This window comes from Centroberyx gerrardi, chromosome 21 (genome assembly GCF_048128805.1).
Source record: "Centroberyx gerrardi isolate f3 chromosome 21, fCenGer3.hap1.cur.20231027, whole genome shotgun sequence".
Lineage (NCBI taxonomy): Eukaryota > Metazoa > Chordata > Actinopteri > Beryciformes > Berycidae > Centroberyx > Centroberyx gerrardi.
The window spans coordinates 3,266,098-3,385,018 of NC_136017.1; the positions used below are offsets into that span (position 1 = coordinate 3,266,098).

The 118,921-nt window shown below is 41.6% G+C and overlaps 2 protein-coding genes across 4 annotated transcripts; one reads left to right on the forward strand and one right to left on the reverse strand.

Annotated features, from left to right (window-relative positions):
- Positions 1 to 48,770: 48,770 nt before the first annotated feature.
- On the reverse strand, positions 48,771 to 62,393 carry kynu (kynureninase). Of its 3 annotated transcripts, none has more exons than XM_078291029.1 (14): positions 62,369 to 62,393; positions 59,700 to 59,896; positions 58,608 to 58,728; positions 58,370 to 58,452; positions 56,691 to 56,752; positions 56,512 to 56,583; positions 55,670 to 55,744; positions 54,654 to 54,800; positions 52,889 to 52,987; positions 52,244 to 52,317; positions 51,881 to 51,933; positions 51,170 to 51,255; positions 50,070 to 50,309; positions 48,771 to 49,043 (listed from the first exon to the last, which is right to left on the reverse strand). In XM_078291029.1, the coding sequence occupies exons 2-14, from the start codon at positions 59,866 to 59,868 to the stop codon at positions 48,912 to 48,914; spliced, it is 1,413 nt and encodes a 470-aa protein (XP_078147155.1). In that variant the 5' UTR covers positions 59,869 to 59,896; positions 62,369 to 62,393; the 3' UTR covers positions 48,771 to 48,911. The 3 variants fall into 3 exon arrangements, with proteins under 3 accessions (XP_078147155.1, XP_071752304.2, XP_071752305.2); XM_071896203.2 differs by lacking the exon at positions 62,369 to 62,393 and adding an exon at positions 61,073 to 61,200; XM_071896204.2 differs by lacking the exon at positions 62,369 to 62,393 and having other exon boundaries at positions 58,608 to 58,698; positions 59,700 to 59,750.
- A 6,583-nt stretch (positions 62,394 to 68,976) lies between these two features.
- Positions 68,977 to 115,258, forward strand: LOC139909209 (von Willebrand factor D and EGF domain-containing protein). The gene is made up of 32 exons (XM_078291232.1): positions 68,977 to 69,076; positions 74,092 to 74,276; positions 74,723 to 74,951; positions 75,819 to 75,884; positions 76,829 to 77,061; positions 79,194 to 79,283; positions 79,611 to 79,752; positions 81,047 to 81,264; positions 82,760 to 82,833; positions 83,811 to 84,087; positions 85,233 to 85,435; positions 85,716 to 86,617; positions 87,454 to 87,590; positions 88,237 to 88,398; positions 88,880 to 88,984; positions 91,093 to 91,207; positions 92,616 to 92,899; positions 94,904 to 95,123; positions 96,422 to 96,559; positions 102,969 to 103,139; positions 105,824 to 106,212; positions 106,696 to 107,176; positions 107,814 to 107,909; positions 108,008 to 108,103; positions 108,879 to 108,974; positions 109,517 to 109,612; positions 109,698 to 109,793; positions 110,430 to 110,525; positions 110,758 to 110,853; positions 112,451 to 112,546; positions 113,895 to 113,992; positions 114,659 to 115,258. The coding sequence occupies exons 1-32, from the start codon at positions 68,977 to 68,979 to the stop codon at positions 114,677 to 114,679; spliced, it is 5,808 nt and encodes a 1,935-aa protein (XP_078147358.1). The 3' UTR covers positions 114,680 to 115,258.
- Positions 115,259 to 118,921: the final 3,663 nt, after the last annotated feature.

Genomic DNA, 118,921 nt, shown 5'->3' on the forward strand with positions numbered 1-118,921 from the left:
TGCAGAGGGTTTTTTTTTTTTCCTCCTTTTTTGAGGCATTAATAACATTCCGCTCGACTGATTCCCCGGGGCACAACCTCATTATGGCTTATAGGCAGAAAAAATAAACTGTCTGTACCGCCTGGCAGCTTTTTTCCCCCCTCTTTTTCTCAGAGAAATGAGGAGTTAGTGTAAAGTGCCTGCTTTAAACAAAGCAAAAAAAAAAAGAAAAACCTCTTCTTGTGCCGCTAAGTAAAACACACATACACAGTGTTATGTGTTTCCATGAGTGAGAGATGACTGGGTGCTGAGGAGACGGGTGCTGTTGACGGGAGTCTGCACTGGGTGGCAGCACTGTGGGTGTTATCTGTTACAGGGGAGATGCAGGGGGAATCTGGAATGTGAGCTTTAAATGGGATATTACAGAATATTACCCTGTACTAAGGCAAACAGCAATAACTAAAACGAGGTTGATCTTAATGAGTCATTTTGTCTCATATTCAGCCTTCAAGTCTTATTGTTCTTAAACCAAGAGAAACATTCTGCAGTGAGGAGAGATAACTCCACTTGTTTCCAATGCAGCTTCACTTGTTTCAGGAGTTTTCTAGAACAGAGTGTCAGTCTGTTGAAACCAGTCAGAATAAGGCAGATCACTGCACTGCTGTCAAGAAAATGACTCTTGATTCTACTAAATTCTTCAAACAAGTTGATTTGCATTGGAAACAAGTGAAATTATCAAACCTCACTGGCAGATTTTATCACTTATTTTAAGAAAATTCTGATTTTAGGACTGAATAATAGACTAAATGACTTGTCCAGTGTGATTTCAGTCAAACTCCCTTTAAGGAAAATCTGTTCACTCGGCTCCATCTTGGTAAGGAAGTTAATGACAAGACATATTTCATATTTAGGAACACTGATGAATTGTATACAACAAAGTGTTAAAATTAGTTTCAAAAGACACTGATTCAAAGTTTCAGCTGCTGCTGTTTGGCTTTGTAGCGCAGAATTTGTCTATAAAGTATAAATGATTAATTACTGGATCACGAAAAGTGCATTTTTTGTAGCCAAATCCTCAAAACTAACTTGTTTACAATTGCTTTTAATCTGTAATTCGTTTAATCTCCTCATCTGTTCTCATTTATAGTTGCTTTTACTTTGCATTTTTATTTTTAAATTGTGTTAATTCCCATATACCTCTGGTTCATGTGCAGTGATGAGTACAGATGAGTATCATGAAAAGCACAATACAGTTTTCATTCAGTTTCTGGAGTGGGAGAAACAAGACAGGACATTTAAACCACAGTATGAATGGAGCAGATAGATAGACAGACGGATAGATAGATAGATAGATAGATAGATAGATAGATAGATAGATAGATAGATAGATAGATAATCACTGTGTTCGGCTCTTTAAGCACCTTATTGTTTTGCACTTACAAAGTAATAAATAAACTTTCTTCCTCTCCATTGAAAAGGCTTCCAATTTTTCATTTGGATTTAACTCTAGAGAGGCTGAACCAGACTAATGGCTGGTTTGAATTTTAGAATTGAAATATATCTCAGTATTTCAAAATGTCCTTCCGTGACTTTTTCAAACGCCCCAAAATCCACTGACTGACTGTTTTCCCCGCCGGTCCGAGGATTCAAACCAGCAACCTTCTGGTCACAAGCCCACTTCTCCTCAACCTGCAGCTGGAGCCGCTTCATTCAGAAAGAAAATCATTGTTGTCATGTGAAAACCTCGTAACTCCAAAGTTAATTTAATTTCAGTTGAAGGATTTCATTAGAAACCCAGAAAATCATTTAAACTAAAAAATGCGTGGTGGTCAATTTGAAAACGAGGCTGTTTTTTTATATTTGCTCTGACAAGTTGACATTTTGGAGATAAAAGTTTTTACCCAGCAGCGACGGTATAATGTGACTAATGGTTTTATCTGATGCAAAACATAAAAGTCTAAACTCTAAAAGTCGAAAACACTCGCTCCACCTCCAGACTGCGAGTCACACGCTGATTGAATGTTCAATTTACAGTAGATCTGTCATATATATAGTCAGCGTTGGGCAAGATACTCGGAAAATGTAACCAATTACTCTTTACTTATTACTCATTTAAAAAGTAATCACATTACTAATTCCTCAGCAGCAGCAGCAGTAATTAGTTCCATTCCTCGTTCCATTACTTTGCATTTTGTTGGCTGTTGTTTTTCCCCGAGTTTCACATCGCTGTGTTGTGTATCAAATGACCTGGTTTCCAGGTCAGTCCTATCAGCTTATTTCATGATATTTTTAGTCAAATTCTCTCACTGCACTGGCAGATAATCTGCTGGTTTCAGTAAATTTCACTTGATTCATGCCAATATGACTTCTTCTTTCAAGAAATCATCATAAAACAATGAAGAAAATCTGGAAACGAGAAACTTTCTCCAAGACAATTTCACTTTTACCAAGAAAATGTCCTGAAACAAGTTACATTCTCCTGGAAAAAAATCACATTTGTTGAAACCGGTAAAATTATTAAGATTATTATGATTTCACTAAAAAAAATCCTAAAATAAGCTTGATAACATATAGTTTATATGTCATACAGTATATATTGTGTCTTTTTACCAGTGTGTACTGTCGCTTTTTTTAGCCGTCGATCTCTCTGCTTCAAGCTCTCCAAGACAAATTCCTGTGTGTTTTAATGTGATTGGCAAAAAAAAAAAAAAAAGCAAATTCAGTTTCTAAAAGGTTTTCTTGCACTCAATTTATATTCATTCGGCTAATTTAAGGGTCTGGTTTGATGGAGAAGAGTTAAGCGTCGATACAGTTTCAATCACTCCGCATGGATTTTAAGCGTGCGTCGAGGCAAGGTCTCTGCATCAAAACACACGGACGCCGCGCCCCAAACCCGTCCCGGCAGACCTCGCTGAGCGAAGGGCTGTAATTAAGGGCAGGTTCACATCAATGAGTATGGGTTATTTAGTTCAAAAGATAATTTCTGCCGATGCTTTCCATAATCCTTAAAATATACAAGGAAGCCCTGCATTATTCCCCGCTCTGAAGGGGGGGGGAAAAAATATACATATTAACGGAAAAGCTAATGGACATGTTGATGGCGTTTCAGTAAACCTAATAAGAATTGATTCTCGGGGCCGTAAGAACATTTTCATTCCTCAACCCTCCTCCTCCTCCGTGCTTTACATGTGTAATGAACCTGCTAAACATTGATCAAAAACAAAAATTGGAGGAGTAAATCTGCTTAAAAAGCCCCCCCCCCCCCCCCCCTCGCCTGCCCGGGCTTTGTCCTGCGGCGAGATGGCCGGCACTTAAACGGGAACTATATGTCTCTTAAATTAAATGGACCGTCTCTTAAATGGACCGTGCTTTTTTATTCCCCTCACCCCCCCCCTTGCGTGCGCGACGGTGCGGCATTAGTCGGGAAGTTTTTCCCGCAAATATTTAATCCCCGCCTTGACTGACAATGTTGTCAGACCTCCGGACGGGTTTTAACGGCGTTATTACAAGCGCTCCTCCGTTCCGTGGCACTTTGGATTATTCAAGATTATGTTGTAATCCCTTTAAATCCTCATTGCATTAAGATTTCAGTCAAAATACCGCAACAGTAAAGTAGCACTCGGAAGCAATGAAGTCTTAAGCGCGCTACATGATTGGGTAGCCGTCTTCGTTTCCCCCCTTTTTCTCCCTCTTTATTTGTTCTCCGGTCTCTCTAGTCTACATTGTCAATAGGAAGAGCAACAGATACTTATTTGCTTTTCAGTAGCGGCGATGATTTATTCCGGGGGAAACGAAGCCCGTCTCCAATCACGACGGAGGAAAACACATATTTACCGACCAAAGACAAACCGCAGGAGGGACGGAGGGGAGGGAGGGAGGGAGCCGAACTCACGAACACACCGAGCATCAAAGTTTCTGTATCGGGGAACTTTCTGATGAAGTATTTGTCTCCGGCGGTGCGTCCCACGGTTACCGCTCAATAGTTTCTCCCTCTCCGACTCGGCTGCCGCGCCCCCGCTGCTCCGCACGGCCCTTATCTCTCCGCGCTTGACTTCCCGCCATGTCGGAGAGGTTCCAGCAGACTTCCCCTCCTCCACATGAATAAAACAACCTCCAACTTTGAGGAAATTTGACTGTTTTTTTTGTTGCGGCGGATCTATATATGTATGAAATGCGTGGCGGCTGCGGGAGGCTCGGCTGTATGCAAATCCACGCAAACCGCGCGGCTGAAGGCACTTTATTTGCAAATGACAGCAAACGCGTGCGGCCGCTGATGTAATATTCAAGAAATGAGTGAGGGTCGGGTCGATTGGGGGGATTCTGCAGAGACAGAAGGCCTGATCAGGTGGTTTGGATCCACTGCCCGTCAAAATCCACCGCAAAAACTCACAAACTTAGAGAATGTAACTTGTTTCAGGACATTTTCTGGGTAAAAGTGAAATTGTCTTGGAGAAAAGTTTCTCGTTTCCAGATTTTCTTCATTGTTTTATGATGATTTCTTGAAAGAAGAAGTCATATTGGCATGAATCAAGTGAAATTTACTGAAACCAGCAGATTATCTGCCAGTGCAGAGAGAGAATTTGACTAAAAATATCATGAAATAAGCTGACAGTACACAAAGTACACAAAAAAGCTGCTCAATTACAGTACGAGTTTACATTCAAAGCAATTACGTTCACTGTTGCACTGAAGATACGTGCTGTAAGAGTCAGAGTGGAGGTTTTTTATTTTTTGTATCTGTGCTTGAAGGCCCAGGACAGAGTGTGATCCAGTCTGAGGGAGATTTAAACGACATCATCGCTGATCAACGCTCCTCCAACACCAAAAGAACCATCTTTGCCTCCTCTCTCTCTCTTTCTTTCCCTCCCTCCCTCCCTCCCTCCCCTCCTGTCGGCTGATCTCAGATTCTCCTTGACGATCGCTTTCTTTTGTTTTTCGGGGGGGATAAAAAAAACAAAAAACGCTCGGAGCCAAACGGAGAAGCGGGTTGTATCGTCGGTGCCGCGCTCTCGACTTCAAACCCTATAAGATCTCCAGCCGCGCCTCACAGTGAGGCTTCAGACTTGAGGAAGAGGAGCAGGATGATGCTGAGCGGAGCAGATCTGGGCCGGCGGTGTCTTCTCTCTCTCACTCTCTCTCTCTCTGTCTGTGTTTTGTTTTTTTTTGCCTCGGCTTGACCCTCTGCAGCACCCTGGGGTGAGGCGGTGAGGGAGGCAGCTAGAGGGTCGCAGGATCGATCCCTGCAGCCGCATGATGTGTCCAAAATACCTGCCGAAAGAAAGAGAGTCCGTCCTAAGTTTAGGTTTGTTTAACGGAGCAATAAACCTCCAAGAAGTCTGATGCATTGTAACTTCCCTACAGTATAATAAGAGTTCAGTGGATAGGGTTTTTTGAAGAAATTAAACCGATTTTCATGCCAAAAAAGTCAGTGTTTCCCTGAAAAGACTGAAATTAGAATTGTATTCTTGTTTTTGGACGGGACACTAAAACTCTTCTAGGGTTCTTTTAGGGTCAGCAGCTCTTTAAGACAGGCAGACCCCCCCCCTCCCTCACTCCCTCACACACACACACACACACACACACCTATTCATAAGGAAACTCTGGGATACATTACTGCTCTTCAATGAAGAATTAATTTACAGAAAAACACAAATAAATAAACAAAATATGTAGAGAAAAACAGATTTTATTGCAGTTTTTCCAGACTCTTTCTGTAGGGAGAGACCTCCATCGTATTAGAATTGTATGATACTGACTGGCCGATATCTAATATTTAATAAAAGCCCAACATCTGCCTGATATATCGGTCTAACCCTACCTACAACCCTTTAAAAACTACCAGAATTTTTTTTTATTTTGTTTTAGCAATCATTTTGTGAGACTTTTTATCTCATAATTCAGACTTTTTTTTTTCTCACAAATGTATAGTAGGCTATGCATTCAATTAAAAAGGTCTCACAAGGCATGACCTGAAAAAAAAGTAAGAATTCTGACATGTAAAGTCAGAATTCTGAGATATAAAGTCAGAATTCTAAGAAAAAGTCAGAATTCTGAGATATAAAGTCAGAATTCTAAGAAAAAGTCAGAATTCTGAGAAATAAAGTCAGAATTCTAAGAAAAAGTCAGAATTCTGACTTCATAGCTCAGAATTCCCAACTTTTTTTCTCACACTTCTGACTTTATATCTCAGAATTCTGACTTTTTAGGAAAAAGTCAGAATTCTGAAAAATAAAGTCAGAATTACGAGAAAAAAATAGTCAGAGTTTTGAGAAATAGGCACAATTGCAAGAAAAAAAACTCACAATTCAGGCATTTTTTTTCATTTTATTCAGCGGCAGGAAGGAGCTTCCATACATACCGGTCTCTCTCTCTCTCTCTCTCTCTCTCTCTCTCTCTCTCTCTCTCTCTCTCTCTCTCTCTCTCTCTCTCTCTCTCTCTCTCTCTCTCTCTCTCTCTCTCTGGAAGGTAAATAAATACAACCAACCGAACTTGAACCATGACATCAGCGTCTCCCTCTGTGCCGGGTGCTCAGTGTGTCTCTGTACTTCAGCTGCTCAGTGGATGACACCGACTCTGCCGGGGTTAGGGCTTCGCCTCCCACTGCTGCCACCCACACTCACCGCACATGCACTCATGGCACTGCGAGGCTTACGTAGATGCCCCAAAGTTTTTTACAAACTACCTCTCCCTCTCTCTCTCTCTCTCTCTCCCTCACTCTCTCTCTCTCTCTCTTGTGGCCTTTTGACTTGAACCTCGAGAGTTTACTCCGTGGCAGGAACTCCGACTGGCGAGCGGCGGACGCGGCGTTTGGAGTGTGTGAAAGTAGGTTACAGTTTGCTTTTAGGACATGTAGCTAACCCCTCTGACCCTGGCTGGGTTCCTGCTCCCACACCCCTTCAGCACACACACACACACACACACACACACACACACACACACACGTCTCCCTGACGGTCATGGCCTCCGGGACTCGGCTACCGGTGTCAGAGTGCACCAGCAGCCCGGAGAAGCTTTCACATAGCGGCAGCAGTCAAAAACGCTGCAGATGTGGCATGTTTGTTTTCCCCGGCTCTTGTCCCCGACCCTCCGCCCCGGTAATGACACGTCACCGCCGTCGCCGTCATCGCCCTCGCCGCCGTCGCCCTCCGTTTATCGGCGGCGCTGTCGCAGCGGATGAGCGGCCTCTCCTCTCTGCGCCGGGTTGAAGCTGAAAGGGTTTGAGCTTCAGAGTCAGAAGTCTGCCGCTCGCCCCCCCTGACGCTCGCCCCCGGACGCTCGCCCCCGGACGGCCCGTTCTCATGTTGACGAAAACAAACAACCGCCGTACGTATTTCATGTTGACAAAAACAACAACCGCCGTCCACCTCGGAGACGCAGAACTCAGTCTGAAACATGTCCCCGGCCGTTTTGCTGCAGGGTTAAACTGACATGAAGGTGATTGGAGCGACCCTTCATGTGTTTATCCTCCGTCTCTCCTGCATTACTGCTGAAAACAGCGGTCACATGTGTAAAAGATCATGCATTTATCCTCCATTCTAACCTGCATTAGTACAGTATATAGCGGTAGTCTTTGTAAAAGTCCCGCTTCATGCAGTCATCCTGCACTCATTCTTCCTTAAATATGTTAAAGTATCGTCAAATTAATGCTTTGTAATTCATGTTTTTTAACCAGTTTGTGGAACTTTTGAGAGCTGAAAGGAGAGTCTTGATTTTTCCAAGCAATGACAAGCTGATTTTCTCTTGTTTCCAGACCTATCAGCTTATTTCATGATATTTTTAGTCAAATTCTCTCACTGCACTGGCAGATAATCTGCTGGTTTCAGTAAATTTCACTTGATTCATGCCAATATGACTTCTTCTTTCAAGAAATCATCATAAAACAATGAAGAAAATCTAGAAACAAGAAACTTTCTCCAAGACAATTTCACTTTTACCAAGAAAATGTCCTGAAACAAGTTACATTCTCCTGGAAAAAAGTTTTTGAAATTTGTTGAAACCGTAAAATTATCTGCCAGTGCAGTGAGATGCTGACAATTTTTCCTTAACCCCTCGCACCCTGAGTTTCCCCTTAGTATCCTAGGATGAGGCAATTCTTAGTATTTCTGGTGATTTTGGTACTTGGAGGTGTGAAGTAATCACAGTAAAAAAACTGAATCATATTACTGTGCCATTTCCCCACAGTCACCAACTATAAGACACGCCCCCGTGTACAAGCCAGTCAGATTTTGCTCCAGTTTCTATGTAGACACTGGACTGTCTGAAATCGACCAATCAGCGCTAAGAGGAGGACGGGCCTTCCAGAATGGCCAGCCAATCAGAGCAGTAGCTCATTAGCATAAGAAGCTGCTTATGTAAAACAACCTATTTTCTTGTAGGTGGGAAACAAACACTGGGAAGTGAATAGCTAAAGCTATAACTAAACCATTTTTACTGAAAAAAACTTAACAGATGTATTTTATAGACACCAGGTAATTATATAAAATTGCTGAAAAAGCAAATGATACCCCTCCTTTAATATCCCCTGAAGTAGCTTCAAAGTTATAAAAAATACATTTTCCATACTGTACGGCAACATAATATACAGTACATATTGTGTATCTGCTTGTTCCAACGCTTCATTGAAGCTCAAGCATCTTACTGAGTGAAATATTCAAACCAAAGACGCTGCAACACTACAGCAAATGGAAAAACTCCAGATGTTTGTGCTTCATTTTCTACACATTCCCCTGTAATTCAGCCTGACATGTTTGGTATCTTTGGAAACCTCGGGATCTGGACTAGAATTTAAAATAAAGTAATGTGTGTTTGAACAAAAGCTCGGCCGTCAAACGTGTGTTTGTAATGATGATCCTGCAGGATAGAAGTGGTTTTTTAAATATCGTATAGTATCGTCAAATTAGTCAAATTAAAAAGTTCAATCGGGCCGTTCCTTGTAACTTTCGAGAGCTGAAAAGAGAGTCGAACTTTATTTTTCCAGGCAGCTCCTCTTGGGGATTGATCAGAAGTGCAGCAGTAGAAATGCAGCAGTAGAAGTGCAGCAGTAGAAATGCAGCAGTAGAAGTGCAGCAGTAGAAATGCAGCAGTAGAAGAGCAGCAGTAGAAATGCAGCAGTAGAAGAGCAGCAGTAGAAATGCAGCAGTAGAAGTGCAGCAGTAGAAATGCAGCAGTAGAAGTGCAGCAGTAGAAGTGCAGCAGTAGAAGTGCAGCAGTAGAAATGCAGCAGTAGAAGTGCAGCAGTAGAAGTGCAGCAGTAGAAATGCAGCAGTAGAAATGCAGCAGTAGAAGTGCAGCAGTAGAAATGCAGCAGTAGAAGAGCAGTAGAGATGCGGACATGCAGCTCCAGGTGGGCGCTGAGCAGCGGCTGCATGTGTGTGAGGGTTTCTGATGAGAATACACAGGTTGTCAGCATCGCCCAGAGAGCTTTCCAGGGAACACTTGCGTGAAACGGGCGCGATGTTCCCGCCAACGCACTCGTGTTTCTTTTGAGTTTATACGAGTCGCAGTATACACATGCCATAACACAGAAATATTTTGTCAATAGGCATATACAAAGCTCTCGCCGGGCCACAGGAGAGCCATGAGAGAGTGTCCAATGTTTTTAAGAGGTCGATTCTGTGTTAAAAACAATGGGCAGTAAAAAAATCCCCTCGCCGGAGGAAAATAGCCACTTTCACCGCGGCTCCCAGGACGAGTGTTTACACATGCTCAGCTGGATCCGCCGGACCCCACCTCGCCGCCGACCTGCGCCGCCGTACAAATAAACAGGAAGGCCACAGGCACTTGGACCGGGGCCACGCTCATAATTCACCAAAAGCACTATATTTTGCAGAGGGCCGGGACGCTTTGGTGTGGCTCCAGCAAAAGGAATAAACTGTTAATCCATAAAAAGGCACGCTGGTTATGCGATACAGCACTTAGGTGCCATCTGAAAGCCTCATATCCTTTTAGCACTCGCCCTCTGTGAGCGCCGCCGCTTGATTTGGACGGGAGTTAAAAGGGAATTGTTAACAATGGGGATCGTATAACATGGATGTTATGGTTGTTTGTTAGAAGCATATTTATGTTAGTAGAAGGGGAAAAACTGTATTTATGAAAAAAAAAAAAAAAAAAAAGTTATACGCTTTATTGCTGTGGCATTTTGGGTAAAGAAGCATGGCGACCCGACCTGCTAAAGCATGAATTTAAAAAGTTTCTAAACAGTTGGCAGCAGGAAAACTATTGAATTTTCAGTTCTAATTTAGCATGAAATTGAAATTTTACACTTTAATTTTAATAACAAGCCCTTATTGACAGACTGTTGTTCTGTCTTCTGTCTTGTTAGTGTGAAACAACACACTGCAAAAAATGACAAAGCTGTCCAGTGATTTTCTCTTGTCTCCAGACCTATCAGCTTATTTCATGATATTTTTAGTCAAATTCTCTCACTGCACTGGCAGATAATCTGCTGGTTTCAGTAAATTTCACTTGATTCATGCCAATATGACTTCTTCTTTCAAGAAATCATCATAAAACAATGAAGAAAATCTGGAAACAAGAAACTTTCTCCAAGACAATTTCACTTTTACCAAGAAAATGTCCTGAAACAAGTTACATTCTCCTGGAAAAAAGTCACATTTGTTGAAACCGGTGAAATTATTAAGATGATTTCACCAAAAAAAAAAATCCTAAAATAAGCTTGATAAGTCTGGAGACAAGACGAAATGATTCAACAAGTTTGTCAGTTTTTGCAGTGTAGGAAATCACATTTAAAGCATCATCTTCAGATGCTTCCAGCTTCCTTTCCTTGCAAACGACGACACAGAAAAGGAGAAGAAAAACAGGCATTTTTTGCACTTTGATGCTCAAGACGAACGTGACAAACATGAAAAGCAATCTTCAAAACGATCTTCATCCATCCGCCATTTGAAGTGCTGAAATGAAAGTTGCACATGAACGAGCGACTCGGAGAGATTAAATCCTACAGGAAGCAGAATTGGAAGTGAATTGGAATTTCAGGGAGTTGAATTTAACTCAATTAAATTCTGTGAAATTCCATGTTTTTTTTTGGGGGGGGGGGTTTCTTACCACTGAGATTACACATAGTGCTATATATCATCAATACTGAATATCATAAAATGGTAAAGTCTCTATGAAATGAACTCCCATTACTTCCTGGAAAACAGAGTATCTTTCATGGTGACCTCATGCTGCACCAGGAGGCCTAAATATAAATTTCTAACCAATAAAACCATCAAATCCAGGAAGTAAAGATGCCATTTCATGCAGTCTTCCTTTCAGCTGGTATTTGATGCAGAACATGTAATGGTAATCCATACATTATGACTGAATGTGTTTGATTTGTTGAATTTGTCTTTTATTTGATTCATAATATTTGATTTATAATGTTTAGCGAGTCGAGGCAAACTCTCTTAGAAGTGGAATTTCATGGAATTTAACCACCGAGGGCGTTCCAGGAAAACTCCCCAGCGAATTGATGAATTGTTAAGCTTCATCATTATTTAATTTACAAGAAGTTAACACAATTAGAGAATGTAGAAGAATGACTGTTTTGATCATAGTTTCTCTGTTATCTCTCTACCTACAATACAGACAGTCATGGGATTCTGAACAAAATCATATCTGACAATAAAAATATTCTCAGATTTGGGTCCGAGAGACAAAATCAGAGGCTTTTCCTGAAAAATCTGCATGGCAACACTGCTTACTTAAAATATTGGCCTTAAAAAACCCAGGAACCGCATACTAACGTACTGCCTACTACATACTCAGTGAGTATGTACTGCATACTGCCTACTAAATGATTGAAATTATGAAATTAAATATGCCATTACCAGCAGACTGCTCACACTGAAGTATACAGCCAAGTATCCCAGAATGCATTTCACACCAGCTGTTGTAATTTTGGCTCTACGACTGTTAACATGTCACTTTATTAAGTTTTAATATTTTTTTCAGGCGAGAAAGTAACCATGTAGATTCCCAATATGTGCTCAGTTTATCCAAATAACGCCTGTTTGGAAATCTGCTGCGACGTTTTCGGAGATTTGGGACCAGGACCGTCCGGCTTCCACAGTCTGAAGAGATGCAATGCATTCTGGGGCGGTTGAGCGTGTCCAGTAAGCTCACGCCGCATACTCAGAAATTCTTGTTAATCTAGTATACATCCGGGCATTTCTCGCGTACACAAAATTCACATACTATGCAGTTGGAACGCACTACATACTCAATTTCACGTCATACTCAGCCTCAGTTAGTGAATAAGTGTTATAAGAACTATTTTAAATCTGATTATTCATTTTTTTTTTGTCATTTTTATGGCCTTAAAATGGTAAAATTGAGAGATATTGAATACTGGTGCAAAACATGGCGACTTAAGTCTTAAAATCTCATCAAATGGGGGGAATCACTGCTGCACACAGGTGAAGAAAAGCCTCACAACAGCTTCTTCTAAAATGACTCAGAAGCGCCGAATCCCAGTGGATCCACAGCTTTCTGTGGCATTCTGGGATTTCTCCAGACGTTTGGACGCACCGGCCCTCGCTGCGACGGGGCAGCGGGAAATATTTCACAATTAAATAAACAGCAGGAGGAGGGGGGGGAGGACTTACAAAATACACCTCTTTTGCAATATAAACAGGATTTTCATCTAAATTGTGTACACAGCCGCTGCAGTTCAGCTGGAGCGTCTCAGGTCTGAGCTCACTAATATGGCAAACAGCGGCGATGCGGATATCACTCACGCCGACCCCAAAGTAAATACAGGCCGGCGATTGGGCCAAGGTAACAATCGAGGTTGTGTACGATATGATGGAATGCACCTCCTCGCACAAAAACCTCCCATTAAACGCTAGTTCAAATATTTAGATTTCTTTTCGGTGTAAATATAACAGAAAGTTTCACAGTTTTGGCATTGTTTGGAAGGGCGAGGAACCGGTTCCCGTTATAAATGAGAGTTCAGTGACAGGTGGCGATGCGGAGAGCGCCGGTGGGGGGGTGGGGGGAGGAGGGGGGGGTGCTGGGAGGTAAACAGATCGCTGTAACAATACGCGCCGCCGCCGCGTTCTGGGGGAAGCGGAGAGACGCGGGGACATATTTCACGAGACGGGAGTCGGGAGTTTTATTGCCTCGGTCGGGCTGGAGGAGGAGAAGACGCACACCGAGCGCAGGCCCTCCGCCCGGGATTGATTTCACGATTTCGCCATGTTTTTCCCCCCCTGTCTACCCGTTTAAACATTTCCAAGGGACAAGTATGTGTGTGTGTGTGTGTGTGTGTGTGAGAGAGAGAAAGAGATTCTCCAAATGCACACACACACACTCACTCATATACAGCAGGCACAAACACTGCAACCCTATCACTTTCCACTTCCCCTTGATGTGTGGCATGTACAGACCGAAAGCGCACACACACACACACACACACACACACACAGTTGTATTTCTACATAATCCTAAACCTAAACCTAACCCTAAACTAACCTTAACCCTGGAGGAAAAAATCAACCCAAAAACTGTTAAAAATGCATCGTGCATTTCTTGTATTCAACACGTTTCCAGCAGCTCCAGTGCAGTTTGATATGAGAAAATGTTTCAGGATGTAAAACATCAGCGGTAAACGTCAGGTTTTGGTGTCAGTCCCTCAGAATCAAAGAGCGAGGGCTTCTTTCTAGAGCCGCCATTTTGCACCGAGAGACGTTCAACAATCATACAGGGAGAAATCCATCGTAGAAGAGGAGAGAGACCAGTTTCTCCACCCACAGGAGCAGGAGAGAGACCAGAATGCACTGCAGCAGAGAGACAGGCTGGGGGTTTGAGTGAAGGGGTCGAAAGGCATTCTGGGAAACGTAGGAAATCACTGACTGCAGTACTTGAGGGAAAGTGGGTTCACCAAAAAAGATGATTGATGATTCACTACCAGTCAATAGTCTGGACCCACCTGACTGAATGTTCTGTGTGTTTCATTCTCTTAAAGCCATTTTGATCTAAAGGCTTCTGCTTAAATGCTTGAAATGAGTTTCTTAGACAAATATAAATAGTGAAGTTGATCCTATGTATGAATTTCTTTCCAAAGCCTTTTCCTTTCCATCAAGGCAAAGGGCGGCTACTTTAAAGAATCTAAAATATAAGATAGTTTTGATTTAACACTTTTTTTGGTCGCTGCATAATTCCATTTGTGTTATTTCATAGTTTTGACGTCTTTACTGTTATTCTAAATAGTGTCCAAACTTTTGACTGGTAGTGTATATAACAGTGTAAGTATGCCCTTAATAACACTTAAATAACGCCATAAAGAAGTGAGAACGATCAAAATGTCCTCAGTTTGGAAGATTCTCCTCATCTTTCTATCCTTGTGAGGACATTTGTTCTTCTTCACACACACACACACACTCAATCAAGCCAAACCCCACACTGCAAAAAACCTCCATCTTAACGAGTCATCTAGTCTCATATTCAGCCTTCAGATTGTTCTTAAACCAAGAGAAACATTCTGCAGTGAGGAGAGATAACTCCACTTGTTTCCAATGCAGCTTCACTTGTTTCAGGAGTTTTCTAGAAATGAGTGTCAGTCTGTTGAAACCAGTCAGAATAAGGCAGATCACTGCACTGCTGTCAAGAAAATGACTCTTGATTCTACAAAATTCTTCAAACAAGTTGATTTGCATTGGAAACAAGTGAAATTATCAAACCTCACTGGCAGATTTCTTCACTTATTTGAAGAAAATTCAGATTTTAGGACTCAATAACAGACTAAATGTTAAGATGGAGTTTTTTTGCAGTGCATCGCCCTTCGCTTCACTGTCCGGCTCAGAAAACGGGGGGAAAAAAGCCGCAGCAAATGAGCGCGGGGGGGTGGGGGGGGGTGGGGGGGGGATCCTGACATGCGTCTCATGGTTCCCGGTCGCCGTAATGAACCGGGCTGAAAGCGACTTTAAAGGCGCTCGTCTGGCCGGCGGACCCTCGCACCCGGGCGCCGATCAATAGGAGGAGGCTTTGATAATTTGCTCGGCGCTTCATTAAAAGCGGAGGATGCCCCTCTTCTCTCGTCACATCAGAGGATTAAAAAAAAAAAAAAACACACACACACATTAAAAACTTCTCCCCCCCCCCCCCCCTCCCCCCCTTCTGCTGGTAAACACACTCCGGAAGAGATGAGCCTTTTCCAAAAAAAACGCCGAGATATCAAAGCCGGTTAATTTGCCCGGTTAGGAGAATCTGTCAGCGCTTAAGAGGGAGGAGGAGGAGGAGGGGAAACCTCGGGGAGGAGGACGGAGCGGCGGCCGGCGTCGACTTAAACGCGACGTGACGCGTCCGAAAGCCGTGACCGGCCCGTCTTCGTCTCATCGCACGGCGTCTGCACGGGAGAAATTGTCTTAACGTCTTTCTGTGTGTGTGTGTTCCCGGCTTCAGAATTATTTACTTCAAAACCAGCATCTGGTTTCTTTTAAAAACGGGCTTAAAATTTAGATTCGGACACACACACAAAAAGAAAAAACTGAAAAAGTAATCCTAATACTGCTTGCTGCGAGTGAAATGAGGTTCATTAGCGTTTTGATGCGACTTGGTAATCACCCTTCAAATATATAAGAAGCAGTAAACATGAATTAGCGAGAGAGAGAGAGAGAGAGAGAGAGAGAGAGAGGGGGAAGGAGAGGAAAAACCCGGCAGCAGAAGCTCATTGGTAATGCAAAACTTTAATACTTGAGACTGAAGAGGCTTGACATGCCGAAGTGTAATGTCAGCTATCGATCGGCGGTTGGGTGTCTCGGTGTCGGGGCCCCATTGACATTCTCTCATCTTACGAGGCAGAGGGAACTTGTTATATCTGTTTACGGCGGGTCGGGGGGGGGTGGGAGGGGGGTGGGGGGGTTGCGGGGCGGGGCAACGCAGCGCGCGGCCCGGACCTGCCAGGAATCCTGGTCGGGACGGCACGCGACCCCCCGGCTGCTCCCGCTGCCGCTTCTGGGAAGGGAACGGTGTAAAAAAAAGAAAAGAAACGCGGATCTTCTGGCGCGTTTAGCTGTTGACTGTAAGTGCAAAGGCAATTGATCACACACACACACACAACCCCCCCACCAACACGTATTCACATATGCACACACACACACACACACACACATGTAAGGAGCTGCTACCCCTAAAATCATCCCTGCTCTGGGTTTCAGTGAAGGTTCGACTGATATCGTTTTTTTGAAGGCCGATACTGATATTTTCTCTTATGACTATTTCACTAATTCAGTTTGTGTACATGCAGTAAGGTTTGACTCATATGGGTTTCTGAAGGCTTATAACAACACCAATATTTTTAGATTGAAGCTGCCGATGACCAATATTTATGCAGATATTCTGTATCTTTAATTTTGTCTACTTTCAAGCCAAAAATCTTCAAAAACTTCAGTATTCAGTGTCTTTTTTTCTTCTCATCAGGGTGGAAAAGCCTCTGAAGCAGCATTCAGAGCATCATGGGACACTAAAACTCTCCACTGAAACCAGACTGATGAAATTCTTTTAGTGTCAGCAGCTCTTTAAGGCAGAGAGACACCACACCTATTCAATTAGTAGAGAAACTCTGGGAGACATTACTGCCTTTAGAAGAAGAATGAATTTACAAAAATAGCATAATAAAAACAATTCAATGAATACATAAGAGGAAGCTCCATCATATCAGAGGGATTTAATAAAAGTTTTAGTGTCCCATGATGCTCTAAATGCTGTTTCAGAGGCTTTTCCACCCTGATGAGAAGAAAACTCTGAGAGAAACACTGAATACTTTGAAGTTTTTGAAAGCTTTTTTGGAAGTTTTTGGCCTGAAAATGGTCAAATGTAAAGATAGAGAATATCTGCATAAATATTGGTGATGTTTGGACATTTTTGACAGCATCAAACCATCACGGGACACAAAAACTCTCCACTGAAACCAGGGTTAGACTGATATACCAGGCCTTTTATTAAATATCAGATATCGTCCACCTCTGATATTCTACCATTGAATGTGTGTGGTGGGTCGTTCTGCCTTAAAGAGCTGCTGACACTAAAATTATTTCATCAGTCTGGGTTTCAGTGGAGAGTTTTAGTGTCCCATGATGCTCTGAATGCTGTTTCAAATGTAAAGATATAGAGAATATCTGCGTAAATATTGGTGATGTTTGGACATTTTGGACATTTTTTTCACTGGGAGAGTATTGCATCTCTCCTGAAAACACACACACACACACACACACACACATCCCAAGCTACCCCCCCCTCCTCCCCTCCCCTGAATATTGACCCATATCACTTCCCATACCACACCTCCAAACCGCCGGCTCTTCACATGTATTTTCTGTAAAGCGCTCGACAAATCCCAGAAAGTGGAACATGGCGAGCGTTTGTGTTGTTGTTGTTAGGTGACAAGTCAACTCCCCCCCTCCTCCTCTTCCTCCTCCTCCTCCCCCCCCCCTTCCCCTTTAGGGAGGTGGCATGTACAGTACCCCCACCCCTCCGCCCCCCCCCCGGCCCGTCGCTCTCAGCAGGGGTTATTGATAGTGACGTGCGCTCGCAGTGCACCTTCCCAGTCGCCTGTCAGACAGATGCGTGCTGGCAGGTCCGGTCCTCCCTCCCTCCCCCCCCTCCCCGCCGCGTGGGAGCTGTCAGGAGGGGGAGGGGGGTGTTGTCATGCGCCTGCACCCCCCCCCCCCCCCGCCTTCCCACCCTCCTCACCCTTCTCCTCCACACCTTTTTTTTTTTTTTTTTTTTTTTTTTGCTTCCAAAATTACATAAAAGTGAGATAATTTGACTAAAAATATCACGCAATAAGCTTGATAGGGTCTGGAAACAAGATAAAATCACTGGACTTATCTGTGTCTATTTGTTTTTAGTGAAATCATCTCACCGGTTTCAACAAATGTGACTTTTTTTTTTCCCAGGAGAATGTAACTTGTTTCAGGACATTTTCTTGGTAAAAGTGAAATTGTCTTGGAGAAAGTTTCTTGTTTCCAGATTTTTTTCATTGTTTTATGATGATTTCTTGAAAGAAGAAGTCATATTGGCATGAATCAAGTGACATTTACTGAAACCAGCAGATTATCTGCCAGTGCAGTGAGAGAATTTGACTAAAAATATCATGAAATAAGCTGATAGGTCTGGAGACAAGAGAAAACCACTGGACAGCTGTACTGGTTTGTTATTGGCTTTTTTCTTAAATATCCCATAAATATCCGCTTCAACATGGAAGCTAAACTTCGCTTTTCCACTCTGACAAGAATAAAGTCATGGGGGGCGGGGAACAGTGACACCATGGAAACACCCCCCCCCCTCTCCTCCACCTCCACCTCCACCCCTTGTGTTTTTTTTATTTTTGCTTCTGTCCCTCGGCCTCGCCAACGTCAAAGAAAGGCAGCTGGCGGGTCTCTTGATCTCTGCCCCCTTTTTTTTTTCTTTTTTTATTATTATTATTTTCCTCTTCTCTCCCTCAAAGCCTGCAGAGGTGAACCCCCCACCCCCCCTCCTCCCCCTCCTCCCCCTCCCCCCCTCCTCCCCCTCCCCCCCTCCTCCCCCCTCCCCCTCCCAATGCGGCGTTTGCTGCGATGCGTCGTCGCTACAAGGTGAGCTCAGCTGCCTGCACCGGTTAGCCTCCGTTTGAGGATCCCCAGGTCTGTCACTGTGGATCTTTTTTCCCTTTTTTTCCCCCTCCTCCTCCTCCTCCTCCTCCTCCTCCTCTTCTTCCCTCTCAGCCCTCAGGATAAGGATGAACCGTTTCACTCTGCGCTCCGCATTACTGTCGCTTTTCACCGCCGCGTTTAGAAAGACATACCTCCCCTCCCTCCACCCTCCAACCCCCCCTAAATAGCTTGTTTAACGCCAGCGTTTCCAGAAGGTGTATCCTGCGCGGCGGCGGCGGCTCGACGGCTGCGACAGGTAATGAGTTGGGGCCCCGCGTGGCTTCGGGGGGGCCGACATGACTGCACGCGTGTGAGAGTGTGAAATTACCTGACACAGGCTTTCATCGACGCAAGGTGCTTCCCCCGTCTGTGTCATCGCAGCCGTGGGATTTGTATCACACATGTTCACACACAGAGAGAGAGAGAGAGAGAGAGAGAGAGAGGGAGAGAGAGGAGAGGAGGGGGGTGGGAGAACATAACATATGCCATTTGGTGAAGGCTTTAATCCAAACCGCCTAATGGTACAGTGAGCACATACAGTTTTTCAGCTCCAGTGGAAATAGCAGTGTTGTGTCGACTTTACTCTAGACCAGATTCTCAACCTTTTACATATCAAGGACCCCCATTTGATGAGATTTTTAGACTTAAGTCACCATATTTTGCAGTATTCAATACCCTGCAAAAACAATCTGCATCTTAACAAGTCATTTACTCTATTATTGAGTCCTAAAATCGTAATTTTCTTAAAACAAGTGAAAAAATCTGCCACTGAGGTTTGATAATTTCACTTTGCAGCTTCACTTGTTTCAGGAGTTTTCTAGAACAGAGTGTCAGTCTGTTGAAACCAGTCAGAATAAGGCAGATCAAGAAAATGACTCTTGATTCTACTAAATTCTTCAAACAAGTCGATTTGTATTGGAAACAAGTGAAATTATCAAACCTCACTGGCAGATTTTATCACTTATTTTGAGAAAATGACGATTTTAGGACTCGATAATCGACTAAATGACTTAAGATGGAGATTATTTGCAGTGTATCGCTAAATTTGACCATTTTAAGGCCAAAAAAATGTCAAAAATAAAAATAAAATAAGAATAATCAGATTTAAAAGAATTCTTATGACTGTGTTTCACTAACTGAGTTTGTGTACTTGCAGTAAGGTTTGACTGATATGGGTTTTTGAAGGCCGATATTTTTAGATTTCCAAAAACTTAGAAGTATGCAGTGTTTCCATGCAGATTTTTCTTCTTGACAGAGAGGAAAAGCCTCTGTGATTTTTGTCTCTCGGACCCAAATCTAAGAATATTTGTATTGTTAGATTTGATTTTGTCCAGAATTCCTTGACTATCTGTAGAGCTGCAGGTAATCTTTGGTCTGTGAGTCAAAACTCAGTAAATCCTGCACACTCACATCTAGTCTTTTTTTTAACCAAGTCACTTTTCTTTAAACAATTTTAAAGTTCTAAAAAATGCATGACAAGAAAAACGTAAATTGATATGAATCGCAGTTTAAATCGCAATTGCAACATTGTGTCAAATAATCACAATTTGATTTTTTGTCTATATTTTTCAGCCCGAATGTAAACACATCAGTCAAATTATTTGCCATAACCTGATTATTTAATCTGAGGTTATTAGTATGTATGTAAACTGGCTCAGGGATTGAAACCTCTAACCGTGGCGGTGTTAATGCCTTGCTCTTCCCACTGAGCCACACAGTCAGACAGAGAGAAGAAGAAGAAGAAGAAGAAGAAGAAGAGTTAACAGCATCAAAATGTTTCAGGAGAAAAGCCGGACGAGGCTCAGCGGCGGCGGCGGCGGCGGCGGAGCGGGAGAGTAATAACCCGCACGTGTCGGGACGAGCCCCGAAATACTAAATGGATCATAAGTAATAATCACCCGGGGGTTGCAGACAATAAGCCCCCCCACCGGTATCTCCATCCATTCGTCTTGGAAAAGGAAATTACTAAATCCAATACAGTTCGATAAAAATCTGGCCCGTCTGGATCGGCTGCCGGGGGATAATGCGGCCCGATAACGCCGCTCGTTTCCGGCAACGCGCCATCCGTCATCCGGGGGTCGCTCCCCTGGTCAAGCTGTCTGCCGGGCCGATGGATGACTGCGGGGGCTCGGCGCCACGCTCCGCCACCCGGGGTCACAAAGTTTACTGGATTTTTTAACTGTGGGAGTCGTTTAGTTGCTTTCCACCGCTCTGTTGTCCCGCAGTAAAGGCCCGCTTCACTCCGGAGTTTATAATTGTAAGCAACTTTTTGTCTTGAGTCTTTGACTTTGTCTCTTTAGTTGCTGATTCTTGCTCTTCTTACTTTGGCTGCACTGCAAAAAAAATAACAAGCTGCCCAGTGATTTTATCTTGTCTCCAGACCTATCAGCTTATTTTCATTTATTTTTAGTCAAATTCTCTCTCTGCACTGGCAGATAATCTGCTGGTTTCAGTAAATTTCACTTGATTCATGCCAATATGACTTCTTCTTTCAAGAAATCATCATAAAACAATGAAGAAAATCTAGAAACAAGAAACTTTCTCCAAGACAATTTCACTTTTACCAAGAAAATGTCCTGAAACAAGTTACATTCTCCTGGGAAAAAGAAAAGTCACATTTGATGAAACCGGTAAAATTATCTGCCAGTGCAGTGAGATGGTTTCACTAAAAAAACTAAAAGTTTTTGCAGTGTGTTTGTAATGTTGTCAGTGTGGGACTTTAAAGTCACACTGAAATAAAAAACACATTCACCTATTTGACAATTTATGCCAAAAAAACAACAAAAAAATGCATTTTCTTGTGTTTTTATATCAAAATCTCATTACTTTTACTTCCTGGAACACAGAATATCATTAATGATGACATCATTGTGTACCAGGAGGCGTATTTTTGAACAGCCCCACCCCTCCGCTCCTCCCAATCAAATCAAACTGCCTCTCTCTCCCTAACTGATCTCCCATTGGTTTAACGCTCTCTAAATGCTGTTTCCTTGTTACTTTTATCTTATTCTACTGTTGCGTTCGCTGCATGTCGCTCTGCAGGAGATTGTCAGCTGGTTCCCTTAAAAGTAAAAGTACTTAGAGACTTAAATCATCTCTAATTCTGTGTTTTTTCCTCTAATTCTGTATTTTTTTTTGCTTGTTAGGAGACAATTTTGACTCAGTTTGGCTTGAATGTTGGGATTTTACAGCAACTAAGATGTAGCAATGTAAAAGAAAATGTTGTTTCTTTACATACATGATGATTGTAGGGACACAGGAATATTTATCACATCTATTGTCTGGGTGCTGTGATCTCTGACCTTTGACCTATTCCTATTTGTTGCGTTTAATGTTGGCGATTCCAGGAATTTAATCAGCTAAACACCTGAAATGTAAAGTAATCTGCCGGTCTGCTGCGCTGGGCGTCCTGCAGTCTGACCTGTAACTCTGCACAGCTGCAGGTTTGTGTTTTTGGCAGGAAAACGCAGAATACAGAGCGTTTTCACACTGTAAAAAGTCGGGTTTCATCAGGAGCCGCTTAGCAACTCAGGGTTCCTGTGTAGAAAAAACAAAATCCCTAAAGGAGTCCTTGAGGAACCCCAATGTGTTTGAGCAGTTTTGGAGGGTTGTGAGATGATTTATTGGATAGGAAGAAGCATATTTCTACTACACAAATGTATTTTCATGTCTATTTTGTCAGATTTTTGTATTATTTTTGCTTTTTTCTTGGAGAATACAAAATAGTTTTCAGCTTCTCAGCCTTCTTTGATGATGAATCAAATGAAACGACCTGAAAAGGGAAAATTGCTTCGTTTTAAGGGGTCACAAGCCAAAAAAGGTTCAGAACCCCTCTGTGTCCAAGATTTGTGGATCCTTGTGAACCCTCTTCTGAAGCGGTTCTTCCAGGTTCTTCTCCTGTGGTTGCTTAAGAACCTCTGAAAGCTTTTTCTTGAAGCCCCTTTCACTTTTTTGGACAAAAAACCTGGTTTGATTAGCGGTAAAGGAGCCAATTAGCACCTCAGGGTTCCTCATTTGGAAAAGAAAAACTCTAAATGATTCCTTGAGGAACCCCAATGTGTTTGAGCATAATTTTGGAGGGTCATGATGAGATGATTTATTGGATTGGAAAAAAGATATTTCTACTATACAAATGTCTATTTTTTCAGATTTTTTGCTAATTTTTGCTTTTTTCTTGTGAAATACAGAATAGTTTCCAGCCTCCTCTGATAATTAATCAAATGAAATAACCTGAAAAGGAAAAATTGCTTAATTTTAAGGCGTCACGAGCCAAAAAAGGTTGAGAACCCCTCTGTGTCCGAGGTTTGTGGATCCTTGTGAACCCTCTTCTGAAGCGGTTCTTCCAGGTTCTTCTCCTGTGGCTGCTGAAGAACCTCTAAAAGCTTTTTCCTCCTCTTTAGAGAGCGTGAAACCCAAAGCGTTCACAAAGCACCAGGAAGTTCCTCAAGGTTTCCGTGTGCAAATGGAGGGCGCAGAAATGAATACTAATCGCCTATTACGATGCAGATTTGCTCGGCAGCCGGCTGCGGCGGCGGCGGTCTGGCCTCGGGGAGAACGGGACGTCGTCTTTTACTTTGGGTGCCGCCTGACCTCGGCGTGACCCGCGATTAAAGAGAGACAAATGTTGCTGCTTGTTAATGAGCAAAGAGCAGCGGCGCTCATGAGAAGGTGTAAATATTGGGACTCTATCAGAGAGGGAGATGGGATATTAGCAAAATGGAGTTCTACAGGGAAGGGAACGAGGGAGGGGTTACTCAGATTTATTGATAATGAGAATCAAAATCTCTTCCAGGACAATAAATGGATGCAAACAGGAATTCTTCTTTATGGTGTTGGTGCAGAAGTCTTAGATTTTTTATATCAATTTTGCCTTAGATGTGTATTTGTCTTCTGCATCAGTGTGTCAGCAGACTGCTCTTTATACTACATTTTCTGATATTTAGAAGCTTTTCATTTCATTTCCAAGCATCTTTGCTTTATGGTTTTTTTTGTACATGTGCCTAAGACTTTTGCACAGTACTGTATTTTACTTCTTTAACCTATATTTTGCCAGGTTGTGTCACTGAGATGCAATCTCTTTTTCAAGAGGGGACCCGGTGCAAGAAATGGTCGTGTGAGCAGCAATGTTACATGTTGCAGTACATGCAAAAAATACATACAAGATGGGAAGTCCTGTTGGCTCAGTGGTTTAAAACATGTACCATGTAATGTCCGTTTGAATCTGGCCCAGGACCTTTGTTGCATGTCATCTCTCTCTCTCTCTCTCTCTCTCTCTCTCTCTCTCTCTCTCTCAATTCAATTTCAATTCAATGTGCTTTATTGGCATGACAGTTCACAAACAAACAATATTGCCAAAGCATGTAACAAGAGATTAATCATCAATTAAATTATTAAATAACAAAAAAAAATGAAGTAACAGAAAAAGTAACTCTCTCTCTCTCTCTCTCTCTCTCTCTCTCTATCAGGAATCCAGTTCAGATCAGATTAAGCGTCGTACTGGAGGACCAGAATGGAAATAAGCCTTCGGGCTTTATTGTGTTTTCATCCTCGGCGATTTTTAATGTATGTAATGACTGCAGTGCAGTGTTATATGTGTTTTTTAATCATCAAATAAATTCATTCATTCATTCATCAGGTTCCTCCTCCACCAGTAAAGGATTCTGGTCCAACAGCAGGAACTGGACTGGACGTTTTCATCTGTTGGTCACATGAGAAGTTTAGCTAACGCTTCAGTTTAGCAGCTGGAACAGTTTGCTTCAGGTTAGCTTCAGGTTTTACTCATGGTTCAATAAATGAGAACTTGTTGTCATGAGTTGGGATATTATTTTTTTTTATTGCTTATTCTGTTCTGTTTGTGTGTTTATATTCTAGATTTCTTTCCCTCTGCTGAATCCTTTTACTTTTGCTGCTGCATTGACTTACAGTAATGGATAGGATCAAGTTTTATTGATCCCTGTGAGGAAAATCAATAAAGCTTTATCCAATCCAGGGTTCGGTAAGTCAGTTTTAAAAAAGTATTCCATCACAGGTGCTACTTACCTCTTCAAACCTGCAGTCAATAGCATCAGTGTCAGTAACATAATCCAGACTCAGGAACGTATTCTGATACTTTCACATTACTTTGTCATAAAGCTACAGGTAAGAAAACCTGAAAAAAACAAGTTCAGGAAACTTATTTCATGTTTGCATACAGATTTTCTTCTGTGTCTCATTTTTTTGTGAAGACACAGAACAGCTCACACTACTGAGTCTCTTGCTTTCACTTTAAAAGTATTCCCATAAGTAATCCTCTCATTTTTCACAAGTATCTGTAATCAGTTACTACCCAAACCTGAACTTTTATTATATGACTATACTGCATGTATAAAACTCTTTTATAACGTTCAAACACTCACTCATTTTCACAAGTATCTGTGAACAGAATCTATATTTTTTTTTAGGTAACAACAGAATACATTTACATCTTTTTGTATTTAGAATATATAATGCCATTACAAGTATTGTTACCAAACCTGATCTTAAATACCGGATCTTATATCTATGTGTGTATAAAACTGTTTGAGTAAAGTTTGAATAGATTTGACACCAAGTGACACAGTAGAGTACAGTAGAGTAAAGTTTATTTATACAGCAGCTTTCACAGAACAGTCACAAAGTGCTTCACAAGATTAAAATAGTTCAAATAAGACCAGAAAATGGTAAAAAAATAAATAAAAAAGACGTAATAACACAATAAGACCAGAAAACAGTAAAAAAGGGCAACAAATTATATAAATACAGATAAAAACACACTTTACTTTGTATATTTCAAAACTAATTCTCCTGCAGTTTCAGATAAAATCACATTATCCATTAATTTGACTAAATCTGTACAGTTTATGATGTTTCACAATCTACTGTCTACACTGAGGTTGACATCCTCTTTGTTTCTAACTCAGTATGGACCAACTAAGTGATTTGACTCGAGAGGCCACTCTGGCCACACACACACACACACTCACACACACACACACACACACACACACACACACTCCCTCTGAAGCCCGCCACGGCTGAATAATGCGAGCGTCTCAATTCGCTTCACGTCCCTGCCCCGGCGTTTCAAAAGACACTTAATTTCATACTTGTTTACGGCTCTCTCCGGAGATCTAAAGTTCAAAATCGCATGCATTTTTAATTCCAAATTAAGCCAGGGAAGGGGAAAAAAAAAAAAAAAAAAAAAGAAGAAAATTCATGTTCCCTTCGCCACATTTTGACAAACATGACCTCCCCTCGCCGGGTGCACGGATTATGCGGAACAAAAGTTGGCCCGCTCGCCGCACCAGGGCTTAAGGCTGTTGGGGCGACAGATTAGAATATCTTTCACCCTCTCAAGGAAGATAAGAGAGACACAAGCATCGGGGGGAAAGAAAAAAAAAAAAAAAAAACGCCGCGAAAAAAATATAATGAACTCGTGATCCGCCGGCCGCCACGGAGCACGTGTGAAGTTGAGATTCATAAATCTTCAAAAAAACAGTAAATGCAGATTTGTGGAGAGCTTGTTTTAAAAAAAGCTTAAAACATGATCTGGGATATCAAAAGCGCGCTCGCTCGTAAAAAAAAAATATCCTCCGCTCATTGTCTTTTTCCCGGAGGAGTACAGTTACAGTTAAACCTCGTCGCCCTCTCTGAGCCTGTTTGTTGCCGTATATTTTTCTTATTACCTCCAGATAATTACAGATGTGTCAGGCGCGGCGCCGGGTGACGCGGCCTGACGGCGGCGATACATCTCGCCCCCGCTCCCGCTCTCAATTAGCTCCTGCTGCTCCAGGTTAATGGAACTTTTGATTGGGGGGAAAACTCCGGTTTCCTGGATCCCCGGCCGGTCGCGGGGAGCGGCGACCCCGGCCTTATCTGCCGCCGCACAAACACTAAAGTTACTTCTCTAATGTGCGTTTCCCCCCTCTGCTTTAGTGCGCTTCCGTCTGGTTTCTTTTACAGTTTGGTTTGGTTTGGTGGAAGTGAGCTGGGAGAGCTGCCAGATGATGTAATAACTTAATAATAGTATAAAAACAACTAAAAACATTTCTAAAAACAACTTCCAAAGTGCTTTACAGACCAGCGTAAAATCAAATGAGACAGTACAGTAGAATACAGTAGAGTACAGTACAATAAGAACTGTCAGAACAGTGAAAGAAGAAAAAAAGTCAAATAAAATCAATAAAATCAAGCAAAAGCAAGTTTATTGTGAAAAACTTTGAAAAAGAAACACTACTTAGTTTCTCTTATGTGTTTTTTTCCCTTGTGCATTAGTGTTTTTCCAAGTGAGCTGGTATAACTGCCAGATGATGTATAACAACTTAATAATAATAAAATTAAAAACATTTCTAAAAACAGTTTACAAAGTTCTTTACAGACCGGCGTAAAATCAAATGAGACAGTGAGGCAGTAAGAACTGGAAACAGTGACAGAAGAAAAAAATTGCAAAATAAAATCAATAAAAAATTTTAAGAAATCAAGCAAAAACATGTTTATAAAGAAAGGTTTTGAAAAACAAACACTAGTTAATAATAATAATAACTTTATTTATGTAGCACTTTTCTAAAAACATTTTAAAAAGTGCTTTACAGACCAGTATAGTACAGTAAGAACAATAAGAACTGTCAGAACAGTGAAAGAAGAAAAAAACAGTAAAATAAAATCAATAAAATCAAGCAAAAGCACGTCTACAGAGCACTTTTACAACACTTTTAAAAGTTAAAAGTTGTAAAACTCTTAAAACTTGTCAAAATGTAATAAAAATGTCTCTAAATGAGTCAAAAATTTAATAAAACCTGTTGTAATGTAATATATTATATAGTACTACTTTATAAGGCGTGTATCATATTTTGAAATGATGATGTCATAACAATATTGACTAATAATTAGGGATGCACCAATATATCAGCAGACGATCAGTACCAACATACAGAGTTCAAATTAATACCATCCATGTTATGTCAAGACAAGTATGTTGACTTAGAAATATTTGCTAATTAACCCATTAATTAGCTGCATTAATGAGCTCATTAGCATTAGTTTAATATATCATGGTGATTTGGCAGCTCAAGTGCCAGTTGTATTACGTTTTCTACATTTTATTACATTTTGACAAGTTATTACGTTATCCAGCTGTTTTTATCTTAACAGTTGCTTTCCAACACAAACTGAACCAAACCTGAGATCGCATTAAAGCTCCATGAGACTTTTTTTGAGGTAAAACATTCACGTTTAATGTCTCTTAGTGTTGGAGTTTGTCTTTCCAAGCTCCGAGGGAAACAGTAGAGTCGCATCCAGGTGCTATGTTAGTAGACGCTAACGCTAATGCTAACTACCGCGTTAGCTTTGTAGCTATATATTAGCCTGTTAGCTTTTAAATCTCCATCTTAACAAGTCATTTAGTCTATTATTGAGTCCTAAAATCCTAATTTTCTTAAAACAAGTGACAAAATCTGTCAGTTGGGTTTGATAATTTCACTTTGCAGCTTCACTTGTTTCAGGAGTTTTCTAGAACAGAGTGTCAGTCTGTTGAAACCAGTCAGAATAAGGCAGATCACTGCACTGCTGTCAAGAAAATGACTCTTGATTCTACTAAATTCTTCAAACAAGTTGATTTGCATTGGAAACTATTTATTTAATGACACGAGGAATCAGGGCCTCGTATTTGTTTTCAGCGTCACCAGCCGTCACCGCAGAAGAGGAAACCGGGCTTTTACACAGCTTTCCCCATGCGAGCCAGTTCTGCTCCGGCTCTAAAGTGTGTGTGTGTGTGTTGTGTGTGTGTGTGTGTGTGTGTGTGTGTGTGTTGTGTTTGTTCCTACAGGCCGGGCAGCGAGGTCAGCGATTACCGGACACACAGTCAGTCTCGCGTTGAACATCGCTCAGCAGAAAATGTCCCGCGGCCAAACAAACGCGCTATCAGAGGACGACACGAAACGAAACACCACGCCGGCGGCCATCTTCCTCCTCCTCCTCCTCCTCCTCCTCCTCCTCCACAAACGCATCAGTGAGTTTCACTTTATGATGTTTGCGGCCACGTTGGAGGCAAGGTGACAAGAGTAATACAAGAGAAGCATTCTTGTAATTTCCCAAAACAGCTTAAGGTGGAATTGTTTTTCAAGAGGGGGAAACCGCCGCCTCTCCTCTCTCTCTCTCTCTCTCTCTCTGTTTCCCCTCGTTTACCTAACTCACCAAAAAGGGGGGAGACTCACCCTCCCGCCCACCCACCCACCGACAAACACAAACACACACACACACACACACACAGCCCTCCTGAGGAATGGCTGGCGAACACGGAAGAAATGCGGCCTGACAATCTCCCCTTCCCTCCGGCGGCTGGATGCCAAAAACGAGCGCTATTTCTTCTGAGAGATCTTTTACCGAAGATGCCAGGGATTAAGAAAGAGGGGGAGAAAAAAAAAAAGAAAAAGCACTGCAGGACACTGCTGTGTCACCTAGCATTAAACAGCCCTAAACTCTCCGGTTATGAGATACTCCACACAAAATAGGTCAAGCCGGGGAAAATGAGAGAGAAGAAGAAGAGGGGGAAAATGGGGGTTTTGATTCATTTCTTTTATGGGTTTTCTTCTTCTTCTTCTTCTTCCTCCCAGCCTTCACGCCCTCTGGACCCGTCTCTTGGTGATGCGTTAACACACACACACACACACACAAAAACACACACACGTACATATGCACACACATGCACAACACACACACGCACTTATGCAAATCAGAGTGGGTTTTATTGGCCGAGTAAGTTTGCACATACAAGGAATTTCATTTGACTTTGTCACATGAAACATCACAAATTATAGTATATAGTCGTATATAAGAAAATTTAAAGCAGAAAGGAAGCATTCAGAAGCAGTATGTAAAAGAAAGTAGTATATAAGTTGAATATGTAAAGTATAAGTAACATTAAAAGTAGACATTTCGGAAATAGGTCTCTTTTTATATAGTATACACGTGATTTCTGGAACCTGACTTGCACTAATAGGAATCTATGGAAGTCTATATAAAAAATAATAATAATAGTAATAAACAGAAATATATGCAGATCTAGAGAATATTGCAGACTCTTAGTGAAAGGAAAGAGAGAGGGAAAAAGCTGTACACATGTTGGAAGAGTTTAAATTGAAGGTTAGGTTGGTGATTTGCAGCTCGTTTTAAATTTGACATTTCAGGCAGTTGAAGCCGTTTTCTAAAGTCTAACATCTGATGCACTTTGGGAAATTCAAGTTTCGTTCTCTTTTCAGACAGCAGAAGTTACAAGGAAGAGACGAATCCCAACGAAAAGCCGACTCGTCACAGAAATGACAGAGGCTGGTTAAGGAAAGTTAAGATTTAAGGGTTTAAAGTTAAGGTTTGGTTTGTTATCTGCCTGTGACTCGCATGTGGAAATTGAGAATCGTTGTGGTCTTACAGCAGAAGACATTTGCGCTTGTTAAATTCTACATTTCTTACATTACATTTTACATTTTCTACAGTTACATTCTACATTTGTACTTTAAATTGTCCATTTTTTACGTAAAATTCTACATTTTTTGCCATTTACAGATAAAACCATTTTTAAAGTGTTCATTTTAGAGCATGCTTGCTGAGCTGCTGATGACACTTTGTTTGGGAAATTCAATAGTTTCTGTCTTTTCAGATGTCGGAAGCTGCAAGGGATATATTGTTAAATTTCACTTGTTAAATTCTACATTTTTTTACATTCGATTTTGCATTTTTTTTACATTAAATTCTACATTTTTTGAGATTTACAGATGAAACCATTTTAAAAGTCCCCATTTTTACTGCATGTTTGCTGAGTTACTATTGCAGTTTGTTTGGGAAATTCAAGTTTTGCTATCTTTTCTGACATTGTAAGTTAAAAGGAACAGTCTGGTTCAGTAGCTGCAGTAGCGGGTTGAGAGACAAATCCCACTGAAAAGCTGAAAAACTCAGAACTGATTATTCTTGAAAACTGCTCATCACAGAAATGTGTGACTCTAGTTGAGGTTAGTGAAGTCTTTAAATTTAAAGTTAGGAGTGTAATCCACCTGCTACAGTGTGTAGAAATTAGGGAATAGTTGCAGCTTAACACATTTTTCCTGGTTCAATTTTACATTTTAGGGATTTACAGATTAAGTAAATGCAAAAGTCGTGAACCTCTAATGCACTTTGGTTCGAATATTTCAAGCTTTCTTTTTCAAGAACTGTCTGCAGCACTAATGCAGGTGGATGCAAGTTAAATGCATGCGGGGCGCGCTCCAAAATGGCCGCCACTCTACCTGACGCTCTTCTCCAGAGTGATTTAAGATGAGCGCGACAGTAGGAAGAGCTTCAAATCACAGTTGGCGGTCAGACAGAGCGTCACGCAGCGGCTCGTTTCCCTAAAGCGACAGAACCGCAGTAAACGATACGAAATGAAGACGTGTTGTTTACACTTTGTCATCATTTTGGAGTTTGCGGCGATGCGGTCAACACAAACCGCCACGCACAGCGGCCGATTCTACAAGAAACTCCCAAAATGTTTCCCGTCGTCTTTGCGAATAAGCTCGCTCGCCGCGACGTGAATAATTCAGAACGCCGCCGCCGCCGCCGCGTCGCACGCTAGCAAACGGAATAAAACATAAATAGTTATGATGAGGCATAAATATGAACAAACAGCATCTAAAAGCATTAAGGAAACACAGAGCGGCGGCCGGGGTTTTAGGGGGAGACAGATGAGGACAGTTTGTTTGACTGGCTGGACGGAGGGGTTACCCCCCCCCCCCCCCCTCCACCCCCCCATTACCCCCCTCCCCCCCTCTCGTAATGATGCGGCCTGTCAAAGAGACGCATCCAAATTACATTCTGGACTACAAAGCCTTCGTCCGAGATTTTCCCCTCTCTGTGCAACACCCTGCAAAACAATAACCAGAATTCAGCAGCTGCAAATTGCACTAAAATTTCCCAGTCTCTTTCTGTAAATTATTAATGAGAGCCAACCAAAAAAAAAAAAAAAAGAAAAGAAAAGAAGAGGGAGGGAGGGAGGGAGAGGGAAAAAAAAATGTGCAGCATGCCCAAGCAGTGGAGAATGCTATAAAGCTGTAATTATGCCGGAGAATGAGAAATGGAACAAAGTTGCGGGAGCCAGACAAGGCGAGGGGCGAAAAGCTGAAACTAAGCGCTGGAAATCAGGTTCGCAGGGTGAGAGGAACGAAAAAATACAAAAAAAACCCCAAAAAAACAGTTTTATTACATATGCAAAATGCCAAAAGCTGCAGGATTGATAGTCGTACAAAAGGCTTCGCCACACACATGCAATTAAAACGGGAATGAGCAACAACATTTGCATCTATCAGGTTTGTGAAATAAAGTAAATGCCATTTCAAAACGCTTTATACAGTATCTGTTTTGGAATAAAATACCGTCGCTGTCCTGTGAAAAACCTCGTATCTCCAACATGGCAACTTTTTTTTAGGAATTAGCTTCGTTTCCAGCGTGACCGCAGTGTGTTTCTGAGTTTGTCCTGTTGCTTTTGAAAAGGTTTTATAAAACCAGGAGTTGTCGAATTCCCACAGAGGAATGTAATGTAATCCTTCAACTGAGGTGTAAACATGAAAATCGACAAAAATTGTAGTTAAGAGATTTTAACGCATGAAGTCCGGCGCTCATTTCTGACAAAACAAGAACGAAAACATCTTCCAAAATCGGAATATTTCGTTAGTAAAGCGGGTGACGACGTAAGGTGACGATTTAACTTCTGTTTTATTCACTTTTGCAAACTCATTTTATAAAAAGATAACTTCACTGTCGTTTTGCATCTGAAACAACTCGAGCAAGTCTACTGGAACCGAGTCAAACCAGAACTACTGTTATGTTTTATCTGTTGAAACGTAACAAAAACGTAGAAAGTTTGACGTATTTTGGGACGACAGAAGAAGAGTAACACTCTGTCAACTGAGGGGGATAAATGCAAATATAACTAATGTTTCCCTGTGTGATTTTATGGAGGGACATTTTGAAAGCTTGAGGTATTTCAATGCTAAAGTTCAATTTCAAAACAGCAGTTAAGTGACATTTCATGTGTTTGTTGCTTTTCCAATCATCGGCTAGAAGAAGCTTTCACTATTCTGAATAAAGGAACCTGTAGATGTTTTTGTAGAACAGGAATATTTAATATCTGTAGCGTATCTGTCCCTCTAATGCTGCTTCAGAGGAAGAAAAGAAACTGACCAACACGGGTTACACTGATATCTGGGGCCGATATTTGCTCTTAAATATCAGATCTCCTCCGCTCCTGACCACAGATACAGAAAAACAGACTGGAAATCCTGCAGTGACATTTGATTTTCTTGTTGAATTTCATCAGTCTGTGTTTCAGTGGAGAGTTTTAGTGTCCCATGATGCTCTAGGTGCTGCTTCAGAGGCTTTTCCACCCCGACTAGAAGAAAACTCAGGGGGGGAAACAGTGAATTCTTGTCATTTTTGGCCTGAAAATGCTCAAATTTACAGATATTGAACATCGGTCTCGGCCCGACTGCCTCGACTCTCCTCTGCGAAGCCGGCGGATCTACAGAGTGTTTGCGTAAGGAGACCTCCATGTTGGTGCTTTGCCTCGTATGTACACACACACAAACACACACACACACACACACACACACACACACACCACCCTCGTCCTCACAGCGATGTTGTCTATCGGCGAATGTTTGAGAAAGTGCCAGCCAGACTATCTCCATCCCTTTCTCTCTCTCTCTCTCTCTCTCTCTTTCTCTGTGTCTCTCACACACACACACACACACACTCTCCACACACACACACACACAACTCACACACACGTGGTTGGACGGAGGGCCTGGCACGGCTCCCCTGCTCACAGGAGGCAGCGGCGTCCCTCAGGGATCCATAACGAACCAAATAGCTCTGAGAGAGAGAGGGAGCAGCTCCCTCGCCCAGCTGGGCCTCCGCACCGCAAGTGTGTGTGTGTGTGTGTGTGTGTGTGTGTGTGTGTGTGTGTGGTGGGGGGAAGGGGGGGGCGGTGAACCAGATGACACTGGTGACATACTGGGGTGAAATTAGGTTGTTCACCTTATCTGGAACGCAGAAGATAATATTCAAGAGTTTTGTTGCAAAATGAGATTGACGCCGTTTGAAAAAAGAGGGAAACCCCAAACTGACAAAATTATTACAATAAAAAGAAAACAAATGAAGGTTAAATGAAGCTAAAGTCCAAGATAGACACAATTTTGGGGCAAAATACAACAGCTACTCTTGATTTAAAAAAATGATAAGACATGTTGGTACTTTTAAAGGAAATAATAACACTTTTACACACTGGATCTTCTATATTTTAGTCATCTTTTTCGCCCCCAAATTTGAAAAATAGTGTTTTGTAATAGAACTATGCATATACAGTATATATATATATATATATATGAAGTAAAATGAAGCAATACAGTGCAAAAAAAAGCTCATCTTAATCATGTATGCATCCCTCAATCTTATTTTAATTTAGTTTAACTAGATTTCAACTTGGAGTTTCTGCATTATTTCAAGACACTGATGAAAATTCAAGTGGAATTGGTGGATTCTTTCAATTGATTGTGAGAGAAATAAGATTTTAGTGGTTAAAATGTACCTTTTTTTGCAGTTTGGACGCGATTAAATGAAACAATAAGCTGCTTTGGCTGAGATTTGTTTGATAATTGGTGATCTACAGCAGCAGTACGCTTGTTAAGACCTGCAGTCGTGTTATTATTCTGTAGACTGAATTTATGGGTCAATATTCATTGTGTGGCATGAACATACTGCTTTCTACAGGATCACAGTATCACAAAATTGAATATTTAAAGCTTTTGATGTTAAATATTGTCATCTTTTACTGCCTAACATCACATGGTTATTGGCAGAGTTGTAATTTGAGAGCAAAACTGTTTTTGTCCGCCAGAAAAACTTAAATTGACTTCTTTTAAAAACATCAAAAATGGCTTCATAGTGCGAGAGTCAAGTGTCTTCCTGCCCTTGATGAGAAAATACAAAAAAAAAAAAACATTTTACGGCATTTTACAGTTTGAATCCAGTGTTTGTGTTTGATTTCTCCTGCTTGACGCGCCTGATGGGAGGAGTTTCACCACGCAGGACGAAGCAGCAAGCGCAGGAAAGTTAAAACAACCGCAGATAAAATATGTAAAAGTCCATTTTTTTCACCCCCAATTTTTTTGTCTGACTTGTCTTACCTGAGACTTCGATGCGGTTTAAACTCCATCCGCTCGTCCAAAACGGGCTCAGACACTCTGAGGAGGATCTGACGGGTTCAGAGGTGAAAAACTCTTGAAGTGAATCGGTGTTCCTGGTTGGGATTCAGGTGTTTGTGTGGAAATACTGTATGGAAGCAGCAGATTGAGTGTGATGTTGTGATTTTGTGACCAGCAGCACTCCACACACACACACACACACACACACACACACACACACACACACCCGGCTCTTTCCTGGTGCTGTCCTGCCCTCTACTGCTCACTCAGCAGAAGTGTCAAAAAAAACAGTAGAAACTCCATATTCCTGTGTTTGTTTTAGGTTAAAGTTTATTATAAAGCAGAAAATAAGAATGGAAATAAGAATTGAGATGCTTTTTACAATAAAGGATCAATTAAATGATAACTAAAGCAGAAAATATAACAAGATACATAGAATAATAGGTTTGATTTCAATAATACAACAGTAAATGAAGCATGAATCTGTGTGTTTTCTTTCGTGCTTTATATTGTTTGATGGACTTTGCATGTGCGCAAAGTTGCACCTGTGTATATGTGTGTGAATATGTGTGTGTGTGTGTGTTTCTGTGTGTGTACTCAACAGGTTTCGACCTTTTTTTGAAGCTGACAATCATTTTTATGTGCAAAAAAATCCCCAAAATTCAAAGCATTCAGTCGTTTTTCCTGAATTCTGTGTGGAAAAGCCTCTGAAGCAGCATTCAGAGCATCATGGGACACTAAAACTCTCCACTGAAACCCAGACTGATTAAATTCCTTTAGTGTTCTTTAGTGCTCTTTAAGGCAGGTTTTACAGGCTGTTGACTGAACCTCCATCATGTCAGAGTTGGACGACTCTGATTGGCCGGTATCTGATACTCAGATTCAATTCAGATTTATTTTACATCTGCACATACGAGGAATTTAGCTCTGTATGTCGGTGCGGTGCAAATAGCAGACGGACAAAAACAAAACAGTAAAACAATAAAAGTAAAGCAATATACAGACACAAGCAATAGCCAATAACAAAGTCCAGTATCGGCCCCTTATATCAGTCTAAAGCAGGAGTTCTGTTCTTTTTGGCTTGAGATCCCCTAAAATGAAGCCATGCCTACATCTAAAATAGACTAAAAACTATTCACAAGAATATATTGTATAGTAGAAACATGTTTTTTTCCTATCCCATAAATCATCTCGCAACTCCCCCCCCCCCCCCCCAAATTATCTTGTGACCTCCTAGGGGGTCACAAGTGGTTGAGAACCACTGGTCTAACACTGTGAACCAAAGTGTGTGAAAATTAGCTTCGCCTCTCATTCACTTCCACTGAAAACCACGATGCAAAGCAGTTTCGCCCGTTCATGTTCACACAGAGTTCATGTGTGTTGAACTCTGACCTGTGGATTGTGTGTGTGCGTGTGTGTGTGTTGTAAGTGTGTGTGTGTGTGTATTGTAAGTGTGTGTGTACGTGCATGTGCGTGTGAATGCTTGTGCTTGTTTCAGACTGAAAGAACACTTAAGTGTGAGTAAGAGTGTGTGCTTGTATTTGTGTGTGAGCATATGCATCCTTGTGTGTGTGTGTGTGTTGTAAGTGTGTGTGTGTGTGTGTGTGTGTGTGTGTTCCAGAGCCCCTGTCAGTCCCGTCTCCTCCTCGGAGTTCAAGGTTGCCGTCCGGCTATTTCCAGCTCGTCTCGGCTTTGATCCGTGTCGCAGAATGACAAGGTAACGAAACTCGGGGGGTCAGCTGTGTTACAGGAACGCTTCCCAGGATCGGGAAAGAGGAAATCAATCCTGCTTGACAGTGTCTTCAGGATACTCCGACCTGACTGGACCGTGACAGTCACACACACACACACACACACACACACACACACACACAAACACACACACGGATGAATATGCTCATACACACATACTCACGTTGCTGCACGCACTTAAGCGCTGTTTTAGTTTGAAATAAACAAAAGCATTCACACGCACATGCACACACTTACACTTACAGTACACACACACACACACATGTACAAGCACATACACACACACACACACAGGGATGCATACGCTCACACACAAACACAAGCACACACTCATACTCTTGCAAACACTTAAGCGTCCTTTCAGTATGAAACAAGCACATTTACATACACATGCACATATGCACACACTTATAGTACACACACATTCACACACATGCACACACACACACACACACACAGGGAATGCATACGCTCACACACAAACACAAGCACATACACTTTTACTCACACTTATGCACTCTTTCGCTCAGAAACACACACAAGCGTTTACATTCACATATGCACACACACACACACAGACACACACACACACAGTGGAATGCATATGCTTGTACACAAACACAAGCAAACACACTTTTACTCACAATCATGTGTGTGCACGCTCACAGACGCACAGTACACACACTTACACACACACACCGTCGACACACGAACCAGCTTGCAACATGCGGCCCAAATATAGCACACACACACACACACACACACACACACACACACACACACACACACACTCCAGCTGTCTGTGGCTCTGACACACTCGACCTCTGTCAGCTCCAGTTTGTCTGCCGGCTTGTCAAGGTGCATCAGGCAGACGAGGCGTCTGACGGAAAGTTCAACACCGACAAACAACATTTACAAAGTTCATCTCTGAAATGCGATATTCCCTCTGTGTGTGTGTGTGTGTGTGTGTGTGTGTGTGTGTGGTGAAGAAAGAAGAAGAGAGGAGCGCTGCTTGGATCTGAGGTAGTAGAGGTATTGTCGGCGGTTACAACACCTAAAACATATATGAGGGAAATCCCTTGCCAGTCAATACATATGAGGAAATAAAGGCATGAATTCCCCAATGAAAAACTTAATTATCAATCGGCCACATCCATTGATCACAGATATAAACACTAATATCTGAATTGTTCACTCAGAAATCAGAGCTTTAGCCACAGGTGAGCTCTCCTGTTTTTGAGAACGATGGAAGCCGATGCTGCAGTGGGAGATAGAGGAGGAGGAGGAGGAGGAGGAGGAGTGAGAGGAAGAGGAGGACAAGGAAGAGCAAGGAGAAGAGTTCAGTTCATCTGTATCAGATGAGGTCCGGGTCACTTTGGTTCACCATGTGGTCCAGATGGGCTGAGCATGAGGGAGGCTGGGCAGAGAGTCCAGACCAGGAAGAGAAATAGGCAAGTAACCCACTCTCTACACCAGTGATTCTCAACCTTTTTCATATAAAGGACCCCTAATTTAGTCCACATTAGGGCCACAGACCCCCATTTGATTATATTTTTTCTCTTGGACCCAAATCTGAGAATATTGTTATTGTCAGATATGATTTTGTCCAGAATTCCTTGACTATCTGTAGCAGTGAAACTATGGCCAACATAGTCATTCTTCTGCATTCTCTAATTGTGTTAACCTCTTGTAAATGAAATAACAGTGAAGTTTAACAACTCATCAATTTGCTGGGGACCCTCTGGAACTCCATCGAGGACCCCTGGTGGTCCCCGGACCCCACGTTGAGAACCACTGCTCTACACCAGTGATTCTCAACCTTTTTCATATAAAGGACCCCTAATTTAGTCCACATTAGAGCCACGGGCCCTCATTTGATTATATTTTTTCTCTCTGGCCCAAATCTGAGAATATTTTTATTGTTAGATATGATTTTGTCCTTGACTGTCTGTATTGTAGGAAGAGAGATAACAGAGAAAATCAAAACAGTCATTCTTCTACATTCCCTAATTGTGTTAACTTCTTGTAAATGAAATAATGCTGAAGTTTAACAATTCATCAATTTGCTGCAGACCCCCTGGAACCCCCTCAAGGACCCCCGGTGGTCCCCGGACCCCACGTTGAGAACCACTGCTCTACACCATGTTGCTGTTCTTTATAGTATACTGTAGTCCTACATGTCACTAGGTCTGTGCTACTCAGTGAGTGTTGGCATAAGTGTAACTCTGAACATGCAAAAGGCATAAGCCTACGGATAAGTTATTCACTGTAGTGTGTGTGACATTTTGGGGCAAAATTCAGTTTTAACGGAAGATAATACAGTTTTGAATGCTTTGCAAGAGATTTGTAGAGATTTGCATTTTGCGTTTTTGTGTTTAGAGTTTTGAGAAAATGAGCCTTAGTTTCAGAAAATGTGTGTAAGCCATTATGAAAAACTAAATATTTCCTTTATCTTCGTAATAAACAGTAATAGCAGTATAGTAGTAGTAAGTTGATGTGTTCTGTCCCTGTCAAGTAAACCAGTAAATAAAGAAATAAAGGCTGTAAAGGTGTTGACATTTTGTCAGGCAGAGGCTTGTGTGTTTTAATTGTGTGTCTGTCTGTCATTCGTAAGGTGTCTCTCTGTTTTGATTGGTGGATTTCAGGTTGGACTGATATACTTTCTCCGTTAAAAGAAATGTTTATTTGGCCGTCTGGCTGGCACTTACCATGTGAACACAATGTCCTGTAACTATATAATAAAGGTGAAAATGGGCAAAAATTATACTTCAACTGTGAACTATGAACCTTACCGGCCCCGCCCCAAATGTGACATCATCATCTTCATCGATAACTTTAATCTATTGAAACATAACAAAACCGAAAAGCTCGACTCCCTCAGAGATTTTAAAATTTCTGGTGTGTTTCTGTGGCCAAACAATGCTGTCGCTGGCAGCCATTACACTCCCTCCCAGGTCATTGAGCATTCCCTGCTAGCTAATTACAACACACACACACACACACACACACACACACACCCTCCCCTTCCTGTCTGGAAACACACGGGCGTCGGTGGAGGACGGTGGGAGGGTCGAGCAGGGGTTTTTGAGGGGGGGGGGGGGTGTATTTCTGACAAATGTGCCATCTCCATAATTAGCTCGGAAGCAACATATGAAACATTAAACACGCCCGGCGCTGACGACAATCAAAACATTTCATTTGTTGTCAATTATTCATTACTTTGAAGGTTCTGAAGGGGTCGTTAATATGGAAATAAGCTCTGCGATGCTAACAAGGTTGTAGTATCTGACTCCAAATCATCTGAGCACATGAGAGGCCCGGCTCGGTTCTTTTCTTTTTTTTTTTTTTTAGGCTAATATTTCGCCTTTTCTTGTCTTTTCTACCCCCCCCCCCCCCCCCCCCCCCGCGTCCCTCTATTGTGATTTCTTCTCTTATTCATGAAGCCGTTTCTTCAAACAAAACCATTTTTCTGACTGAAAGAAAAAGAAACACAAGCCGCCTTTTATCCACTTCATAAAAAAAACAGTATTTGATGGAATTCTTTGATAGCTGTAAGAGGCGAGTTCAGTTAAACTGCCCGAAAACTCATTTAGTGCAATGTGGCGTTCATACAGTACACGACCAGGTGAGATCTGCTGGAATTTTTTGCACATTTTCCTCATTTCAAAATACACTCATTTGTGATTTTTGGCCTCTAATCGATGCAAAGTACTCTTCTATCAAAAACGGACAGACTTCTGCAATGTCTGCCGATGTAAACAACAGGATTAGTGCATGATGGGGGATTTCTACAACGGCTGTCACTGTGTTTCATGTGCTGAACACTGGAACGTGGATCTAGCAGCACTAAGGTAATAAGTCTGGCCTCGGGTTCGTGTCCCACAGGAGTCCCGCGCTTTCCTCCCAGCCACAAGCTCTGCTGGCAGGGATTTGAAATTGTGACTAAAGGTGTAGATTTCACTCCCTTGGCAAATCACACTGACATACAGGACTATACTGTGGCTTAAATTCAACTCTGTTTTTTGCAAGATTGAAACAAAACATGCTCATTTACAATAGGAAATAGTGTGCAGGTATGAGAGAGAGTGAGGAGGATTATTGGTCAATATGAAATAGAGTAAGATATAAACAGAATCCTGATCTGAAGAGTAAATATGAAACAAAGCAGTCTAATTTGCCTTTAAATTAATGTATTAAAGGAAAAATCCAACCGTACACCTCTTACACTGTTATATTCACTTCTGTTAGTGATTTCCTACATTTCCCAGAATGCCTCTGGACAACCCACCCAGAGAAAGGGCCTGAACGTGTCGCTTTCAGCTGTGGGTTAGAGAGCAATAGTTGTAGCAATAGCACAGTAAGAGCAAGAGAGAGCGAGTCAAACCCCCAACCTGTCTCTCTGCTGCAGTGCATTCTGGTCTCTCTCCTGCTCCTGTGGGTGGAGAAACTGGTCTCTCTCCTCTTCTACGATGGATTTCTCCCTGTATGATTGTTGAACGTCTCTCGGTGCAAAATGGCGGCTCTAGAAAGAAGCCCTCGCTCTTTGATTCTGAGGGACTGACACCAAAACCTGACGTTTACCGCTGATGTTTTACATCCTGAAACATTTTCTCATATCAAACTCTGCTGGAAATATCTGGAATGCAAGAAGTACAGATTGTAAGGGAGAGATTTTTCCTCAAAGGTTAAGGTTAGTTTAGAGTTAAGACTTGAGTTTGGGGTTAAAATGGTTTAATTTGGATTAGTTTTATGTTATGTTTTCCACAGGAATAAGACAAACACGCCACCAAACAACAGAACAGCCCCAGAAATGCTGCTGTGAGTGCTCCAGGGTTCAGGTTTTTCCCTTCAGCACAAGATTAATGACTTAATGGTGAGACGGACACTTCTTGCAGTGTGCACCTGGCTTTAATAAAGCGTGGTTCCCCTCGGTGGCTGTCATAGCAGACCTGCCAAGAGAGCGGTCACTAAAGTTCCCCTGTCTGTAGCTTTTCACGGTTTAGTTCCCCTACAATTAATTAACGGGATGAAAAGTCCCACGCAGCACCTCGCCGCCGCGGCTACCTCCGCCAGCTGTCAAATCGGAGAGACGTGGACTGGAGAAATAAGCCCGCGGCCGGGGCTATTTAAGGTAATTAGATTTGATGCGTGCAGCTCTCAATCCCTATTACCTGCCGACTGCCGCCGCCGCCGGCTGCCCAGGGCGCCGCTCTGTTCGACTGGGGAGTTCGGTTTAACGGGTCCCCACGCATGACGAGGAGACGGCAGGAGGGAGGGGGGGGGGGGGTTGAAAAGCAAAAGAGAGGAGGTGACTGGTGATGTTTTACAACCGCCGAGTCGATGCATGTCAGAAAGCATAATTCAGATGTGAGGCGTGGAGGGAGAGCAGCTCGGCGGCGGCGGCGGCGATTTGCCGTAACACCGAATGTCAAAATAAGTCCGGACGGCATCGGCTGATGAGATTTGTGGGGAGTTTTCAAACATTTCAGTCACTGCTTGGGACAGTGTAATTAGGGATTTGTTTCCTCACGTATTCCTCAGAGACACACACACACACACACACACACACACACTGACTGTACAGCATAATAGGAACGAGTGTTTTTGAAAACCAATACCTGTATTCTTGGATTGAAGCGGACAGCCAATACTTTTTAGTAAAATGTCCTCTATTTATGTTGATTTCTTTGGGCTGGATGATTAAAAACTTGAGTTGTGCTTCAAGAAGGGAACAATACTTTGCTGCTATTCAATATATTTAAATTTGAAATTAAATTTCATGGCAAAGAAAATACTTTTTATCAGTGTTTCCTCCAGAATTGTATTCTTATCAGGATGGAAAAGCCTCTGAAACAGCATTTAGAGCATCATGGGACACTAAAACTCTCCACTGAAACCCAGGATCATCATCATCATCATCATCATCATCATCATAACACATTCATTCATTCATTCAAAGTGCATCATATCCATCACGTCAGAGGTGGACAACACTGACTAGCTAATATCAGATTTTCAATAAAAGACCAATATCATCCTGCAGTTTGATGTTCTGGGTTAAAGGGTTCGGCCCAGTTTCCACTCTCAGGCTGCAAGGAACTTTTAAAAGCCAAACATCCCAAGTAAAGATTGAAAAGCTCTGAGAAACAACTAGAAATAACCGCCTCACGGTTGTATGCCTCCGCCAATAAACTTTGTTTTATTATTGCAGTCAGTCAGACAGTCTTTATTTATTGAACATATATAATTAATGTGATTATTAGGTCAACTTAAAGGATTTTGGTGTCTGCAAAAGTAAGTGACAGCACTTCCACCGTTTTTGTAGAATGACCCAAGATCGTTTTCTCAGCTACAGTGGTAAGCAAAACATTATGATGTCACAGTGAAGTTGACCTTTGAACTTTTGGATATAAAATGTCATCACTTCATCATTTTATCCTATTAGACATTTGTGTGAAATTCTGTCATAATTAGTGTATGAATTCTTGAGTTACGGCCAAAAACGTCTTTTGTGAGGTCACAGTGACCTTGACCTTTGACCTTTGACCACCAAATTCTAATCAGTTCATCCTTGAGTCCAAGTGGACGTTTGTGCCAAATTTGAAGAAATTCCCTCAAGGCGTTCCTGAGATATCGCGCTCACGAGAATGGGACGGACGCCTCAAAAACACTTCAGCAGAGTGTAACCAAGTGCTCGGTTCCTTATGGAGCTGAGTGACTGTTTGAGGTTGTTGGTTCAAGCCTCAGTAAGTTTTGTAGTAAGTAAAGATTGAAAAGTTCTTTTAAAAAAAAAATGCTGACACACACACACATTCACAACCTTCTATGGCACTTTTTTAAACTCTTTCCATATTGGTGTTACTGGGAAATCTCCCGCTACTCCAGATAACCAGTTTGTCCCTGAACACACCGCCAGAGGAAGTGGGGTGTAGCTCACCCAGATAAACAGATGGATGTGCTGCAGAAGGTTGTTGCATCAGAATATGGCTTCAGAAATATTCACAATTATAAGGTGATGATTGTAAGATACCAGCAGTGATGCATCTTTATCATCAGTAGTTTGAACTCTGATATAAAGAAGCTGATGAAGGAAATTGGCCAACTAGTCCTTGACTCTAGCTCAGTGAGATAAACAGCTGCTTGTCATGTAGTTGTTTGCTGGTTCAAATCCCACCTGTCTCACTCTTTACGCTTTCCATGTTGTTGTTGTTGTCAGTGTGAACACTTGTAGAAATCAGTTGCTAAAACCCAAACTCTGAAACAGCTCAGCAGGATCAGCAGCTTGTTTCTCTGTCTCTACCTGACGGTCCGAGTGTCGGTTTGATCCCCGATGGAGGAGAAATGTTCTTGCTGAAACCAGTCTGCAGTGTCTTTACTGGGACTGGGAAACACACCGGCTTATAGAGCAACATCCTGCCTCCTGTAGGCAGATACACAGTCTGAGTCAGTCAGTGAATTTTAAAGGTCGCCACCCAGAAGAAAGACTGAAAAGCTCTGAGAAAAAGCTCTCAAGCAGTTTGACCTGGTGGCTCACAGACTGTGGTGGCTCACAGACTGTGATGGCTGCACAGCAGCTTGGAGGTTGTGGGTTCGAGCCTCAGTCGGGCAGTTTTGAAAGGAGGAAAGAGTGGAAAGTGCTCAGAGAAGAGCTTTGAGTGCGGAGGGACCTGGTGGTGTGATGGAGACGTCTGAGCATGTGGGCTGCCGGTTTGATTCCCCTCTCCACCGCCACTACCTGGAGCTGATTCCCCCCCCCGTGACCTCTAGAGAGATATGAGGAAATCAGATGCTGAAGCCCGAACTCAGAATAGGATCACCAGCTGGTTTCTCTGTCTCTGAAACCAGTCTGCAGTGTCTTTAACATGACTGGGAAACACACCGGCTTACAGAGCAACATACTGCCTCCTGTAGGCAAATCCACAGCGTCAGACAGGCTGCTGTCAGGAATGTAGTCCATGTTAGATGTGTGTTTTGAGGTTTTTTGACCTAGCACAAACATCTAAACAACCTCCCATGTCAGTAAAACTTCAGCTGGCTGGAGATTTCTCTCCCATAATCCCCTGCTCATATCTCAGTGGAGGTCAGGGGCTTCTGGAGGAGAGGGGATCGAACCGGCAGCCCACACACGCTCCGACGTCTACGACTCCATCACACCACCAAGTCCACTTCACTCACCCGGCTCTTCTCCGAGCGTTTTTCACTCTTTCCTCTGGCTGTCGCCGTTCAAAACTGACCGAGGCTCGAACCCACAACCTCAAAACTGCTGGGCAACAAACAAACTCAATGAGCCACTGGGTCAAACTTCTTGAAAAAGATTTTTCTCAGAGCTTTTCAGTCTTTCCTCTGGGTGTCAGCTTTCAAAATTCACTGACTGACTGAGGCTCAAACCCACAACCTCAAAACTTTCATGCAACTGTCAAACTCTGCAAGCCACTGAGACTTATAAAGTCAAACAATTTCTGTCAAAGCTTTTCAATCTTCACTTGGGAAGTTGTTCTTCATAATTCAAGCTTTCACTGAGGCTCAAACCCAAAACCTCAAAACTGTGGTGTGGCCGTCCAGAGCTTTAAGCCACCGGGTCAAAGAGGTGGAGGAGGCGTTCCTCAGAGCTTTTCACTCTGTACTTGGGATCTTGGCTTTCAAAATATACTTAGGTTTGAACCGACAACCTCAAATACAGTCATTCAGCTCAATAAGCTTGACGTTAAATAGGACTTGACCAGTTGAGAAAAAAACAAAACAATGAAGAACAAATTTTCATGACATTTCTGAAACATTTTGGATATGCATCATTTTCAAATCATTTCTCCAAAACTGGAAAAACCAGAGTTCAACTTCTAGAACTTTTCCAGGTTTTCTTCTAATCCAAGACTTCTAATCCAAAATGTTCCGTATCCATTTTTCAAAATAATTATTACATGAAGTTCATCATTCAGCATCTTTAAAATATGTGGGATCCAGTCTGTAAAAGTGTTTTTTTTTTTTCAAATGGTAAATCTTTCATTTTAGATCCAAACTGTCCATTTGTCCCAGGTTTGAACCGAAAACCTCACATACAGTCATTCAGCTCAATAAGCAAACCAGCACTTTAAGTAAGCACTTTAAAAACATTTCTACTATACAAATGTATTATCATGTCTATTTTATTTCAGGTTTTTCTCTATTTTTTGCTTTTTCTTTGTGAAATACTGAATAGTTTTCAGCCTCTCAAAAAGGTTCAGAATCACTGCAATACTTTAGTCAAAACATACTCAAGTAAAGGTCAAATTACTGACTTTTAAAAGGACAAGTATACATAAAAAAAATAACCCTCTATTACAATAATGAGAGTGAATGTAAGCTGCAAACATCAGGCAACACGTTCTGGAAGTAAACTCTTCATTTGCAGACAGAAGCCACTTGATGAGATTCACAGCGCTGTTCCAGTTTTTGGCAGAGGAGACGCTGGGGTCGAAGGTCAGATGTGTAACAGGACCCGCCCACTCATGGCGATCCAACACACACACACACACACACACACACACACACACACACACCCTAATGCCCAATACAGAAATCTGGCAAAGAGCTGAAATCAATGAATGGCCCCTCCTGGATTTTCTGTGTGTGGGTTTGTTTGAGAGAGAACGTGTGTGAAATGATGTGTGTGTGTGTGTGTGTGGGGATGTGGGTGGATGTAGGTGTAATTGATGTGTGTGTGTGTGTGTGTGTATTCTGCCTGGATCCCCCACAATGCATAGCGGTTGGCAGCAGCCGGACCCAGCGGCACCGCCGGGCTTCTTCCTGAATTACAAAGACTTTTGGATGTGAATGTGTGGAAACTGAATTCATAAGAGCAGATGACAAAGCTTGACGTTAAATAGGACTTGACCGGTTGAGAAAAAACAAAAAACAATGAAGAAACATTTCTGAAACATTCTGGATTATGCATCATTTTCAATAATTTCTATAAAAAACCTGGAAAAACCTGAGTTTAACTTCCAGAACTTTTCTACTTTTCTAATCCAAAATTACATGAAGTTCATCATTCAGCGTCTTTAAAATCTGGGGGATCCAGTCTGTAAAAGTTTTTTTTTTTTTTTTAAATAGTAGATCTTTCATTTTAGATCCAAACTGTCCATTTCTCCCAGTTGAGACACAACAACATGCCAGCCTCATTTATTTCTGTATTATATCTACTGTATGCGACCCCACGGTCATCATTAACACAGTAAATCTGCATATTCCACTCTATTTTTTTTTTTTTTACTGTACAGCCATTTTGAGGTTAAGTAGCCCAAGGAAAGACAATACCCAGCCTCTCTTCAATTATTTATTCTCACATCACCCCAAAAGATGACAAATGCTAATTCTGGTCCGTTCCCCAGCTGGGCATCCAAGTGCTCATTAGTTTTAAAGAAGGTTAATCCATTTAGGTTTTGCATATTGATATGCCAATTATGTCTAATCGTGGAATAGGCATCCGTCAAGGTAATAGTGCATAAACACATGCAAGAACATTAGGGGCAAGTCAACGTTATAATAAAGTAGGTGTTAATTGGTGAGGGGAGGACTGTCGGCTAACTGGAGTGTGTAATGTACAGGGGGGGGGGGGGGGGGGCATCAGAGTTTCCCAAATCATGTCATTTGCAAACCCCATGCTGCGATCTCTCAGGGTGCTGCACCCAAATGTTAGACTAGGGGGGGGAGGGACACAAGAGCAAGGGATTATGGGAGATATCGTTTGAAAATCGTTGTGGAAAAGGAAGTAAATTCCAAAATAAGATTTGTGCTATTTGGGGAAAAAAAGCACCGACCTTTACAAAGTATCACATTTGTGCAGACTGGATTCTCAACATTTTAGAGATATTAGATGATGCACTTAAGATATATACTGTATATATTTTTTGTCTAAAATGGATATATAATGTTTTAGAAAAGAAGTTTTCTCTGCCTAAGAGCTTGATCTGTGATGTGAGACATTCTGCACCATATCAAAAGGTTTCTGGAAGCCACAAAAGACAGACAGACAGGCTGAACAAGGGAAGAGACACCATGTCAATATCAGAAGGTTTGTTTAAATTATTATTCATGTTTTGTATGCAATAATCAGATAAAACATATGAAATAAGCAACTATATTTGGAAAAATTGCAACAACTGTGGAAAAGACCAAGATGAATCACTGCAAGAGATGAAAAGAAAATGCTGTTTGAATAATTTTAAATATTTGTGATGTTGCCTCTACAAGTTAAGTCCTAGAGGTTTCTCAGTAGAGCTCAAACCTTTAACGCTGATCAATTCTCTAACTTACAAAGCTGCAGCCTCCAAAACGGTTTATATTTGCTTAGCGTTTGTCTTGCAGGTTTGCAAAAACGGAAAATCATCAAAATGGTGGAAATCCCGGATCCAGATCGCCAAAATCTAATCAGCTGATCCTCGCGAAAAGTCAGCGATCTGTCCGCCAGATTTCAGACAAATCCGTGACTTTGTGAAGAAAAGAAAAGAGAAAATCCAATAAGGCACTCTCTTGAAGTTAAAAACACTTTACTGACTTTGGCTATTTCATGTTAAAACGCAGAGACTGACTGCTAAACTGAAAAAAAAAAAAACACAATAGAGAACAAGACATGTAGGTCTATAGAACTTAACTCCTAAACCCCTCTAAAAAAAAAAAAAGGGAAGAAAATCCAATATGCAACGCCAAATAACATATGCAAATCTAACTGACATGACACTTTTAACATGAAATAGCCAAGGTCAATAAAGGCTTTTTAACTTCAGGAGAGCGCCTTGGGTTTTCTCCTCTCTTTTCTTCACATGTCCAGTGAACACGTTTGAAGCCCATGCAGCGTTCCTCTTCTGATCAACAAATCCACGACTTTTTCAGATATCTTCACAGACAGGAGTGAAAACACAACCTTCTTCCAACACTGTTAGTAAAGTATTCAATAAGGAAACAGCACAAAGAACAGTGGTGACATTACTGACCCATTTCTTCAGGTGTGCTATATTAGTAGATCTAAAAAACAAGATTTTTACAGAAAACCTTTAGTACATCTGTGACATCAGTCTAGATAAGAGCAGCAGAGAAATTACAAAAATGTAAAAAACAAAAGAATTGAGCATAAATCAAGCTCATAATGCTCTTCAAGGCAGTCACAAAGACAAAACATAAAAAATTTGGTCAAGGTTCACACATCCAAGAATAGAGTCTTCATAAAAGTCTTCATATCTCTTTATTAGTGTGCAGCAGGCAGTGAGTAGAAAGCTGTACATTTCCTTTTTTCTATATATTTTTTTTTTTACCATAGTCTTTTAGTTTTTCATTCCTGTGGAGTTTGGCTGCTGGCAGCGAGCGCTGATCCCAAGGTTTCTATGAAGCGGTGAACGTCGCTGAAGGAGTTGTAGAGCGGCACCGGAGCGACTCGCAGCACACTGGGCTCCCGCATGTCACACTGAGCAAGAGGACACAAGTCTCAAGTCAAGTCTCAGGTCAAGTCTCAAGTCTAAATGTAGAACAGCAAGTCAAGTCAGAACAAATCAAGAGTCCAGTATCAATTTAATATCTTAAAGAAAACTAAATATCTAGGACTTTTCAATGCAATATGGTTTTAATAGGATAAAAACTTGGTAAGAGCATCATGAGTTTGATTTCTATAATCAGTTTCAACTTCAATAAATTCAATCATTCCATACAAATTCAGAAAACAGAATTTAAATTCAGTCGTCCGCTGGAACAAATCTCATCACTTTCAATCTAAGTCATTTACACAAACACAAGATCTCAAGTCAAGACTTTAGAAACCTTTTCAAGTCATCAAAGTACAAGTCAGAGTCAAGTCCCAAGTCACAAGAACCCAAGTCAAGTCCAGTCTCAAGTCTTCTCTTCATGCATCAAGTCAAGTCTCAAGCAATTCAAACTGGGACTCGAGTCCAAGTCATGTGACTCGAGTCTCCACCTCTGCCTTAAACACTGTTATAAAACAGATTTTGGCAATGCACATTGTGCTGTTTTTGTTTTGTTTTGAAGATTTCTCCCATGAGTGAAGTTTTCATTTTTAGCTAAAATTGTTCTTATTTAAGTACGAACAAAGCCTTTCCCAAACCTTAACCGAGTTGTTTTAGTTGCCTAAACTTAACTGTTAGCTAATCTTTAGCTGAAAATGCTGTGTCCAATTTATGTTTTTGTCACAGAATCTAATTTGTGGTGGAGGAACTTAATCTGTGTTTCAGATTTTGCTCATTTCACTATTTTTTTTTTTTTTTAAGATTATTTTTTGCCTTTATTAGACAGTTCCAAATAGAGAGAGACAGGAAAGATTGTGAGAGAGAGAGAGGGATGACATGTGACAAAGCTTCTGGGCCGGATTCAGGCCCAGAACGTTGTGTTAACATGGGACGCGCCTCAGACCACTGAGACACACTAATTTCACCAAACTTTCTGCGACCACGTTGGGGAGTTTTATAAGACATCTACTCACAGCCACGCCCCTCCTCTCCAGCTCCTGGAAGACTCGGCGGATGGGGACGGAGAAGCAGAGGGAGAGCTGGCAGCCTCTCTGCTGCGGGTCGGAGGGCGTGATGACGGAGACGTGGGGCCGGGCGGGCCGGGCGGGACGGGCGGCGTCCCGGCCGTAGTAGTGCTGGATCAGATACTCCAGGTAACCCGTCAGCAGGATGGACTTCCTGCGCAGAGCCTGCATGCTGGTCAGGTTGAACACCTGGGAGACAAACAGAGGAAGATGAAGAGCTGACCTTCACCTCTACAGAGGCCGTGCTTTAAATCACTTCCTAAAACCCATTTGGACAAAAAAGCCTTTTTAGATTTTTTATAATTTTCAAGTGGCTGCTAAAAACTGCCTCTTTTAATCAGCCTTCATTTTAACTGTTTAATTTGATTGTATTATTTTATCTTTCTATTTTACTTGATTTGATTATTTTAATTAAATGCATTTTGTTTGTTCTTTTATATATATTTTATCTTTATATCTGTTTTTTTTATCTGCCTTCTATTGATGTAAAGCACTTTGAGCTGCATGTTGTGTATGAAAGGTGCTATACAAATAAAGGTTATTATTATTATTATTAGTAGTAGTAGTAGTATTAGTATTAGTATTAGTAGATAAGTGAATAAAAACCCTAGCAAAACACTCATCAAATCAACCAATAAAGAGATAAATAAGACATAAATAAATAAGTGACATAATATAAACAAGTGTTAAGACAGACAAACAGGCAGATAGATAGATTAATGGATAGATAGATTATTTTAAGAAGTATATAATAAATGTAATCTGTATACCACTTCTCATACAAAATGCTTTACAGACAATAAAACACTAATAAATGAAAGCAAATAAGAAGCAACAAACTTCCCAGAGCAGACATGAAACAAAGTGAGAGGAGAATATTTCAGACAGACAGATAAATATTACTTCACACCAGCTTAGAGCAGAGTTATACTGACTGTACTGTAACTCAGTACTGGAGATTTCTGTGAAGACTAAACACCTACAGTAGTTCAATTTACCATCACACTGTAATACTGTTCATGTGTGTGATAAGCAGTGTGATGCAGTACCTCCAGACTGGCCTGCAGGGGGCAGACCAGCAGGATGGACTGGTTGGACAATCTGAACCCGCTGACACCGGGCTGCAGGTCCAAAACTGAGGAGAGAAGAGCAGAGGTACTACAACTGGTCATGATTAGGCCCTGTATATGGATCTGTTTAACAAAATACTACTAGTACTACTACTACTACTGCTTCTACTACTGCTACTATTAGGCCTGCTACTACTACTACTACTACTACTATACTACTACTAGGCCTAGTGCTACTACTTCTACTACTACTACTACTACTGCTATTACTACTACTAGCACTACTATTACTACTACTGCTAATAACAATAATAACTTTGATTTAATTTTTCATTATCTGTAAAATATAGAGGATCTACAAAAGAGCATCTCTAAGAATATGTTCTCATTTAATTAGTATTTTATCATTAGTTTTGAGCAGATTTAGAAATGCCTAAATTGTATAAAGTAAATTTACTAAATATAAAGGTTTGACATCAAAATAGACAAATTTGGAGATACAGGATTTGTTTTTGCAGAGCTCCAGTAGTGATGTAATACCCAATGACACCACAAGATGGCAGTATAAATCAACTTTACATTATATCTTTGGCTACAATAAGGCACTCAGGTTATGTGATGTTGTACTTTGTCTCAGGTCTTACACAAACATCAAGGTAAAGGGAATAAAAAAAGATAATTTCCAGGTACCGTTATTCATCTGGAAACGTGTTTTCAAGTCGTGTCCCCACCATCCCAAGAGCCTGGAGGACAAAACCATGTTAAAATTACAATGATATTTACAGTAGTTTATTCCATGCTGGGTTATGCTATAATATATTTACCAATCCACAGAATGTGATGAACTATCAACTTGCCTCGGATGTTAGAGGGAAGTGGAGTGTATAAATTCTTATTATATGATGATATGAAAAAAAAAAGATTATTTAGACTAATTAAGTTTGTCATCCAGTGATAACAGGACTACACACTGACACAGCTGACAATACATCAGTCTAGGACATATTACATGTTGACCATAGTGTGTAATGACACTATTTTAAATGCACTCACGCTGGTTTGACGGTGTGTTTGTGCTTCTCATGGATGAATGCCCCCGCTAGACCGCCGGCGCCAGAATTCACATACTGTGTGAAGACAAAAACAGCTGATTTTAACACAGTTATCTGGTATTTAGTATTGTCATATTTGAAAAAATCCACCCTAAAACTCTTGAACACTGTTTAAAAACACTATTTGGCGATGCATTTCTGTTGTTTGGTGTGTTTTTTCCATCGCAGAAGAGGCAGTGATGCAGTTTCTCCACCAACAGTAGGACAAGCCAGCTAGCTATATTTAGTTTTGATTAAAAGCAACAAGTTAACGCCCCTTCTCTGGGGGTTGGCGAAAGGCATTCTGGGAAATGTAGGAAATCACTAACTGAAGTAGAAGCAGACGAGGCAGGCTGAGGGAAAGTGGGTGCACCAAAACAGTAAATTACAAAAAACTTAATCACAAAATATCTCCTGGAATGAAGTGAACATCACAGATTGATGATATCTAACAGTGAAAGAAGAGCTGAGAATTTCACCTGTTCTCCATCAGTGAGTGAATTCAGACGAAACACAAAGTTAATGAAAAGTCTGTGCAGAGCGCTAAACAATGTGAAACAGCTGTGATGGGAAACCAGTTTTGGGTTTTTCCCCCCCACAGACCGACCTTGTAGGAGCACCAGCAGGCGAAGTCGACGCCCCAGTCGTGCAGCTTCAGCTCGGCGTTCCCCGCCGCGTGGGCGCAGTCGAACCCCACGTAGCAGCCCTGAGGGACACACAGCAGAGGCTTTAACAGTATGAATCTGAGACATTTTTCATATTAATAAATCTCTGTTCTGCTCCTCTCTATCTGCTCTAACTCAACAGTGATCTAACCTATATCCACTTCATGAAATCTTTTCCATTGTTTTTTTTTCCCAATCATTTCCGGATTGTTTTGGAATAAACAGAAGAAGAAGAACTGGGTAGGTAGCATGAGCAGCGATAGCAGCCATGGCTGAACAGACAAAACAAAACTAGGAACTGTAACTAACCCTAACCCTTACCACTTTTAAGGATTAAGAGGAGTGTGTGTGTGTGTGTGTGTGTGTGTGTGTGCGCTAGTGAGTGAATATTACAGAATCCAGCCAGCACACACACACACACAAGCTCTGGCCTCATTTCATGAAGTTTGTGATGTAATTTTCCTTTATCTGTACTTCTGTACTTTGGTGTTCTGTAAAGCACTTTGTCACAAACTTGTTGACTTAAATGTGAGTGTGTGTATGTGTGTGTGTGTGTGTGTGTGTGTGTGTGTGAGAGAGAGAGCGAGCGAGAGAGAGAGAGAGAGAGAGAGAGAGAGAGAGAGAGAAAAACGTGAAATATGAAAATGTCATGATAATGTATTCTAATTCTATTTGCAAATGTCCTATTTATATTGTACATTTTCCCAATTTTATGAGGTCATTGTTTACACATAAACAAGTTTACAAGTAATGCCACAAGTTTGCTGGTAGGTGGCGCTGTCTGATCACAGATCTGTCTCTGCTGAGCCACACAGGTTCAACACAGCCTCCCACAGCCTCCCTGTTTCAACACACTGAATCACAACTTAACAGCAGACTGTGACACAGACTTCACTGGAACTCCTGACTTCCTGATTTCATTTTTCTCATCTAGTTTCCAGTTTTGTCGTCTACTTCAGCTCAGTTTAAAGCTGTGCTAGTGAGGACGCCCATTGAGGACATACAGTATATTCATGCATTTTATTTACACCGTTTTCCCGTGATAATGAGTTAACTTTCCCTTGTTTTCTTGAGGTATCAAATTATTTATGTCATTATCTTGAGACAACACATTTTGTTTCCCCTAGATCTTACGATGATTTCCTCGTTATCTTGAGAAAACAAAGTAAAGGGCAGAGATTAAGTATCTCGTTATCGAGAAAACCAAACTTTGTTTTGATATGAGATAATGAATTAATTTATATTGTTCCTTGAAATTTCCAACTGCGGTGCATTACACTTGACATGCTGACATGCTGACTGACTGACTGACAACATTTGGGTTTTGAATAACATGTTTTCCTTTAAGATGTTAGTTCCAAGCAGAAAACTACTACAATAATAATTTTAATAGAAAATTATGAGAAAATTATCTCGAGATCTCAATAAAACAAAATGTGTTATCTCGAAATAATGATGTGAATAACTCAATATCTTGAGAAAACAAAGAAAATAAACTTGTTATCACGGGAACATAAGATGTTTGAATATTTGTCCTCAGTGGGCTTCCGTAACTTTGGTATAAAGCATCACAGACTTGCCGGGATGGTAAACATGAGTTTACTGACCTCACTGCACAGGATTTCTGGGTAATGAAGTTCAAGCAGTGTTCAAAGTTGCCTAGTGCAGCTTCAACTGAGTCTGGTGGTTTTAGGTTTTTGGTGTTACCTTCCTCTGCCCGGCCTTAGTGATGGCGGCCATGTTGAACAGCTGGCCGGTGTAGTACTGCACGCCGCTGAACATCACCACAGCGATGGAGTCGCCCTCCTTCTCAATCAGCTCCAGGATGTCCTCCGTCCTCAGAGTCTCCTCCCCCTGGCAGACAGGAGGCAGAACCATCGGGGGTCAGAGGTCAACTCATTTCCCCTTTCAGAGTCCATTCAGATTTATTTTGCTCCTGACGACGGCCCAGCTTCCTTTGATATTTGTCATTCCCTTCATCTCTGTCTTACATCATTTTTCTAGATGGGACTATTTTGTTCCAACTATTGCCAGTGTTTTGTAGCTTTGACCTTTGACCTCTTTACTATTGGTTGCTTTTTATGTTGGTGATCCAGGAATTGAAGCTTTTTTTCTACTGTTGCACTTGTTTAAGTCACTCTGGATTCTGCTTCAGTACTGCTATAACTAGTACTACTGCTATTTCTACTACTACTGCTATTTCTACTACTACTAGTAATGCTACTATTACTCCTCCTAGTAGTATTACAACTACTACTAGTGTTACTAGTAGTAGTGTTACTAGTGTTACTACTAGTCTAGTCTAGTCTTGTTTATTTACTACTACTGTTACAAGTACTACTACTGCTACTACTATTACTAGTACTACCATTACTAACTATTACTACTATGACTGTTACTACTACTACTACCATACAATCAAGACTTCTACTGCTATTACTATTTCAACTATGACTATTTTAACAACAGTAGAAGCAGTCATATCTGTATAGTGGTTGTTGTAGTAGTAGCAGCAGCAGTAGTAGTAGCCTAGTAACAGTAATAGTAATACTAGAACTAGTCCTAGTAGTAGTAGTAGTAACAATTACTACTACTATTATGACTGCCACTACTTCTACCACTACTACTGCTACTACTAATAAAATGCTTATAGGAGTGTTAGGTCATGTATTTTTAGCCTTGCTGGCCCCACTAACAGCTCTGCTCTAAGGCAGTTGACGTACCGGTCTGGGCGACACGAGCAGCATGCTCTGCTGAGGGTCGCATCCTCGCAGCCGGACCTGAGATTCCACAGCATACTGAGGAGAGAGGAGAGCACATCCACTTTACTCATCCCAGAAGGAAACTTGAGCGTAAAACCACAGAGAAGAAGTCAGAGAAACACAAGAGACGGCAGGAACAACAGTCATAAAGACAAATAACCAAACCACAAGTTACTGTAAAAGCATGAATGTTGTTGCCAGATAGAGGACCAGTGTTTGTTTTTGGTGGTTTTTGTTTGTTTTTGGTGGAGATCCACAGCGGCAGCCATTGGTTAAGTCCTCTTTCATGCATTTATCCTGCATCTATCCTGCAGTCATGCTGCACCGCAAAAACCGAGAAGTTGTCCAGTGATTTTATCTTCTCTCCAGACCTATCATGATATTTTCAGTCAAATTCTCTCACTGCACTGGCAGATAATCTTGCTGGTTTAAATAAATGTCACTTGATACATGCCAATATGACTTCTTTCAAGAAATTTCAAGAAAATGTCCTGAAGTTTGAGTGTTACACAGTATAAACAAATTCAATTTTGTAACAAAGCTACTGTGTCTCTCAGCTGACTAGTAAGCAGACCATTCCTTTTAACATCCAAAAAAGCTTGATTTATAAAGTAAAAAAAAGTGGGACTTCAACCGATGGCTGCATCTGTGGCTCAGCTATGAATCAGAGAAAGGCACTTGCACAAAAACACAAAAATCCATCTTGGAACAAAGGAATGATTTTATGGAAAAGTGGCCTTTTAGTGTCAGAATGAGGGACCTTAAGCTTTAAAACAATTGTCTGTTAATGTGGATTTACTCACGTGGTCTGAAGGAAAGGCCTTGTCCTCTAGAAGGATTTTGTGACGTGTTGCTGTAGGTTTGTAAAAAGAAAGCTACAGAACAAAAGCATTAAATGACCGTTAGCTTTGAAACTGACTAAATGACTGGCATTTAATGAATATACTCTGTACAACAGAGAATTTGTAGGAAATCAGCTTACTAGTAGCAGATGTAAATTAACTGTCAAACCGTTCATTAGTGCCACTTCTTCAGCTTTAGCACCTGTAAGACACACAGAGAGAGAGAGAGAGAATGAGTGATCATCCTTTTAGTGATTTCCTCTATGACTTAAGTTTCTTTTCATTTGCTGACTACAATAAATGAACAGGAATTTCTCTTGGTAGCTTTGTTGCAAAGAGATATTGACAACTTACATAACAACAGTGCAAACTGACATACATAATACAGGGACAACAGGACCTCACATACAGTACAAAGGGACAATATTACACTATACACCCCAAAAATGTATCAAGTGGGTTTTCTAAGATCCAAAGGGAGCCAATAAGCACCCCAGGGTTCCTCACTGGCAGAAATACCCGTAAATACTTCCTTGAAGAACCCCGATATGTTAAGAGGTTCATGGAAGTACCGTCAGGGGATGTGAACCATTAATGAAGGGGTTCCTCAAGGAACCATCTGGGGTTCCCCTATGGTTGAAATCTGAAGAACTCCTCAAAGTTCAGTGAAACTCTTAATTTGAAGAGTGCGCATATCAATCTACATATATCTATTCAGTGCTCATTGGAGGGATTTTTTCAGATTCAGATTTCATTTATTTAGCATTTTACAGGAATTTGCCTTGCGTGTAAGAGCATTGAGTCAGACATTTAACAAAGACAACATTTAAGACATCAAAGAACAGATATAAACCACACAACAGGAATGATGCCAAAATGTTCCCTGGAGGCAACTTTCATAGTTTCAAAGTACCTCCTGACACACATGGTACGGGAACAACAGGACCTTTATAAAGGGGATCCTCAAGGAACCTTCTGGGGTTCAGTGCATATCAATGCATATCAATCAGTCATTATGTGCATTCATTCTTCATACTTCCAACAGTCCTGTTCTTTCAAAGTGGATAAGAGTTATAGGCCCATATATGTATCTAACTTATTTTTTAAAGTAGGACTGAACTAGAATCAATGGTCAGATCATGTTAATATATAAACTTCTCTACAATTTCAGATCACTACTTCTCTGCAATTTCTAAAACTGTTGTGTTGCATTTGGTGTACAGATAGGCACAGATACAAATATTGCAAAACAAACATTGAGTCTGACTTAGCACTAAGTTTCATTACCAGGTCCTAAATGGATTGTTACAGGAAACAAACAGAATACATACTACCTTATACAGACCCTGTGTAAATAAATGCAGATTTGTTTAAAAGCTTTAAAGCCTTCACATGTACTTTGGACTCTACAAAACAGGCCTGGATGCAAAAGTGCAACGACCTGACCCGAGTAGCCTCTCAAAGAATGATGACAAAGTTGCAGAAAAGGTTTAGAAAAAAGGCCTGGACTGGGCTGATTGGACTATCACTATGTTGAGTGATAGCAGGTCACTACAATTGTCTCAAAAGTGAGAAAATGAGAACTTGTAGCAGCTCTAAAGCTAAATGGTAAGTAAAGTTAAATTATATGCGGCCAAGTCTGGTAGTTTTGTGTAGGAAATTGGTGAAATAATAATAACAATAATAATAATAATAATAATAACTTAAAAAGCATACTGTTTTTGACCCACAACAATCTCACAAAAACTAAAAATAGCATTTGAGCTCAGTCTACCCTCTGTAAATAGAAAAAAGGTTTAAAATAAAGTGTGTTACTTACCGACGACATTTGCCATGAGTTCCTCTATGTTGTTTTCAGCCCAAGCCCAAGGTCGAGAGCCTTGGATGTGACCGTGAACGCCCCTGTAGAGGATCAGCAGAGCAGCAAAAGTTAATGTTCTCAGTTCAGGACTCGAAAGATCCTGAACTGAGTTTACCTTATGCATTGCACAAAAAAAAAAAAACACCCATCTCTCACTGTAATCTTTTGGTAAATATTGATTTTAGCCTTAACATACGTTTTGGCCCATTTCTCCAGCTCTTCTTCCAGGTACTTCCTGGCCATTTTGGGCTGGAGCCCCAGGGAGTTTCCCACTAAGTAAATACATTCTTTGGTGCCATCGACAAGCGAGAGATCAGCTGTAGAGACATCAGAGGGGAAATCCACTAAATTTAAAGAACATCATTTTTATAGTGTCTGTTTTGCTATTCTCTCGCCCACAACAGCAATTCAACCTACTGTATATCCAGTTCATGAAAGCTTTTCCATTTGCTGTCTGTCATACTCCATTGTGAGTTTATAGTGACCTTATTGTACTTTATAGTATTTTTTAATCACTTATGGATTCACTGTAATATTCTAATCATATTCCTCTCGTGACTTTAAGCTTAGCTGCGATATTTGCATAGTATCATAAGTATTACAATTCTTTTTCATTGAAGGCAGTCAAAATATATGCAATGTAGCCTATACTTAGCCTGGTAAGACCATCCTGATCACGTGACCTCACATTCTGTTTCGCTCCATGGATCAGTCTGGACTTCCAGCCGCCCACATCGATTTCAGTGGGCGGGAGTACTCGCCTTGACAGACAAGCTCCTTCAGCCAATCAGCGAATCCAAATTCAAATCCAGTCGGAAGAACGGCGAAAATGTCTTTTCCACCGAGAAACTCCGCTAGTGCATACTCTTGTTCTTGTTTAATTGTTGTTATTGAGTCTATTTCTGCAATAACTGCACTTATGGCTGTGTTTACTCTGCAAACATTAACGTTAAGGCTTGTTGCTTCGGGAGACGCAGCGGCGGCCTGTATTTCACGTCATCAACTACGACGCAGTCTCTGATTGGCCCGGTTACATCATCAGCTACGAAGCAGTCCCTGATTGGCCCGGTTACATTGTAATTTCAGGAAATCGATGTGGGCGGCTGGAAGTCCAGACTGATCCGTGGAACGAAACAGAATGTGAGGTCACATCAGGATGGTTTTACCAGGCTAGCCTATACTGCTTCTGCTACATAAAAAAACTCCACTGTATCACTTTACACTGGGAATCTGTAGAGGTTTCACTGAGTTGAGTGCAGGAATAGCAACTTGGGAACGTCAAACTCACAGGGAGGCAGATCTGCAATTTTGGGCACCAGGAATTTGTCCCTGAGATGTCTCAGTTCGTCGTTCTGGTCGAGGTACGCGGCCACTTCAGCGGAGGTCGTGCTGCAGCCCAGCGTCTCCGCGACACACTCCAAGATTTCCCTCGGAGGCGAGTCGGCGAACGAGTCCATTAGCGCGTCGAACTGGGGCGCCCTCTGCCTGCGGAGAGGAGACATGCATGACGAAATGTATTTTTATATAAACATCAATTACAGCGGCCTTCTTTTCCTCAAAACATTAATTACAGTCCTCATTTTCATACATGTGTCTGTGCAGATTCATTTCAATCATCAAGGTAGTAAGCTGTCCAAGAACATTTCATACATGCTTTATACAATATCCAAAAAATGTACATGTAGATGGAATTCATTTGAACTGTATGAGTTGTCAAATTGTATTTTGGATGTCGTCACTGTCCAGTGAAAACCTCAAATCTCTAAAATATCAACTTTTCAGATGCTAAGAAAAACAGCCTTGTTTTCAGCTTAACGGCACACTTTTATGTTTATCCAACGGGGTTTGAAACCCAAACATGGTAGAATTTTCTCAACTGGTAGAGGAGCAAGTAATCCTTCAACCTTCAAATTAAAAGATTGGAGACACAATATACTTGCATCTGTTGTCAGCAGAGCATAGGAAGAAAATGCATTTTCCAGTGTCCAAAATATATTTTGAAAGAATGTCATTTACATTCAACTACAATGGTCAATTTAGGATAAACATCCATTACAATAGTCTACACGTCTCATTTTACCTTACAACATCTTTTACACTGGTCTAACTTACTTTTACTTTACACATTAACTTCAATGGTCTAGTGATACTATAATCATTGATTATAATGGTCTACCTTTACTTACCACTTCAATTTCAGTGGTCTATTCTTAGTTTACACATCCATTGCATTTTCCTTCTTTTATTTTAAACATCAATTGCAATGACCTACTTTTACCTTTAAACATCTATTACTCTGGTCTATTTTTACTTAAACACCAACTACAATGTCCTCCTTTTACTTTAAACACCAACTATAATGGCCTATTTTTACATTAAGCAACAGCTGAAATGCCCGTCTTTTAGTTACACATCAGTTTCAATGGTTAACTTTTAATTTAAACATCAGTTATTATGGTCCATTTTTACCTTTAAGCATCTATTACTCGGGTCTATTTTTACTTAAACAGCAACTACACTGCCCTTCTTTTACTTTAAACATTAGTTGTAAAGGTCTACTTTTACTTAATACATCAATAACAACGGCCTACTTTTACTTTCTCTTCTAATCTTCTAATCTTTAAAAATGTGTTTAAAATAATGAACCAGCCTGTAAGTCACGGTGGACCAGTTGATGTCCAGATGAGCTTCAGCAGGTTAAGTGTCTCCTCTCCAGTGGAAATGCTCTTTAACCTCTATGTGTGTAATCTATAGTCAATCATTAATCAGTAAATCATTGTTTGAATGTCCTCAACTCAAACCCGAGATAAAGAGGAGCGGATGGAATGAAAATGTCCTGCAACTGTCTCTCTCCACTGAGCAGTGTGATTCCCCCTTTTTTAATTTGTTTCACTTTCTGATTTGTTGTAATGTCTACCAGTCAGCGTAAACCAGACAGGCAGGCAGACATGTAAACGCAACACGCTGCAAAAAATATCCATATTTACAACTTTTTAGTCCAGTGGTTTCCAAACTGCTGTCCGGGGACTTCAAGGGGTCCTTCAGGGAGTTCCAAGGGGTCCCAGTAGGATTGTTATAATTTGGGATTTTTCCATTCGTTTTTATTTTTGTGTGGGTTTGGTAGTTTTATTTTATTTCATTTGCAAATGTTTAGTATTAGTTGGGTTTTTTTAGAAAAAAGTTTAAAAGGTATTTTGTAAATATTGGAAACAAGTATTGTGTGTAATACAAACAAATCATAAAATATTTTTCAGATTTATTTATATTACAATACATCCTCAACTGACTTAAAGTTGGGACCAGTTCAAAATTCTGCGCCCAAAATTGATTTTCTTTTTTGCCCTGCACAAAAAATATTTCACTTTTGTTTTGTTTTTTTAGTATTACAAGTAGACAAGATAGCTTTACTTCAGTTTTACTTTTTTCACAAAGCCTTGTTTTTATTTTATTACATTTTACAACAATGTTTTAACGCCTAGTTTTCCTCTTAGTTTCAGTTTATGATAATACACATGGTCCCCAGCAAAATGAGGAACAGTTTAACTTCACTTTCATTCCCTAGAAGCTGCAACAATGTGGAAATGCAGAAGCATGAGTATTTTGTTTCGTTTTGTTATCTACCTACCTGACCGAAGACTCCTCAGACTGGATTCTCTATGGGACAAACTCTTCTCAGATGAGACTCCAGGTCTGACCCGAAAAGGTCTGATTGAGTCTGGTATACAGTCTAAAAACTGTATTTTTCCTAAAGCAAGATTCTGCCAAAAGGGGCGAGACTAGTATATTGTTTTCACTGCAGTTGTACCTGTTTGGCCAAGTGACTGTGTTGAAACAAGACAAATTCTGACCCCCATTGGCAGATTTTTCACTTGCTTTGAGAAAAATATTATTTTACCACTCAATTCTAGACTAAATGGACACAAGATGAATTGTTTTTTGCAGTGTATCCAAACTCACCGTGCGTAACAGACGCTCCAGCACCAAAAAGCATTTCAGTGAGATGCGTTTCCTAATCTTTAGTGTTGTTTGTGTTGATTTCGAGAGCGAACTGCAGTTTTACAGTGAATTCGCCGGGTTTTACTTCCTCAAAGCGGGATATAGGACTCGTGCAAAAGTCAAGTTCACACGCATGGCTTTCAGCTGGCAGGTTTTCGTAAAGCTACATTTTTTACATTGTTCTATACTATACTATACTATATGTTGGCAGTCATAATGTAAAAGAGATATGAATGCATGACTGCTGGTTGGGTTATTCTCAGGCTGAGCAGCAGTCAACAATACTAGATAAACTGCAGGCGGCTGACACTGTCATAGCAAATAACCAGCCATGCGTAAAGTCTCTCTCTCTCTCTCTCTCTCTCTCTCTCTCTCTCTCTCTCTCTCCCTCTCTCTCGCTCTCTCTCTCTGTTTTTCTCTCTTATTTCCTCTAGATGGCAGCAAAGTGTCGTAAATGAGCAGGGAACCGTAACATTTATTATATTCCTATAATATTTCTATAGGAACTTACAGTGTGTCTGTGGTTCTCTATAGCGCCTTCCTGTATTTTTCGAGTATTATTATTATTATATTTATCCCCTATAGTATCACTATAATACTCCTATAGTATTCCAAAAGTTTTCTATAGACACTCATAGTGTGTTTGCAGTGTTTTATAGTGACCTTATCATGCTTTATGGTATTATATATCCTATATTCCTATAATATTACCATAGGCACTTGGAGAGTCTGTGGTATTCAATAGTGAGGTTTTGCATGGTATCAATGTAATACATCTATAATAGTGTGTCTATGATATTAAAGAGTATGTTTATAGTAACCTTACTGTATTTTATGTTGGGTTTTTTTTATCTCCTATTGTATCATTATAATATTCTTAGAGGGATTTCTATGGTATTCAATAATGAGTTTATACTGAGCTTATCATATTCCTATATAGGATATTACATACAGTTTATATGTTTGCTGAGATATTAGTATTGCATTCCACCAAAATGTATTATAGGATTAGTGTATTTGTTTTTCATAAGGGTGAAGCATAAAGGTAAGAGTCTAGAAACTCATTAAAACTCGGTCAGATGTAGCTAAGTGGCGATGTACGATGTAAATATGGGCCAACGTTTGGAGCCAATGTAAAGTGTCTTTTGGGTGGCTGGTCGACCTAAATGTAGAAGGCTGATCAATAACTGGAAGGTTGCTGGTTCAATTCACTGATAAATCTTTAGTCAAGGGAGCCAATCAAGACCAAGTCCAGCTGTGAGGCGTTTCCTGGAGTTAGCCTGAAACAGAAACGGATGGGTTTTTGAAAATGCAAAAACTTTAAAAAAAAAAATGTAACCACTCAAATAAAAGCAAATTTTAACAATGCCTTTATTATATATCTATATACATAGAGGAAAATTTGAATTCCTGTAATACAGCCCCTTTAAAGTTGGCTGGTTCAAAGTTCAGCATTGCATATGAACATATAATACGTAAAATAGATATTTCCCACACAGCAAACTGACATTGAATCGATGACACCTTGCTATCTGGGATGTGTCTAGTAATCTGTGTGCACACAAACCTGACATTGAGAGAAAACCTCCAGACTGGAGCTTTAAATGTCATACTGTATTCTGACTGATGGAGGTCTATACCCAGATCAGGTCCCCATGGCCTTTTTCTGATGGAGTGATGAAATGAGGATGGTGAATATAAAGAGCAGACACCTTCTGAAAGGAAGGAAAGCGTGTCTAGGAAAACCTCCAGCATCCATCACATGACTGAATGGATATATGTAGACTGAAACGTATCACTCTAAAAAGTAAAATATTTTCAATGAACTTTGATTTACTGTGTTAAACACTGAATGGAGGTATATTTATATTGGCATGTACTCTCTAAAATTTAAATGAGCTTCACTGAAACTTGAGTAATTCTTCAGATTTCAAACATAAGGGAACCCAAAAAGGTTCCTTGGGGAACGCCTTCAAAAAGAATTCGCGAACCCTGACAGTCGGTCTTTATTGGCCTCTTTTGATCTTAGAAGAACCTGAAAAACCTTTAGTGTATAGTCTTATTGCTTTTATATGTGTTGCACTGTATGTGAGGCACTATTGTCCCTGTGTCATGTGTGTCATATGTACTTTGAAACTATGAATTTTGTCCATATGTCTCTAAAAGAACAGCGTCTTCAAGGAAACTTTTGGCCTCCCATGATTACTACTTTGACCACAGAATGGATATATATTTACACTGACATGTACGCTCTAAAATGTAAACAAGCTTAATTGAACCTTGAGTTATTCTTTAGATTTCAAACATGAGGGAACCCCAGAAGATTCCTTGAGGAGTCCCTTCATAAAGAGTTCCCACTTCCATGAGCCTCTAACATATTGGAGTTCTTCAAGGAACTATTTAAGAAAATTTCAGCCAAAACTTTTAGCGTATAGGCGTCTTACTGTATGTGACTCCTTTTTTCCTGCTACTTTGAAACTATGGAAGTGGTCGATGTGCCCCTGCATAAATGCCACCAAGAGAAATTCCTGTACATTTATTGTACATTTATTACAGTGATATTGACATAAAGGCCTGAATACAGCTACTCTGAAACTATATACTGTGCAGTAATAATACAGTTTCAGAGTTTCAGTGCTTTGTTGTCAACACTGAAACTCTGGCTGAAACTGCATCATTACTGCACAGTACACAATTTATTTTAATAGGTGATTCCACTTTTGCCATGTGATGAGTGTGTGCTAAACGTTGAAATAAGTGTAACTGCTGTAACTGTTTTTAAGATGCAAAACAAATTGCCTCAATGAGGACATTAACGTTTTTCTAATCTAATCTACAGAAGTGGCGACATTGGTTCAGTTTCTCTCTCAAGTCTGTCCTTTCAAAAACATGTAGTTCTCCTCAGGATTAACTGTCAGGCAAAATGAAGACATAGAGGTTCCCTCAAGTTCATACTGATTGACCTTTGACCCCCTCCACCCTGTCTGCTGTCTATATTTCAAGGTGCTGAATGATGAATTTCAGGTCATGATTGCTTTTCCCAAAAACAGACATGCGGGGTTTAAGAAATGAACTGTTCGTTTGTGTTTTCCATAGGAGCTGCATGGGAGCTGGATTGTAAAATAGCTTGTAACTTCTCTAAGAAAAACTGACATAAACACAGCACTCAGTAAATATGTTTTCCCTCCACTACACTCTTAAAAACAGTGTGTCATTTTCAACACATCTGGACAGCACACATTTTAGTAATTTGCCAACGCAACATATGTTAATAAAACATATCTAGACTGCATATGTTACTAATAATATCCGCCGTGTTGGGGAAGTAACGCAAATCCGTATCGTCCGAAACTAGGCACGCAGATGAAAATCCATGTTGAAAATGACTCATCATTTTTAGGAGTGCAGAAACAATATGGTCACAAGATGTTTGGGGGCATTGTTGCCGCTGACATGCCTCTTGTATGTTCCTCCCTTGTTTTTCTCACAGTAAAAGAGGATGTGTGACATCTGGAAGTGCTCAGGGGGGAGGATCGAACCCCCCCCTTGTCGTTTCTCAGGACTCGAACATCAAAGGAGGCCGCAGATAATGTTTTCTCTCCTGTAAAGCCGCTTTAACTAGCAGCCACTGCCACGGCCTGAAATCAGGGAGTTTTTCAAAAGGTTCACATGAGTCTAATTGTGATGATACAGCACTTCTAAACACATAGGATGGGCCCGCCAAAGATGAGTGTTACGGGACAAATTGAGGCTTTACTGCAAGAGCAACTGGGAGGGAGGGAGGGAGGGATTGTGTGAATGCTACTGCACAAAGAGGATGGGTTGTACGAGCTTGAATAACTTTTGACCTTTTGGTTAGTATCTTATATGTTTGCTTTAAGGACATTTGGCTTCTATCTTACCACCAAAGTGGGAAATTAACAACAGAAACCTAAATAAATCTAAATTGTGGCTGTGGTTGGTAAGCTTGTCGACTCGATCATCCAGCCAGCGTTCAGAGATGATTTTCTATTCTGAAACAATGTGGCAAAATGCAATAGTGGCTGAATTCCTTGATGTTTTAACCGTTATTTATCCAGGGAAGATGATGTTGAGAATGAACGCTCTTTTTAAGGAAGGTTTGGGGGTTCGGTGCCTTGCTCAGGGTCTCCTAACAAGATTTTTCCAGCCAGTCCGGGGATTAGAACCAGCAACCTTTGGGGTCACACAACCCTGCTTGATTCTGTATACCGGCTGAAATCGAGTTGAAGCGGAGTTGATACTTTAGGTGCTGTTCTGGCTCTTGGTAATAACAGTTATGACAAAACTTGAAGATTTACAGTTTCCCACGTTTACTTTTGGATTGCCTGCAGCCTAAAGACTAGAGAAGCAGGCTGGCAGCTGGAAGGTTGCTGGTTCGACTCTTGAGAGACCTGAAGAAGACTGAAACTTTGTCTTTTAATGAATAAAAGTGATTTTGGAGCGTAGTGTGAGGGCTCTACGCTTCATTTTTGCAGACTTCTCTTCAACCCAGCACCTAAGATGATGTGTATATGACTAAATGAGTTGTTGGTTGGAGAAAAAGAGTGAAAGTAAATGAGTAACACTCTCTTCGACCATCGAAGTACCATTGAGCAAGGCACTTAACCCCCAAATCCTCAGTGGAAGACTGTGGAAGGATTTTGCTCAGAAACCTCTCAGCTTTTCCTAATATTTTCTGCACTGCATTGAAATAAGAAAGCGATTAACTGTCTTGTAATAAACAATCAACACCGGATGTTTCCATGATGCTTTGGTGCAAATGTTTAAAAGAAGACAACATCTAAGGTTTAGGACAAAGTATGGAAACTAAAGGTCCACGGCTTTTCTCACATCAGCCGCAGAAGTGAAGCGTGGATGAAAAGGCGAGCGCTGAACACCTGCAGGTCCGTCTTGGGCCTTTTATTTAGTGGAAAGGTATGTCTTTCTGTCTCCACTGCCTCCAGCACCTGATATTTACTCGACACTCTGGAGGCCGACCTTCTCTCTCTCGGCTTCGCAAGTTCTCAATTCCCCCTGCGGTGAAATGATTTCAATCGCAAACTGTTTTCAGTCACATGAGCCGCTTTAATGAACTGAATGAACTGAATTTTTACTGCCGGTGAAACCCCCCATTCAAACGTTTAAGATAAAGTAGCATGAACTTACACTGGATATTAACAGTTTCTGAGATCCATCATTCAATAAAAGTGCCATCTACTCTTAGAAAATGATTGCTAGCACAAAATAAAACAAATTCTGGTACTTAAGCATGCCAATTTAAGTTCTAGTTTGACAAAATGAGAAACTTTACAGACTAAATCCTCCCTAATTTAGATACTGAAGAAGTGAACTTAATGCTTTGTGAAAAATGTGTAGCATTTTTGAATAAAACCTTCCTTATGCATGTTCTCCAAGGCTGATAATTAATTTCATGTGCATCATTTTGTTCAGTATAACTTCCTCATGTTACACTGCTCAGCTTAGACTTCCCTCTGCAGCTATGACCACACTGCCTGAATACATACAGCTGCAGAACAGTGCATGTATATACAGTATAGTGACATGTATAGTCTGCTGCCTATTGTGTGTCTTGCACTGCCACTGTTTAGCTCAGTATATACTGTGAAACTCTAAAATTGTCAATAATTTTCTGCACCAAGACAAATTCCTGTATATTTTTTTCTGCTTGGGGATTAAAGTGATTCGGATTCAGCTCATATTATTGCAATAAAATGCATAAAATATTCAAAATAAGTGCTAGTAATTTGCCACTAGATGATGAGGAGTTAAATCTCAAGAATTTGCCCCTTTACTGCATGTGGAAACCTGATCCTCTGCAGTGTTAATTGGCTTCTGGTATGTGCATGGGAGGAAAACAGCAACACCACATGTTGTCCGAAGCTGCTGTCCATTGAGATGAAAGATAATGTCTGATATTAACCTTCAGCTGCTCAAAATCTGACATGGATTTGTGTCTTTGGTTAGCAGCAGTGAGTCTCCTTTCTGCCTCACACTGTAAGCAGTCAGATTTATGAAGACCACACAGCAACAGCCGGAGAAACAAGAGCGGTTGAAGTGTTTATGCTCCAATAAACCATGATGAAGCCTTGGAATCAAACCGTCCGTCACGTTGGCTGAGAGTATTTAAGCTTTGATTACGAATGACACATGTGGTTTTGATCCAAAGGGGCAATAAACCGGGCTAATTTATTGATTTGTGTCCAAGTGATGTTCAAGGAGCAGAGTTTGGTTTGGTTTCAGCTCGGGCCCACCTACAGGGAGAGCTGGAGACTCCTAAGTGGTTTGTTGCCTCCCCCCTTTGCCCCCTTTTTTCTTTGTAATCTCGTGCGCTCTGTACTGGAAAGCCGCTCTCCAACAAGCGGAGCGCAAATTTGAGCCTCCTTTCTCTAATTACCGGGCAAACGGAGCGGTGAAATAACCACAGTTTGCGCCACTTTCACGCTGTTTTCTCCAGACTTCCAATGGGACCCGACGACTGAGACCAGCTTTGCCGCATCTCTCTCTCTCTCTCTCTTTTCGCGGAGCCAGTCTTGAAGTAGCGCAGCACCATGGACTGTTGCGCATTTGATTTGGTGCGCTTGCTGTTCCCTGGATATTTACGCATCGCGTTGCTGTGTATCGTGCAGTTGGGAGCGTTCAGCCAACATGGTAGGTGGATTTAAAACTGATTATGGCTTATTTGCATGTAATAGACTATCCTAAATCCTGTTCTATCTGTTGATTTTTGCAAAAAATGATTCCCAAATGGTTCTATGGTTGTTTCACTGACCTCTAAAAACCAAAGGTATGATAATAGGTGAGCGTTTAAAAAAGATAATGGCCATTTTAGATAAAAATAGAAGTTCAGTGCAACCCAGACCCCCATATTTACACCAAACAGTTTCCTCATCATTATGGCTTTATATGAAAACAGAAAAAACAGTTCTGGTTGAAAACTTGCCACTTGAAAGCAGTGGAGTGTGCAGAGCTGCTGTGTGACTTGGTGCCTCTGCAGCTGCATTCCCATCACTCAACATGTCCAGAGATTAGATGAACCTTCACAGACTCCAGACAAAATCACAGTCAAGGGCAAAACTAGTCAGGGCATCTCATACACAGAGGGGGAAAGAGTGCTGGAGAAGTTAACTCAAGTAAAACTACAGATATTTCAGTTATATTTTACTCAAATCAGAGTGCTTGTTATGGGATTTGTCAGGTAGAAGAGTTGCTAACCCAAAAGTATTAAAGTACTTATCTACTTTTGAACAAATGGCATGAAGGCTTTGTACTTTGTTCCTAAATTGATCCCACAATTATGATGTTTTGGCATGTATACCTCTTAAAAATCCTGGACATTATCATTGGGTTGGAAATGGTCCGCTACATATCAACAAATACATCAGTTATGGGAGGTAAAGTCCTGGATGACTGGTTATTATAAATGGTAAATCTCTAGTCCGAAGTCTACAATTCAAATGTAGGTCAAGTAAAAGAGAATAGATGCTTAAAAATTCCTCAAGTAGAAGTAAAAGTACAGACTTGTAAACAGAATCAAAAGCCTTCCTCCACATGTAGCTGTAATTGAAACGTTACAAAATGTTGTAATGAGTCACTTGCCAGACCTGATTACACACTTATTGCTCAACATGAGGCAGTGAACCGCATCAAACAGCTGTGAAGGCTTTGCTCTCCTCCTCTTGGTCAGTGGCTTGACTTCCTCTCTCCTATCATGCCCCTCTCTCTCAGTGCGGTCATGACACATGTAGTCATAAACTTAAAGGCAGAAGATAGAACCAGAATATGCACAAAATCGCAATGATTTTTGCACGAAAGTCGCAAAATACTTGTATAATTCTTTAGTGAGCTGACCTTTTACTGCAGTAAGGCTCTGTTCACACTGCAGCTGAAAGTGTTCTGATTCTGATTTTTTTCGTCACACGTGACTCAGATCTGATGATTTCTTATCAGTTTGAACAGCAATCAAATTTTTTCATGGATATCTGCTACAAAAGCAGATCCTGAGGCATGCAACCGGCATGCGACTTGCATTTGAACACTCAGATCAGAATTTATCAGCGCTGCCATGACAATACATAAATCTTACATGATTCATGTGAGACAGCTGTCTTATTTTGGCGCCACAGCAGCTTGTCTGAGCAGCGTTTCCACGAAGAATAACGAGACAACAATGGGAGGAAAGACAAATAGACGACTTGACGCCTCAATTCAGTCAAAACTCGAAGGCACAACCGAACTTGCAGCCAGAATTTGTAATCGAAATGTGTTGAAACAAAAGCAGATGTGATGTGTTTTGTTGTTGTTACTCTGCTCATGCGTCTTCTCAACATCGCTGTTAGTTCATATCAGATATAGTTTACATCCTACAATAGATATGAAAAAAAAATCAGATATGAGCAGCAATTCAGAATTGAGCAGGAAGGCCTGCAGTGTGAACGGAGCCTAGTTTTCTAGACAAGTCCTCTGACCTGAGTCAAATTTAACTGAGGTAGCAGTACTTCTGCTTCATTAAATATTGCTGCGGTCTTTCCACCTTTACCTACTGGTGAGTCTGACATGTGACTGATGGTCCCTGTCTTTCCCATCATGCTCCTCTCCTTGGTGCCACAACAGATCAAAGCATGAGGTCGTAAACTTTAAGACAGACCGTCGTAAAAAGAAATACTCTGGGCGGACACAAACCACTATCTACCCACTAGAATACCAAGCATTTCTGCACCAACGCATTTAATATGTTTGAAAGTAATAAGGAATACAAAAAACAAATTCTATCAGAGATTTTAGAGGTAAAATCTTGTAATGTAATGATGTAAATCCATTTTACTCAATTGTAAGATTGTAATCAGAACAGTATTTGTTTTAACCAGCTGTGAGATAGCTTTAGGTTAGCTGTCAATCACAGGGAATTATACTAAATTCTTTTTCAAATACTTAACTGTGATTAAAAATCAAAATTTTCTGGCACTCATTGCATTGTCCTATATGGCAAACCCCAATCATCTGGTACCTAAGTAGAGTAAAACAAACCATGAAATGTATTAGCAAATTAGTTTTATACCTAAACATGATATGTCCATTTTGGGGAAAAAATAATTACGATAAGTTCATCACTTAAAATCCCTAAAATAGGGTTTGACTGATAAATGGGTTTGCTGACATTGGCCATTTATTAAAAATCAGATATCAGTCAGTCAATGTCGTCCACCTCTGATCAATAATACAAATTGTCTATGGGAAGTCCTTATTCTAGATTGATTCTTTTTCTTCTTCTTGTTCTTTGTTGTCATCTTCTTCTTTTTCTTCTTCTTATTCTGGGTTTCAGTGGAGAGTTTTAGTGTCCCATGATGGTCTAAATGCTTTTCCACCCTGACAAGAATAAAATTACGGGGGATACACTGAATATTTGCAATTTGTTGTCATGAAAATAAAGATCTTGAATAACGACACAAAATATGAGCTATCGGCAGCTTCAATCCAAAAATATCACTATTGGTATCGGCCTTCAAAAACCCATATTGGTCGAATCCTACTCTAAAATATCGAGGATCTAGTGTGTTCAGTGTTATCATTTTGTTAACCAAGAATTTACCTACTATCCTTTATAAAGTTGCCAGAATTTGTGGTAAAGAACACTTTTTAAAATTTTGGATTCCCTATTCTGGAATAAAACCCTTGAAAAACTTTCTGGCCCGGGTCTGATTGTGGTCTGGAGGTTCCCGTTTTGACGGTGAGTGACGGGCCCTCTGGGAAAAAGCCCCATAACCCCAGTTGTGTTAACACCGCGCTCGACCAAATTAATCTTCTTTACCTTTAACAGGAGAACGCCTGGTAGAGTCCCACACATCTGGGCTGCCAGTGGGATTTCCCCCCCCTGACTGTCGATTCATTAGCTCAGCGCCCCCCTCCGGCTCTGTAAACTCATTAAGCTGCCAACCGGGACAGTTTAGCCAACAGCCAAAGTCTCGCCGATTGTCCTCCTCCTCCCTGAAAACCTGGCTGTTTGGATAACCTGCGACCTTACCTCTTGTCAGACGAGGTGTGTGCACAGACAAGCGACGATGTAAACAAGGGCGTTTGCTTTCAAGGGGGCTGTCAACATGAGGACGAGCCAGTAAGACCCTTGTTTAGGCTCGGGATCAGCGGCAGTAACTGCGCCCGGGCCATTCAAGGCTTTGACGGTCTTAAGACGCCTTAAATACCCCCAGTGTTTGTTTTCCCTGGCATTTCCAAGCCGCGATCTTACAATAAAACTCAAACGGGGAAAAGCGAACAAGTTTGTGCGTTGGAAGCGAGAGAAAAGCCTTTTGTTTAGGTTTGTTAAGAAAGGGATCTGTCAATGACTTAGGGGAAAGCTAGACGTTTGACCCATTTCACTTCACAGACGCAGAGCTTTTTGAGAGTGTGGTAGTGTGGAAAACTACATGTTCTGCTCAAGTAATTCCCCCCCTGGTTTCACCTCCAGCTGCAAGCTGTGTTCAGAGGCTTGTCATGCGCCATTGGCTTTAGCATCCTTTCCCGGGGCGAGTTTAGAGAGGCAAGGGGCTCAGAGGAATGTCTGTTATTCTTAGCAATTTAGATAACCTCTGGGGGTGAAATGATCCTTCCTGCTCACTGACAGTTTAGGAGCAACTCATGGAACACAATTACGCCACCTTTCCCTCACTCCCACCTCTCTTCGTCTATGTTGATACTCAATTATCAGGCCTTAAGCCCTAAATTATTATTTTTTCAATAGTTACAGGTATATAAACATAGATTCATGAAAGGTAGGACTTGCCAATCTTGAAGCAATTTTGAGGTGGTAATCTGCAAAATCTGTGTTTTTAAACATTAAACATGTTGCTAAGCGCTCACTGCTGTAGTGTTCCTGCACTGCACTTCCCAGGGATCGCCTGTCAATCAAACAGTATGGGCGGAGCTTGGATTTTCCGTAGATGCAGTTTGAATTTCTGTAGGTGGCGCTCTTTTCTTTGTCTGTTCAGCCATGGTGGCTATCGCTGCTCATGCTACCTGCCCAGTTCTTCTTCTTCTGTTTGTTCCAAAAAAACGGAAAGGTAAAACGCATCACACATCTCATGAACTGGATATAGGTTGGATCACTGTTGAGTTAGAGCAGATAGAGAGAGAGGCTAGAGGTTATTTATATGAAAACGTTGTGAATTATTACTTCAAAATATACTCACTCGGTCAGTTCAAGAGTGAAAAATAAATCCTCAATCCTGTCTTCAATCCTTTAATCCTGTTGTCTGAGTATAACTGTTGTTGAAACCTTCAACTTGTATGTTGAAGGTTTTAGAGATTTGTTGATCTTCATGCATCAACAGAGAGAAAATGTGTCGGCCTTCTCTTCCAGGCCAAAGACAGCCAGACTGTTATGTACAACTCTTCCCATGACAAGCATGAGTTGCTTTGGTTTTCTCTATCTCTGTCATGTCTGCCCTTTCAGACCGTCCCGTACACAACCAAGCTGTAGGACTGTAGACTGAGGCCTACAAACATACCTGATCATGTCCTGAGATTCTTTATTCTTCAATAAATCTCCAATTAAGTGAAAGATTTGGACCTCTTCCCTCCGAAAGGCGAGGTGAAAGGGAGTTATCTTGGTAAAACCTAGACTTTCCTTCCAGCTGCACAGGATCACAGCTCACCACTCTCCCTGTCCTCAGCTCCAGAGTGTCACCCAGGAGGCCATCGCACCTTGCGTAACCCCTACCGCAGCGTCGACTTCGACTCCACCGAGATCCAGAACACGGCCATCCAGGACCTGATCTGCGACCACTCGCTGTCGCTGGGCTGGTACCGCTTCAGCATCAACAACAAGCCGGCGGAGATGCCGACCACCTGCGTAGAGGTAAGACACCGAGCTAACCAGCGTGGTAGTTCACTGCAAAATGTCCGTGTAAAGTTGGGTTCCCACTATTGCACTTTTTTGTAGAAAAAGTACTCCTTCAACTGCATTTTCAGCTGATAAAAGCGAGTCACGCAATCTGAACTTTTCTTGAATAGCTACAGTAGCTGCCACGCTTAAAAACACTTCCTCCAAACATTAAAGGATAACTTAGGCGATTTTGGACATACATAGCGCAAAATACAAAAAAACATAATCTTTAAAAAACAATCTCACATCTATGCCACAAAGACTTAAGCATGTGATTTCTTCCGCCGGTGTAAACGTGGGCAAAGTTGGGCTGATTGCAGTCAAGCAGCACGTTAATAGCCACCTTCAGCGCAGGTGCGAGGGCGGTAATAACCCCCTCGCCGTTGGTAATGACCGGTTCTGTTGACGGTCCCCTGCAGATGAACCGGTGCGGGACCCAGGCGCCGGTGTGGCTGTCACTGCAGGACGCCTCCCTGCCTCAGCCCGGCGAGGCCCGGCAGCTCTCGGCCTGCGCCACCTGGCAGTTCTTCCACGGCAGCACCAAGGACTGCTGCCTCTTCCGCATCCCCGTCACGGTGCGCAACTGCGGGGAGTTCCTGCTCTACTACCTGCAGCCCACCCAGGGGTGCATGGGCTACTGCGCTAAAGGTGAACGCACGACACGGGCGAACGCTTCAAAGGAATCCGAATCGCCCCGGAGATGTTTTCATCTGCTCTGTTCTTGTCAAATTAGAGGTTAAAAGTCCCATATCGCTCATGTGAAAAACTCCAGACTTGGTGATTTTGAGGTTTTCACTTAAATTGAGGGATTACGTTCTTCTTTATTGTTTTGAGAAAATTACAGAACCTCTTGGTCTTAAGAAACCCTTTAAAAACCCATTGGATAAACACTGAAATACATGGTGGTCAATCTGAAAATAAGGATGTTTTTCTTAGTTCCTGAAAAGTTCACATTTTCGAGATACAAGGTTTTCACTGAACAGTGACGCTATGTTTACATTTTTTATGTAATAACTTCTAATTAATGTAATAAACCATTCATGTAATAACAATTTGCAGTTAATAGTGTAATAATCCGGTTAACATAATAAAATTCCCATTAATGTAATCAAAGTTACCGATCATTTACAGAAAACTTTTTTCCCGTTATGTAACAATGATCACATTATTGGGTTTTATTACATTACCGAGTAGGCTGAAATTTTTCAAATAATTGATTGAAAATTGATAATCTAATAACAGCTAAAATCCAAGCATATCAAGGTAGCATATTAATAATGTAGAAACATTTCATTTAATTTATCATTCACTGTAGATGAAAACGGTCAAGAAGTTGATATCTGCAAAAACTGCAGTAAAATAATTTCAATATCATCAATAACTCAATCAATAACTGTGATCACAATATCTAGCAAAATAATGATCATTTTAGCTATAATCATGTAGCTCTAACTGCAGATGTGAGAATAAATCTAATAGTATGTTGTCAGTCAATCAATACATTTTTCTTTTTAGTTACTCCAGACTTTGGACCCAGACTCTGCCCACCAGGTGAGGTGGAAGTCAACGGTCGATGCAAAGGTAAGAGATTCACAAAAACACAAACAATTCAATATGCAGCAATCCATATCTGCACACCTTGTTTATGCTCTCTGCAAGCTCTGGCACTGCAGTATGAATTTGTAAGTCTGTAAACTGCAAACATCTGTAAATCTGTTATTGGTTAACATAGCAAGAGGTCTTTCAAGCCAAAATGAACTGTATTAGCATAATGAGGACATTGTAACTTTAATCCTCAGTATTTTTTATCTATTGAGGAAATAGTAGAAAAAGTAGCTAACCATCTAAGACACAACTAAAAACAAATTTTATACACTTACTTTTAACTGCTAACATGATGATTTTGCAATTTTTTAATGTTGTATGTTTTTGTTGTTGCTTTTTCTTTCCGCTGTTTTTAATTTGCTGCATTTCTGTTTCGCTGCTGTTTTATTGTGTAAAGCGCTTTGTATCTTTGCTTTGAAAAGTGCTATATGAATACATTTAATTAGAATTATTTTTATTATTATTATTATTACTATTAGTGTTGTTGTTGTTGTTTTGCTATCTATAGCCTATACTGTGCTGCTGCAATGACCCGGTTTCCTCTCACGGGTCAATTAAGTTCCTTTTATTAAAAGAAGTGAGTGCCTGGACTTGGAATTTTTTATGGGTTTTTTTTGTGGTGAGAACTTTTTCTTCTTTTGAGTGTATGGCTCCCTGGCTTTTGTGAGTACTGTGGCTGTTGGGAATACGAAAACGAAAATGTGGACAGAAATTTGCCTTTGGCTTCACCACAAGTAACAAGACATCAATACAAACCTTGTAAACAACATACGACAAATGACCTTTTAAAACATTTTTACTGGCCTGAATACCTGAAGCGCTCCCTCGCCTATTTTCCTTCTATTAAGTTCATCTTATCTTTGCAACATGAATCACAACGTTACTTCACTCCAAAAACTTTGCCACACCTCTGTTTTCAGCGTCCCTCCCGGCCCTGCCGTCCCGGCCGGTCATCGCCCCGGAGCTGGTCGGCCACAGCGTCCACCTGAGGTGCTCCTTCGCCGGGCCGCCCTCCAGCCAGGCGCTGGGCTACCAGGTGGTTTGGGCCAGACACATCGGCCACAGCATGAAGGCCGAGATCAGGCAGGAATCCACGCTGAAGACCTTCTCCCTGGTGGAGATGGATGGCGTTCACTTTAGACTGGGAGAAACGGTAATGCCTGCCAGACGGCGCCGAAGCCGTCGGGGAACACGTGTTGAGGGTTCGACCCCGACCGGGCGACTTAAGCCGTGGATCACGCTGACCTCCCTGGCAGGGTTCAGCCTGTGCAAAGGAGAGGCAGAGTGTGTCATATCCCGTTAAGGAAATGCAAGGTGGTGGATGGGGATGTTAAATCAGTCCCAGGTTAGACCAGCCTTTCTCCACATGCTTTCCATTTGAATCTTCTCAGTGAATCTTAGTATGGCATGGAATGGTTTGTAGGTATTTTTAACAAGGACAGATATACACAAAAATATACAACAAAGCAACTGCCTCTTGTGTTGTTTAATACTATTTAGCTGACATTAGCTACGTCGTTTTCAGCACCAATCCTAGAAGTAAGTCAGTACACATATACAGAGGGGTTAGGTGCCAGCTCTCTTCCATGGAAATTAGCAATTGGTCTGCTGAAAAAGTGGCTAGAAGTCGTCAGATGACGTCATACGGGGCTACACTGTGTTTGGGAGGCGCTTTGATCTTCAAACCCCTTTTGAGACGTTTATTCCCGTCGTCTTTCAAATAAAAGTTGTAGAAAACCGGGAAGCTTTGAATGGCTGGAATCAACTTCTTGTCCATTTTGCACTTGCCAGACAGAGATATTGCTCATTAAACTAAATCACATCAGTAGGGAAACAAGAAAGCACTGAAATCTGATTGGCTGTTGACCGTCGATGACCAGGAAAAGGCGTCAAACTTGTTGAGTGTCCGAGTTTCCGTGGTCACACACTCTTTAAGTATGTGCTTTAAGTAATATGTTGTTGTGTGAAAACCTTGTAACTCCAATTTGGTGATTTTCATGTTTTATCTTCAATTTGCATGCTCCTCTGTAGGTTCTCTGACTTCTTGGTCTTATGAAACCCTTTCAAAACCCGTTGGATAAAGTCAAAATGCTTTGCCATCGAGCTAAAACCAAGGCTCTCTTTCTTAGTTCCTGCAAAGTTTACATTTTGGCGATACAAGGTTTTCACCGGACAGCGACGATATGTTATGACTATACTTGAGAGTTTACCGCTTCCAGCATCTCGACCGTCTGCTGCGCAGCTTGATTTTGAAACAGACAGAAAACAGAGGCTGCCCGACAGCTCTGATTTCCTTGGAAATATTATTTGTTGCCAGGAAATATTAACTGATTAGCCTCTCAGCATGGTGCTATTTGAAACTCAGGTGATGTCATTCTCTCTGTTCCCCCCTCGTACAGCTGTGGCTGATTGCATTGATCCCTGCCATATTTGGACACCAGCGTCAGTCGGGGTCATGTTAGTTGTGTCTGGATTATGCTACGGAGGGACGGGCTCGCACATGGGGCCCGTCTTTCACACATGTCGATGTCGCAGCTGGGCTGGGTCAAAGGTCGCCGTCGTTTTTTTACCCTGAGAGCGAGTTAAATGTTACTGCTCTTAGTGCTGGGGATCGGTCGAGCGTTATGCTGTGTGCTACACAGGGAAATGTTTTGATGAATTGCAAATACAGTGTCAACCACACATTATTAAACTTTTACATGACTAACAACTGCGTAGCGTCAAATATAAAGTGCTGTTTCAGTCAGAAAACCTCAAAAATCATTTTGAAGATCTGAATGGAATGATTTTGTTCTAAAAGTACACAAAACAATTCTGCATTACAATGCCAAAGCAAAAATGGAAAAAAAAAATGCAAAGTTCATCTCCTGCCCCTACAGTAGTACTGTTGGTACAGAAATGGATTGTCTATCATTTAATAACATTTATGGGTGTAATTTTTGTGACATCCAAACCCTAGTTCTAACTAGTTTTGGCTTTTAAAATACAAAAAGTACTGCAGTTTCCCTTTGTATGGTAGAATTGTTTTCTTAAATAATCAAACATTGGTAGAAGGATAAAAAAAAAATCCCTTCTACTTTTCTCTGTGCTCTCATTTTGTTTGTTTTCTTAGCACTTCTCTTTTACATGATATTGTTTTGTTTTACCTGAAAAATATTTTCAGGGCACTGTGGTTCTGACCTTTGACCTCCTTGATGGAATTTTGTAATTTTAAGGTTTAATAAGAGTGCCAAATGCTTGAAATGTAAATGTAAATTGAGCAGTATCCTTGGTTTCTCACCACAGTTCTCCTGCAGTGTGTCGACATTCAGAGCCAACTACAGCCACGGCAGATCTGTACCAAAGGAAAGCGAGAGTTTCTACGCTGGACTAAAGGTAAACTCAAATCATTAAAAACATTTTCTTTGAAAGTGAGTAATTCATAACGTGGCATTAGTTAGGTAGGAGACATTCGACAGCCAAGGTTCCATACTAGGATATAATGATGATGTACAGCATGGCTTAGTGCTTCCAGATTAAAAAAAATGGTGCCAACTCCCCAAATCTGCAAGCATGCAATCATCCGACCAATGGCAAGACGCCTTACAATGATACTGTTATATAGTGGCAAGTGGAGACAGAACAAACCCTGCTACATGGAGAGCTGATACCTGCCTGGCCAAACTCATTAATGCTCTTTTCCCGTTTCCTCTCTCTCTTTAGTTTTCTCCAGACTCGCTCCACATAGTGGAGAACAGTAAGGAGCATGAGGTGACGGTCCACAGCACGGTGCCCATCCCCTGCTATGGCCCAGACCGCGGTCACCAGTGTGGCGTCCCTCTGGCGCTGAGCGTCCACGACCCAGGTCAGTCCGCCTACAGTACATACCATACCGCCTCAATGGAAATGCAGGGTATAAAAACACGAAGGTCCACAGTTACTAAAGGTTTGTGCAGGGGAGAACGCGCACGGTATCACCAAAATAACCAACTCAGAAAGCTATGCTATTCACTAACTGAAGTGGAAAGCTGATTGGAAAGCTGCCTAATGATGCTGGTCAAAAAATAAAGCCTCTTTGCGCTTGTCATAGTCTTTCATATGTACATTATATGGAAGTGTCATTATTTTGCCCATAATCTATATTTGTAGGTGAGGCCATGCAAATCAAGATGGTGCCCAATTCACGAACATGAAGTTGGCTGTTTTCTTGCACAGTGCCCTTTCTCAGTGAATGTGATGAAAGCTCTGCACTCTTAACTCAAAAAACAGAGGTGAAAAAAAATCTTAGTGAATCTGGACATAAATTGTTGATCAAATTAATAAACAGCAGGGTGGTGTAGTGCAGCGGTTTTCCATCATGTACCCTCGTAACCCAAGAGTCTGCAGGTTTGTGTTCCAACCAGCCAAAAAAATGATTTCAGACACTGAGTGAAGTCCTGTCCATAAAGCTAGTTAAAGACTAGTCTAAGCCTTAGACTGGTCTTAGATTCTCAGGTTGGACTAGGCTAATTAAGACTGTCTGTTACTTAAATATTATGACTGACTTATTTTGAGGTAGGAAAGTTAGCCACCTTCCCCCTGGCTAATCTTGAGTTAAGAATTTTGTTGCCATGGCAATGAGTCAGCCTAACTGTCAGAGTGGGAGGTTTAAATACTGAAGCTGTTTCATACAAGACGGCAAATCTTTGGTTTTTGGAAAGAGCCTGAAGAAGAGAGCGAGTCTTTAGAGACAGAAACAACCCATTAGAGATCTACAACAACCAAGAAGTTGTAGGAACAGGTAATAAATATAAGTGTCTATAGCAAGTTTGACTTAAGGTCACATTTAAGTCTAAGACTAGGTCTATCTTTATGCCACTGGCCCCTGGAGCTTCAACCATGCAGTAAAAAAAAAAGGTGCCTTGATGAAGGAGCTTGTTCCGAAATGTGTAGGTCAATAAAGATTGAAAGGATCAAGTTGCCATCCTGAGCCTTTTTCCCCATTGCTGTTAACAACATAAAAACTCCCTCTCTCCCTCCTCGGGTTGTTTTGCTTTTACGCTCTGACTCACCCAGCACATCAACACATCAAAGTGTGCACAGGAAGACATTATTACAGTTGTGCAGGCAGCTGCGAGCCGTCCGTTAACACTGACTCGCGGTTGTGTTGACATCTACAGACAGTCTCGGACAGGAAGCCTCCAACGTGGCGCTGTCCGCCTGCCAGGTGGAGCTGCAGCCCAACGCCTGCAGGGACGGCAGCTGTGGCCGGGCGACGTTCGTCCTCACCGCCGTCACCGACTTCACCCGCGACGGGAACCGGCCCAGCCTGATCGGCGCGCTGCCTGGTCCCAGCGCCCCGCGACTCTGGAGGAGCTACGTGCCGACTTCCCTGAAAGTGAGTTAACTCTAGGGATGTTTGGGGATGTTTTTTTTTAAGGAGGATTCATTGTGATGTTGAACTAAAACATTAAGCTGGAGAGGAGGGATATTTTCAAATGTGATCAGAGGCATGCGACCTACATGCGGCTTGTATTTAAATGCTCTGTGGTATTTGAAGGGATGCAGGGGTTCCTTGAGGAAGTTCCAGGGGTTCTTGAGGAGGCTCCAGGGGTCCTTGGGGGTTCCAGGGCTCTTTGAGGAGGTTCCAGGGGTTCTCAACGGGTTTCAGGTGTCCTTTAGAAGGCTTTAGGGCTCCTTGAGGAGGTTCCAGGGTCCTTGGGGAGTTTTAGCGGTCCTTGGGGAGGTTCTAGGGGTCTTAAGGGGGGTCCAAGAGTCCTTAAGGGGGATGAAGAATTCTATGAGAAGATTCCAAGGGTTCTTGAAGAGGTTCTAGGGGTCCTGTCATGTGTCCTGTCAAACTGTCAGACTGTCTGAAAGCGTCCCAATTCTGATTTTTTTTTCCCGCATCTGTGATACAGATCTGATATTTTCTAATCAGTGAGAATAGCAAAAAGCTGCATAGAGGCGCAGAGTAGAGTTTTTCAATTCCCATCTGGACCACATGGATATGTGGTAAAAAAAAAAATGGATCCAGAGGCATGCGACCTACATGCGGCTTGTATTTAAATGCTTTGTGGTCTTTGAAGGGATTTCAGGGGTTCCTTGAGGACGTTCCAGGGGTTCTTGAGGAGGCTCCAGGGGTCCTTCTCAAGGGGGTTTCAGGTGTCCTTTAGGAGGTTTTAGGGCTCCTTAAGGAGGTTCCAGGGTCCTTGGGGAGTTATAGGGGTCCTTGAGGAGGTTCTATGGCTCCTTGAGGAGGTCCCAGGGTTCTTGATGAGGTTCCAGGGTTCATGGGGAGTTATAGGGGTCCTTGAGGAGGTTCTATGGCTCCTTGAGGAGGTCCCAGGGTTCTTGAGGAGGTCCCAGGGTTCTTGATGAGGTTCCAGGGTTCTTTGGGAGTTATAGGTGTCCTTGAGGAGGTTCTTTAGGGGGTTCCAGGAGTCCTTAGGGAGGATGAAGAAGTCCTTGATTCACTAGAAATTAAAGATTGTATAAGAATGACTATTCTAATCACACCACTATTACCCTTCCTACAGTGTAGACAGTTTTTCAGTTCAATAATAAATTAACAATAATATAAATCTTTCCATAAGGGATGGTCCCTTGGACAAAATCTCTTCAAATGGGGGTCCATGGCCTAATGTGTCTATTTGGTGGTCCGTGACATGAAAATGTTACAGAACCCCTGCTCTAAATGGCTTGGAAAGAATCCATTACTTTGTGTCAAAACTATTATCTTACATAAGTAGCGATGTAAGCCCTGCAGACATTGTGTCTCTCAGCGGCCCGTCACTGAGGAGTTTCCCATCTGTGTTTAGTGAAAACATCAAAAGCAGGGGGTCAGAGGGTGGAGCTACGCTAACCTTTGTTCTGCTAATCTGCACCCCCAGGTCACGGTTCAGGACGTTCCTACTTCCATCTGCTACTCCCTGACTGACCCGCATGTCATTACCCTGGACGGCAGGTAATTTACCTCTTTATTGGTTGTCATTAGACCTGGGTCAACTCGTAGGTGAAGCTATATATAATACTATTTTTAAAACTAATAGTTCCGGTCTTCAGTTCTGATTGGCTGAGTCTCATTTGAAGCCTTTCAGTGCACACCTGTGATCACGTAACAGTTAATTTAAATATCAATGATATAATATTAAAATATCTAAACAAACCTGTGACCGCATAACTGTTGATTCAAATATTAATGCACTAACCTAAAGTCACCACTCATACTGGTACTTATGTGTCACTTTTCCATCTATGTTCACTTTGTTCAGGTACTGTTCAATACTGCTTGGTGGATTAAGAATAAAATGTAGGTTAGGTTATTATGTAGGTAGGTTAAAACAAATCCTAACTAGTTTGGTCTAGTTACCATACTGTGTTTATAGACATATTAGTTTTGGGAATACATTTCATTGTAGATATACATATAAATGTACGTTGTTTATTTGTGTAATCATATCAAAAAATTGCAAGGATTCCCCAGAATTGTATTCTTATCAGGGTGGAAAAGCCTCTGAAACAGCATTTAGACCATGGGACATTAAAGCTCTCCATTGAAACCATGGATGATGACAGTAATAATATTGATTACATACTTGTGTAGAATCCAATCAAAATGTCTCATAAGAATCAGTTCAGTTTAAGGGCTTCCCATAGACAACCAGTGTAGTATCAATGAACTCTACAATAAATATGTAATCAATCAAACTGCATCTTATCCATCACATTAGACTGGACCAGATCCCATTTTTAATAAAAGGACAATATCGGCCCTATATATCGACAAATTGATATATCGGTCTAATCCTAAAATCTGTCTATTTATTTATCTTTTTTTTTTAATCTAATTAACTTTATCTGATACATGTGCTCACCAAGGCTAATTCCTAGCATATGTAACCATAAAACCACATGATGCTGAATTCTGACTCTCTGACACAGGCGTTATGAAAACCACCAGACCGGTACCTTCGTCCTTTACCAGAGTCTGACCAGGGAGTTCGAGGTTCACTCCCGGCAGTGGGACTGCGGCAGCCGGCACTACGCCGTCGCCTGCAACTGCGGCGTGGCGGCGAGAGAGGGGAACGAGGTCGCCGTCTTCGACATGTGCAACGGCCGGCCGCAGGAAACAAGGCCGCAGCTCACCCTGAAGAACCTGGGCGACGCCGACGGCAGCCGGGTCAGGGTCCACGAGTCCCACCAGGGGAAGAAGGTCACCGTAGGTATCCGTTCAGTTTGACACAAATTCACAATTGTTCTGTTATTTGTCTTGCCTGTAGCATTCTGAAATATTTCCAAATACTTCCTAATGTAAGGATTGTTTCGCTGCTGTCAGATTAAATCCTTGGGTCTCTGAAAGTGTCCAATTTTCAGTAATTAAGCCAAAGACACTTGATGGGGAGACGCCTCAATTCAGTCAAAACGAGAGAGAAAGACATCTGAAACTTTAGAGAAACATAGGTACAAAAACGGATGTGACATCTTTTGTTGGTGTTACTCACCAACAAAGCACATTGTGTCTTTACGACATTGCTGTCAGTTCATATTGGTGTCAGAAAAGGGTTACATCCTAGAATAGATAGAAAGAGTCATCCAAAAAAATATGATATGAGCAGCAATTCAGAATTGAGCATGAAAGCTTGCAGTGTGAACACAGCCTTTGTGTTAGATTGACCATGAATGCATTTTTGAAAGCAAGCCCAAGGGTCATACAAATTTTCACAACCCAAAGAGGATCACATCATCCCTCAGTTTATGTAAAAACATGAAAATCACCAAAATTGGAGTTACAAGGTTTTCACCTGACAGCAGTGATTTGCTTAAGCCTTGCTGAAGTGCTCTAATGGATGTTGTGTAAACACACATGGGCTATCCAGGTGCCTGCGGGCTACAGCTAACTCAATAGCAATGCTACTGGTCCTTCTTCATGCCTGTTAGCATTACAAATGCATCAATGGATTCTTAAAAGCATACAGCATGCAGGCTGTGTAAAGAACAGACAGCGAAATCTGTAAAAGTCAACATGGCAAATATGACATGACAGTGAAAATACAAAATAGGTGTTTAGATTTGGTTCACTGAAGATCTGGCTGCATGTTATGTCCTATTTATTTCCCATTTATTTTTTCCACTACTCTGTGTTTCTTCTCTATTGAAGCATTCATTGTATTAATTGCAGTCAGTCAGACCAACAAATATCTGGACAGATTTCATACATAAAGTGTAGCTAGGCCTGTGAGTTGCATGAGGGATCTTGGCTGAACTCACCAAGAATGACCAGCTCTCTCAGTTTCTAAATCTTTGTTTTTTTTTGCATGAGCAGATTATGTTAATTAGCTGCTGGCTGTGACTCTCCTCTTGTAGTTGATCTTTCCCTCCGGGGCCTTTGTTAGGGCCGATGTCAGCGACTGGGGGATGAGCCTGTCCGTCAGGGCGCCCAGCGGCGACTACGGCAACACGCGAGGCCTCTGTGGCACCTTCGACCGCAACGGCAACAACGACTTCCACGGCTCTGATGGGAGCTCCTACGGCGCCGACGACCTGCACCGCTTCATAGAGGACTGGAGGTCAGCCAGTGACGTCATTTACGATGGCTATAATTCTTAGCAGATTAAATAACTAAACTAAAGTTCAAGTTTAACACTGTTTCCTCTAAACTGGATAAATCTTTATGCTCATCCAGGCAACATGACCAAATAAAACCTAACCTTCAATAAATCTTTTTTAAATGAAAAGCTAATATCTGTGTTAGCGGTACTTTACTTTGTTGGGATCTCATTTGGTCCAACTGGTCTAGTCTCACAAAGCGTACTTGTTCCAGATGGTTTTGTTTTGTGTGTGTATTAGGATAGCTCCTGGTGAGAGTTTATTTGACAAGACGCCCACTGGGACAAGGCAGGAGAACAGGAGGCCTTTCTGTCAGTGCCGAAAAGGATACAGCGCTTCTCATCACTCTGCGACAGGGATGGGGAACCTGTACAATCCCTCCGCTCACTCCGACTGCATCGCCTACGATAATGTGGATTACACATCTGTCTTCCCCTCCATGGACACAACACTGGAATACATCAAGAGTCCAGAGCGAGAAGAAAGCATCTTGGATATGTCTGCCTTCGACAGTCAACAGCAGCCTCAGTTGTACGGGGAGTTCGGACAACACGGTGATGATGTTGGTGATGAGCTGGACGGCGAGTTCAGGGAAGACCTTCTGCTTTCCGTCAACAGGCCGAGGAGACAGACCTCGTACGAGTTTCGGCCTATCTTCACCGCCCAGAGCCTCAGTCAGGCCGATCTGGACAGCTTCGCCTACTTCTTCCCAGAGGATCACCTTGCGGAGGCCCGGCCGGAGGTGCAACCCCGGTGGCCCACGCCGAGCGGCCTGACCTCGGCCAAAGCCCTGGAGGTGTGCCAGATGGCCTTGGCCAACTCCACCGTTGGCGCGGTGTGCCGGGAGCTGCTGGGACGCCGTCTGGACGAGGCCGTGGATCTCTGCATCCTGGACCTGCAGCTCAAAGACGACCTGGGCTGGGAGGAGGAGCTGCTGCCCTACCTGGAGAACGAGTGCGAGAGGAGGCTGCTGGAGAACCGGACCCGGCGGGCCCTGGAGGCGGTCGGTCCAACGGGAGCGTCCGGGGAAGTGGTGACGGCGCTGCGCTGCCCCAACTTCTGCAACGGAAACGGACTCTGTACGGAGTGGGGCTGCCAGTGTTACCCCAGCCACAGCTTCTACGACTGCAGCCTGGCCATCAGTGAGTATCCAGAGACAGCTGTTCCAGTCCCTTAATGCTTTTAGCAGGTTAATCGCTGTGAGGTTGTTATTTCACTTTCACTCAGACTACATTGCCTTACCACCATGTAAAACTGTGGGATTCTCATTAACAACATGTTTTTCTTAGATTGAGATAAAATCAAGAAGAGCTGTATATTGTTCTCTTGCGTGGAGATGAGTAGCTGATAATGCCTTTTGGAAAATGCACAAAACTTTTGCAATTTTTGACTTAAAATAAGCATTTTCTTGGTGAGCTACTCCTTTACTTGAGTAACTTCTTAGATGGGTAACATTTCTAGTACTTCTACTTGAGTAAAATATTGCAGTACTTTTCCCATCTCTACTAATATTCTATTCTTTGGCAGTCAAAGAGTTATCGACCTTTGATGACTGACTAATAATAATCTCTTTTCTGTGATTGGCTGGAGTTTGAGATATTTGATGGCTAATTTAAAAAATGTCACTTCTGATAGGCTGTTGAGATGATTAACTAGTAATAATCTCTTGTCTGATTGGCTGGTGAGAAGATTAACTAACAATGACCTCTCTTCTGATAGGCTCAAGTTACAGACCTTTGATGACTAATATTAATAACTTTTCCGATACACTAATAAGATAATTAGCAGATAATAATATCCCTTCTGATTGGCGTGTGAGATAACTAATTTGTAATAATCTCTCTTCTGATAGGCTTGTGAGGTGATTAGCAAATAATAATCTCTCCTCTGATAGGCTGGTAAAATGATTAACTAATAATAATCTCTCCTCTGATAGGCTGGAAAGATAATTGACTAATAATAATCTCTCCTCTGATAGGCCAGCCAGTAGAGCTAACAGATTTGGAGAACGGCGGACTGTGTGACATCCGAGCGTTCGACTGCCGCAGCGTCCGAGTCTTTGGCCTCGGCTTCATCGACTCTCCCGACCTCAGCTGCCACGCCACCAGACTGAAGGTAAGTGGTGGGAAGGTCAAAGGTCACGTTTGGGATTGTTGGCTGAGCAGAGCCTTTGTGACCAAAATGTTGTTGTTTTAATATTTCCACTGAATTACATCTGTAATGTCAGTGTGAAATGAATGAAATTTTATTTTCTTTGCACATTTTATTCATTCACTTAATGGTTCAATAATGTTTTTTATTGTTAATTCTTCGTTTAAAGGCAGAAAAGGTAGTATATCGCAGAGTTTCCCTACCATTGAACAGGTGGCTGCTTTAAAGAGCTGAAACCTAAAAGAATTTCATTAGTCTGGGTTTCAATGGAGAGTTTTAGTGTCCCATGATGGTGGGACAGAGGCTTTTCCACCCTGACAAGAAGAAAATTCTGGGGGAAACTCTGAATATGTGTCATTTTTGGCATGAAAATTGTCAAATTTGAAGATACTGAATATCAGCACAAAATATCAGCTATCTGCAAATATCAGTATAGCAATCAGCCATCAAAAACCTGAATTGGTCAAACCTGTGTGCTATGTAAGGGTTTCAGTGTGAAGCTCAAGGGCACTTTGACAGGGATGAACACATTGGCTGTCGTGGGAACTGAACCTGTCACCTTCCAGTAACAAGACTCGTGCTGATGTTTTGTGTCCGTCTGTCTCCACAGTATATGAACGGAGTGTGGGTTCCAGGGGAGAAGCAGAGGACTAAAGCCACGTTCCTCAGCTCCAAGGCTTTAGACTGCGCCGTCCCGTCCCTGAGCAACATGGCCGTCCATACAGAAGACTTCATGATGGACGACAAGCCGTACGCACGCTGGGAGATGAAGGTAACGCTCTCATTTTAACCTGCATTTAAAGTGATAATCTATGAGATCCGTTTATTTTGTTTCCGACTTTGTTGCCCAGCGCTCATTGCTGTGGTGTTTCTGCATTGCACTACCAAGAGTTTGAGTTTACGGCTATCGCTGCTCATGCTAACTACACAGTTCTTCTTCTATTTACTCCAAACAAACCAGAAACGTAAAAAAACACCACAGCAATGAGCACTTGGCACGAAAGATGGAAACAAATAAAAAGTAAAAAAATTTAATTTTGTGGATTACCACTTTAATGACAAACCCTCAAAATAACATCAAAATTTACATATGCAGTGCTGTAAAGTAACAGTTTTCCATCCCAGACTAGACGTATGGATGTGTTGAAAATGCTTTTTAATCCTAAGAGTAGAAACATTTTCTTTTACCTAGTTAGTTGGCAGCAGAATCTATTGGCCCGTTCACAGCGTAACTCCTCCCCTTCCTGTCCCAGGTGACCAATGACGGCTCCCAGTACAGCCAGGCCAAGGTGCTGACAATCTACGACGGCGTCTGCCAGGTCTGCGAGGCCTCGCGCTCAGGACTCTGTAAGTTAAAGGTAACTCAGACACAGCCAATCAAAGCAGAGTCAAACACACCTGTTCCCCGTGTCGTGCTGTTTATCTCCTCCAGGCTGAAGACTCTTGTTGATTTCACAAAACATTAACAAACCAACATTAACACACCTGTGGGCTAGTTAGCTAGAAACCAAGAGTTCGTTCAGGTTAACTGAACTGTAAAGTGATCCATCTGATTGATTTAGTGTTTAGATAATGTCAGCTTGTAGCTAACCATCACTGTCTTCTTGTTAACACATCTGATTAGCACACTAGCTAACGTATCTAGCAGCAGCTAGCGTTAGCATGTTCACATTAACATCAGTGTGTTTGCTGGCTAGTTAGCTAGCTAACAGTTTGTTCAGGTTAACTGAGCTGACTCTTCTCAAGCTACAACTCAGAGTGTTTTGGAGTAGAGACTAGGGCTAAAGACAAGACAGTTTACTGTGTCACAGTAACCAAATCCACCTTATCACACTATTCACTTTTACTGAGAACGTTGCTGAATGGATCTACAGCCACACCACAACAAGCTGACTCAGCTAGCTCTCTGTTTCTCACCCGGCTGTTAGAGATTTAGACTTTATTAATTAACAGACAATTATCCAATGGACCAATCTCAATGCTAGGAGAGTGTAGGAGAGGAGAGGTAGAAGGAATTTTTAACGTGAGTATAGTGTTTATTACAGGAGGCGGATGTGATTCAGTGGGTGCACAGTGGAAATGTGCAGTGAAGCGTTTTATAGTCTCACTCCTGGGTGGAGAATCTGCACTCTGGAAGACTGGTTGTTTGTTGAATGACTAAACCAGAGAGACACAGTGTAATTTTCCATCTTCCCAGCATGCAACAGTTGTCTAGTTAAAACTCTCAGAAAAAAGATAACGAGCTGTACCTATTGTACAGACACAGAAAACACTCCCCCCCCCCCCCCCCCCCCTTACAAGCAACTTGTAGTGAACACACACACACACACACACACACACACACACACACACACATAGATACAGACACTCAAACACTTGCAGACACCAGAGGGGTTTAGTTGTGCTTGCCAAAGCTGAATGAAATTGAATTACCTGAGGAAGAGCTGGAGCGGCTGATGTTTATTTATAGTTGATTTCCTGTCCGTTATCTGCAGTCTCCAGAGGAAAAGGCCAGAGGAAAACAAGTTGCTGCTGAAAACTGGAAAAAACTTTTTTATAGTGTAGAAGCTTCTGGAAGCTGCTTCAGCATGTTGACATGTAAACTGAATGTGGTGAAGATGAGTTTGGAGCTAAGATGTTTAACAACTCTTCCTTACCTGTCTCTTTTATTCAATTCAACAGGCTTTATTGGCATGAAAATTAAGAACAATGTTGCTTTTGGCCATATTGTTATTTACTATTCTTCCAATATTGTTTCTTTTTTTCTCTTCTCTTTATGTCTCTCTCTCCCTCTCTATCTGTGCCTCTATCTCTCTATTTCTCTTTCTCTCTACATCTTTTTTTCTCACCTCCTCTTTCTTGTCTCCCTCTCTACTTTTGTCTCTTTCTCTCTGTCTGTCTCTCTTCTTCTCTCCCTCTCTCTGTTACTCTCTTCTTTCCTGTTTCCCTCTCTTCTTCTCTACCTCTTTCTGCCTCTTACTGTTTCTCTTTCATTATCTTTCTCTCTGTCTCTCTCTCCTTTTCTATCTTCCTGTCACTCTCTCTGCTCTCTCCCTGTATTCCCCTGTCTCTCTCCCTTTCTCTCTCTCTCTCTCTCTCTCTCTCTCTCTCTCTCTCTCTATCTTTGTCTCTCTCCTCTCTCTGTCTATGTTTGTTATTACTGGAATACAAATATTATGTCAAAATGGAAGACTTGGATGCGTTTCAAAGAGTAGGGGATTACTGAAAGTCTCATATTATAATTATTATTATTATTATTATTAAGGATGGGGAAATTACCTTTGCGGATTAATTCTTTAATTTAATTCCTTTAATTCTGATTTATTGATTTATTCAGTTCTTGGTTGTCCTTGTTGATTGTTGGAAAAGAAATATAAACAGTCAGTAAACAGTAATTTTCTCTCTCTCTCTCTCACTCTCTCCCTCTCTCTCTCTCTCTCTCTCTCTCTCTCTCTCTCTCTCTCAGGAGAAGACATGTAACATAGATGGAATGTGTTTCTCAGAGGGAGACTCCAATCCCAGCAGCCCTTGCCTCCTCTGTGACCCAGACACCTCCAAGTTCTCCTGGTCTCTCAACCAAGGTAAAACTCATTATCACATATTCATCTCATACTCCTCATGCACTCCTCTACAGCTGTACACTATCAAACTGCATCACTCCTCTATGGAGAGATTTCAGGTGATGTAACCCCCCCTCTGGCGGCCATATTAGAGGACCTCAGCTCTGTGAACAGCTGATTGTGCTTCTAAATGTACAACTTGTCCGTTTGAGGATTAATAACAGGGAGACAAGACAGATCATGATCGACGGGTCTAGGATGCATTTTGGGTTACTATAAAATGCGTTTGTGTTTGTGTGAGTATTACTAATAGTAGTAGTGGTAGTGGTAGTGGTAGTAATAGTAGTAGTAGCAGTAGTAGTACCAGTACCAGTACTAGTAGTAGTAGTAATAGTAATAGTATAAAGTCACTCCACGCATAAACAGCCATGTCAGCTTTCATTTCAAGTAAGGAAAAGCACCAACATCAAAATTGCAGTCACATGACTTATTAGGATAAGATACAGTAGAATAGGATATATATGCCATTAGGATGTTTTTAGGAGACTCATCTTTAATGTTTTTTTGTGTCTGCTGTTGTTTTTGAGGATGATGCTCCACTAAAGAACCCATATGTCATTAGACTGGTAATAGCAGCAGTACAGGCGGTCATTAGAGCTGTCACTACGACACTGAGTGTTCCTGCTCCTCTGTCCATTAGCAGATCAAAGGAACGGAGGCCATCTGCCAGGTATAGGTTTCCCAGCATGCCCTGACCCGTCGTTTAACCACTCAGAGAGAGAGAGACGGGGGGGGGGGGGGGGGTTATTCACATGGTCGAGTCCCACCACATTAGATAAACTGACAATCATCCCTCTTAACTCCAACACGCTGGAACTAGTAGCATTCTGTAGTATAGCAGTAGTCGTGTAGCTGCTGCCTGCATCGGTTTGTGAAGTCAGCACCTAAATATCTTTCTAATACCAGTTCAAAACATACAGAAGCCCTGAAAGGCAAAGTGAAAAATTTCTTTTGTGGCCAAAAAGCTGATCTCATTCAGATGAGTTACTAAGTCGAGTTATTAAGTTATTATTAAGAGTTATTAGGTCGTCCAAACGACTTAGTAACTAAGACATTGATGTGACGTAAAGTTTGTAAGACGACATGTTTTGGAGGGAAACTAGACCACTGGCACTAACTTAAAACAACACTAATATTATCTTTTTAATCATCTTGTCTTCTCCTTTCTCCATCCCTATTCAATTTACATTTATATTTTAGTTATTTGACGCTGTTCTCTGGAGCGACTTACAATCAGCGCAACAGTAGAATAAGTTTCAATTCCTAGATCGCCAAAATTACAAACCACCAAAAATAAGGAGGAGTAAGAGCTAAAGGGAGAGATGGAAAGTGGACGTTTTTAATTAAATTTTTTCTCCTCCCTCTCCAGTCAACGTGCCACCAGCCTTCCACCGACCTGAGGGCGACCTCCGGACGTTCGCGGGGGAGAACTTCGTCTTCCAGTTCGCGGCGTCGGACCCCGAGGGCTCGGCGCTCCTCTTCCAGCTGGAGGAGGGACCGCAGGAGGCCGTCCTCTCCCCGGCCGGCCTCCTCATCTGGAGGGTCCCCAAGCAAGAGGAGGAGGAGGAGGAAGAGGAGGGACGGCAGGAGAGACGCTTGTTCCGCTTCACCCTGTCGGACGAGTGCAACGCCCAGAGCACCACCACCGTGGAGGTAATGGTGGGGAGGGAGAGGAGAGGAGGAGGAGAAGAGAGGAAAGGAGGAAGAGGAAAGGAGAAAGGAGGGGAGGAGTAGGGAAGAAGAGGAGGAGGGAGGGGGAGAGGAAGGAAGGGGAGAGGAGGGAATAAGAAGACAGAGGAATTGACAGGAGAGTATGGCTGAAAGAAAAAATGTAATTGCGATAATTTGACAGAATATTGCAACTGCGATTTACACTGTGACTGTTTTTCTTGTAATACATTTTTTAGAACTTTAAAATTGTTAAAAGAAAAGTGATTTTGTTAAAAAAAATTGTCAGTTTGAGTATGATTAAAGGTTTTTGCAGCCTCTGGGATTTGGAATCGCAGAAGTTCATATTGCAATTTTTATTTTTTTTATTAATTGTTCAGCTCTACAGGAGAGAAAAGAGAAGGGGAGAAAGTGTGGTGGGGGAGACAGGAAAAGAGAGAGGAAGTAAGGAGTAGAAAAGGAGGAGTAGGAAAGGAGGGGAGGGATGGAGAGACGAGGAGGGAAGGTGGGGGGAGTGAGGAAAGAGAAGAGAGGGTAGAGGAGAGAGGAGAAAAGAGGAGACGGGAGGAGACTGGAAGGCAGTAATAGGAAATAGGGCAGGAGAGGAGGAAGAGGAGGAGAGTAGGGAAGGAGATGAGAGGAGTAAAAGGAGAGGAGAGGAAAATGGTAGGTTAGAGTAGAAAAAGGGGGAGGAGAGGATGAGAGAGTAGGGAAGGAAATGAGGCAAGGAGAGAGAGCAGGAACTGAGGAGAAAAGAGGAGATGAGAGGGAGGATGGGGTGAGGGGAGGAGAGAAATTAAGGAGTAGAAGAGAGGAGAGGGGAGGAGATGAGGAGAGGGAAGAGGAGAGGAGACAGTAGGAAAGGAGAGGAAAGGACTGGAGAGAAGAGGAGATGAAAGAAGAAAGGGGGAGAAGGGAGGAGAGGAGAGAGTAAGGCAGGAGAAGAAAAAAGGAGAGGAGGAAAGAGAGGAAAAGAGGATAGGAGGTGACAGGAGAAGGAAGGGGAGAGGAGGATCGAGTTGGGAAAGGGAAGGGGAGGAATGAGGAGAAAGGAAAGGAGAGGAGGAGACGAGGAAAGGGAAGGAGGAGGAGAGGGATGGCATGGAAGAAAATGAGAACAGCATGGAGAAGGAAGGAGCTGTAAACAGTTTATGGAAGTGATGTTCCTGCCTGGGTGGTTCTCTCTCTCACACACTCACACACTCACACACACACACACACACACACACACACACACACACACACACACACACACACACACGAATCCTCTCAGCGCTGACATCTTCTTTGTGGATGGTGAGGACATTTAGCTGCTGACAGGAACTGAAGTTTCAAGCCTTGCCTTCCAACCCAAATCACTTTCGAGTAAGAAAAAGATAAACACTGAAATTACAGTTGTTACCTGAAAATGAAATTACAAAATAAAAGTCCTGAAAATAACCATTAACCTCTCTGTGCTCACACAAGGATAGCAGGCACCATGGAGGTTCAACAGCATTATTGCTATATTAAAGGTGCATTGTGTTGCATTTTAACATCAATAAATCTTTACCACATTAATTTTGAGATATTAGCATAATTACCGTAAACAAACCAGACCATCACCAAGAAGCCTGTCAGCCTCTATCAGCCTCTACTCTGCATTTTCCATTGTTTCTCCACCTGGTTGGATATGGAGAAAATCTGCTAGATTGCTTTACGGCACAAAACAGGAAACAGATCGGATGATATCAAGGTCTGCTATCGTCTCTTATCCTTCGTCTTGCGCTTCAAAACAAACGCACCCAGAGCGATGCCAGGGTGAGGGAGCGGGGAGGAGCAGCAACATTTAGGGCAGGAAGCAACAGGGCTTGTGGGAAATGTGGTCTTCATTTGGAGAAATACTAGAACCACAGAGGCGACCAATCGTCTCCACCATGCTCTCATTTGTTTACGGTAATTAGACCAAGGTATCACTCGCTCTGTGTCTCTTCTCCCCCATCAATACAGATTGACGTGGTGCCATGTGGCTGTCAGAATGGCGGTACGTGTGTGACGGACGTCAACTTCCCCGCCGGCAGTGGGAAGTACCTGTGCGTGTGTCCCGAGGGGAAGCAGGGCGCCCTCTGCGACCAGGACGTGGACGAGTGCACGTCGGCTCCGTGCACGGCCGGAAAATGCAGAAACACAGCCAACGGGTACAGATGCGAGTGTCCTGCAGGGCTCAGAGGTAAGAGGTTATAAAATCTTAGGTGGCCAAGTGGTTAGAGAGAAAAATGTCTTAGCTGCGCTGGAGGCAGAATAATCTCATTGGTTGAGCTAAACCTCAGTGGGCGGAGCCAAAAAAACAGTTTTTCAGAGCACAAGTTAGCTAACTGACAAACTTGAATGGTTAGAGGAAAGGAAGGAAGAAGGAACTCTAGTCAAAATATGTAAATGGAAATGACTTTTTTCATTCATTCATTACCATGGCATTCATGATGTTGGAAGATCAGCTAGGCTAACTAGCTAACAAAGATAACTTAGTATAAGGTTAGATTGTATTTTTTCAGTTAGCAGCAGAGCGCTAGGCTTCATAATATTAGCTTCCTCCTCTCTTACCTCTTGTCTTTTTCACTGGGCTTCAGTCTAATGTTTCTGAAATGAAAATATAAATGGCAATGACTTCTTTTATCATTCATGATGTTGGAAGGTCAGCAGTTAGCTGACTAGCTTCCCTAGCTAGCTATAGGCTAGCATGGCTAGTTTGAACTTGGAAGTTCAGCTAGGCTAACTAGCTGACCTGGCAAAATTTTATTTTTTCAGTTGGTAGCAGAGCGCTAGGCTTCATAACATTAGCTTCCTCTTGTCTTTTTCACTGGGCTTCAGTCTAGATAAATGTATTGTTTGGCTCCGCCCACTGAGGTTTAACTCAACCAATCAGATTATTTCTGCCCCCGAGCAGCTCTGCCTCCGAAAAATGTTTGCAGAACTAAAACTACAACCCGTGTATCTGAAAGGTCACAGGTTTGACCTCAGTATCAACCAAGTGTCTTGTTGAAGTGACACAGAGCCTCACTCACTGAAAGTCACACTGCATAAGAGTGTCAGACACACACGGTGCAGGGACAACAGGGCCTCATACGATGTAAAGGGACAATGTAAAAAACACTGTAGACAGTAGACTATACATATCAGTCTACACATAAACAGTAGACTATACATATCACTTTACACAAATACTGCTCTACAAAGCCAAAGTCAGTAGCGTGAATAGTAAATGAAATTGAGAAAAATGACTTTAAAGTTTATCCTGTCACAACAAAAGCATCATTGGTACGGAGTGGACTGTCTGTTATTTCAGAGCACTTCTGGATGTAATTTTTGTTGATATGAAATCTAAACCCCAGTCATGACCTTTGATGTTTAAAACTCACAAAAAGTAGCAGAATACACTGAGCATGCAATCATCATGTGCTTTAAGGCAGCAGTAGAGGAGACATCATCACTGTCCTCACCTTTAACTGATTTGCTGTGTGTTTCTGCCAGGTGTGACTTGTCTGGAAGATATTAATGAGTGTGAGAGGAAGCCCTGCTTCCCAGGAGTCCAATGTTTCAACAGCTTCGGCTCCTACAGCTGCGGGCCGTGCCCCAAAGACATGCTGGGAGATGGGACCACATGTACAGGTAAGCATGGGCCTACATTTTTAATAATATTGGGAATTAACCTAGCAGTCTTGCAGTGACTACACAGCCTCCCTAACATGTTAGTCAAGGCTAGCTGACTAACCTAAGTACCTAAATAAATAACACACACATTTTATGTTTGTTTAATGGTAAACAAAGTCGATTAAATTAGTTTACAAGTCAATTTTGTATCTGTTTATTTGTAGGCTAACAAAGTATACCAGTAAATACAGGGAGGGAGGCAGTGCAAAAGTCATTTGCATGTGCATTTGCATATGAGGTATTACTTGTTAAAGGAGCGAAATACCAACATTCAGACAGGGAATTCTGATATTATAGATGTTTTGATAAAGTTATAAAAACTTAAGCTCCCAAAATAGTCTGCTTGCTTTTGTTGCAGTCGATTTTGACCAGCATATCTGTCTCGGTTGAACACTGTGTTCATAACTGCTTTGGTCTCAGTGAAAATAAATAATGGAAGTTCGGATTTTGCAGTCAGGGAGAGGTTTTCTTTTGTCACAGCAGCCTGTCTTGCCTATAAACCGCTGCAGGAAACCCTGCGGCTAAACTGTTTAAATAGGGTTTCATCTTCATTAATCTTAAAAGCGACTTACACAGCCTGGACATTGGACATACTACTTACTTACTTACATACTACGACAAATAAATTGCCTCCTCATATTTAAGCGGCTGCATTAAGGTGTAATTTGCACTTAAATGTGGTTAGCGAATGTCCCATAGCTAAAAGGGACATCAACAACAAAATGTCTTGTCAATGTACGGTTGAGCAAAGAACTGAACCTCTACCTGCTCATTTAGTGTAAGTCAGTCTGGATAAGAGTGTCAGTCAAATGCTTAAAATGCAACATGTAAATGTTTTAAGAAGTATTCGATAAAAGTTTTGTCAAGTCTGATGATGATCGCCTATCCAAAGAAATCTGACCGTTACATCATGGCAATAAAATGAGAACATGTTCCTCTCCCCGGGTTTCTGGAACGATAAAAACGTACAGATTTAGGTTGAAATTACACTGTAAAAAATATTCATCTGAACAAATCTTTTAATCTTGTATAGAGTCTTAAAATCTTATCTTTACTGAAAAAAATCTGCCAGTGAGATGTGATACTTTCACTCAGTCCCAGTGCAACTCAATGTTTTTTTTTTAAAGAATTTTCCAGTGTCAACTAAGTGACATCTTGATATTAATAAAATATTCAACCTTTCAAATTAACACTAACCACTTATTTCAAGAGGATTTTTGAAAGCTAAAATGCATTGGAAATGTGATATGATCTCACCTTATTGGCAGTTATTTTTTTCACTTATTTTAACGAAAATTAGATTTTAAGACCGAATAAAAGAACTTCTTGCAGTGTACTGGACAACATAAGAGACCCCATGATGACATAGCTTCTCCCCCGAAATCTGGATCCCATTACAGGCATAACATGAGTTTATCAGTCGCTGCTGCTCTTTGAAATTCTGCAGTCATTCTGTTGAGCTCTCAGGTCTCACGTAACAAAAAAAAAAAAAAACACTTTTCCACCATTTCTCCCTGGCAGTTATTTGTTTTCCATAGCATCTCTATCATACAAGGATGTTTGTTCCAGCTGCTGTTGGTGAGCTGTGGCGTTTGACCACGGCACTATTTATGATTAATTGCTTGCAATGTTGTCGACCTTGAAATTGAAGCTTATTCTACTGTTGCACTCATTAGAAGTCACTATGGATTAAGAGCATCAGCTAAATGCCTGAAACGTAAATGTAAATGCATTCACCGTAGCCGTGCTCCCGCTCTCTGAGGAACAATCAACAGGGATACTTGTGTTGAATGGAAACCAGATGGCTGATGGTAGCTGATGCCCCCCCCCCACCCCCCAACCCCCTCCCTCCCATTCCTCCACCTCCACCTCCCTCCATATGTTCCCTTGTATTGCTGCTAACTGGAGTTAATGGTTAAAAACAACCGCCTCAGTGGGAAAACGAGAAAGAGTAACGTAAGGTTTTTGCTTCCCGCTAAGCTGTAGCGCTCAGGTGTGTGTGCATGTGTGTGTGTGTGTGTGTGCATGTGTGCTACAGTGTTGGGCATGTTCACAAAGTTGCTGTTAGACACAAACAGATAGCAGGCCGGTCCATAAAACAGAGCCAAACACGAAGCGAGAGGTAATTGAATTTACAAAAGTTTGAAGTCACTTCATTACCCATGTGGCCCGTACCCTCGTGTAACGTGATGACAGCAAACTGCGCACTCCCCGGACTTAAATTTCTTCTTCTTAATGGCTCATGAGGGTGGAAACGGAGAACAAAAAAAATATTCACAGCAGGTTCAACCATCGTTGGCGAGTCCAGCTTTTCTTTGTACGGAGCGCTTGTTGTGTAGGAGACACTTTTGTATTTCGCTCTGAAGTTTTGATTCTGCATTTTCCATGCAGCAGAGTCCTGCTAGTGACCATACCAACACCAGAATTTAATTTGGGCAAATAGGGCAAATATACAGTGTCTCAATTAGTGGGGATGCTATCGAATATGTGTTTTTGGCTGATTTTTACATATGAATTTTGCCTATTGCAGCTTTAAATGCTATTAAGACATGTTCAGTGTCTGTAATACCTAACTGTAATGTGAATTCTAATGATATTCACAGCTGATTAACATCATTAGTGTGTCAAGGCTGTCTGGGTAGCAGGTCTCAGGTCGTCAGCATGGCACACAGATGGGTTTCTTGTCTTAGTCGCACAAGATCTTAAAAAGCGAAACACTGCTGTATTTCCTTCTGCACTGTGACTTTTTAAGGTTTGTTCTCTGCATTCATTTTCCTCTCAAACACATCGCAATACTTCTTTTTGGTGGCCAAGTTGACAGCTAGCTGTAGTGTGAATGGTGCAGCGATAGACGGATGTAAAGAGTAAAGAGTAAAGACTACCAACAAACGAAGGAACGAGGTGACAGTTGGCCGCTTCACGTCTCCAGCGACTCGCTTCTTGAGCTTTTTGCCGTGTGAATTTTCACAGCATAAAAAAAGACTCCTAAAAATGTTGAGGACTGTGTTTTAGAAGTTTAATTTTCTGTTGAACAGCAAGGCCACAGGTGTAGCTTCCTAAATAAGAGACTGGGGCTGAAGAGCATTTGCAAATAATCCTTAGAGTACCAGATAGGTGGGACTGTTCAGATAGTGTCAGGTAAGGTGTCAAAGGGAAGTGGACTAAACTGACTTTCGAACACTTTGCTGTGACTCTCTAAACTTTCTTGCAATCACTGAATTGACCTTTGAGGAAAACAATACTCATCTGGGACCTAAACAGGCTAAAAACCCAACCATAAAAAATAAGGCTCAAGTTTCAAGATGTTATTGTTCCTAATGGAGAAATTGGCCCACAGCAACACACAACATAAAACATACTCAGTTTCAGTACATAGTTGTTTGTCATTTTTATGGAATACTGTAATCTTAGTCTCACAAGGCCAGACCTTTCTCCACCCTCGGTTTTTAGTGCTGTATTCTTTATCCCCTTTCTTTTGTTGCTCTCTCTTCATCTCCCTCCTCGATCCTCTGATCTTCTCGAGCCGAGGGACCGCCGGGGTTTAACTTATTTCACCTCCTGGATCAGTTCATTGCAAAAGATACACAAGTTGCGTGAGGGCCATCGGGAGCTGCGTGGGAGAATCGTGCTGCGACGATCGTAAATCTTCTCTGAGCTCCCATAAAATTAAAACATAACAGTGAACGGAATGTCCTTGATGCAAAGCAAGTTGTGATGAATGTATTTTCTTAAAGGCGCTTTCTAAATAAATTTGACTTGAGTTGATGTGTAGTATTTGGTGATACAATAACATTTGTCTTCCCCCGTGCCAATCGTCGCCTCCTGTGCATATATCATAAAATACACATGCAGGACTTACAGATGTAGTAGAAGTCCCACTTTTTGCTGAACTTCTGCTGCATCCCTAAGACAAATCATTTGGAAAATTCATATTGATATTCATACTGTAAGTTAGAGGAAATGGACTGGTAACTTGTCAGTTTAGACCAGGGTTGTAGTCAAGACCAGATCCAGTCAAGTTCAAGTCAAGACCAGGTCCAAAGGGGGTTGAGACCAAGTCAAGACCTAGACCAGAGCAAATTAAGTTCTAATCAAGGACCAAGACCAAATGAGGCAATAAACAGTGTCCATGTCTTTCCAAAAGTAAAAATAACGCTTAAGGAGTTTCTTAAGGATAGTTTCTTTAGGAGATGTAGAGGAGCTCTGTACCAAACCCATCAATATCCAACTAATACAAATTTTGACTAATTAATGCATAGACGTTTGAGGACCATTACATGCTTTACACAGGTGGAATCCCTTAAATTGCTGGGAGAAAGCAACCTCAGGTGGACCAGGTGGAGAAAAACATAAATTAATAAAATGAAAGAAAATTTTTAGATAGGCGGTCATTCAAGTCAACATCCAATGGTGGCCAAGACCGAGACAAATTCAAGTCAAAGTAGGCGTGAGACCGAGACGAGTCCAAGATGTCAGAAAAGTGTTTGAGACCGGACTCAAATACTACACACCTAGTAAAGAAAAGACAAGAAGAGTTTTATGGTAAGACATTCTGACTTATTTCTACTGTACAACATTCAAGGAAGAAATGTCTGCAGCAGCGTACTAATGAAGGATACATGCGGGATAAATGCATCAACTTCTACAAAGGCTCCAACAATATAGGTCTCATGCTTGGAGAACCCCCTCCCCATCCCAACCTCCAAATAAATGTAAAACACTCGCTGTCAGTTCTGTTTGACTTGCTGCCATGTCTGCGGTCTGTCATCGTCAATCACCGACTGTTTCCTGCTACGCTAGCTGTTAGTTCGCTCCCCTAGTTGCTTGTAAATGTGTTGATAGGCTGCGAGTGGTAATCATGCCTCATTGAGTTCTTTATACAAACTTACTCAAAAGTCCTGTCTCTCACTCCCCCTGTCCCTGATTTCCCCTTTCGTACCTAGCCTTTATTTCTTACTGCTCTATCATACATACTGTAATCACTCATGCAGGAATATTTGTTCCATCTACACTCTTTGACCCTTGACCTCCTTGCCATTGGTTGCTTTTAACGTTGGTGATCTAGAAATTGAAGCTTATTCTACTGTTACACTCATTGGAAGAAAATCTGAGTAAAGAACATTGGATAAATGCATTATACATCAGTGTAAAATGTTATAATCTCTCTCTCTCTCTCTCTCTCTCTCTCTCTCTGTACAGCAGTCCCCAGGCAAGTCACCACCAGTCCCAGTGCCACATCTGCTCCTCGTTCAACTGTCTACCACATACCAGATGTTAGGCCGCAACCGTCCAAAGCGAAGACAGACACTCTGCGGAAGACTTCAAGTGTTAGCTCTTCCCAGACGAGAGCCGACGCAACGAAGAAAATTCCAAGAATCAACCCAGACCCATCGCAAGCTAAGGTCGACACTTGGAGGAAGGTTACAGGAATTAGCCCAGACCCATCCCTAACTAAGGCAGAAACTTACAGGAACATCCTAGGAATTACACCAGACCTATCCCACACTAAGATAGACATGTCCAAGAACATACCAGGAATTACACCAGGCCTACCCCACACTAAGATAGACACGTCCAAGAACATACCAGGAATTACACCATACCTACCCCATACTGAGACTGATACTTTGAGAACGACACCAGGAATTAGCCTAAACCCATCTCGGACTAACATAGACACTTCCAAGAACGTCCCAGGAATTACACCAGACCGGGTCAAGCCTGGTCAGCCCATAACCAGTGAGACTATTGCCAAGACCTCCATTGTAGCCCAGCCACCAGTAAATGGAAGACCAGCTGCTGGTAAGGTTTCCAACACTCTCTATCCATAAATCCATATTTTTTAGGCAATGTAGATCTGGAGCGGAATGCGCCCAGAAGTTTTGGAGGAGCACAAATTTACACAGTCCAAATCACGAGAGATCATGGGTAATAAAACCACCTAGTGTATGAAAAGGACTTGCCAGCTTCATGACAGCTGTATTTTCATGTACAACTATCTTATGGAAAGAACTAAAGACGAGAGGAAGGAGCAGGGTTGTTTTCCAAGGTAAAATCTTTGACAAAATCAGAATCGTCATTAGAGATGTACCGATCAGTCTTTCTGGTTCTGAATTCATTTGTCGATTTGTCATTTTCTGCTCCTCAGCAAACACATTTTGCGTCCTTTTTTTTGTCCTTAGCATCATGGTTTAATTTGGAAGATATTTTTGGTGATGCACACCGTTCTGTCTTGATTTTATTAACATGACACTCCCAGACAACAAGGCACAAGAATGTACATATTGTACGCAGTTTAGCACGTTCGTCTTCGTCAGTGTTTCCCCGTCTTGCGGACAGAGATCTGAGTACAGTTTGTGTCTGGCAGGGTCCGGTCCTTCTCCTGCTGCCAACCTGTCGGCTACATGTGCCAGCAGGCCCTGCTTCCCCGGGGTTCAGTGCATCAACCGCAGGCCGCCGCACATCGGCTACGTCTGCGGCCGCTGCCCGCCCGGCCTTCACGGCAACGGACGCGTCTGCACGAAGAACGCCAAAGCGGGTACGGATTCTTTTTCTTGCCTTCCCCAATCAATATGTATTTATATGTGTTTGGCATAAGCTGTCATGATTTTCAAGAGAGAGTTGCTAGATCAATTGATTTTGCAGTTTTTTGTGACCGACGGACTGGAAATTCAGGCAACAACTATTTGGCTTCTTTGGAAATGTGTTACTTGCCTCTTGATCCTTTGATCAAAGATCTTTTAAAGCTGACACATACTGCTAATTGGCATTCGATTTAATGTGCCTCGCCTGTGTAGCTGCCTTTGTAAATGTCATTTAGTCACTTCAAAGTTCTTTTTCATGTGGTGTTCCTGTTCAGTTCATCCCAGTATTATTTGGTAGAAACGTTCTTTATATTTTCCTTGATAATTAGTTTTGACAGAGTTTGACAAAAACAGAAGAAAAAAGTGAAAAAGCTATCTTGAGCCCTTTGCTCACAAGAGGATGTGATCATTTCTGTTTTTCAAATAGGTTACTGAGAAATTAACATCAAATAATAATATTTAATCCAAAATGAAGCTGCAGTAGCTTGGAAGGAAGCCCTTTTATTATTACTAGATGTGGCCCTAAAGTGTTATGTTGTCCTTCAGAACAAAATTGAATTGAATTAAATAATACAAAATCTCTGAACACACTGTGGGTTGTTTTTAAGATGTATTATCTTTTTTTCTTAGGACATTCTGGTCTTCCTGATTCAGTTTTATGTGTTTTTCCTGGTTTGCTGGAATTTCATTTATTGCCCTGGATGCCCTGGTTGCGGGTGTCTGCTAGCATTTCCAAGACACATCAAGTGGTTTAGGGACTGCCTGGATCCAATAGCCACCTTTGGTACTTTGTTTTTGAGTCTGCGCCCAGTCGCAAAGTTTGAACAGAAGATTGCCTAACGCTGTTTTCTCACAGGCGGAGTCCTCACGACAAATTCATTCCAGTTTGAATCCATTTTCTGTGGATCGTGTTCATCTGTAATGTGGTGAGATGAAACCAAGTCCTGAGTCACAAACAAGATGAATCACCAAAATACTGGGTGTAAAGCGCTTTTCTGATCTGAACAGTACAAATACAAATACAAATTATTATTATTAGTAGTAGTAGTAGTACTAGTAGGGGGAGTAGTAGCAGTAGTAGCAGTAGCACTAGTAGTAGTAGTAGCAGTAGTAGTAGTAGTAGTAGTAGCAGTAGTAGTAGCAGTAGCACTAGTAGTAGTAGTAGCAGTAGTAGTAGTAGTAGCAGTAGTAGTAGCAGTAGCACTAGTAGTAGTAGTAGCAGTAGTAGTAGTAGTAGTAGTAGTAGTAGCAGTAGCACTAGTAGTAGTAGTAGCAGTAGTAGTAGTAGTAGTAGTAGTAGCAGTAGCACTAGTAGTAGTAGTAGCAGTAGTAGTAGTAGTAGTAGTAGTAGTAGTAGTAGCAGTAGTAGTAGCAGTAGTAGTAGTAGCAGTAGCAGTAGCACTAGTAGTAGTAGTAGCAGTAGTAGTAGTACTAGTAGCAGTAGTAGTAGTAGTCAGCAGGTCTTGAATATAAAAGAATGTGTTTTGAAGAGTGATATAAAAATAAAGACTTCATATTATTATTAGTAGTAGCAGTTGTAGTATTCATATTAGAAGTGGTAGTAGTAGTTGTAGTAATGTAATTGCAGTAGTAGTAGTTTCAGCTGTAGTACTAATTGCAGTAGCAGTGGTAGTGCTAGTAGTGGCAGTAGTAGTAATAGTGACAGCAGTATTAGTGGTGGTAGTACTTGTAGTAATTGCAGTAGTAGCTGATGTTGTAGTAGTAGTAGTAGTCTGGAAAAAGATAAATCACTGAAATCCAGGGTGTATTATTATTATTATTCGTAGTGGTACTAGTAGTAGTAGTTATTGTAGCTGTCGTGGTAGTATTGTGTCAGCAGGAATGATTATTATTATTTATATTATGATTACTACCACCAGTCTGAGGGATAAATCATTAAAATGTGTGGCGCTTGGCTTTGACATATTTTCCTCATGTGTGGAAATGAAGTCAAGTTTTGGGACTTTGGAGCCGCCGACGCCCATCGGCTCAGTTTCATTCCAGATGTGTGCTGTCACCAGTGTTTACGCTGCGGCTCAGCTGTGTCTGGGCTGATGTCAACATCTTTGTTTTCCTCTGTTTATTATCATGTGTTGCGTGTAGAAGAGAACAAACCTATGGTGTTTCACTGCTAATTTATTTGTCAGCAATTTCTCAATTCCAATTGTTTTGCTCAGATCCAATTTTGTTCACAGTCAGTTCACGGAGAAATGACCCACATGTGGAAATGAACAACAAAAAATCTCACGTTATGGAAGTCCCTAAAATGATGGTCCATGCCCTAATCCTAAGGAAGAATTGTTTCAAACTGAAGGAATCTCCAAATACTAATTAAATTTGTGACTTTGCTGTCTCTCCACTAGCAGCTTCAGTTGTTGTCCTCCATGTTTTTTACGGTCACATGGACACAGAGTCACTGTCGAGTGAAACCAGATGATTTCTGATCTGACAGTTCAGACTGCAGTCACATGGCGACGGATCAGATTTAGGACTTCATATGAATGTGGTCCATATAAGAAATGAAAGAAAGATAATAAACTAATTCTCACTTCAGGGTTGAATATGGCAACGGAAGTTCCGTGATGAAAAATGTGGGCTTGGCGTTTGTAAAAGTCTGTTACCTCCTCTCTTCCCGCAGCGTCCAATCACCTTCCTCAGCAGCAGACGCTAGGCAAGACCAGCCGATCGACGCACGGCAGCAACAACAAAGTCTCCCAGCTCCACCTGCCCGTCCTGCCCGCCAGGCACGGCATCAAACACCTGTCCTCCTCTGTCACCAGAGCGAGCCGAGGCGACGCTCCGCGCTCCGCCCCCCCTCCCGGCCGGGGAGGCGGGACGGGGAGGAGAGAGGCGGTCACCGCCGCTTCCAGAAATGTTCCCAGGTCATCGATCGGCGGCCTCCATCTCACCACAAACAGCCACATCACCCGGCAAAGTCCCAACCCCAGGCCGGACGCCAAGACGTACGCCAGAACAAGCATCACTACCTCCAGGGAGTTTGTGGTTCCCCGGGCAACCGTCTCCAAGGTGAGTCTACCATTACTGCAGTGTGCATCCTGCTAATTAAAGACCCCATGAAATGAAAAACAACTTTTTTTACCTTTTTGCCGATGTTGCTGGACTTAGTGTTCACCTATTCACCAGTACAGGACAAAAAAATGGCAAAAAAAATGTATATTATATAAATTTTACATAAAAGTCTCCTCCTGGTAAACATCACATTTCTGTTGATGACTCATCCTGCACTCGGGGGCGGAGACAAACATTTCATCCAATGAAATTTTGAAACCGTTGGAATTATCCTCCCCACCCCTCTCCTCATTGCACATTATAACTTTGTTTTGAAAAGTGCCTTACAAATAAATTGTTATTGTCATCATGATGTAAAAGGTCTTCAGCAGTCTGTTACTAATTATGAAGAGTAAAGGAAAATGTGCAAAATGAGCGTCCAATTACCTCAATGTGAAGTCATCCTTGTCCCTGAAGTTCTCTGTTATTATTTCCCAGCAGTCTGACGGGGCGGTGCTGGGCTTCACCCCTTCCAAGATAACTCCCCCAGCTCCAGAGCTTTCCCCCGGGCCCGGCGGGGTGACGCAGCCCAAACTGGCAACCCGGCCCCAGCTGACTGCCCAGGCCAAACCCTGGACTCCTCCGAAACCCGCCCTCCCTCTAACGGCGGCCCTCACCGCTCTGTCCTACTCGCTGCCGGAGTCGGAGTTCTCTGCGGACGGAGACGTGGCAGAGCCCGGGTCCGAGGTCCCGGAGCCGCCGCAGATCGAACCCGCTTTGACCCTCACGACGGCGGGCAGGAGGAGGGTCTACAGCTCCCCCCTCCACCGGGCCACCTCCGGCGCGGCGGCAGCCAGGCCCGCGACGTCCTGCGCCAACCGGCCGTGTTTCCCCGGAGTCCAGTGTGAGCCGGCCCGGGACGGAGGCTTCCGCTGTGGGAGGTGTCCCGTAGGATACTCCGGGGACGGACGGGCCTGCAGAGGTACAGCTCCACCTCCTCCAAACCTGTTTAAACCTGTTTAAACAGAATATCAACTTTTTGGTACTCCTATTTCCACTCACATATTGTCCTATAATGCAAAACCCACCCATCTGTTGGATAACGAGACCTTGTGATTGGCTTTGAGTTTGAGTTTGAAAACACACACACCAGAAACGGCATCTCTGGTTTGTTTTTCTGTCCAGTAGAAACAAGTTTAGTCAGTTTAGTTTAGTTACGCTAACGATAAAAAAGTCTTTACAGCTTCTTAGCCTGAAGACTCTGCTCTAAAAGGAGGGATGTACCAACAGGCTACGGTAAGAGTTCGACTTATCAAACCTGGCCGACAGCCTGTGATGCATTATGGGAGGGAGAAATGTAGGGGATGCCAAAGCGACTGGAAGAAGACGCAAAAATAACAAGTGGGGAATGGTTCTGTTGTGTTCGGGACTAGTTGCTAGCAGGAAACACACAGGTGAGCAGCAGCGCCAGGCTCCGCCCCTAGAGCAATTTGATTGGTTTGAAGCACAGCGTCTCCGCCCTTTTCTAGCCAACTTTGACACGGAGGTCTGGCTGCAGGAGTTTAGATGGCTGTCAGCAGGTTTAACAGCTGCACGGCGCCCCCTGTCTGTGTTTCCAGCTGTTTGCAGGCATCCGTGCGGTAGGAATATGGAGTGCGCGGCGCCCAATACCTGCCGTTGCAAACCAGGCTACACCGGACTCGACTGTCAGACAGGTAAACAGACAGACGGCTAATTTACATGTGATGAAACTCTGTCTTTGCGTCTCTCTCTCTCTGTATCCCAACATCTCTCTCTGTCTTTTTCCCATCAGCCATCTGCCAGCCGGAGTGTATGAACGGCGGTCTCTGCGTCGCTCCGGGTGTGTGTCAGTGTCTCACAGGTTTCCATGGAGAAACCTGTCAGGAAGGTAAATTGATAATGTAGTCTGCATTGAAATGGTTTCACCCCAAAACACTACATATCCATTTTGGGAACAAATTATTTTCTAAAATTCTTGATTCGATCCCTAAGAAATACAGTAAATCACTATTTTATGAAAAGATAGCTAATAAGTTAAGTAACATTCCATAATGGGTTTTTTTATTCATATCAATTTTCATATCAATCCTTAAGTTTGTCATTCAGTATCTCCAAAATATAGAGAATCCATTCTGTCATTTACACCAATACACCTATTTGACAATTTATACAAAAAAAAGTCAAAGAAATATGAAAATGTCATTACTTTTACTCCCTGGAAATCTGAAAATATTTAGTTGTGACTTCTTTGTGTACTAGTAGGTGTAAGTAAACACTCCAGCCAATAAAGCATCACAGATATTTGAACAGTCCCACCCCTCCCATCCAATAAAACTGCCTTTCTCTGCCTAACTGATCTCCCATTGGTTTAGACTTTTGAATGAACCCTCCCTGCATTAAGCCCCGCCCCCACATCCTGTTCCAACAGGAAATACATCACATTAAGGAAGCAAGATGTTCTCAAGATGCAGTTTCACTGTGACTTTAAGTTACCTGCTATCCTTTAAAAAGTACCGCGGTTTGTTATTTGTCATTTTATAGACACTTTACAGTAAACTGTTAACAGCCAATTAACCAATTAACAAAAATATAGAGACATACAAGACATAAGATGACACTTAATGTTAGAAGTGAGTTATAATAAATAAAATCCCTCTCCGCAGCTCTGTGCAGTTCAGCTTGTGAGAACGGAGGCTCCTGTGTCGGACCGCAGACCTGCTCCTGTCCGTACGGGTTTGTCGGACCGCGATGTGAAACCAGTGAGTTCACAGTGTTTCTCATATTATTAATGTTAATATCACAAAAGCAGGTGATGCAAGATCAGGCTATCTTCTGTCTATTATTTCTTAAAATGCACTTTTATTGACTTTATTTGATCTAATAATTTTTTTATATTTTATCTTATTTATTTTTTTCTGTTGATACTTTATATTCATTGACATTCTTTTTTTTTTGTCTTTTATTTACTTTATTTGACTGTCTCTATTATGTAGTTATGTCTCATTACTGTGGTTTTATTTTATTTAAAAAAAATCAAATATAATGAAATGAGTTATTTTATGTTATTTATTTGATCATTTTCTTACTATTATTTTGCTGCTATTTTATATTCATTGGGATTAATTATTTTTTATTTAGTATTTGTTTTGCTACTTTTCCTACTATTACTTTTTTATTTATTGTATATTCATTTATTGTTATTTTTTTTATTTTTTTTCTTTCTTGTGTGAATCACTTTGTAACTTTGCTTTTGAAGTGTGTATTTTTATTATCATTATTATTATGATGTCTTTTTCTTTAGTGGTGTGTAACCGTCACTGTCATAACGGAGGCCAGTGTGTTTCTCCAGACGAGTGTCTGTGTCTGCCAGGCTGGACCGGACCCTCCTGCCAGACCGGTGAGTGTGTGTGTGTGTGTGTGTGTGTGTGTGTGTGTTTGTGTGTGTGTGTGTGTCGGTGCTGACGTGTGTGTTCTCTCTGCAGCTCTTTGCTCTCCTGTGTGTCTGAACGGAGGAGTGTGTGTTCGGCCGGACTCCTGCGACTGTCCGCACGGCTTCTACGGCTCGCAGTGTCAGAACGGTACAGCTGCTTCAATCAATCAATCAATCAATCAATCAATCAATCTATCAGTTAGAGTGTTTATGGCTGAATCCAACAGCGCTGATAGAGTTGATTTTTAAAGGGGAATTCCACCTAAATGTACCACTAGATCGTTATTCTCTTCAATTCCGTAAAAAAATTCCAGGATTTCTTTTTTTTATGTATATATTTTTCAGATTTTATTCTATTTTCTTCTATTTTATTTCTTTTTTGGTTTAATGAGTTTTAAAATAAAGGTAGGAAAATATTAAAATATGATATATATTATTATATTGAACATCATGGAGATGAAGAAGATCAAGAATATTAAAATAATAATTAAAATAATATTTCTGTATGTTTTTTCTTCAACTTTCTCTTTCCCTCTCTTTTTCTGCTCCTCCTCCTTTTCCTCCATCTCCTTCTCCTCCTCTTTCTCTTCCTCCTCCTCTTCCTCATCCTCTTCCTCCATCTCCTCCTCCTCCTCTTCTTCCTCCATCTCTTCTTCTTCCTCGTCCTCCTCTTCCACCATCTCCTCCTCTTGCTCCTCCTCTTCCTCTTATTCCTCCTCTTCCTCTTCCTCCTACTCCTCTCCCTCCTCCTCCTCTTCCTCCTCCTCCTCCTCCTCTTCCTCAGCTGTATGCAGTCCTCCCTGTAAGAACGGAGGTGTTTGTATGAGGAACAGCGTCTGCTCCTGTCTGGAGGGATACACCGGCCGGCGCTGCGAGAAAAGTGAGTTCTTTCTCCTCTTCTTCTTCCTCCTCCTCTTCCTCCTCTTGCTTCTCCTCCTCCACCTCCCTTCTTCTCTTCCTCTTCCTCCTCATCTTTCTCATCTGGTGCTTCTTCATTCACTTCCTTTTCTTTCTCCTCCTCCTTTTCCCCCTCTTCCTTGTCTTCTTCCTTGACTTCGTTCTCCTCTTCATCATCTCTCTCTCTCTCTCTCTCTCTCTCTCTCTCTCTCCAGGTGTGTGTGAGCCCATGTGTATGAATGGAGGAAGGTGCGTCGGTCCAGATGTTTGTGATTGTCCGTCAGGTTGGCGGGGAAAGAGATGTGATAAACGTAAGTACTGTAATATATGATAGAAAACTTTATTTGTATCGCACTCCTGTCTGTGGAGATTTAATTCTCCAGACTGATAAACCTAATGATGAACTTAACTTTGATGAATGACTGATTGAATGACTGACTTCCTTCCTATCATCTAAAGGCAGAAATCCCCAAATTTAATCAATAGCTCCTTGGCCCAAGGCCGATCTGTCAACTGACTTTCAAGGAAATCCCTTCATAAGTTTTTGAGAAATCCTGCTGACAGACGGACAGACAAACCAACTGACTAAACAGGGTTGACAAACTCTTTAGCAGAAGTATAAAAGTTGAGATGAACCATAAAAATACCGAGCATGAGTTAAAAACTGGGCCGCAGAAGAATAAAACCAGCTCATACAACAGGAATAAAACGGATAAAGCCAGACTAAATCAAAAGCAAAATCGGTAAAAATATGTTTAAAGACGTGATTTAAATGATTGCATTGACGTTTGGCCTGACAGGTTGTTGTAAATATAGCTGTCTTTTTTTTTTTTTACATGTACAGAAGACTAAGATTATGAAAAGATAGATTTGATTTTATTAAGTGCCCATTTTGTACAGTTTCTGTACAATTCAGATAGGTATGTATTGATCTATGAAATGTCAGATGCATAAAAGCTGAGGCAATAAACATCTGCAGGCTGGGATGAAGAAAATAAATAAATAAAATAAATGATCGCATTGATTCTGGCCTTTAGCCCAGACTTGAGAGTGAAGACAGGCTTGCCGTACATGAAACCGGCCGCGCTCGATGTTTCCCATCATCCCGCTGTAAAACACACCAGACTGAAGCAGGAGCAGGTATCCTGACGGCGTCCCGCAGAGTCCTGAGAGACATCTGAACCCTCCAGGCCCGCTGACTGATGCTTCCACAGGGGCGTCCCGCATGTGGAAACCATCCGTCCCGGCGTTTGCGGTGTTTTATGGAGTCGACCTTCGGCCTTCGCTGCGAGCTGCAGCTGGTTCCTCAAAATCCTGCAATTCAGCTTTCTTAGAAGAGGTCGATTACAGATAACAATCATCTGTTAAAGCTGTAATATCCATGTTAGCCCCGCCCTCCTCCCCCGCAGTTGGTCAAGTTCCCGCCCCCAACACCTGTCAGTCATCTCGATAATGTCATCAGGTCACCGGCAGCGTAAAGCCTCCACAGCCGATCTGACGCTGATGTTCACCGGGTTTCTGAACGTTTCACTTCCGCTCTTCTTCTTCTTTCTTTTCTTCTTCTTTCCTCCGTTGTTGTTGTTGCTGTGACTTCCTGCTCTGCGGCCGCTCGCCTCACCTTGATAGACACAACCGGCTCACCGCTGGCCCCGCCCACAAGACACGCCCACAGATGATCGTTTACGTCCCCAAAAAATGTCCGACATCATTTCAGAACACACAGACTGACACTGTGTTATCAGAACAAAATGTGTTATAGATAATGACATAAATAACTCAATATCATGGGAAAATGGCGTAAATAAATTGTATCAATACATGTCTTCAATGGGCTTCCGTACCACATGTTATATATTATATTATCTATGATATATAATGTGTGTATCTCATGTTGTGTGTTTCCTGCAGCCACCTGTCTGCAGAAGTGTCTGAACGGAGGGGAGTGTGTGGGTCCCAACAGCTGCCACTGCACCCCGGGGTGGCAGGGCATGCTGTGCCAGATCCGTAAGTCCCTCCGCCAAAACAAAATGTCCCACTGGAAGAGGCGTTTACACAGTCAATCACATCTTTTTCTGTTAATATGACTGTATGTAGATTATATAGAGGCTGCCCAAACTGCTTATGTTTGTGCAAATTGCTTATGTAAGGGATAATGTAAAGCGAGCGGTGATTATCGCACAATAAGCCCCAACAGAGTGAATCAAGATCCAGACATGAATTATTACAGTTTTGTTGAATATGCAATTCTTATTGGCCAGTGGATGCATTCTGAGGTTTGATATTTCTGAATAACAGATGCTGATTCACATCTAATCACATCACTTCATAGTCAAGAAGTTCGATTTTGTTGATTTCTATTCAAATCAACTGACCTTGTGGCAAAAAGATGTTACTGCAGACAAACTCTGCTAACTGAGGTTGGAAATGTGGAAGATTTTTACAAGATTTAATTTATTCAGAGACAAACAAACCTTAGATTGCTGGTTAGAGGCTGAACAGCAATCTGACCGGATTTGTTTACATTTCCATGGTTACAGTTCTGCTACAGTGTAGCATGGATGCTAGCTACAGACGTTTCTATGGTTACAGTTCTGCTACAGTGTAGCATGGATGCTAGCTACAGACGTTTCTATGGTTACAGTTCTACTACAGTGTAGCATGGATGCTAGCTACAGACGTTTCTATGGTTACAGTTCAACTACAATGTAGCATGGATGCTAGCTGATGTTTCTATGGTTACAGTTCTGCTACAGCGTAGCATGGATGCTAGCTACAGATGTTTCTATGGTTACAGTTCTGCTACAGTGTAGCATGTATGCTAGCTCTAGGCGTTTCTATGGTTACAGTTCTGGTGATCTTTTTTTTTTGGTGGAAGCTTGTTATTTTAGCCTGTAATGAAACCATTTTAGATCAACATTTGGTGTCAAATGGTGAATATCTTTGGTAAGTAGCCGACGAGAAGCTGGATCACGTACAGCGAGCCTCTGCTTCATGTCTGGGCTTATTTTCCGATAATGACGGTACATTATCTCTTCCATATAACAGACATGTTATGGCAGCTATTAGTGTCTTAGGTCTGCCATCAGGGTGTTTCTATGTTTTAATGAGCAAATTATCTCAAAACCACACCTCAAATGAAATGAAACTGTATTGAAACAAATATTGAAATGTGTGATGAATATGTTTTCACCCTCTGGATCCCATCAGAGGGCCAGGAAGAAACTTGCAGGGCCACATTTGGCCCACAGGCCCTGCCTTGGGCAACCCTGATTTATACCGCAGGATCTTCCAGGATTTGTCTCCTTGTGTTTCAGGCTGATTTGTTCATGTTCATGTCTTGGTTGTCTCTCAGCTCACTGTGAACAGAAGTGTCTGTACGGCAGCCGCTGTATCCGACCAAACGTCTGCGCCTGCCGGAACGGATATTCAGGTTCTCTCTGCTCCAGGAAGGTAAGACAGACATAACATGGAGCTAAAATTATGTTCAAATAAGACGGGGAGTCAACATGTGAGTGGAGTCCAGATTCCATGACTTTTACATGACTTTCCATAACTAAGTCAAGTCTGAAACTGTTTTATTGATGTTGTTCCACTTCAATTGGGCTGAAAACCAGCGAATGCAATGAATGTGTTAAACAATTTGGAAAATAGAATAGGGAATACTCTTCGATTCAAATGGATGATCTGAAGACTGTAAGTTTTTATTATTAGATATGATAATTTGTTGTAATGTGGCACAGAAAATGTTCCATACAAAAGATCATCCGTATATAGTATATATGTTAATTTGGTTATTATTTTGTACATCTCAAAAATTCTTTTTTTGTAATTCTTAAACTGATGTATATTTTTTATTGTATTGTTTGATTTCTACATCTAAACCATCCCACAAATTTTACAGCCAACAGAGGTGGACAATATCTGATATTTAATTAAAGGACAATATCGGCCTGATATACTGGTCTACTACTAATGTCTAAATCCTCTTCTTTGCTGCTGCCGTGACCCAATTTCCACTCGGGATCACTGAAGTTCTTCTTATTGTATCTGGTTGTATCTAAAAATAATCCGAACATGTTCACATCAGATTGCGGTTGTTGTTGTTGTTGTTTTCAGCTCCCTATCGCACGAGGCTGAGACCGACTGGCAGAGCGACTTTCTGGGGATCCAGAGCCATACGCAGGGAGCAGCGTCAACAAAATAAAAGTCTCCACCAGGGACTCTTGGCAGAAAAACTCTATGGAAAATGTAGTTATTCTTTATGTTCCTGTGATCACCAACACACAGAGCACGGTCTCACGCCAGCGGTTAAATTGAAAGAGAAAACTATATGAAAACTATTTCCAAACTAGCTATATATGCATTTTGGAGGCAAAAAAAAAAAGTCATTACCAGAAGTTCATCATTCAATATGCCTAAATTATAGAAGATCCGGTGTGTAGAAGTGTTACTATTTTCTCAAACAAGGACTTCAGTTACCTTTTATTCTTTAATAAGCTGTTTTAATTTTGTTCCATCAGTCATTTTGTCCAAGATTTCTCATTCCGGGGGAAAAAAACCCTCAGTTTTGTCCGTGAAACATACAGTAAATATCTGTGTTTTATTATACTGGATCAATCAGGACCAAAACAACAGGTATTCCACTCATCCTTCAGACTGGTAATAATATAAAGTGTTATTTTCCATACTGCACTGTCAACGGCTTCATTTTCAGGTTGCACACTATAAAAACCAAACCTCTGTATGAGTATTTATTTATTTTGGTTGTTTGATATTGTCTTATATTTTCATGTTGTATATATCTTAATCACTGTATCATGTATTTCTTATTAAAGCATTGCTTATCAGTTTTGTAAGAAAATAAAAGTCTGTTTGAGGCCTCATTTTCCTCAGATCTCATGATGCAGGAAACTAACTGAAATGAATCTGAAGTAAGTTTACACTGTGTGGAAAATGTTTGATCTACAGTTTGTTTTCTTTCGTCTGAACCAGACTGAAAAATTTGACTTTATTGTATTTTTGTATTTGGTTTGTTTGGCTTCACACTGACCAATTACGAGCCAATCAGGGCTTATAAACAAAAGTCACATGACTCACAAGTAGCTTGTTTATTGGACAGAGTTTTGGTAACTTTATCTCAGCATGATGGACTTGTCTGTCTCTTCTTCTGTGGTGTTCATACCAGTTAAGAACACATGAAGAAATAGCTGAATATGAGCATCAGTCCAGACTTCATTTTGTTCTGCTAGGCTTTCCAAGCGTCCGTCTCCTTCTACCCATAATCCCTTGCGTTTCGGGGTGGTTTCCTGTAGTCGGTTGGATTAACGAACCGCACCGCAGTTCTGTTGTTAGAGGACTGAGACTCTCGGTGCCGTTATTTGGTGCCACCAGAGTTCAAAGGTCATCGTTCTCACCTGGACAAACCATCCAACCAAAGGCCAGCTAACGCTAGCTGCTACTAGATATGTTAGGTAGTGTGCTAATCAGATGTGTTAACAACAAGACAGTGATGGTTAGCTGAACAGATACTATGGTTAGCTAGCTAACAAGCTGACATTATCTAAACACTAAATCAATCAGATGGATCAGTGATGAAATGATCAGTTCAGTCAGAAACAGACAGAAATTAACCGTTTGCTCAATTCTGTTGAGACGACAGAAACACAACCAGCTGTTCACAGAGCTGAGGACCTCCAATATGGCCGCCAGAGGAGGAGGGGCACATCACATGAAAGCCCTCTATAGTTTCTGGGGTAATTATATATCCAGTAACGACCTGATAAGACAATCATGCAATGTTTAAAAATGCTATATTGCATCCATTTTCTGATGTTACAGTATTATAACGTAATTCTAAAATTAGTGCGTACTAGTCGTTACTTTTGTTTAGCGTTCCTCGTTAAAATCTGCTGAGATTCACAGTATTCGTCACCGGTCGTCTGCAGCAGCAGCAGCAGTGACGAGCGTTTGACTTTGCTGCAGGGGCCAGACAAGTTCAGGGCCGGCGGGTCGGGGCCGCGAGGAAACGAGGATTAAGAGATTAACGAGCTTCTGAGGCCGCATTAGCTCCGCACCAGTTACACCGACTCCGCTCCGCGTTCGGCCCGAGACTAAAGACCCGACTGACTCTTCACAACTCATTAGGATGAAGCGGGGCGGGTTGTTAGGCCGCAGCAGGACCGGCCCGCTCGGCCCTCTGTTGATATTTGTTGCTATCGCTCTAATCCCTGGATGATTCTTCGGCACGCAGCGGATTCTCTTTCGTTTCTCTCGCGCGTGATTTGTAATTGATCGTGCTTGATTTGCGTTTCCTACAAGTGTTTTTATTTCCGCAGTTGAGGATATCTTTGCTGCATCAGCGCTTCTCTGCCTTTTCGCCTTATGACCCACTTCAATAAGCCGATATCTCCTTGTGGGCTGTTGCAGATTTACACCTGCAGCACCTGACCTTTGACACCAAACAGTGATTTTTTATTTTCCCTTTTCAAGCTATTTTACTTGATTAGTTGTTGGAAGAAGACTAGAGGCTGCAAACACACTGCAAGTTAAGTTATTTTATGTTCTATCCAGACTTATCAAGCTTATTTTAGGATTTTTTCTTTGTGTGAAATCATAATAATCACAATAATCATCATTAATAATTTTACCGGTTTCAACAAATGTGACTTTTTTCCAGGAGAATGTAGCTTGTTTCAGGACATTTTCTTGGTAAAAGTGAAATTGTCTTGGAGAAAGTTTCTTGTTTCCAGATTTTCTTCATTGTTTTATGATGATTTCTTGAAAGAAGAAGTCATATTGGCATGAATCAAGTGAAATTTACTGAAACCAGCAGATTATCTGCCAGTGCAGTGAGAGAATTTGACTAAAAATATCATGAAATAAGCTGATAGGTCTGGAGACAAGAGAACATCACTGGACAGCTTGTCATTTTTGTCTAACCCATTTTGTCTCCATAAAAAGTTCCTTTATTTTACATGAGATAAAAAGTTCCTGCTTCTCCAGGTTCGCTCTTCGGTCATTTCAATACTTTCCAATACTGTTTTTTCCTGCACTTGTCAGCACCATAAAAACAGTTTTCAGTAGTACACGGGTTAATGAACTTTTCTTTATATCTGCTAATAAATTTGTACATTATAAATACATTTTCTCACATTCCATCAACCAATGTATATAACCCCCATGCTGGGGACCACTGTGTAAAAATCACTACAGATCAATGTAGAAATGATCATTAGGGATTTATTGCCCTCTGGTGGCAACTATAATACAGTCCAGTGATATGAAGATGCAAAGAAATGTAGATGAAACTGAAAATATGAACTGTTCATGAGATCCACAGCTCAGTGATGGGGGTTCAGCTTTCAAACAGCTAACTGGAAGATAAAATAATATCCAAAATTGATTTTGGTGACACCAATAAATGAATTGAACCTTCCTATTGTGATTTGAGTGAACATGGAAACCTGATTGGAAGGCCGCTCCAAGTCTAACAGCAACACAAGGCGTCCGTTCACAGATATTTATATCCACCCCCAAAGATGGCACTGGGCAAGGTGTGTGTGTGTGTGTGTGTGTGTGTGTGTGTGTGTGTTGTGGGCACAAACAGGAAGGCCTGGTACACCTGGACTACTCACTCACTGGGAGCCCAGTGCCGCCCGCCAAGCCAGCAGAGTTATCCTCTATACTGGATACCAATAGACTGGAGACACACTACACACACAGTGTGTTTCTTACACACAGTTAGAAATACACAGTATGTATCAAGTCAAGTCCAAGTCATTAATGTCAAGTCTCAAGTCTAAATGTAGAACAGCAAGTCAAGTCAGAACAAATCAAGAGTCCAGTATCAATTTAATATCTTAAAGAAAACTAAATATCTAGGACTTTTCAATGCAATATGGTTTTAATAGGATAAAAACTTGGTAAGAGCATCATGAGTTTGATTTCTATAATCAGTTTCAACTTCAATAAATTCAATCATTCCATACAAATTCAGAAAACAGAATTTAAATTCAGTCGTCCGCTGGAACAAATCTCATCACTTTCAATCTAAGTCATTTACACAAACACAAGATCTCAAGTCAAGACTTTAGAAACCTTTTCAAGTCATCAAAGTACAAGTCAGAGTCAAGTCCCAAGTCACCAGAACCCAAGTCAAGTCAAGTCTCAAGTCTTCTCTTCATGCATCAAGTCAAGTCTCAAGTCTTTATTTTATTTTAAATTGCAATTAGCCTACTTACTCTCAGTGAAGCCCATTGCATTGCAATGCATGAAATGTGCTATATAGATAAAATTAGACTATTTTCTGAAATGCTTTGGCATGAAAATGTTGAATATAGGCACAAAATATCGGCTACTCAGCTTCAGTCCAAGAATATC

What these genes read in the sequence shown, in the direction of transcription:
- kynu (XM_078291029.1), bottom strand. Translation starts at nt 59,868, where the DNA reads ATGGACTCGTTCGCCGACTCGCCTCCGAGGGAAATCTTGGAGTGTGTC. An exon ending in TTAATTTACATCTGCTACTA is followed by an intron (nt 56,584 to 56,690) that starts GTAAGCTGATTT and finishes TTTGTTCTGTAG; the next exon opens with CTTTCTTTTTACAAACCTAC. An exon ending in CCCTGCAGGCCAGTCTGGAG is followed by an intron (nt 50,310 to 51,169) that starts GTACTGCATCAC and finishes TTTGTCTCCCAG; the next exon opens with GTGTTCAACCTGACCAGCAT.
- LOC139909209 (XM_078291232.1), top strand. Translation starts at nt 68,977, where the DNA reads ATGGACTGTTGCGCATTTGATTTGGTGCGCTTGCTGTTCCCTGGATAT. An exon ending in ACTTTAGACTGGGAGAAACG is followed by an intron (nt 77,062 to 79,193) that starts GTAATGCCTGCC and finishes TTCTCACCACAG; the next exon opens with TTCTCCTGCAGTGTGTCGAC. An exon ending in CACGAAGAACGCCAAAGCGG is followed by an intron (nt 103,140 to 105,823) that starts GTACGGATTCTT and finishes CTCTTCCCGCAG; the next exon opens with CGTCCAATCACCTTCCTCAG.